At 40.5% G+C, this 130,083-nt stretch overlaps 8 protein-coding genes across 15 annotated transcripts; 5 read left to right on the top strand and 3 right to left on the bottom strand.

The window, feature by feature from the left end:
- Positions 1–19,257: 19,257 nt before the first annotated feature.
- On the top strand, positions 19,258–31,140 carry kcnip3b (Kv channel interacting protein 3b, calsenilin). 2 transcript variants are annotated; one of them, XM_041043155.1, is made up of 8 exons: positions 19,258–20,876; positions 22,406–22,408; positions 26,895–27,019; positions 27,132–27,201; positions 27,379–27,557; positions 28,225–28,329; positions 28,486–28,548; positions 29,966–31,140. In XM_041043155.1, the coding sequence occupies exons 1-8, from the start codon at positions 20,771–20,773 to the stop codon at positions 30,011–30,013; spliced, it is 699 nt and encodes a 232-aa protein (XP_040899089.1). In that variant the 5' UTR covers positions 19,258–20,770; the 3' UTR covers positions 30,014–31,140. The 2 variants fall into 2 exon arrangements, with proteins under 2 accessions (XP_040899089.1, XP_040899088.1); XM_041043154.1 differs by lacking the exons at positions 19,258–20,876; positions 22,406–22,408 and adding exons at positions 24,611–24,723; positions 26,242–26,244.
- Positions 31,141–33,775: 2,635 nt separating this feature from the next.
- On the top strand, positions 33,776–69,975 carry slc23a2 (solute carrier family 23 member 2). Of its 3 annotated transcripts, XM_041042004.1 has the most exons (16): positions 33,776–34,038; positions 47,663–47,711; positions 50,300–50,514; positions 53,419–53,517; positions 54,331–54,447; positions 55,354–55,511; positions 59,253–59,341; positions 59,650–59,717; positions 60,886–61,067; positions 61,724–61,844; positions 62,451–62,607; positions 63,068–63,215; positions 63,342–63,447; positions 63,845–64,112; positions 64,471–64,566; positions 65,124–69,975. In XM_041042004.1, the coding sequence occupies exons 2-16, from the start codon at positions 47,663–47,665 to the stop codon at positions 65,399–65,401; spliced, it is 2,151 nt and encodes a 716-aa protein (XP_040897938.1). In that variant the 5' UTR covers positions 33,776–34,038; the 3' UTR covers positions 65,402–69,975. The 3 variants fall into 3 exon arrangements, with proteins under 3 accessions (XP_040897938.1, XP_040897939.1, XP_040897941.1); XM_041042005.1 differs by lacking the exon at positions 47,663–47,711 and having other exon boundaries at positions 50,303–50,514; XM_041042007.1 differs by lacking the exon at positions 47,663–47,711 and having other exon boundaries at positions 33,851–34,038.
- Positions 69,976–70,869: 894 nt separating this feature from the next.
- Positions 70,870–82,271, top strand: rassf2b (Ras association domain family member 2b). 2 transcript variants are annotated; one of them, XM_041042850.1, is made up of 11 exons: positions 70,870–71,007; positions 73,978–74,023; positions 75,392–75,465; positions 76,660–76,735; positions 76,996–77,147; positions 78,099–78,214; positions 78,716–78,858; positions 79,225–79,378; positions 79,548–79,669; positions 79,878–79,975; positions 80,160–82,271. In XM_041042850.1, exons 3-11 carry the CDS (start codon positions 75,413–75,415, stop codon positions 80,227–80,229), a joined length of 984 nt encoding a protein of 327 aa, XP_040898784.1. In that variant the 5' UTR covers positions 70,870–71,007; positions 73,978–74,023; positions 75,392–75,412; the 3' UTR covers positions 80,230–82,271. The 2 variants fall into 2 exon arrangements, with proteins under 2 accessions (XP_040898784.1, XP_040898785.1); XM_041042851.1 differs by lacking the exon at positions 70,870–71,007 and adding an exon at positions 71,039–71,069.
- sprn2 (shadow of prion protein 2) lies at positions 82,141–85,723 on the top strand. Its single transcript, XM_041042853.1, has 2 exons — positions 82,141–82,271; positions 84,422–85,723. Exon 2 carries the CDS (start codon positions 84,434–84,436, stop codon positions 84,965–84,967), a length of 534 nt encoding a protein of 177 aa, XP_040898787.1. The 5' UTR covers positions 82,141–82,271; positions 84,422–84,433; the 3' UTR covers positions 84,968–85,723.
- Positions 85,724–87,071: 1,348 nt separating this feature from the next.
- On the bottom strand, positions 87,072–91,665 carry LOC121185257. 3 transcript variants are annotated; one of them, XM_041043330.1, is made up of 3 exons: positions 91,534–91,665; positions 91,339–91,428; positions 87,072–89,497 (listed from the first exon to the last, which is right to left on the bottom strand). In XM_041043330.1, exon 3 carries the CDS (start codon positions 89,488–89,490, stop codon positions 88,279–88,281), a length of 1,212 nt encoding a protein of 403 aa, XP_040899264.1. In that variant the 5' UTR covers positions 89,491–89,497; positions 91,339–91,428; positions 91,534–91,665; the 3' UTR covers positions 87,072–88,278. The 3 variants fall into 3 exon arrangements, with proteins under 3 accessions (XP_040899264.1, XP_040899265.1, XP_040899266.1); XM_041043331.1 differs by having other exon boundaries at positions 91,362–91,428; XM_041043332.1 differs by lacking the exon at positions 91,339–91,428 and having other exon boundaries at positions 91,534–91,656.
- Positions 91,666–92,626: 961 nt separating this feature from the next.
- Positions 92,627–96,025, bottom strand: prnpb (prion protein b). 2 transcript variants are annotated; one of them, XM_041043284.1, is made up of 3 exons: positions 95,970–96,025; positions 94,850–95,013; positions 92,627–94,801 (listed from the first exon to the last, which is right to left on the bottom strand). In XM_041043284.1, the coding sequence occupies exons 2-3, from the start codon at positions 95,004–95,006 to the stop codon at positions 93,540–93,542; spliced, it is 1,419 nt and encodes a 472-aa protein (XP_040899218.1). In that variant the 5' UTR covers positions 95,007–95,013; positions 95,970–96,025; the 3' UTR covers positions 92,627–93,539. The 2 variants fall into 2 exon arrangements, with proteins under 2 accessions (XP_040899218.1, XP_040899217.1); XM_041043283.1 differs by having other exon boundaries at positions 92,627–95,013.
- Positions 96,026–98,462: 2,437 nt separating this feature from the next.
- letm2 (leucine zipper-EF-hand containing transmembrane protein 2) lies at positions 98,463–110,690 on the bottom strand. The gene is made up of 11 exons (XM_041042376.1): positions 110,455–110,690; positions 109,153–109,221; positions 106,908–107,448; positions 104,798–104,941; positions 103,765–103,908; positions 103,373–103,576; positions 102,869–102,988; positions 102,310–102,429; positions 101,859–101,951; positions 101,241–101,309; positions 98,463–100,505 (listed from the first exon to the last, which is right to left on the bottom strand). Exons 2-11 carry the CDS (start codon positions 109,197–109,199, stop codon positions 100,449–100,451), a joined length of 1,539 nt encoding a protein of 512 aa, XP_040898310.1. The 5' UTR covers positions 109,200–109,221; positions 110,455–110,690; the 3' UTR covers positions 98,463–100,448.
- Positions 110,691–113,005: 2,315 nt separating this feature from the next.
- On the top strand, positions 113,006–129,798 carry nsd3 (nuclear receptor binding SET domain protein 3). The gene is made up of 25 exons (XM_041041841.1): positions 113,006–113,130; positions 115,278–116,143; positions 117,087–117,335; positions 117,446–117,608; positions 117,748–117,902; positions 118,132–118,764; positions 118,847–119,009; positions 119,108–119,208; positions 119,725–119,770; positions 119,888–120,018; positions 120,490–120,615; positions 120,732–120,858; positions 120,954–121,154; positions 122,287–122,466; positions 123,150–123,296; positions 125,852–126,008; positions 126,596–126,798; positions 126,890–127,002; positions 127,114–127,260; positions 127,359–127,481; positions 128,190–128,306; positions 128,411–128,552; positions 128,681–128,787; positions 128,907–129,111; positions 129,339–129,798. Exons 2-25 carry the CDS (start codon positions 115,322–115,324, stop codon positions 129,614–129,616), a joined length of 4,836 nt encoding a protein of 1,611 aa, XP_040897775.1. The 5' UTR covers positions 113,006–113,130; positions 115,278–115,321; the 3' UTR covers positions 129,617–129,798.
- Positions 129,799–130,083: the final 285 nt, after the last annotated feature.

Raw genomic sequence — 130,083 nt, 5'->3', positions numbered from 1 at the left:
ACACACACACTTACACACACACATACACACACACGCAGCATGCAGTCCATATGGAAGTACCATCCTCCCACAGACACACTGATTCGCACTGACAGCCATACTGAGAGGCTCTGAGAGTCAGGACACAAATAGTATCAGCTCTCGACCATCAGCCTGCGCTCATATTTTCTTCAGGATGCAGCAGGCTTCATGTAAAGTGCTGTACTAAGCACAGCCATATATAAAACGACATATACTGTAACGTAGATATTTTCTGTCAACTCTCAGTTAAGGTTACAGTTCTGTTGGTTATTGTATGCAACAAACTGAAAACAGAAGATGGCTCATTTCCAAAAGTTCATCAGTCTGGCTCTCTAACTATCATTCAGCATCTGTGAAGCTATTTTTCTGTTTTGAAGAGACTCAACGTGGAGTTGTTTTCCATAAAAATGTATTTTTGGCTTCAGCTGCACTGTTGGTTTTTGCGTTTATGTGCTCTCCTGAGGCCGTAAGCAAGGACTCTTTTATTGTATTGTGTGGAACTGTATCAGTCTTTTCAGCAAATGCGACATGTTTATGTTCAAGAGACAAAAGCCCTCTAGTGGCTGTAGTGATTATATAGGAGCAAAGGAGGAAGTCAGGTGACAATGTTATAGAGCAATAAAGTGAGGAGGTCGATAAAGGGAGGAGGTCGGGGTGGATGGATGGGTCCCATGTTTAAGTCCAGTGTTTACTTTGGAAACATGGGAGAGACCATTGTTTCCCATTTCACCACTGTTTACAACCCTCGCTCTATAACCTCAACCATGTTTATTATTGCAACCATAATGTCGAAGGTCTTCTTACCTTAAGGAAGTACTAATTTCAACCCAAACCATGATCTTTACTTTAACCCAACCAAGTAATTTTTGGGTCTTAACTTAACCAAACCTCTCCCTCAGCCCTAGGATAGGTCAAGCTCCAACATTTCTAGATCCTGCATTTTCCATAATGCAGCCAATGCCATCTTACTTCAGAGCAAATCTAACCCAAGTTATTTGTGTCCACACACAATGGCAAGAAAATGAGCAGTGAATCTGTTTGTCGTTCTCATGCAGCTTCACACCTGCATGGCAGAGATTTGAGACCATGTCGATCTCGCACATTGTTGGGCTCCTCTGCAGGAAATCCTGGGTGGTAGAGTTTACATGCGAGGGTTTTATCGAGTATTTACTGTATCTCTCCCTTTGTGCTGTCAGTCAGTCCTTGTCATGGTGCTCCTCCTCTTGCGAGCTCGTATCATTTTTCTCCATATGCAAGCACACAAGCATACATACACACCAACACAAAAACATACAAACTGCCTTTCTCACACTCAGAGAGACTGAGTCTGCCTCCTTTATGTTTAGATCTGAGCTGGCATTTCTGCTTCACCCGGAGAGTAGCCTGGTGACAGGTGACATTATGGTGAGAGAGGAGGGTGAGGTGTGCGTGTGTGTGTTTGTGTGTGTGTGCATATGTGTGGGGGTGGAGGCAGAAAGAGGTGGAGGAGTGATTGACTCTGAAACAAATTGGAGGGAATGAGGAGGTGAGGAGATGGAAGGATAGAGGACAGATTTGCGTCGACATCCAGAGTGAAGAGAACCAGTAAACATTAATACAAACGGCTAATGAAATGACTGTTGCTGTTCACGCGTGTGTGTTGGTGTATGCGTCAGTACTCTCATTTTCATTTCAAGTGAAATTAGGTTAGGTTTTTGAAATGTAGCCCGGTGGATCAATTAGATCTCCTCAGAGTTTTATGAACGAGTGTTGAACAATAAATAGATATTGAAAGAGAAAATGAGCAAAGGAAGGAATGAAAGTTTGTGTTTTGGTTTGTGAGATGAATAGAGAAAGGAGAAAAGAAATCACTAAATAAGTTACACCTTAGATTCATGCAGTCTTTAAACTTTGGTCAGGTTGTCAGTCCGTTAGGCATGAGGAAGAAAAATGTATTTGAACATAATACATTTCAGCTGCTTACACGCTGTAGACTAGTTATCTGGACATGCTAAAGATTGTAGTTTATGTTAGAGCAGAAAAAAAAAAACGCTGTTTAAGAAAATCTTCTGCTCTGTATTCTTGCTTTTGGAAAGGCTGAAAAAAAATGCCACCCTCCAGATTCTTTATAGACGTATTACTCTTACTACAGATGCATGTAAACCATGGATCAGTTACTGACTGGACCTAATGGGCACAGGCAGAGGGGTCAGGGGGCAACTGCAAAATTTCCCAGAAAGAGACACAAAATGACCAAAATGAGATACAAAACAACCACAAAGAGACTAAAAACATCTGCAGCTGCAGCCCATCCTCAAAGAGACACAAAACCAGCACACAAAGATGCAAAATATCTTCAAATTGAGGAAAAATAACTATAAAGTTAAAACAACCTGACACACCTGCTGTGCCCAGTTAGAATTGCTAAACTGTGATTGGACAGTCACACCTGGGGGAGGGTTCTAGCCAACCAGTTTTGCAGTTCATTGAACACAGGTTTGTTGGGTTTCCAGTTTTGAGGGTCGTTTGAACTTCTGCATACCATATCACTGAGCTGCAGCATGGGTATGTGGGTGTTTGTCGTGTGTGTAACAGATGTAAGGGGAGGTGTATTTGTGTACGTGTTTCTGTGTGTGCATTTGGGTCTTGGTGTATTTATAGTCTGTGCTCTGTGTCTGCTCTTATGTCTCTCTGAATGTTCCTCTATAGATCTGTTGTGGATGCATCTGTGTGGTCTGACACAACTTTGCGGGGTTATTTTTGTGTTTCTGCTCTTCAGAAGTCTTCACAAGGATAGAATATAAGACATGCGTTGTGTAGTTGCACAGACAGCAGCTAATTTAAGATAAAACCGTAGGAAGCTCTGTTTTCTGAATGCATAGATAGAAAACAACCGACTCTGTCAGCAAAGTTAGGTTGTTGTTGTGTGAAAATGGATAAATAGATCATGAAAGTGGTTCCAAATGAATTCGACAGTTGGCCAATTCTCACACATTGCCCCCTTTAAGTACATTTTGACCTTGAAGAAGCAGTCATGCAGAACAGAGGAACCTCTGCTGCGTGGGTTTGAGTCATACTGAGACAAAGTCTGAAAGCATGTGAGCTGGGACGTTATAGCAGAGCATGAGCTAGAGACATGCTGTACCTCCACTGTGGCCTGGTAGAATGTTAATCACATATAAGATATTAATGGACACTCCCCTCCGCTAATAGGACATTGCACGACTGCATCTCTCTCTCTCTCTATTCCCTCTCCATCACTCTTTCACTTCCTTCTCCATCAATGTTTCCATCTTTTCCATCCCACTTTGTCACTAAAAGTAAATTCACTATGCTTCAGCTTCTCTAATTGTTTCATAATTTATTTCTCTCTTTCTTTATTGGCATGACCATAATGACCACAATTAAAACCGCAGCTTGTGCAAGATTTAAAATGTAAGAAAAAGAAAAAACAAGCACAACTATGTTTGGCCACACAACAAAAGCTTAAGTTTTCAGTTTCATAATTTACATCAAAATTTTTACATAATTTATTATGAATCTACTGTAGCTAACAAGGTAACATTTTTATTTTGACCCATTTTCACCCCTCTAATATATATTTTTTTCAGCCACAGCAGCAGCAGTTTTGTGTGATATAATTTAAAAAAACAACAACAAATGATTGGACTAGTAAAACTTCCAAAGAGAAGACATGCTCAGCGCAGGTTCATGTCTTATTCTGCTGGTTTTCCCTCAGGCTCTGACATATGTTGCTGCGTCCAGGGCAATGTCAGAGTTTTCCCATAGTAAATATTTAATTTGGGTTTGGCCTGAGAGTGTGTTGAAATCCTTGATATCTTGATGTTTGACTTTTATTTCAGTAAATTTTATTTCAGAATTAGATGCTTCTGTCTTTATATGTGGTTTGCCGCGTTTGTCTGTTGACCAGTGTCAGTGGCCAAGCTGAGGTCACTCACTTTGTATTCAGTTAATTTCTTTCTCAGTTGTTCATCACAAACAATTCTCGGATTTACAGTTCACTGCTAAACAAAGTTAAACAGTTTATGGACTTTTTTTTTAAAAAAATTCTTTTGACTATATTTTGGTTGGTCCAATTTCTCGCTCTGTTGGGCACAGTGTACAAACAGCAGGGAGCCTTCATGTAATGAGGCCAGAGTTTATGCTTCATGTAAACCAACATTCATTGAACCAACAACACGGCGACTGATGTTTAATAATTTATGGCAGAGCGTAGCGATGTGCACTGCGTCGCTGCTCTGTGTTTGCTTTGAGCGTTACGGGTATATGCTCTGCCTTATAGGATGTGTGCATTTGTGTGCTTGTGCTTATGCTTGTGTGTGTGTGTGTGGTTCAAAGGATACTGCACACATTATAAAAGGGAAGTGCTGCCCCGGGACAAAACTAGCTGAAGCGTTAAGAAGGAGCAGAAGATAAAAAAAAGAAACTAGTTGAAAATGCGTGCATGTGTGTGTCTGTGTTCCTCGTGATTGTGAGTACGCCCGCGTGTCCAGCGGTCCATGAATAAACAACTATGTAACGCAGAATTTTTGTGTGTTTACACTGCGTCTGTCTGCATCTGTTTGTCTCACGACATTCTCTTTCCAATTTGTGACTTCCACTGAAAAGCCACGCTGAAAACAATTCGTTTTTGTAATTTACTTCTCCGGAGAAGCGAGTCACCGCTGAGCTCTTTCCCGGCCTTTTTTCACATTACTCCTCTGCGCTGTGCCACTGTTGATCTGTGAATAAATAGAAGTTGGGATAAGTGGAATTGTTTCCGTCATCTCTCTCCATTTCAGTGTTGTCCCCGTGTGTTTGTGTGAGTGTATCCGCGCAGATGTTCACACCTCTCTGTGTTCATTTGTCTCCTCGTAGCCTTCCTTCCTTCCCGCCTTTTCCTCTCTCATTTTTTGCTCTTTTTATCTGTATGTTCATGTAGAAGATGCACAGAAATAGCTTTGTAGATGTATTCTCTGGGGAAAGTGCTTTCATATCTTCATCTCCTCTCTCCTCCCATCCTCCATCCCCCCGTCCCCTGGCCACCCTTTGCTCCTCTTCTCAGATAGGCCACGATTCATTATGCTAATTGACTTCAGTTCTTCCAGGAACATAGGCGGACCTCGTTCTCCTCACGTCTTTTTCCTTTAGCTCTGTCTCTATTTTTCCTTTTTCATTTTCTCTAACTATCTTAAAGTAAAGGATTTGCATGGTCAGACTCCCATGGGATCAAATAGCCGTTTAAAATCTTCTCTATGTGTGCGTGTGTATGCTCCCTCCTCCCATTTCCCTCCTTTTCTCCCCCTCTTTTTCCTCTGTCATCCTTTGCTTTTCTGTCCTCCCCACAGAGTAAACAGAGCTTCTGTTTGTTCTGTTCACCTCTTTCATCTTCCTCCCCACACTCGCTCCAGTGTACATATGTGTGCGTGAGTTTTCTGTGCATGTGTGTATGTGTGTGTGTGTTATGCATGCGCCCAGACGGAGCAGCTTAATAGAGCTTTTTGAGAACTTAAAGAAAGACATTCTCGCTAAATCAGATCAAATCAGATCAAATCAGCGCTTTAAAAGAAACTGAAAGGATGCCATGATATGAAGGAAAGAAATTGAAAAATATATCACTGCAAAAAACTTTAATGTCAAATTTATCTCCACTAATGAAAGAGGATAAACACTGAATATGAATGAGTTGGACAGGGCATGGTCCAGCATAGTAAGAGTCACGATGATGAATCGGAGCAGAACATGAAAATGAACAGAAACAGCCTTTTAATTCATATGAAATTAAACCCCGGGGTAGACATTTCAAGATGTGATAGTGCTTGACTCAGAAATATTAAAGTAACCTCACCTGCACCCTGGTTTCTTAGAAAGCTGATGTCAAGGTTTATGCCTTTAAACAGGAAGAGTCTTTACTGACCATCACAGATTTTAACATTTGTGGATTAAGTGGAAATCAACTCATCTCCCTCTAGAACTAAACTAAAGATAGCTCACTCTTTTTCCTGTATCCACCCAGTGTCAGTGGATTGCTGTCAGCTACTGTATGTGCAGCCAAGCTTTTGAAATCCATCCTTATTAAAAAAAATTTCAAGACCATATGGCGATTGAAACAGCTACATGATGGTGTCATTGGCTTGTAAAACTTTGATGACGGGTTCACATTCAAACACAGAAGCACAAGAGCTGTTCCAACACTTTATTACTGTGGCAATTAATTAGTGATAACAGATGTATGGACATCTTTTTTATAGACATGAAAAGGAGGACATTATGAAAACTTTATAAATCACAACAGTCATCTTTAGGGCTCACTAAATATTGGATCTAATATAAATACAATCCAGTAAACACTTAAAGCTGTTGTAATCAATATTTTTCCATTAAATACCAGTATATTTTGGAGTTTTAAAGCTCATTGTGTTGGATTTACTACTGGCAGCTTACCACCCATCGACTTCTTTTTTTGGTTCAGATTTATCTGCTGAACCCATTTAACAGCTAAAGACTTCCCTTGGGAGTAAGTAGAGACCAAAACAGAGCTAAAAGAGAGTGAATACTGGACTTAAATTCAACAGGTGGCCGAAAACACAACTCCAAATGAATGATAGTGTTGATAATGTGACACAGAGCATGTCTGCTGGATGTGGGAAAAAAATCTGGAGGTGTGGAGTTGAGAAAGAAGTGAGTTTAGTGGAGCTCTCATCTTTTCTTGAATCTAGCGGCTCAAGGGTACACACGCACTCAAATTTCTGACCGTCCATTATGAATCTGGCAATGTTATAGGAGTGCAGTGCTAAATCTGTGGAGTTCTCTTTTAACCAAATCAAATATGATTATAGTTGTAAAAAGTATTTATTTAATTTCTCACAGGTTGTCAGTATGTTCAGGACTAAGGCATGGTTTGGAAGGGAAAAGCTGACAAGCATGAAGACAGTAGTTTAGATAATTGCCTGGGCGTGAAGGTCTGGGATGGGTGGAAACTAGTGATTTAACAATGAATTATGGCCGTGTGCTGCCTGGTCAAATAACAACAGACTGCCCTGACTGACTGTTGAGCTAAAGTATCCTTTCAGAAAGTGGAGCTTTAGCAGACAGTATGTTTGGAATCAAGCTGTCCTCAAAATCTCAGATGATAAAAGCCTCATAAAATACCACAGAAGTGAACTCTGTCTGATCCTCTTTAAAGTGTTCCTGAAACACCTCTAGATCGGAGGTTAATCATATTTTCCAGGCACTCACATAATCTCCTGCTTAATTTAAAGATCTCAGTCTGGTTTGCTTAATTTCCATATCGACCTGAACTCCCCTCTCTCCCTCCCTCCTCCCTCTTCGTCCCCCTCGTCCTTTTCTCCCTTCAGGTGGACGGCAAGGTGGTCGATGGCAGCCTGTTGGGAGATGCCAACGGCGTCGAGCCTGCGCCGGGCAGAGTGAAGGACTCTGGCAAGTGGCAGAAGCCGCGGTTTTCTCGGAAAGCTCTGATGAAATGCTGCCTCGTCAAATGGATCATCGCCAGCACACAGCCACAGGACAAAGGTGAGAGGGGCGAGGGTCTGATCTGGAGCGAGTGCGATGTGCTGGCGGGACTAACGATGTGGTGAAACACACAACAAATGTGACTAACAGTGTTTGAATTGATTGCTGAATTGACTGGCTGGACCTCTCCTGGCCTCCTGAGGTCCCTGTGGGCACGACTGACTCATTGTGCTGGGCAGTTGACCCCAGGGTCAAGTACCCAGAGATCATTTCGTTGTATACACTCATTTATCAAATGTCTCTACACCCTCGGTTCACCATTAATATTCTCTACACAGTCCTGAAATACTCTGATACACCTCATCTCCTCCTCCGCCTCTAAAACTGCCTCTGATCATTTCTCCCTTTCACAAGCACACACATACAGTGGAAAGGTTAAGGTGAAGGTGGAACACAAGTGGAAGAACTAAGGTAGCACTTTATCATACACCCTGTAATTTACACTGTAATTTTGTTGTACATAATTAAATATAGGCACAGTGGAAGAAAATGTGACTCTGGGGAACAAGGAAGTAACAATAGAATATTTTAATATTCTGTGTACCTATGCTGTATAAAACTGAAGTTTGCGAAGGATAGTGTTAATGACCTTGTTTTTACTGTGTAGATCATGTATGGGTGGGGGCGGCCACACATTATGTAACAGCACACGCACCTTTAAAGATTAACCATGTTAGATCCACCTTCATCTATAGGTTTTATTATTATGAGACTGTATTATCTTGTACGTTTTCTTTCTCAGATGACAATAGAAAGCTTCTATAGCTGTGCGTTTGAGAAAGGTACGTTTCTTCTTTATTCCAACGTGACTGTTTTACAAGCTTCTGCAGTGGAAAAAGAACATAGATCTATTTTTCAACTTCTCATTATTTTGAATAATAATAACTAAAGTAGAAGACATTAATACGACAGAAATAAATCCCCGGGGTGTGGGTGTAGCTGACTGCCAAAGGGCACACCTGGAAATTTAATGTTGTATTTTCTCCTGCACAGCACTGTGATGTCTGTCAAGAAGTGACACTACAGCTTGTGTCTTATATTACACCATAAGAGTAAAGTATGTGAGTTATAATATAATATGTGAATGTTGTTTCCAGAACTAAATGGCTAAGTAGGGCTTATTGAATGTTTTCCTTGCCTTTCTGGATCCAGTATGATGCTTGGACTTGGGCTCCAGTCCTGGTTTGTTCATGGACTTAGTCTCAGTGCTCCACCCAGTGGTCCAAGCTGTGATTATACACAGTTAATCTATTGCCTGCAAGAAAAAAAGAGTAAGATGTGTTTATGAACCCTCTGTCCCCCACCCCTCTGTTTTCACCAACTTTTATTTCAGCCTCTTCTCATATTTTTACTGACATGAGATCCTTTGATGCTTTACGACACAAAACCTTTCCGTGGAAGGCAGCTGTGAGTAAAAAGTTTGAAACTAAGAAAAAAAAGCCAACTTTTATAGATTTAGTTGTAGATGCAGTTAATTTTTAACTTTTATACGAAAAGACAGGAAAACCTTGTTTAGTTCAAATAAAGGCCATAGTCATTAGGACGTAAACATTATTCAGGCTCCAGAGAGTTTTAATTAAACCAGATGAGGCGGTGTGTGTGATTGTGTCCTGACTTTAAGGTCTCAGGTCAGTTCAGCCTCATGTACCATGTAATGGTACTCCAGCATGTCAGTGACATAAGAGAGCTAGACTCAGCTGTATAAGACCTGCCCATGTAGCTTATCACATAATCCTGTTTATCACACACAGGCGCGCACACACACACACACACACACACACACACACACACACACACACACACACACACACACACACACACACACACACACTTTGTATCAGGTAGGCATCTCCTCTCCTCTTCCTCCCTTGGCTCCAGCACCACCACTTCGCTAAGTGCTGTCATCTTTTTTTCTTTTTTTTTTTTCTCAGAGCTTCACCAAACAACTTTGTACTTTGGCGGCCTCTGGTGGCCAGTTGAAAGGATTTTTATTGTCCAAAAACAATGTTGATGGAAACAATTTGGATAAAACGGATTTAACAAATTTTTGATAAAATTTATTTGAGCTGATTGTGGTTTTTGCAGCAGATTTTTTTTTTTTTTTTGGACTGAAGGATCACTTTAGGAGAGAACTTCACTTTTTGAAGATTCCCATCAATGTCCTTGTGCACCTTTATTACATCTACTCCATCCATTGCCTATCTGACTAACTATAGGGAGGTGTGCTGAACTCCACAAGGCATCTAATTGTCGACTGCTAACAAGCATAAAAACTTGTAAAGTTGCTGGAGCACATTTGATGGTTATGCAATACGCAGCATCTGCTTTTACTCAGTGTTAGTGGCTTGACAAGGCTGTTCTCAGCTGCGAATGCAGTTTTAACTTTCCCTTATGCACAGTGACACACATAATCCGCCTTTAACAGATTCAGATAATCCCTTGGGGTTTTTTTTCCTGTGTCTTTGGTTGGAAAATCGGTGAAAGAGTTCTTTGTGCAGGTGAAATAGAAGCCCAGTGAGAAAAAAAAAGAAGAGTCACAGAGAGAGAAAGTAAATTTGTGCGCTGTGATGGGATCTACTTCATCTCAGCAGTGCTGAGGGAAGAGAGATTCAGCATTGTCAGTGGGCAAGCCCTCACCTCTGTAATGGCCAGCAGCTAAAAATAGCAGCACAGAGATGGAGATGTGTATCAGAGAGTAGTAGGGTGGTGATGGTGGTTGTGGCGTTGAGACAGCTGCTGTGGTTTAGTTTATATGTGGAGACGCCGAGACAGCGAGCAGGGATGAGCAGGAAAACTGCCCAGGTTGATAGACCTCTGGACGTGAGGTACTACAGCTGAGGGCTTGTGGAGAATAAAATCAGCAGATGCAGAGAAGATGTTTGTGTTGATAACAGAAGGAGAAACTAAAACTGAGGAAGCTGTGTCTGCAGGTCAGGTAACACAAGGTTATTCTGACCTGCTGTGTGACTAATGAGTATTTTTATAAACAGCTTGTGGCAGTGTGGAGAAAGCCAATTCATGATTCTGTTTGTTTGTTTAATTTATTACCAGTCAAAATATGTAGATGTATTATCGATCAAATCATAACTTCTAATTTTCACGTCCAGCAGGACTTTATGTTGCCATGTTGACATCTATCACTCTGTAAATACATTCTTGTGAACACGATGACTCAAAGACAATAAACAGTAAACTACATTTTGTAGCTGTCGCTCCTCAACACTTTCAGCTAACAAGTTCAAACTAATATCGTGATATGTAGTGTGCAAAGACAAACATGTTGATATGACAAAATGTCTTACCTAATTAAAGGTTAATCAGTGATTAATTAGGAGGAAACAGATTTTTTTTGTGAATACAATAACTCAAGAACAATAAATAGTAGATGATCTGATTAGGTTTTGATGCGCCTTCCTTCATAAATTTGCATCATAATCAGGTAAAGTAGATTTTTTCAAAAGACAATTTGCATTCTTGATACTACTACTATGATCATACATGATCTTTTGTCATGAAGATCGTAGCATGACATAAGACAGTCACAGAGCCACAGCAGAGCTCCCTGAAGAAGTGACCCGGGTGACACATACCCCTGATTGAGGGTATGTGGACGGACTGGTTTGGTCTGGAAAACATCACAAACTTCAACATCTCAGGGCCCAAGTTGACGTCTTCATAATGTTTATTTTGCCCAAACTACAGTCCAAAGCTCAAAGATATTCAATTTACAACGATAAAACAAAAAAGAAGCGGCAGTCTTTACATTTAAGAAGCTGAAACCAGTAAACGTTTGTTATTTTTGCATGACAAATGACTCAAACAATTAACTGATTTAACTTCTAACCCAGAAATGTAGAAGCTGTAAAACACACAGCCCTCTGTGCTAGATAAGTATAGCAAAATGTTTCATTTGATAGTAAGAAATTATACTCAGCACCAAACTTTAATCTTTAAATTAAAAGTAACTCCCTCACCCTGGAAGAAGAGTCAGATAATGAGGCCATATAAGAGACGAACAAGAGAGATACGGACGACTGTAATATGAAAAGTGTAATATGAGTCGCATTAGATATGGAAGCGAGACGAAGAAGGGAGGGAGGGAGCAGTGAGATTTCTTCACTGAGCCGTCAAATATCCCTATGCCAGCTTGTATCTGCATGACTTTTGTCATCTAGAGAAAGTGAGATGAACTTCAGAGTTGCGAGCGTGTCCCGGTGACCATGCAGCACTCTGGCCTAATGAAGGCTGAAACAGGAGGAGTGTTAATGAGCGTCGGTGTAGTGTGTTGTGGTTTGTCAGGGTCGGTCACACGAAACGACAGCGACCGGGGCTTCAGGACAGACTCAACATCATGTGATTCAATTCACCTCCTCAGAGGCGACAAGGGTAGAGGAGGGAGAAACAAGTGAAAGAGGAAAGAAGAAGAAGAGGAGGAGGAGGAGGGAGTGAACATCACCTGTAAGCAAACTGGGACACCAGTTTAAAAAGGAGCGTTGGTGTGTTGTTGTGAAACCTCCTCTGGACAGCAAGATAATAAAAGTTTAACTGGAGAGTATTTACTTTTTCCGCAAGTTTTTTATTGTTCCGTTTAAATTTTTTCTTATGTGTAAATTTTTTTTGGGTGAAGCTTCTCCTGGTTTTATCCTTTAATTTCTTCCTATTTGTGGACTGTTTTGACTGGTTGTGTCTTGTGAGAGCCCCATATTTTTCTGTTTTATTTACACTGTTTGGTGCTGGTGGTCCAGGTGGTCCAAGTTTAGAGGATGAATGCATGCAGGGCAGAGTGTGAAAAGGAGATCACCAAGCTGCTGCGCTGCTTCTTTGGCTTCATCACTGGGACGCTAGTTCAAGGTATTTTCTCTTTCATTCTGCCGCTGGTTGCTCTTTCTGGTTTTCAATACAATAAGTTAAATAGCTGTCATTAATGGAAACTCTATGTTTTTCTCTGTCCACAAAACCCTTTAGGTGGGGGTTAATTTAGTGCTATCGAATGTATATAGTTTCAAGAAAATTTGTGTTCATTCATTAGATATTGAATCAATGTCAGAAAACAACTTTTACTCACGTACTGTACTAAAGTACTAAACTCCATTTTATGCTACTTCATACTGCTACTCCACCACATTTCAGAGGAAAATATTCTACTTTATATGCCGCTACCACTGAAGAATTTATATGATAACATACTCAATACCTTTAATTAAATTCCTTTAAAGTCTTCACTACACATACTGTATGAGTCTGGACAGCTGCGAGGCGATAATACCAGTTAACTGTGCAGCCACTATTATATTTATTTTAACTTATGTACCCCAAGGAACCAATGTCCCTTAACTTTTTTGGATCCAGATTCAATAAGCACTTACTTTTGTTTTTATCAAATTCATTTCTTCTCCTTCTGTTTGTTCCTGACTTTGATCCAATCGGTGGCACCTTTTCCAAATAAGGATTTTTATTTTTATTACTGTTCTTTTCATTTTTTTTTATCAGTCTGTCCTTCTTGAATTAGTCTGCATGTCCTTCCGTCCATCATTGATTAGATGTAAGTCTATCCTCTGTCCTCCTCCTGTGTCCTCTCATCCAACGAACACATCACTTCATCAAACCACCACTGGCTGAATCAGCACGATATCCCTATCTCTCTTCATCCCCACTGTTTCCTGTTCATCCACACTCATCCCTTCCTTCACTTTCTTTTTTTAAATGTTGATCATCAGTCCCCTTCTGTCTGAGATCTCCCGCTGTTTCCCTCTCCCCACATTCTCCTAAAGTATGTGCAGAAAGGTGAGCACACCTCACCTGGTGCAGTGTTTACTCGAGAGGCGACAGGAGACAGGACATGATGATGAATGTTCTCTGCAGAGGAAAAACTGCCCTGTTTTGCCTCCTGCTTTGTTTAGCCTCTCTGCATCAAACACTCCTCTTGACAGTTCCCAGTTTGAATCTCCATAATGGAGTCCTGCTCAGGTAGGGGTTTGGGTCTCCACTGATCCATTAGCCAAACCTAATTCTGCCTGCAGCGGGGAAGGGGGAGGGGAGGGGAAAAAAAAGAGATATATTTGGGTGCTGGATAAAGAGAAATGAGAGGAATAAAAAGAAAAAACAACCAGGGCAGAGGGAGAGGAGAAAAATGAGCTTTGATTAAGAAGTCCCTGTTTTAATTACACAGCTAAGGCTGGCTTTGAACCTGCCTGGCTGAGGTGGTTTTATGAAAAGGAGATTATCTCTTATGGAAGTGAGACTGGGTTTGGTTTTAACTGGAACATATTCAGCAGTTGAGCGGGTGAGGCAGAGATAGCAGGAATGAAAAAAGCCTGAAAGAGCTGCTTTTACCCTTTAATGACCAATGTTATATTTCTGCAGCACGTTTTAGTGGAGAGGCCACACAGCTAATTAAGATATCTGGGGTGCTGTTTACTGAATTTACAGAGGGCAGTTAATGTCAACACTCAGCATGACATGAAGAAAAGTTTTCATCTTCAGTTCCTGGAGTAGGTTGTTAGGGAAGATGGCGTAATCAGCAGCTGTGTATTTAGTCCTGGAGGCTCAATGTTTTATCAGCTTGCTCTGTACATGCATACATTAAGAAATACATGAACTCACCAAGCAGATTTTCACTGTAATACAGAATATTAGGCACCCCTCAATACTACAGTCTTGTATTTCATTGTGGCTTGTTTTTTCTCCATGTATTGGTTGTTCCTAATCAATCAATTCTCTGTGAAGCACAGAAAATGATGATGTGACAAATCGCAGAGCATCCACTGAGTAAGCTTATACACGATCTTGGAATAGTCTGAAAAATTTGATCCATTATCTCAAGTTTCATTTCCTTCTCTTTCCTCTCTGACTGTGTTAGTGAATGAATGTGAGCCGCTTCGCTGTTCTGTTGTGTTGCTTAGTGTGCGGCATCCTCTGGTGGTTAGAGTTGATATTACATGGCTGCTGAGGAACAAGAATATTGTAGGTTTTGAAACCAATGATTTTCTTTAGCATTGCTTAATTGATTAATCGTTCAGTTTCTAAAATTGTCGGCAAAGAGTGAGAAATACTTATCACGAGTCTGAGGTGATGTCTTCAGACTAGTTTTCTTGTATTTCTAGTTTCTTGTATTCAGCAAGCTGAATAATTCATGGCTTTTTAGCGCTGGTCTAATAGAATGAAAAGTGAAGATGTGTTAAGTTTTTTTTTTCACTATTATCTGAGATTTTAGCAGGTTCATTTATTATAAAACTTGTTGCAGTCTTGGTTGGTACCTGAGAACTGTTTCTGTTATGCTGCTTGCTCAGTGCAAGATGTCTCCTTAACATGTCAAGTCCACTAATAAATTATCCACTTACGTCATAAGGATTTACTGTAAATGCAAGTTGTGAATTATTAAAAGCAGACCATCCACCACATCCAACTGCATGTGATAAATAGGAACAGGATGTGAGGTTCATTAAGACAGATTTCATTTTCCTCCATAAACTTCCTTCATAAACTGCAGCAGTGAGTACACACGAGTACAGAGTGATCACGGAGTGACCACAATCAAAGCCCAAAGCCAGGCTATCAATTAAGACAATCAACCCACAGATAGCAAGAAATAGCTACTGTGGTTTCTTCCTATAGAGTAGTTCTATATTTTGAGGAATACCCATATTCATTTTGTTGTCAAGAATTAGATGAGAAAAGACCATTATTTTATTTTGATCTCATACTATATTGATGTATGTCTGTGGTCTTTTCCAATGGTCTGTCCCATTTTTATGGCCCAGTTGAGGGTGGTGTAGTTTGGTTCAGTTGATGAGACAGGGAGGCTCTTTGAGACACTTCATGTTAAGTGTGTGAATCCGTAAGAACAACATAAACTTTGCTCACTCTTTGTCGGTAGTGTAAGTGTATTTTGATTCACTTCCAAACAGAAATGAAGCAGATTGTCCATTATAACTTTGTACTGCGCTGCCATTTCCCCCCCAGTGCAGATCTAAACTGTAATAGCTAAATGCCTTCATGCCTTCATTATACATTCACAGTAGTGGTAGGTTTTGTTATTGCTGTCGTTGTTGTTGACAGAGTTTTTGTTGCACGGCATTTTTCCTCTACTGGTCAATCAGTGGTGTCAGCTTTTACTGATGTTTCCAGCTGTGTGTTCTGTTGCTTTCTTGTCAGTAACGAACCACAATCAAGCGAGTCTTTGGTCAGATGCCCCCATTAAAGGTATTTGTATGAAGCATGTTTGACCTTTTTGTTTAAAAAATGAGCATCATTTTCATTGGAGTTTCATTGGAAGCCATTGTGAAACATTATTGAACAATAACTACAGTACTTTTAGTTTTTGTTTATGGGAGGTGCAGTTTTTAACTTTAACTTTGTTAAAATCACTTCTTTGTAAACCCCAGGAACATGCATCATTTTTTCAGAACGAACGATTAAAGAAATGCTGATTGAGAGATTTCATTGAGTTACAGAGGCTAGGAGTAGGATTATTTTAGAGAGAGTCTGTTAGGGGGATACAGTGCGTTGGCATTACAGTCATGTTTTTATGTGGAGAACGATCAGACGAGGGGAAGGGAGTGAGACAGACAGAGAAAAAAAAGAATTGTGGAGGTGTGCGATGTGTGTGATGTGAAAGGTCAGAAGCTCTGCAGTGCTGTTTGATCCCTGCCTCTTTTTTATCCCTCTCACTGAGACGTGGTGTCACAAAACTCAAACAGATTTTCAAATGTGGCCTCTGACAAAAGCACGTGCGCACACACAACACGCACACTCTCTCACCTGGCACCTTTTCCAAAGTGTGGGTCAGTTGCTTTTGTCAGTACATGAGAGTCAGACTTTCAAGCTTTGCTCATTTGCCTTCTCTCAGACTGAGCTAAGATTTTTAGTTCCAGGAATCAAACTTAGCAGCTCAGCATTTTGTTAGCACTGATCTTCATGACTGAGCTTTCACCTTTAGTCTTTTAAAGTTTGGATGTTGTCTTGTTAGACATCTTTGGATCTCCTGCAGTATCCAGGGTATCCCTTTAAAGCTTGTTAGCAGTGCTAACCTTGTTGTGGTGGTGGTTCATCTGCATTATGGGAGCTGTGATGGCTGCTCTCTCTGTGGAGGCCAGGAGGCGCCTCTCTCGGCCCAGCTGCCTCTCTCACTGTGGCCACAGTGCAGCCCGTTACCATCGCTCAGGTAGGCGCTTGTATGGTCTCACCTCCACGTTATTAGCTGTTGTCCTGTTGTCTAGTCTTTAACTCCATCACTCTCTCTGTTTATCACTGATTTCTTCACTCTTGTTTCTGCTAAGTAAAATCCTTATTGACTCAACTGGGCAATTGCTCAGTATTACTGAATACTGACAGTCATGACAATATCATCATATTGTGTTGACCAAATTATTCATGTGTAATTATTTGTAATTAAAACTGAGAGAATTAGTTTTTACAGACTTAATTGTGCTAAACATAATTTTGATTTTTTTTTTTTTTATACACTCTCATATCACCCAGGTTCTGATGCCCCTACGCTGGCTTCTGATTAAATTTAGGATTCAGTTCTAGATCATCCTCCTTAGGCCCCTTAAGTTTTCTGAGCAAAACCTGGCAGTTGTACCTTGCCCAAGACTGAAAATATAAGGGGACTGTGCATTTGCTGTCCTGGGTCCCACGACTGTGGAACTACCCCTACCCCCTCCCCCCCCCCCCCCCCCCCCCTGGGAGTCATAGGGCAGACTGCAGTCTGACTTGAGTATGTCTGGTTTATGCGCCTTTATACTTCTACTTCAATACGTTTCAGATCTTGTACATTTTGCTCCAGTTACAAGTACTGTAGTACTGATGTAGTTAAAATTAGCTCCACCTCAGCCACCGATATCCTTCTTACATTCACTGGTAATAATAATCCAATAATATAGTGTATGATAAGGTCAGGAACAGAGTCAGTGTCCGTGATTTTACAGATGCCTCCACATTCAAGAGGTTTAAGTGTTTCAGCATGTCTTCCTCTCTGACTGTGGTGAGGATTGAGGTGATCTTTGCTGACGTGTCTGACTGCGAGGAAACAGTCTGGGTCCTCTCTCCCTATTTACTGAGTGTTGTGTCAGCAGGCAGCGCCAAGCCTACCTTTTAAAAACCTGTTAGTGTCCTAATGGCCTGCCCAGAGGAACCAGCACACACACACAACAGACCATACATACAAACTCTTTGCACTAGCATCGATATACAAGAGAACAAACCTGAAAGTGCATAAATAGAATACACACAGCAACATTCCTCCTTAAAACATCAGTATGCACAAAGATACCTACATGCATGATGTGTTGTGTATGTTGTAGTGTGCGAATGCCTGTCACCTGACCCACTCACCTCCACAAAGCGGTACTTGAAATGTGAACATGACCTTCAGAGTGATTAATCCAGTGTGAAGATAGTCACCACAGACAGTCAGTCATTAAGGAATAGTAACAGTAAAGACTCTTACTATTCCTTAATCACTTTGTGATTTTATGATCAATGCTTGATTTTCTGGTAAAATGTAGGATGAGGAGAAAGGGTGGTGGGGGGGGGAGCTCTGTTACCACCACCACCTCACCACAAAGGTATTGATCTCTCTCACTCTGGCCTCCCATCTGTGTCTCCTACCTCCAACCAAGTCAATGCATTAACACACACACACACACACATTTCTCCGTTCCCAGTCTTACCTCAGTGCATTAGCAAGTACAGAGTCATCAGTTATTCTCTCTCGATCTGCTAAACACACACTCCTACAACCGCTCCACTCATTATTCACTTATTCATACTTTATTCATGCTCACAAACTCTAATAATATTTTTCCAAGTCATCTATGGCAAACTGTTGCACATATTTTAGGAATCATGAAGATTTTGAGAAATTAATAATAAAATCATTCACTTATAATATTCAGGGATCTTCTTCATTCAAACATCATCTTTATTCCACAAAGAAACAAAAAGCGTAGCTGAAAGCTGAGGGGCTGAGCAGGGGTTGAAGTGTGGGTAGGTGGGGGTGTCCCTGCTATTTGATATGTGTGTGCCAGTGTGTATGTGTGCATGCCCACACAACACAAATCTGGGTAATTTGACCTCAAACCTTGTCTGTTAACTGTAGCAGCTTAGGAAGATGTAGACAGGGGAAGGGCCAGAGGGTTGTCCAGGGGTTTGGCTTCACTATAGCTGCCTTCTCCCCCTCATCCGACTCAGAGGGTGATCCAAGTAATCCAAATTAGCAACTGCTAACCTTTTCTTGCTGGAAAGTAAATCATACAACTATGCAAAATGACCACAAAGAGACACAAAATTGTCTTTCAGTCTGGGTATCTTGCTCCTATGCAGTACGGGTACACGTGATGTTTTGATGTTTATTTGGTATCCTTTACATTACAGTTAGTAATTACCAATAACCAGAGCTTTAAATCTGCATTGTAACACGTTTTTTACTGATTATATGTCTCCCCTTCTTTAAAATTGCCCCCCCCCCCCCCCCCGAATATTTCTTAACCTACCTGTGGATGTAGACAGAGAAGGTGCAGAAGGCGGATGTGGCAGAGAAAGAAGGGACAGTTTGTAGAGGAAAGAAGAAGCTGAGCAGAGGGGGAGAGAAAGTCTGCGGTTGACCAAAGTTATGGAATGACAGAGGAATAGGAGGGCGGAGGAGGAGGAGGTGGCAAGCTCTGGGGTGCGAAAGCAAATCAGATGGACAGACGAAGAAAAAGGAGGAGTGCAGCGGAGTAGGGAGAGACCACAAGCAGGACAAGATGGGTGGAAGGTTTAAGGTGGACAGGATACTTCAGTTTTAAACCTCAGCTGGAGCAAGTGCTGACTGAGCGAGTCAAGGGAGGAAAAGTTGCAACGAGAAGCAGCAACAGATATATTCAGATAAATTCAGAAAGCTACGGGGAGTGATGGAAAAGTATGTGCGGAGGAGGTAGACACCGGGGGAGGAGGTTTCATTTCCCACAGCTCCTCTCAGTTTCTCAGGACTTCCCTCCCTGGACACTGCTGCTGCTGCTCTAAGTGCCTTCTCTCCAGGGCCAAACGCTTCCATATCTGGACCTGGATTTGGACAAACAGTGAGATGGACTGAATCAGGCGGGACAACAACACCGAACCTAAATTTAACTTTTTATAAGTCTCTCCTGAAAGATGTTTGGTGGAGCAAAGGATAACCCACTGTTGTGAGAGAAATACAACAGGAGAAAGCAGAAAAAGGGGCTTATTTAAAACATCACAACATCACGTCTCAGAAGTAAATGTCTGATTTTTTTTTTATTTCCACAATACAGCCTTGTCCTACCGAGTTTACACTTCGCATGAAATTCAGATTTCTTTTATCTTGACTGTTTTAGAAGATGATCTCATCTTGAATATTGTTGTTATGATTATTATTTAGAGATACCACTGAGACTAGATAGTTGGATTGTCCTCAGCTTCCAGCTGAAGAGAGCTTACAGTATGTTTCAGAGCTGAGGTTTCAGAAATTGCTTGTGTGGTTGCCGCATATAATGGGGTAATTTATTTACAATTGCTGTTGTTGTTTTGCCATTTTATGGCAGGGAAGATGAGAGGACTTGAGTATTTTATGTTCCGTTCTCTGATGTTCTACACTTCAATAAGTCTGTTGCATTCACCGGGACTTTCTCCCACCTAATGAGAGGGAAATCATGAAAATGGACGCAGAGGCTGTACCGAATTCTTTGCTTTTTCCAAATGACATTTTTATCTGAAACCAAGATGTGATTTATGACTGTAAACTATGACGTGAGGGACTGATAATTGCTGTTTGGATTAAAAGGATGAGCAGTAACTTGTGTCTTTGCCAGTCCGAGCTCCCGAGAGTGCGTGCAGGAGTAAAGTCTGGAAAGTGACTCTAAACGTCTCCTTTAATGCACTATAATAAATGGCTCGTGACACAACCCCCATTTTCCCTCATGGGTCCAGAGAGGGAGGTTTTCCATATATGTCGACTTCCACATATTTTCCACTTCAGCATCAGTGTTGACATTAGAGCAGCCTTCATCCAGCCCGCTGGCGTGGTTCTCATGCTGTGTCCTGGGCCTGGAAAACAACCCCATGCAGTCACTCACCACCCAGACTGATTCCTGTCACATCTTGGTTCATCTCTGTTGAAAACACTTGCTGTTGACTAGCCTGGCCCAGGATTACTCGGGCTTCTTTTTGTTTGTCCCTGAGGCCAGGCCTTCTCGTGCAGGCTTGGCCCTGAGTGGGCTTCCCCTGTCCTGCAATCATGGGGATTCAGGGCATGGAGCTGTTTGCCATCGGAGTGGTTATCATCCTTTTCATGGCAGTTCTCAAGCAGTTTGGCATCCTGGAACCCATGTCCTCGTTTGAAGGTAAGGGCCCACCTGAGGCCCCCTCTACTGGCTAAAGGCCAGTTTATACTTCTGCATAGAATCAACACTACAGGCGTAGCCACGTACCTTATACTATAGACACCCCACTGCCAACTAGTGTTTTTGGTGGTGTAGTTTCAGACAGATGCAGATACACAAGTTCACAAGAATAAATGCACACAATGGTGTAGGTCACTTGTATAGGCTACAGCGTAGGCTCTGCAGAAGTATAAACCAGCCTTAACAGGTATCTGCAGGTTTAGTGCCTATGATGTACTTATGATGACTCACTTATTGCAGGGGGTACTTTAACCCCCTCCCCTTTAAGCACTGTATAAACAGTTAGTAAAGAGTTAGCTAGCCTAGGGGCAATGCTCGCTTTTTGGCTTACAATGGCACAATGACACTGATGTTGATCTATGAGACCCAGTGCTATCAGAGTGTAGGGACAAAGAGCTACATGGCCGCTCAGGCTGGAGCACTTGTTGTGATCAATATACATTGTCCCAGTAAAAATAAAATGAAATAAATAAATACATAAATGTTAGGATAGTGGTGTATGATGCTGACCGTGTAATCCATGTAATTACAATGCCCCCAGTTTGAGTCCAACTAGGGATCATTATTGTGGGTCACCTCTCCTGGCTCTGTCCCCGCATTCTCTCTCAACTCTCTACTAAGTGAAAATGCTTAAAACAAACAAAATAATACAGATGTAAAATTAGTTTTAATGTATTTTTTGATATCTGTAAATACAATATTGATTCTGGACTGTCAGCAAATCTATGTATGGCAGTGGAAAAAGGTTAATGGGATGTTTTATTTTGCCTACTCAGGGATATACCATAAAACATTGATGGACCAATAGACTGTACATTTGGAGCTGTAAAAGAGACATCAGATACTGCTCTTTAAATGATGTAGTTCCCTTTGATTAGAGTTTTGGGCTGAAGGCCAGCCTGTCAGAGTGGTCCTACAGTGAGTTTGCCAAGACATTTACAGCAGGAAGGCTCCAGTCGGCACATTAGTGCTTCTCATATGGCTCGGCATCATAAGTAATAAATTCAACAAAAATACCAGTAATGCCCTTCCATAATTTATCACTCCTCTCATTCTCTCCAGTATTCAGTTCTTCCAATAGCGCCCCCCCCTCCCTCTTCCTCCTCCTCCTCCACCTCCTCCACCTCTGTGGCAGGGCCTACACCCCGGTTTAGCATTACTTCACATCAATTATACATGCAGTATCGAACAGGCTTTCTCTGAGGCCACCTAAATATGGAGCCCAGAGTACTCCTCCAGGACCCTGAAGGACACTGGCTATCCCTCAGTAGCCACCGAATTTCTACTCATGTGTCTTCATCCTCATTCCTGCTACTTCATTACTTCATCATCTCCCAGTGGAGCCAATTTACCAACTGCAACACCTGCTTCAGCATCTTCATCATGTTTAACTATCTGGCAGCAGATATAGACATTTTTTAGATACGAGTTGTTAGCAGTTCCATCAAAGTCCCCTCTAAACTTTTCAGATGGTTTCATTTAAATAAAAGTTCATTGCCAAACTAGGTAAATGTATTCAATCATTCACAAAAGAGCAGAGATTAGTGAAAAGTCCAAAAAAGGAAAACAAAATTGCATCAGAACCTTTTTGTTTTTTTTCTTTCCTCTCCTGCTAGTCGTCTTAAAATGCCTCAGATTTATTTTGTGACCCTTTGGAGGGGCCTGATTCCCACACTGGGAACAGCTAACAAGTTAAAGTTACATAAACAAGTTAAAATTAGCTTCACTTTGAGCAGCTGCAACATTAAACTGCAGTTTAAGATTAACAAAAATGTCATATATAATAATAATAATAATATCTAGGAGCCATTTTTCTGCATTTTTATAGTATTTTTCCTTTTTTTAACACCATTTTTCCTGCTTCCTACTCATCAACTTCAAGAAGTGACTGTTCACTTGCTGGCTGATACATCCCGCCTGGTACATGCACCATTGCAACAAGATGATCAATGTTGTTCACTTCACCAGTCAGTGGTTTCAATGTTGGGGCTGATCAGTGCATGTGTACATGTTTAAAATCTGGTTATATTATCTGATGTAGGCTGAAGCCGCTGGCCTTTAATTGTTGTTTCAGTTCAGTGTTCTCAGCTCTGATGTTGATTTTGGGTTCAGTCCAGCTTGGTCCTATTTTGGGATGACATCAATGCTAGAGGTAGCCTTGCCTTTAGAGCCCTGTTCTGAGGCTCTCCGATACCAATATCTGGTATTTTTACTCCACATTTGACTCTCATGCAGGATACTTTAGTGAGTAACATCAATATACTATATAGAGAGATGGGAAGGAAATTAGTTGTTTCATTTGCTCAGCTGTTATTTCCACGTTTTCTGCCTGACTTTTATACAAATTTAACAGATTACTTATAATGTCTGTTTATGGGTAAAAACCCCATTAACCATTCAGGATGATAGAAACAACAGTCAGTCCATTTTCTAAACCTCCAAAACCAAAGTTCCAGCTACTTACTACTCCAAACTGTCCAAAGAGGTTATTGATTAATTTCCCCTGCACACTGGGAGAAAAAGTTCCCTTCACTTTTCAAAATCCCCTTTTTTCCCAGTGGGGAAAGAAAAAAATTCTTGTTGCAGCCTGTTCTCCAAAATGAGACAATGAAATGAGTTTTGAACAAGTGTCACAGGACCTGAGGGAGGATTTGCTCATTGCTTCCCATTATTACATGATGAGTATGAGTGTGTGACAGGACTCCACTGAGTTAATGCAGTATTAAATCTGTGTTAGGGACCCCAAGAGAGACAAGGGACCAATTAGAAAGTGGCTCACAGCGCTTACTGGGAAAATGGGATTCAGGACACCTGTTGACCTTTACCACCCCCTCACTGGTTCCTTAAAGGCAAATTGTTTTCTATATGTCACATTTAGCTAAAAGAATTTCATTTTTTGTAACTCCAGACTATTTAAAGCTGCAGTATTCAGTGCCTTGATGTACCTGATGTATTGACTGTCTTTCATGTAGTCGTTTTGATGAAAATGGCAGATGTAGCTCTCCTCTAGTTCCTCAGGAGTTCACAGGTTAATTATCAGAAAGAAAGAAAAAAAGACGTGAGATGGAGGGAGGATACAGAGGAGTTCAGACATTCAGGCAGTGCTCAATGGATAAATGTCGGATGTTCTTTAGGTCTTTGAAGAGATTTTTGTCATCAGCTAGGAGAGGAATATACACCAGAAGAATCCCAAACCAACTGCTTCTGCTAAAAAAGAAAACCCTGCTTGTGTGACGTGACAATATCTGAGCTTGCTCTTCCTTTGTTTGGATTTCCCATGGATTAACATGGTGGTCCAGATTTTTGAAGGGGATTTTTTTCTCTCTCTCTTTCTGTCTTTCTTTATCTCTTTGGAGGTACTTTAACAGTAATAATCTGATCCACTTGACCTTTATAAAAGACCATCAGACCCTACTCTTAGTTGTGGAGAATATCCTGAAAGAACCATAAGAGCAGGAGAGAACACAGGGGAAAAAAGAGGCAGTCAATTAAAAAGTTGGAAGTGGAGAGCTAAATAGAGCAACAGGAAAAACTGTGGCAGAAAATGATTTTCTGATGAGTTAGTGAGACTGTTTCGGAGATGGGAAGAAAGGACTGAGGTAAAGGACAATAATGTAGTAGAAGATAAAAAGAAAGAAAAGGACCGTGGAAGAAAAGATAGAAGACGAGGAGAAGATGAGTGTGAGGTGGGAGACGGAGGGACTTCAGACAGTTGGCATCGTCTGCCTGGTGATCATGTTCCTCAAACTTATGCACCTGCTGGGCCTGATCGACATCACTGAGACCGGTGAGACAACCTGGGAGAGGGGCAATGAAAAGGAGGAGGAGGAGGACATGGAGCAGGGAGGCTGGAGAGAATGTTTTTTTTTTTTACTTTGATCCACGTGTATATATTTGCGAATGTTGTTTGATCGAAGTCTGGATATTTTAAATTGTGAGAGGATTAGAAGTAGTTGTGAGATGCCTAGAAAGATGAGACAATAATAAGGTTTTTGTTTTTTGGTGCGATTCAATTGCAAGATCATTTCAAATGGAAAAGCTATGGAAAAAAACTAATCTGACTTTAAAAAATAGGGCTGGGGATATCTGGCAATTTGTGATTGTCAGCAAATTATAAAAATATAAATAGTTTGAAAAAGCAATTAGGTAATTAGGTTTTGAAAGAAACAGAATTGCAAACGGATCTTTTTCTATGAGATTAGACAGATTTGGCAAGTTGCAAAAATGTTGAAATGAACGTATCTCTGACAAATAGGCGTTTTCAGTGAGTGCAGCATTATTAAATATTTTTTAAGGTTATGTGTAGGCACTCATAGCACTTACTGAGATTAGGGAAAGATCATGGTCTTGTTTAATACAGAAAAAGTTGACAGCCTTAAACTAAAACCACCATCTTTCAGTGACCTGAACCCTGAACCAGAGTGAGGATCCTGCATTTTCTATTTCCACCATCCACCACAACCACTGCCTGCAAAACCAGTCTAGTGCTTTATTAATCAGAAAAACATTTCGAGCAATTACGTCTGTCATCACAACATAACTGGGAAAAACTTCATTAATAAACAGGGAATTTGTTGGGGACTATTTTCAGCCGTGCCTGAATACACATTTGGTACTTTAGTTAGTACTTAAAGCACCAAGACAGTATATGTGGGATAGTTTCTGTTTGTTTCCCATTTGAAGCCAATAGTTTCAATAATTAATATAATAATTATAATAAACTACTGTTCAACAAAAATTGTCAAATAACAAAATATTATTATTTGATATACTATCTCAAAATGCTGTCAATATTTTTGTTGAAGGGTAAAATATTGTTTAGTCATCACCAATTAATTTGATTTTATATTAATAGGAGTAGAGTAGGAGAAATACTTTTGACTTTCCACATTCTCTTTTTCTCAATGGTAAAGAAGGTCAGATGTCGTCTCCTACTGTTTCCTTCTCACCTTGTGCAGGACTGAATGGTGAACTGTGTCAAATTAACCCTAAAGGAATAACTGAATGTTATATAAGAGTGGATCACTTCCCACCCTCAAATCCCTCTTTGTTGGTTTTGGTTTATTTTTCAGAGTATATTATATTTCACTGTTTTGTTGGATATTTTATCAGAATAACTTTTCCCCTGAATCGCTCTGCGCCCATCATATAATCCTCTCAGTGTCCGATATGACTTGACTTGTTATCTTTGTTTTGTTTTGTTTTTTTCTTCCTCTTACTATCACTCTCCCACTGTTCTCCATTTACTCTCTTTCACTCCATCTTGGTGCCAACACCCCTCCTCTTCTGTTCTCTCTGTCTAAAGATGGTGAGTATCGTAACAGTCTAGAAATCCAAACTACACTTTGAGAAAACTTCCCTCCTTTTTTGTATGTTTTCTTTTTCCCAGTCTTGCAGTGCTTTCTCTTAGTGTGTATGAACTGGTAACAAATTATGCTACAACACTTAATTGTACATTTATGATTTCTTCTAAGTTTTAAAAAAAAGTGTCTTTGATTGAATTTCTCAAATTCTGATTATCTGCAGTGGCCTTTTTTTTTTTTATAGAACAAAACGATACTTGTTTGGTGACATTTCCACCAAAAAGAAAGTACCTCCTCTTCTTTTTTACTCCCTCATATGCCTGCCTTTTGCTCCTCTGCAGTTTTTTCTCTGAAACTCGCACGTTTTTCCCACCTCCTCTATAACAAATGCCTCCCTGTTGAATGTGTGATCCCACCCCTCCCTGACCTGCATCCACACACTCAATGTCTGCCCCATCCTTCCTCTTTTTCTCTTCATCTTTCCTTCTTTACATCACTTCTCTCTTTCTTTCTTTCTTCTCTCTCTTCCTGTCTGTCTGTCCACCCCTTTCTCTCTCTCTCTCTCTCTCTCTCTCTCTCTCTCTCTCTCTCTCTTTCTCTTTCTCTTTCTCTCTCTCTTTCTCTTTCTCTTTCTCTCTCTCTCTTCCTCCCACAGACAGCAGCGACAGTGATTTGGAGCTGTCAACGGTGCGTCACCAGCCGGAGGGGCTGGACCAGCTGCAGGCTCAGACCAAGTTCACCAGGAAGGAGCTTCAGTCTCTCTACCGAGGATTCAAGAATGTATGTCCAGCTGCTGAGAATGTCTCACTTGCTTTATCACCATTATTATGCTTTATATAGACTCGAATTATTCTAATATACGTCTATTTTTTTTTCTTTGCCTCTTGAGCAGGAGTGTCCCAGTGGGCTGGTTGATGAGGAGACATTCAAGTCCATCTATTCTCAGTTCTTTCCCCAAGGAGGTTAGATGCTAAAACAATCTCTCCTCTCCTGTTCTCTCTTGTTAGAGGCTGTATGAAAATGAAGGGGAGGGTGGGCAGAAATGTTTGATGAATGACGATGAATGATTCCCGGACTTATATCATAGCTGTCAAAGTACAGTACACAAAATTCATGACTACGACTCCTTTTGTCCACAGATGCAACAACCTACGCTCACTTCCTGTTCAACGCCTTTGACATTGACAGAAACGGTTCAATCCGCTTCGAGGACTTTGTCATTGGCCTGTCAGTGTTGCTCAGAGGTTCAGTCACTGAGAAGCTCAACTGGGCCTTTAACCTCTATGACATTAATAAGGATGGCTACATCACCAAAGAGGTATGTGTGGGTCATGGGAAATGCAACGTTTTGACAATAAAAAGGCAAATGTCACGTTGATTCCTTCACTAAATTTTGGTCTTCATTCCATAAACAATTCAATTCAATTCATTTCAATTCAAATTTATTTATATAGCACCTTCCACAATCAAAATTGTCTCAAAGCGCTTTACAGGGACCCAGAGCCTGACCCCAGAGCAAGCACTTAAGGCGACAGTGGCAAGGAAAAACTCCCTTTTAACGGGAAGAAACCTTGAGCAGAACCTGGCTCAAAAGAGACCATCTGTTCTACCTTTAATGAACAAAAACGTCTTGAAGTAAACTAAAAGTTGAGAATGAATGACTTTTTTGGGGGGAGAAACTGGGTGGGGAGGTTTTGTTATTCAGGGCCATATCAGTAGCCAGCAACAGATGTAACATTGTCAAAATAGGGGAAATTATGTTGCTCTATTTAACACATAATTCCAACATTTTAGAATATATTTCAGTTCAAACCGAAGGGAGATCCAATGTTTGATCTCTTTTGTCCATGTTTTTGTTAAGTGAGTTTCATTCATGTATAGTATGGCTTATAAATTTGCACATTCAAATTTTAGTCACAGTGGGTGCAAAACAATAAAAAGGTTGTTTAAACTCTTTCACTTTGCTTCTGCCCTCTTCTGCCCAGGAGATGCTGGCGATCATGAAGTCAATCTATGACATGATGGGGAGATACACCTACCCCTGTGTGCGAGATGAAGCACCCTCCGAACATGTGGACAAGTTTTTCCAGGTTCTGAATGCACACAAATGAAAAACACGCAAGTGTACAGGCCTCTTTTCAGTTTCTACTCAAAAGAACATTACAAAGTACCCAAAAACGCCCTCACTAATGTGTCCTTTCTCTCTGTTTTATTCCCTGTTTCTTTTTTCCTCTTTTAATCCACAGAAAATGGACAAAAATCGAGATGGTGTAGTGACCATTGAAGAGTTCATTGAGACCTGTCAGAAGGTGACTTGCACTTTTTCACCTACTCCCACACATGAACAAATGGGTGCAGCACAGTGAGAAATAAACTCACAGTTACTCATCAACAGAAATAGTGCACAACAGGTCATTGACTGTGGTTCAGTGTCAGTGACATCAGTGTCACTGGTTAATGAGGCACTGACTAATATTTTCCACATTCACGTTTCCCGTCTCCCTCCTGAATCATATTCCCTTCCTTCCTCTTGTGAACCTGTCACAGCCCAAACTGCAGCAAAGTTATGTCACATAAACAGACCAAAAACCAAAAGGAGGAAGAAGAGTAAGAAAAGGAAGAAAAACACAAAAGTCATTAGTTGTTGGGATTTTTCCTGCTATGTGGCTAGGAGGTAACATAAATCCCTGAATTACAAATACAAAGTGCTTTAAAGACAGAACCATCTACTGTATAGGGAAAGACAGGTGTTCTGTGTGTGTCACCCCAGCAACAGGATATTTACCTGTCTCTGGGTCCCACAGACATTTGCACTTGACATTACCATCAGGCAGACATGTCCAGTCACACTCCAAAAAGTAAAAATTTGAACTTAAGCAAAAGATAAAAGTCAAAACTCACTTTTAGTCTATTCAGTGGAAACTCCACTGACGACATGTCTTTGTGCTTTCTCCTGAGCTGCAGCTGAAAAATGAAAACTGGTTATTACAGCCCCAAATCTTTAACATTTATGACATTTATAAACTGTGGTGGAAGGTTTTACCTCCTGATGTAGTTGGTAAGCCTGATGCGCAACATGTGTTGGAAAATAGAGGATGAAATGAGGTAAATATTTGCTGTTGCTGAGGAATTATAATGTACAAGCTGTTTGGAGACTTGTGACGACCAGTTTTTCCTGACTTCGTAAGAGATTCAACTATGTGGGCTCACTTATGTTGTGTTTGGTTGTCCTGTAAACATCAGTGGGGCTCTGACTCACATGGGGTTAGTAGATAAAAAAGTGAATATTTCGTTTAAAAAGATCTATGTGTGTGTTTAATCTACCCCAAACTCAAACATTGGGCAATAAATTGGCTTTGCAACTTTGCAGCTGTTCTAACATGACTCATCCAAAAACGACCAAAGGAATGAAAAAAACAATTTAGTTTTAGTTTAGTTTTCTTTAAGGAAAAGTGATAAAGCTTTAATATAATAACTGCTGATGCTGAATGAATCACTTTTGTCTCAAAAGACAAAAAACTGAGTGGTTTTAGCAAGCACAGTGTGTCTGGTCCATGCCTTCTCTGTGTTCTACATGCCATTTAGTACATGTATTTGAAACACAAGACTATATTAGACTGTATTATGACTAAAATTTTACTAAGATTTTAAACAAATCAACCTGAAATTTTGTTTACGTCAGACTTCTGGTGACATATGTTTTTGTCTTTTCTTTATTTTTTTCAGGACGAGAATATCATGAACTCCATGCAGCTGTTTGAGAATGTGATATAAGGAATCAAGACGCTCGCAGTTGTTTTCCTCCATTAGCTCTCGCGCACAACTTACACAAAAACACAGCACATCCCACACCCCAGACTCCACACTAAAACATGACGTCCTGGCACATAATGTAGGTACTGTAAGGAAACAGGAGCTATAGCTTTTTTTCTATTTCTCGCCATGCTCTTTTAGCTCTATCTTGCAACTGCTTCTGGATTAAAAGGACTGTTACAGACAGAAAAAGAGCTTCCTGGGTAAAATTCCCATCTATCCAATCTGGGGTTTTTGTTTGTCCCCAGTGAATCAACAGCTGAGCTCCTTGTACTTTTATTGTTGACACAAAGGATCAACAACGAACAAGGAGTGAAGAAGCTTACAATAATCCATTTGACTGGAGCACACAAGGACAGTAGCTTTAACACTAATATACCTTGTTTCTCACCCCGACACACACACACACACCTGCTCAAGAGTCTTTAGAGCACCGGATGAAGTGAACAGAGCAGCATGGAAAAAAAATTGCAGCACATAAAAAAAGAAAAATGAACTAAAGCATGTTTGTCATCAGATATGTGATGTGGAATTAGCTTGCACTACAGTTTTATGACCATGTATTATATGCGCCTGAAATAATGGCACTGTAGATACCTGCACCTGATACATCACTGATGGAAACCAGTGTGTATGTATATATGTATAGTGAATAGTTATATATCCTATGTTGTACTGGTCTCCTCTGTACTGCATTGGGTGATGGAAGAGGGCCAGAACTGAATATTTGTTTAAGAAATCTCTGTTAATCAGTTTGACATCATGTTTAGTAACAGTTCTCCACAGAATTCAAATGGATTATTCAAAGATTTCTCTCTTTTTTTGTATTTAGGGATATTATGTTTAGCTGGTTATATTGGAAAAGTGAGTCTGTACAATACTGTGAAGATACAGAAAGGACTGTTAAAAGTGTGTTTTTTTAAGCTGACTCAAGGATTTATCTTGGTTCCTCAGTATCTACGAGCATGCTGAATCTAAGTGCCACAGTATTACGTACAGTACGGTAGGACCTTCGTGATGTCAGTTAATTAAAGATGCTGTCAACAGCTGCCACCTCTCCTTTTTTTAATGCGTCCCTTCACTACATTTTCCTCCTGCATTCATATAACGAAGCTGCAAAAAATGTGGGTGAGCAAACATCACGTGAACTGACGAGACTGACATTCATCAGTAGGAAAACAGTGACACCATAATAAATAAATAAATATTTTTTTTGTCAGCATGTGTGAGGTGTGAAATGTACTTGTATTGTGTATGAACATACTGTACATGTGTGGAAAGAGAGCAGTCTCAGTATTTCCATTTTATGCCACTTCATACTTCTACTCCTGTGGACCGGCTTGTCGTGTGGAGTGGGAACAGTGGACTTCAGGAGGACCAGGACACCATTTCCATCCTTAGAGAGGAGGTGGAGGTGATGGAGCGATTGAGATATCTTGGAATTCACCTTAACTGGAAATGCAACACAGGAAAGACCAGACTCTACTTCTCGAGGATGCTTTAGGTTCTCTAATTTGAGCAGCAAGATGTTGCAGATCTTTTACATGTGTCTGTTGTGGCAAGTGCATTATTCTTTGCTGTGGCATCAGAGCCAGTGACACCAGCAAACTGAACAATCTGATCAGGAAGGCTGGCCCTGTGCTGGGGACTTCATGGGAGCCCTTGGAGTTGTTTGTAGAGATTTGCTGCACACTCTTGAACATCATGGAGGACTTCTCACATACCCTCCAGCTGCCATCACTCTGTACAGTGATTCTCTCCTGTGTTATGAGATTAGATTCCTCTCCTTGTGACAGGACAGACTGCTCACCTGTACTCTTTTTTGTACCATTTATATTACCACCCTTTTTACAGTCTGTATTCAGCACATTTGGGTCTATCTATCCACACATCTATGTGTCTGTCTGTTTATGTGACTCAACATTGTACATAAATATTTGGGTAAGTGTACTACAGATGAGAACACTCTCCCTACACACAGCTTTTCCTACTGGCAAAAGTCCCTCTACAAGCATCTCAAAATTCAGTACAGCATTTGAATGAATACACTTAGTTACTTTTCGCCAGTGCTCTCTGGTTGAGCCCTGTTATGAAACCTTGTGCCAACTGGGTTATATGCCTGGATCTCTATCTAGTCCCACCTTGTGTAAATGTAGGCCAATGAAAGCAGTGCAGCTTTACCACCATCAGATGGCAGTGTGGTGGAATACATAAGCCCAAAGGCAGAGTAGAAGGCAGCAGGCGGGTCCTATTTGAATATTTTAGGGGGTAGAGACTGGGCTGGTTAAGCAACAGAAAAAACAGGTGCAGCTTATGCAAGGTGTTTTTATTCCAAAAAAAAAAACTGTTGCAGACAGTGAAGTTTTTTGTTTGTTTTCTTAAAAATGCAGTGCTCATTAGTGAAAGCTAGTAGTGAGTTCACTGGGTATTTCCCAGCTCCAGAATGTTATACTTTCTCTTTCTCATTTGCAAGTGCTTCTGGATCAGGAGTTTAATAGCATTCACCAACTATGCAGCAGTTAAGGTCATCATATGCTGATGGTCTTGATCGGTGATGTCTATGTCCAGGGTTGCATGATCTGCAGTGCATCTATAGGCGTCTATTAGCTTTTGTACTCTCTTTTTGTTGACTCCCCCACAAATCCCTGATAATTCCCTAACGTCTCATCTCCCATGGGAGTCAGAAGACATCTGCACAACCAGGCTAATCTCTTGACGTTGGCTGACTGTATCTCTTGTAAATCCAGGCGGAAGCTGAAGTATGGGTTGTCTCCATGTACACGTACATGGACGCCATGTACACGTACATGTACACATACATGAAGACATGATTAGGTTGCATAGCATGTACATGTGCATGGCATTATTCCAATTGTCAGCTGAAAGATGCTTGATTAGGGGCCAACGAAAGTCAAGATGCTCATAGATTGCTCTGGCAATAACATTCAGGGATGTAAGTCCAGGAATACTCTCAGCTGGATGACCACTGCGGCCACTGCAGCAGAATCCCAGCTATGTTACCATCACCCACCAGGCAACCAAAGTTCCTCCGGGCCATTGCAACATCAATACGACCAATCACCTCTGCAATGTGTGGCATGATGGGCTGTAGATCCACTATAATGCGGGACAGTTTTGCAGGTGATACCTCCCCAAGCATGGCAAATGATAGGGTGGTCAAGAGTACTGGGTCAAGACCAGTGCAACTAGGTACTCTAGTTTCTGTGCAAGAGTTATTCCTGGTCGCATCGTCTACACAGGTGATCGTCTCCTGCGCCATCTGATTCCAACCATATCAGACCATGCACACAGTCCAGAAACCAGCCCTGATCACGCAAAAGAATGGTGTTGGCAAGAAGCGCGGTGACCTCTGCCGGTGCCTCTGCATGGGGGAGGATTTGTTCCCCTGGAAAGTAAGGGACCATCATTTCAAGGATTACTTATTGGTATGGACTCTGAGGAGTCAGGGGAGCTGATAATAAGAAAAAATAGTATTTAATATTGAGAAATAACGGATGAAAAATAAATAAATCAATGCAACGAGAGACATGAAAAAACTGAAGTCCACAGCGGAGGGAGGTACGGCTGTGTCATCGCTTGGCCGCTCCTGTATGGCTGCGCCGCGGTTGCAAGGCGGGGCAAGAGGCAGGCCCTTTACGTCACGGGTGGACGTGACGTGGGAATGCGTGATGACGAACGCCAACCCCCGTGGCTTTATGAAAGGCGAGATCTGTCCACGGGCGGCGCGTCTGTCGGCTGTTTAAATAAGCGTTTGTGGGAGAGAAGGCTCGCCTAGGAAGAACCGGGACTGAGGACGGTCTCATCTCTTCGCCACAGTCCGTTCTGTGCGTGTGTGTGTGTGCGTGTGGGCTGCCCTGTGTTGTGTAGTCCCTCCGCCCGCTCAGCTTCAACAGCACAAACCACGGGGACGAGCCAACGTTTAGCTGATAAGGGAAGTGGGCTCCGTCTTCTCTTCCATCAGACAGGTGAGTACAAAACGTGCCATTTTTAATCCCATGAGGCAGACTTAACACACGTGTGGATGTTAGGAAGTAGGACATGTAGAGAGCCGCGCTTTTGGATGGCCTCTGTTCGTCGTCGCAGCTTGAGCTGTAGCTGGCAAGTGATATAACGCTCAGAGATGTAAAGGTGTCTCCTCTGGTTGCTGGAGGACTTCGTGGGCCCACCGGCGTGACCGTGTGTCTGCTGATGCAAAAGCGTGACCGTGAAACGCAAGGCCAAACCAACCGTACGCATCATCCCCTCTTTATCTCTCCTCGCTTTATTTGGCACAACAAAGCAGCGTTGAAAAATGCGTTACACACAAGAAACCATGACCTGTCTTATGGTGTGGAGGTCAGCTGCCTCGAGATTTTTAGATATGAGGGTTTGGTAGTGACTCTTTAGGCACACTATAGGAAGGTTAAGCATACAAGTCGTTGGTATTGTCGAGTATCGTTTAAATTAAGGAGACTCCAACAAGCAGAGTTGGTTAGAAACTACAGCTACCAGGCAGCACAATCTGGGACACAAGAGCTTATTTGGCCATTAGGATTTATTAGCTCCTGGTGATGGGGGTTGTCCTGGAAACGTGGTCGGGCAGGTGTGTGCGTTTGCGCGTGTGCTTACAGTATGTGTGCTCGTGTATCTGTCAGGGGTAAACACACTTTATTAAAAAGGTAAGTTAAAATGTGCAGAGTACGGATGTAACCGTGTAATGTTGTTGGGCAAAGAACGCTGCCTCCCTCTGATTCGGGAGTTGGGAGATTTGAATGTACAGTTGAATGTGCATCTGGCCACAAACGTGTTTGCGAGCTGTGATCATGTGCACCAACTTTTGCACATGCCACAATAAATGTAAGTTATTCTGTTTGCTATGTGGCTTGTATTTACTTCTTTTCACTTCAAAAATCAACAAGATATGTCATTTGCCCAAACTTTTGCATACAACTTTAACTCAGTATTAATCCCTGATGCCAGAAAGCAGTCTGACTGTGTCAGCTCCCAGTCGAATCAATTTGTATTGAATTTTCCGGATGGCACTGCTATTCTCAGTTTACTCAGAGTAGGAATTTCTGGCACAGTTTCACCTGCTTCGAAGATGCATGGAGAGCAAAAAAAAAAATCTGAGGAGGTGAAAACCACAGCTACATCTTTAGCATAAAGAGGAAATTTATTGTGAGACCAACATGTTGGAGCTTGTGGCCTTCATCTTCAGGGTCATCAGATCATTAAATCGCAGGTGGAGGCCACATTAAAGGCCTCTTCATTCTCAGTTAGCGCTTCTCACATTTGCAGCTGTTAAACTGAAGTTGTCAGGTTTGTGCACTGGCATGATGACCATTATTTGGACATCATTGTCCAAACTCTTCCACAAAGGGCTTCTTTTGGTTTTCTGCAGAAACATTATGCCCATTTATAGCTTTATCGTATAGTCCACTCTTATGTCGTGGAATTAAAAGCTGATTTGTAAACCTAATGGTCAATTTCAAGGATCAAATTTGAAGTCTGGTATAGAGCACAGGGTAGATCATAAGGATGCCCATGCCTCATACCCCCAAGGCATTTCTTAGCAGTCAACTATTCAGCAGCCCAGTAGGATTATATTTGACTTTTCTCATGTACTAAACTCTGAGTATGAGCCTATGAATTCCAGAAAGTGGTACAGTCTCCCATTGTGTAAGCACAATCATTATATTCATTTGTCCCTGTGTCTTTAAACATATTAACAGGCAGGAGGCGAGACTAAAGGGTATCAGAGCGGTCAGATAACTGTAAGTTCTTATTGTTCAGTGCTTGGTCATAGAAATGCAGGTGTGATATGTGTTTGTACACCTGTAATTTATCAAAATGTTAAGTTCAGCCCAGTGTCGCAAGTGTTTTTTTTTTTTGTTTTTTTTTTTTTGTCATTTTTTGTGACTTTTGCCCTCTGTTTGTTAATTCTTTCAATCCAAGATAATTTTCTTTTTTTGTGGGGACAGTAGAAGCAACCTTGAACTTTACAGTTGGTCTGAAAAGAGCATGGATGCTTTGATGTTTAGTATTTGGCAGCATGCTTTTATGTCCTTACCACAAGTGGCTGTATATGGTTCGAACCATGTTCTGTATTACATCTACAGATATTTGTTTTTTATGTTAAATTTGTGTATTAGGCTTAAGGTGTTTTTTTTTTTTTTTTGTTTTTTTTAATGAAATAAAGTGTTTCATTACAGTACTGATTTTGCATGCTGGATATATAGTTTTGCACCTGTCTCTGCACTTTGCTCAAGACTCTGGACCGGTGAATTGTAGCTTGTCTTTTGGCACGCCGGTGTGTGAGAGCAACACCAAGACTGGTGCCAGTCCTTCTCTACCAGTGGTTATTTTTAATACTCTGTCTCAGCTTGAGTGAATTCTACTTCATGCTGTATACCAAATCAGCCAGAAATTTTTCATGGCAACAGTAAATGCACAGGTAGCATGTGAAGTTACTGCTGTCAGCAGTGAGTTTTAAGCTTGACTAGCTGTAGAAGAGGTGTTCACTTGAGCTCTAAATTTCTCACAGTCATCTTGGGATCGGTATCCTGCTGAGTCACTCTTGAAACCAGGCAAATAAGTAGAACAAATTTTTTTGGTCAAGTGCACTCATGCACACAAAGAATTTGACTCTGGTCTCAGTACCTCTCAACATACATGTAAACAGTGTCAAAACCAACATTCAATAGCATAACAGAGTGGGTGTAAAGCTAAGACAGCAAAAAAGAAAGTCACAGAAATGGAACCGAACACCTAACAGCTGAATATGTTCAGGGGGGTTTCAATTTTATTTTGCAAAGTTACAGATAGCTCAGTAATCCCGCTGCTTTTAACTGGTCCCATCTGGTCAGTCTCGCTTCTTTAAACAGACTCGTCAGTTTTTCAGGAGTGACAGGTGGCAGTTATATTATTTGCAAACTTTAGGACAGACCCATGAGGATAAGGTACAGTCATGTCAGGAGAGCCCACGTCCCTGCGAGGGCCCCAGTGCTTACTGTACAGGTAAATTTCCCCACCCTCCCCTGGTTCTTCCTGTCTGCGAAGAAGTTGATGGTACAGTGACATGTGGCTTAAAAGCTTTTGTGATCACAGATGAAACAATACAGCACAATGAAATCAGATAGAATCAGGTCACTACAGAAACAGAGAATGTATAAAATGCCCATTCGTAGAGCAAGATAAAAGTGATCAAATAAAGATAAAACATATTGAAAACCCAAAGTAAAACAAATGATGACATTAGTAAAACGTGTTTTTTTTTTTTTTTTCCTTCTTTTCTTCGTAGCCCTGGTCCCAACTGTTGGGATCAGGTGGGCTGGGTGAGTTTTTTTTGGAGTGCTTTATGGCTTCAGTCATCCAAACAACCTCTCCCTGTAATTGGAGGTCAGTCCTCCCAGAGTATACAATGCCAGAAAAATTCACCCAATGAAATTCATAACAAAGATGCCACAAGCTCTCTCTGTGCTGAGTACAAGGGGAAGAAGAACATAGCTATAAGAGTGTGCACTTCATCCCTCCTTTGTTTTGATTGATTGATTTTTGCCTTTTAAGTGTTGGTAGTATACTCCACCTGATATCATTATTTTATGTGCGTTATTCAAGCTGAAACATTGCCAGTATGACTTCCCCAAACTATACATCCTGAAAGGTATAGTACAGTTACTGATCAGGTTCTTCTACCTGTATTTGCTCAGTGAGTCGGTGCATATGGATGTGCAGGCATCAAGTGGTAATTCATTCTAATAAATACATTGTTCTTCCCCAATTTACGTGAAAGGTGCATACGTGCAGTTTCTCAGGAGGAGGTTCGTCATCATCACAAGCACAGTTCCCCCTTAATCCTTTACCCCAATTAAAGCAAAAAGGTTTCTTGTTTACATGTTGCATAAGAATTTGGATAATTGCATTTGGATAAATGCTGACAATAAGCGGTTCCCTTAAGGGTATGTAAATTTAGTAACTGTGACAGGATCTTTATTTGAAAACATGTCTTTCAGACATTCGTGGCAACATCCTCTCAGTCATTTTGGCTTACTGTAAAAGGATATAGAGCAGAGGCTCACCTCACAGGATGTCGGGCCAGGCCGGGCCAGGAGCAGGCATACTGAGTTGAATTGGGTCGCAGAGATGGATTCCTGCCCTGTTTGCTGTAGGCAGCATGTGACTAAGATTACACTGTATTGCTGGGTCATGCTGTGCCTTCCCACTGTACTGTGTAAAGGTGTATGTGGTTGCATAGTGGGTGGTAAACGGCTAGATTTTAGCATGCGGCTCTGAATAGTATGTCCTGAAATAACATTTACTTCTGTTTTTTTTTTTCCCTTTGTAGATACATTATGCCTGGAAAGACATGGAGTAATATGTGGTTTAAACGGCCAAAGGCAGCATAGCACACCATATGATTGTTGCTTAAACTGGGCTGAACAACATAGCCAGTAGTTTTAACTTAAAGTACATTCTCCTCAATAAAGGTATCCAAGAACAATGGCTGCTGTTATAGCTGTACTCTGTGAACGGCCTGTGTGCATGAAATTTAGATAAAGCTGGCAGTGATTTTACTGGGTCACATGTGGCCTTGTGTAACGAGTTAGTGAATAAATGAGCATTCAATAGATTTTTCTTAGCATTTTAAAGATTTTCCGTGAGTGACGGGAGGGGGGGAAGGAAGCAGCCATTGGGGCTGCTTATTGAGTTATTGGCGACCGCAGCTTATCATGTTTTGGTGCAGATGCTGGTGTTTGTTCTTCTATAGATTGAACTGAGTGTTTTTAAGCTTCTGAATGTTTCCTTTTGGTTTTATATAGTTCCTGCTCTGCTGTTGTTAGGACACAAACACAGGTTTGTGTGAATGTTTTTATGTGTGTGTGTGTATGTATCTCTCCATAATATAAATGACAGCTGAGTGTGACTTAAACAGCCATTACATAGCTTGAGTGCTGAAGCACATTGTCAGGTATTTGTTGAGCTCATGTACCTATACTTATATAAACAGGTGACAGTAATGCACATCACACAGGGACAAAGTCAGAGCACCCGAAGGAAACATAAGCAATAGCTCAAAATGATACTGACATAAGATGACTTCTCCAGCACCTGTTTCCTGGCACAGCAGTCCTGTTAGGAACATTTCCTTGAGATATTTTTAATCTAAGGAGGAGAATATCCTCATACTTGAGACTCTTTGTCTTGTGAAGGGGAAAAATGAAATATCTTAGCACCATAAAAGAATTACATCAATCCCACATTTGTGTAGTTTGTCTATCAGTCACATACACTCATATTATCTCATGTCAGACTCTTTGAAGCAGTCAGAATTACTTTATCTTGTAGTTAGCATTTTTTGGACTGTCTGTTTTGAGCTCATCATCCCTGGTAGTTTTCTTCTGTAAGGACATTGGGAGACTCTTTCAGTCGCCATGAATTTATTTCCTCTGAGGCAGCAAAACACTTTACACAAGCCTTTAAAAAAAACTTCTTCAGGTTAAAGTGTGCTAACAAAACACTTTCTGGGCTGACTGGCTCTGAAAGACACATTAGACAGACTAGAAGACACTTGCTTGGCAACATTAAAGCCACAGACCACCCATAGTGCAGCCCTCACCGTAGGACTGACATGTTACTGTCAAGTCCTTGAATATAAGATTAACCCCACTTTTTCTAATATGGTATTGTCTATCAACTTTTAGATGAATTAAATGTTGAATATATTGTCACATCATTTTTACAAAATGCTGTGGTGCAGATTGCAAGAAGACCTGAAACTAAAAATAGTCAGACTAAGCAATGAATTGTTTTATCAAATGAATGCAGATGAATCAACAGTGAAAATAATGCACAGCTGCAGCCCTACTTCCAAGAAAAGTGTTATGTATGTATGTATGTATGTATGAGTATTGTCTAATGTAATATACAACTAAGGCCTTTTATACCCCCCTGTGTGAGGGGGGCAGCAATGTTGAATAAATGCCAGGATGTAGCATTCTTTACAAAAAATAAATAAATCACCCAGATTTTATTAAACCTTTACAGGCAGTGATGTTTCCTCAGGCCGATCAGTGCGGGTTTTAAAAATACTGGAACAGAGCAGTGACCCACATCATAGTTTCATACAAATTTAATCAGCAGCATGACAGATGATGAATGTACTGGTAGCAGTAGACTAAAGAGCATCACTAATTGATTTACCTATTGTTCCCATTCTACTGGAAGTGGTCCATCTGTGGTCTGTACTCATATTAATCTATCATATTTTTAAAACAGTGACAACAAGGACAACCACAATTGTTTTCAAGACATTCCATGTCTGTTTTTTTTTTCCAAAGTTTTTAAGTGAAAACTTTTTATTCTCCCATTCGAGGGAGCTAACGATTATTTTCTTTTGATTAAATAGTTTTTCTGTAGAAAGTGAAAACTGCCTATTGCAACTTTGCATGGGACAAGGGGTACATGCTTAAATTCCTAGTTTGTCTAATCAACCACCCATTACCCAAAGATATTTAATTGAATACCATAAAATTCTCAAATTTTAGAAGCTGGGATCAGTGAAGATCTTAAATTAAAAAAAAAAAACAACTGAAATAATTAAATGATCAAAATAATAAATTTTCTGTAAACCAACTAACCGGTTCAGCCTCACAAACTTGTTCCTGCAGGCATGTTCCATTCACTCTTCAGACATGAATCATGTTCCCTTGATCACTGTGGAAATACCGTAAATTGACTCCTTACTTGTTCTGTGTTCCTTTCACACATTAAAGTCTATTGTTCTGTTAAAGCTGGCTTACCCACCATTCAGTGCTTGCTGGTCGCCTTCTTTGTACAGGCTAATAATGCTTTACATGTGCAGATATGTGACCTTGATGCACATTGAAGAACTTGTTCTAGGTCTCAGTCCTTGATTTTATCTTCTCCTTGCTCTGCCTGTGAACAGTCTTCATATCGCTCCTCAGCAGAGTGTCTTCTTATCTCTCTGAGCCCTTGTATTTATTTTGTCTGTCCTGTCCCCTGTTACACTGAAACACTTAGAGCTCCCTCCCATTCGAAGCAGAAAATTTTGTCTTCAATATGTGTTTGCGGTGATTCTACTGCAGAGTTGGGTTTATCTTTGAAAGCATGAAGAAACATTAGACTTGAAACAATAAGTTAATTAACTGATTAGTTGACTGACAAAAAATATTACTCTGCAGCTAAAACAAAAATGCTAAAAAGAAATAAATTAAAAACAGTTGTTAGGTACAGCCTTTTAAAAACCTGTTTAGTTGTAATATTTATATTTTTGGCCCAAATCTAACCTGAATCTGCCATGTGTAGAGCTGCAACAATTAGTCAATCTCCAGAAAATAACTATTTTAATATTTTTTTTACTTGTTCAAGTCATTTTTCTATTAAAAATATCAAACATGGTTGCAGCTTCTCCAATGTGAGGATTTTCTGCTTTTCTCTATTTTAAGTAATTGTTAATCTTCAGATTTTGGACTGTGGGCCAGAAAAAATGTGATACTTTAGGTGTTTTCTGACATTTTACAGGCAAATGTGTGAAAAAATAATGGGAAGATTAATCGATAATTAAAATAATTGTTAGTTGTAACCCTGGCAGTGCTTCAACTGAAGTTGCAGTTTTGCGACATTAGTGTAGTATCTTACCTCCATAGTACTGACACATAATGGACATCAGTGAACCGTTAAACCATAACCCAGTTTGCTCATTTTTTGTTTTAAATGTGTCACATTGCACAGCCACGGCTCTGACCTGTTTCAGTGTTGTAATGGAGGACAATCACAACATTTACTCTGTGAGGACCCACTTTTAATGTAACTCAGTAACTTTGTTTGCTGTAAAAACAGTTAGCGACTGCTTTAATGTCTCAGGTTAGGCATTTTTTTTTCTGTAACAGACCATTATGAAAATGTTAAGGGTATGAATGAAGGTAATCTGTCTCCACAGTTACTGTACAAGCAAATGAAAGTAGTTTTCCCACTGAGAGCAACAGCAGGAATCTGCCTCGGATCGACTTAAAGAATTTCATCAAGAACTTCAAGCAACAATGGATAACGTCAGTCTTAAATATCCCTTCTGGGGTTCTGTGTGATGGGAAAAAATGCTCGAGGCTCTGTGGAAGAGCAACCTATAAGAGAAGTATACAGTTACAGTACAGTCTACAGGGAACAAATATGAGAAACTTACCTATCCATCAACACCCATTCATATGCTGCTGATGGCATGCTGTGTGGATGTAGGTGTTGCTTTGAGAAAGGGATAGAAATACGGTTGAAGGCTGAACATCTAAATGTAACAGTCTTTCCTGCTGCTTTGGTTTCTGTAATGTGTTTGTACAGCACAGCAAGGGAGTCCTCCTGCTGTCGAACTGTAAAGTACTAAAGAAAGGAGGGTTATTTTGGGCTTAGGCCTGCCAAGTGTTTAATAAAAAAAAAAGTGTAAGTTAATTTTTATCTGGAAGTTGACTAAATGTCTCGGAGTATGGAGAAACTTATTGGTGATGTATAATGTACCAATTACTTCCTTCAAGCCTTTCGTCTCACTTCTGTCTATGGTCCAGAATGAAATGTCTCAAAAAGTATTCAGTGGTAGCATTGTCACTGTGACCATGTTAGCATGCTGACATTAGAATTTAGCTCAAAGCACCACTGTTTGCACCTTCACAGAGCTATATGCAAGTCTGTAGACTCTTAGGCTTGTTCTTAAGTCATGATTGGGTGAGGGAGGCTGAAATTTACAATACACACTTAAACTAGTCAGAAGTCCAGGAAAAAGTGTTGATAATTCCAAAAAATTAATGGTGCAAAACCTAAATATTACAAAAGACCACATCAGCAGTAAATGAATTAGAAATCAGAACTGCGGTAAATTCTGAGTAATGGAATATGGATGAAAATAAAGTTCAAACAAAATGCTGGAATCAGAGCCACCTTTACTTTTGTTTTATTGGGCTGAGCTGCATAGGAACCTATGTAACCATCGGACCAGATCAGACCAGAAATAGGTGGCCATGTGACATGAAGAGTCAAGTGTCTGTAGGATTTTCTTCCAGCCACAAACCTAACCAGGTGATTTCATTATTTAGTTTCTCTTCTCTTTTAGACGGTGTGCAGATGGAGAAAACCCAAACTCAGTGCCTCTGAAAGTCCCTTCAGAAACTTGTGTCACAGATGCTGAAATCCATGAAATGTCCATGATAGTGGACATGACCTGGGCTCAAACTGAGAAGCTGTGCAGATAAAACCAGTACAGTGCAGTTCAGACCAAACCATTGACCAAAGTCAGAGAAGGCCCTCAGATCTTTTAGGAACCTGCTGCCCTCACTAATTCACAGTGGAGGAAGTCTAAAATTCAGATTTCAACCAAAAAGAGAACTTTAATTAAAAAGTAACAGTAGTAATGAAGATTTTTAAAAAAATCCTAAGAAAATAAACTTGTTAAGACATAGTTGAAGAGTTCTAATACATACACATAAAACACAATTAAACACAATAAAGCAAAATAAAACAAAATACCAGAAACAGTTTGAGTAAAGCAGGTTTAAAAGGTGGACATACATAACCAGCCCTTAACTTCTGTTTACTAGATTTGTTTGTCATTAAAAGCCTTGTTAACTAGCATTCTCAATTTTTAAAAAACCAAAGAGACTTTCACTGTCATACTATGTTGTAGTTGGAGCAGTCTGAACTATAAATTAATCAACAATTGTGAGAATGTTTTATTAATTATTTAAATTAATAATTGCATTTGATGGTTTCAGCTTATGAAATGTGTTTTCTCCGTTCTTATATCTGGGTTTTGATTTGGGCTTGGAGCATGGATCAGACAAAACAAATACTGATTCATTACATTTTATTCCTTGTTTTTAGCATAAAGCTGTTGCAGTTGTATAATTCTTATTACTTTGACAGGCTTCTGTCCCAGTGGCTGTGCTATTGAGACAAACTCTCTTATCTCCATTCACCTCTGCTCCACTGACAGGAAGTTGACCAATGTAAACATGACCTTGCAGTTTTACAATCTCCCTCTCCCTCGCCCCTCATGGTGAAAGATGAAACCTCACGTGTACCCTGTCATGTAAAGTGTCAGCTGCTGTCACACAGGAGCAGAGCTGCAGGCGTACATGCTTTAACATCATTTCCGTTTCTTTCCTTTGATTTATATCTTCTTTAACTCTTGATTTAAAATTCTTTCACAGCAATTGTGAAATCACTCTGATGTTTGATTCACAAGTTGATTTAAGTTTTAGTTTAACTTGAAAGGCTGACCAATTTATACATACCAGGCTGTGGATGTATTTTTCACTAATGAAACGTTCAAGGAGCTTGTTCAAAGTCACAAGGAGAGAGGATGTTTTTATGCATCACACATAAACTTCTGCCAGGACTCACTATTGGACAAACTGAATGTGACAATCAAGATTTATTGCAGATTGTGCCAGTTCAGAGATAAGCATTTTGTATTTGGTATATCTCGGGATCTGTTTGGGTTTTTTTTTTAATCACTGGTGAATTTGCAGTGTTAATATCTTAAACAAGTGGAACATAAGTTTTACTGTTATGGCTTGTGGCCTTTTACTGACTGAAAATAGCTGTCAGCGTGTTGACATTGCTAAATTAATGTATATTCCTCACTGGCTTGAATGTACACATGTACACAAAGTAAATAATGTTCATGTCATTCATTATTGTGTTGAATCAACTTAATTTTGCTTCTTCAAAATTTTGCGTGAGTAAACAAACCTGCTTTTTATTTACTGGGCTGGGGTCATTAGCCGTGTTGTGAGCTCAGGTTGTTATAGCTCCTCTGGCCCATACAGCTATGGAAATTCTAACTATGGCATACCACAGATAACTTGGCACCAAAACATCCGGAGCATGTGGATTTGTTTTTGTCTGAGGTATTTTGTAATAAATATGGCTTTTCATTCATAGCCTTTTTTTTTTCATCCATCGTTTTCCATCGTAAAGTTATTTTTGTAACTTCTTTAAATAGCTTATAGTAAAACATTATAAAACAGAAACCAAAGAAGCCAGATTGGTTTCAGCTGTTTGAGGCTTTTTGCGTGCAAACTGGGTATAACAGTGTTCTCCTTTTGCTTAATGCACAAACGCACAAACAGTTTTTTTTTTTCCACCATAAGTAGGAAGTCACTTCAGTCTTTAGTGTTAAGTGTAAACTTAGGCACTAATTTTGGTCTGAGCGCCTGTTTGAACAAATCCCCAAATGGATTGGCTTAAAGCAAACTTAGACCCTAGAGCAACATTAAAGATTTATTGTTAGATTGTACAATTCTGGATCATTTTAAGTTTTAGTGATATTGGACTGGGGAGTACTGAGTTTTGATTCGTACTGTAACTGAGACTCAAACCTTGAAATCCATACACTGTATAAGGCTCACTAACAAACTGAATAAATAATGAAAAGTGGGAAAGACTATAGTCTTCCAAGTTGATGAGATGAGAGCAGGCTGCGATCATGACGCAGGATCACTGCCAGTTTTGACAGGTGTACCAGGTTCTACTTTGTGGACTTTTATGGATGTGTTTTGTACATTTGTGATTTGACTCCTAGAGCTGAAATGATTATTTGATAAATAGTTGATAAATATTTTTCTTCCGTTACTTGTTTCAGTGGTTTTAAACAATTAATTGAATATAACTAGCAGGTTAATTGATAATGAGAATAATTGTTAGTTTCAGTTTTAGTATTAACATGTAGGTTCGTAATGTAAATTTGATCCTTGACAATGGTCTATGACTGAAACTTTGCATTTTCTTAGTTCCACTGGCGATCTGAAAAAAAGGAAGTATCTCTTGTTCATGAGTGTGTGTGACATTGACAGGCGGGTTGGTACAGCGTCAGCAGTAACGCAGGCATTGTACCGGACATTGTGGTGAAGAAAATAAAAGTTTTCATGACCCCAGATGGTTATTTGTTAAGGACTCTGTGCTGAAGCCAGTACTCACACGGCACATCACTCTAATCCTGCTGCAGGCTTAACATAGTCCAGACTGTATGACTGAACTACAGACTAACATCTGGAGGGGATGGAGATGATACACACATGAATGCAGGCTCACACAAATTTAACGCTAGAGATGAAACCGCCAACTCAAACATCTGGTGTGAAGGCCCACACACAACACAGCACAAGCCTGCACAGGATCCACAGATCATGTTACCATGGTTATAGATCCAGGTCTATCCACTAGCCTGTGTATTCTAGGATGAGTTAAAATTACCACCGCAGTTGTCTTTGTTGCTCCTTGCTCTCGTCTTTTTCTCGGCCATCTTCCATTTTCTTGTTTTCTTTTGCTGTCTCCAGTGGTTTCTCGCACGTTTTTCCTGCATTTATCTGTTTTACGTTGCATTTAACGTAATGTGAAAAGTTATGTTTATGAACTGCAGATTTCTTCTCTTACATAATCACATGAAGTCACTTTCAGTCCTCTCGCTCCAGTTTCCTGTCTCTCTTGTTTTCTCGTGGTTGTCTGGTGTGTGTGTGTGTGTGTGTGTGTGTGTGTGTGTGTGTGTGTGTGTGTGTGTGTGTGTGTGTGTGTGTGTGTGTGTGTGTGTGTGTGTGTGTGTGTGTGTGTGTGTGTGTGTGTGTGTGTGTGTGTGTGTGGACTGATTCCCAGTCAACGCCAACAGACAGAAAACACAGGGATGAGATGAGGAGAGTGGTTTTGTCTCCTGGGCGACAGTGGAAACAGGCATTTTGAGGATGTCATGCTACAGTGGCATGGCTCTTCTAGTGTTAGCACATGCCTCATCAGACCTTAAGTCACCCAGAGGCTGCTGGGATACTTTCTGTCACATCCCCCATCTCACAACTGACTCACAATACTGTGAGAGCCACAGACTGGGCAGCACTGAAGCCAGGAAATGGTTTATGATCTGTGAAAAGGATTTCATTGATAATGAAAAGAATCATTTGCTGACCATCATTTTGATAACGTTGCACTTGCCAAATTCTATCATTAGGGAACAAAATCTTTAAAAAGAAGTCAGATGGGTTCAGACAAATGTGCATTCAGCCAATGTGACAGGTTGTCAGCAACCCTACGTTTTTATCATATTATGTAGACCGTCTTGTTTTGGCCATAAATTCAAAAGCAAACAATAATTAATACTGGTAACAATAATCATAGTAGTAGTTTGTAATAATCCTTCACTGAATCACTTTTTGATAAGTGATTTATCTTTTTAGGTATTTTAGTTATTTGCTGTTTCATCGTACCAAGTTCCTTCAACATCCTCGACACCAAACTGAATTCCAAACTTTTTTAAAGACTTATTACTATTCAGATACTAGCATGTTAATCATAACTGGCACGTGTGAGAGGGACTGGCTTTATTATGTCTCTTTATACCTAAAATTACATGCACCATATAGATCACACTAATAACTTTTGCTTGTGATTAAATGCTGTCTGTCAAATTAACTTATGTCTCACCTCCCTCCTTATCCTTTACCCTTCTGCCTCTCTCCTCTCTGCCTCCTCCCCCTTCTCTTCTTCTTCTTTCCTCTCATCTTCTTCTTCTTATTCTTCTACCTCCTCCTCCTTTCCCTCTCTCTTGCCCCTTCCACACAGATGCTCCCAGCCGCCCAGCTTGACAAGAGTGATGGGATGTTTCAACTAGGTATTACACCTATCCCAACATTTTACACTGCAAGCAGGGGGACTGGCTGGATGGGAAATTATATTTTATTTTGGGGTCAAGTTTTTAAAAACTGTGTAAAGGGAATGTGCCATAGAAGAAGGGTGGTGACAAAGCACCATATTGGTGATGCCAGGTAGGCATCTGTTGGTTAGACAGTTAACATCTGTTACTGACATACAGGGTACACGATAGATTTATGGTACAGGCAGTGGTTTTGGTAAAGACATCTGCATTTACTCCTTTTAGGGTTTAACAGTTTGAGAAATATATATAATTGCCATATTTCTTTGTATGAAGTATTTTGGAGGATATTTTCATTGCCTTTTATAGTTAGTGGACATTAGAGAGCTGACAGGTAAGGGGAGGAGAGATGGACATGATTCCACAAAATTCTCCAGCTGGACTCAAACTGGCCATTTGTGATAATTTGGTCAGTGTTAGTACGGTATTCGTGTGATGATGCAATTTCATTTACAGTAGAACATGGTTCATTAGCTGACTAATGCAGCTCTCTCTCTCTCTCTCTCTCTCTCTCTCTCTCTCTCTCTCTCTCTCTCTCTCTCTCTCTCTCTCTCTCTCTCTCTCAATGAGAGGATGTTGTTCAGAGACCAAAGTGCTGTAATTTTGAAATGAGAAAACGTAGTGTGAACATGCTTGCAGTTTTATTAATTAATTGTCGTATAGAAAATATTTCTTTTCACATATTCTTCACCAAACCATTCTGTATTTTATTTTATTTTATTTTATTTATTTATTTTTTGTCAGAGATTAGTTGGTAAGTTCAGCTTTATTTAATCAGGAAGTCTCATAGATCAAGATGTCTTTTACAAGAGAAACCTGAGCCTGTATTTATTCAAATGTTAAAAGAAAAAAAAAAATAGACTTGAGAGACAGAAAAAAGTAAAAATCCTTCGCTTTTACTCTGGCTCACAAACTTTTGAATAAAAATTGTTAATCAAATGAAGTTTCCGAACTCCTGAAGTCTGAGCTGAGCAAGCCTTTGTTTCCTCTCTGATGTTAATAACTGAAAAGAATAGTTCATAGTCTACTATTTGCATTTGACCCCTTGATAGGATGTTACTCTGCTTTCTGGCATCAATTTTATTTACAGACACAAAGCATTTTCTCTGTCTGCAGTTCTCAATGTAGTACTAAATATTCTTTATTATATGATTTAAAAGCGACTTTTACATTTTATCATAAGTAGGAAGAATCACTAGATAAATGTGATTTATTTCTCACATTCAGCAAACAGCTTAAGAGTTCAACAAATACTGGCCCCAAGATCAAAATGCATATCTAAAAACATAAGCTCAGTCACACAAAGCTGGCATCACACAAGTGTGAATGTATTAAAATGGTCACAAATATTACTAATAATATGTGTTAGTATCTCTAATTTCAGTTTGTTTTGTAGTTCACTCCTCAAAGTCTTATTTTAGCATTAAGTGCTCCATCAGTGTAGCTATTTTTAAATAGTATGATTCCACTTTTGTGTGTATGAATTACAAGGTTTCTGAGCAGCTTCAGTTCAGAGAAGAGTGAATGCGGTAGCACTTAATTTGCTCACAGCTGTCATGATGTTGTGTCTCTTTGTTGGGTTTGGCAGGCAACTCTCAACACTGAGATCTTTCTCATATTTTTGGATTCTAAAACATTTAGCGATTGACAGTTAGTGGTGAATTGAATAAAACTAGCTTTGCTAGTGTCAGCCAAAAACCAGGGATGGTATGGAGCAACATAACTCAAGTCCTCATGTCACACAACACAAACAGAAGTACCACACCTGTAAGGACAAACTCACTATCTCTGTCTGCAGCTTTTCTTTTTTTCATATCTCAACTCCGATCATTACGTTCCTCCTCTCTATCAGTGTCCATGTTTCACTCTCTTTACAACTACTTGCACAATCTCATCTCTCTGTCTTTGCCTCCTCCTTTCTTCTTGTGTCTGACCAGCTCGCAACATGAATTATTATTATAGCATAAAAATTGTTCTCCCCAAGGAAAATTATTGTTTCTCAATTAATCTGTTGATTATTTGTCAAGAATTTGTCTGGAATTAACAATTATTTTCATTATAGATTAATCTGCTGATTATTTTCTTTATTAATAAGCACATTTTTTTGGTTTTTGAAATGTCACACAGTGAAGAAATGCCCATTGATTTTCTAAACGCCATGGTAAAGTATTCAGATTGATAGTTTTTAATTGTCCAAAGCCTGAAGATTCCTCCCAAATGAGAAGCTAGAACCAGTTACCTCTTTGCAATTTTGCTTGAAAAACAATATCATGATTAATCGATTATTGCAATAATTGATTAGCTGTGCCAGCTGAGGAAATGTTTACCACCAAGTCAAGTTGCCAGAGACAGGTGTCTCAAACGTGCTTTCATAATCTGCTGAGCAACCAAAAAACCTAGAACAGCTTCAACAAGAAGTACGGCCCAGCAGCCTCTCGGGGTCTCTGATGTGATCAGACCCTCACAGTGAAGTCAGCATATTACAACCCTTAAAGTTATAAATCAAGATATTAATCTCTCTCTTTATCTGTCTCTGTTTTTCCAAGCAGATGAGGCAGTCCTGGACGATGTGATCAGACTGAAGGATTCATCTGCAGTGTTCATACCAGAGCGAGACAGAGGAGGGACAGAGGAGGAGGACATCGAAGACACAAGGATGGGCGTGGGGAAGAATACAACCTCCAAGTCATTGGACGGCAGCAGCGAGGAAGGAAAATATGAAGAGGAGATAAAACACGGCGCAGATTTCTACCCAATTCCGGTACACAACTGTGTTTAATGGCTTTTTTTTGCTGTTGCAAGATTTTCCCACAGAGACCAAATGACAGGCACATCATGAACATGCCTAAAGCAGGCTCACGATGAACAAATGACAAAGACAGGGTTTGGTCAATGTGCACGCAACCTTATGATTACTGTCCTCTTCCTTCTCCCCCCTCCCTTCTGCCTCCCTTTCTTTGACTCGCACGCTCAGATTTGGCATTGCTCTTAGCTCGGAATGTATTTGTGTGAGCGGACGCCTGAGTACGCACACTCACACTCAAACTGTCTGCTTCATGGCCAGTTAGTGCATGCTGCTGGAACTCAGTCCATCCATTTCCTTTGTCTGCTTGGCTCCAGGCCAGTGCTTCATGTAGGTCAATAGTCAAAATGACAATGGCTATTTATTTACAAAACTACTTGTGCAGTCACAAATCTTTGCTTTCTTATATAATTTTAACGTAGGTCCAGTGGTGGACATTAACTACATACCTTATTCGAGTTCTGTATTTATGTAGCTGTTTGAGATACATGAGCGTTATTGGTGCGGCATCAGCAGTAGTGTGGGTGTTGTACCAGACCGTTTTAGTGAAGAGCCGATCTGCATTCCAGACCTCACCTGTGATCATGGACTTGGGGTGGTGATCTGAACAATGAACAAAATTGCAGTGCAGGGCTGTGTCTTTCTTGTTACTGTCCAAAACCAACAATTTGACATTCACACCCCCGTCACACTGTGACCAGTCAGGTGGGAGTAGAGCCAGGGACTGTGCTTCTGTCCCTGGCTTTCTTCATTTGTTAACACAGCTGTTTGTGCCACTTTTTATTGAACCAACCGTCTGTGGAGAAACAGTCTGATAATGTGTACTGTTATCTCCATATTAAAATGATATCACGTCTCCTCCCCTAAGCATCGGCTGGCTTTTCAGTCCACCTTATAGTGAAGCTGTTCAAAACAGCTATAAATCTCACCCTTGATAACTGATTTAAAAAAAAAAAAAAAAAAAAAAAAAAAAAAGGATGGATGGACTTTAACTTTGAGTATTTTGATTTTGTGCTTCTTTATAGCTGCGTACCACCTCATTAAAGAAGCATTGTACTTTTTATTCCACTACATTTATGCTGCTTTACAGTTTAAGATTTTACATAAAAACATATATTCCATTTATAAAATAGGAAGCACTGTCATGGATTAATCTAGCCAACTATGTTTAAGGCAGATAAAATCAGCACCACCTGGCCCAAGTGCAACATTAACATGCTGCTTAGACATTATTGCATTAATAACATTTGTCCTCGTGCTGAAATTGGCCACTCTGCAGAAAGATTACTTCTACTTTTGATACTGTAAGTATATTTTGCCAACTAAAACTTTCTTTACTTAAAGCGACTGTAATCGGTATTTTCATTTTAACCATGGCTATAATGATTCTGAAAGAAGCTGCTTGTAGTGACAAACACCTGGCTCTGCAGCTCCCCGCAGCCCCACTGAGCTTTTTGGAGCTGACTAATGACTTTACTGTGTCATTAATGCAGAAAACACGGGCCGCAGTGGTTCAGTGTCAACAGCGTCATAGACAGGCAACCTTTCCAAAAAAAACCAAAAAGCTTTACTGAACCCACTGAATGACACCTGCCCAGAACGACTGACAAAGTTAGCAGGTAGCTGATGAACACAGTGGAGCAGTTAGCCGTGAGTTGGTGGAGATCAAAACAGAGCTAAAAAGCCAGTGAACTTATTCCAGAAACATGGTTCCAAGTAAATGCTAGTGGTGCTGGATATGTTAATAGACAACTGCTAACACATTCACTATGTCAGCTTTATAAGTTAGTAATGTTAGTGTTGTATTTACAGCCTGTTTCCAATACCCCCAAGCGTATAAAAAAAAATAGTTGATATAGGATGTGAACGCTGCTTCCATCACTGCATAGAACTAAGATAAAACTTTCCACAGAGCTGTGACAGTGACCCTGAAGCCTGCTGGTTCCCTTTAGTAACTAAGATTAGCTCAGTCCAGTTTGTTAGAACAATCATAAGGCTTCTCCTGTGTCATTTTCTGAAGCTGAGCAGTAGAACACAATGGGAAGGAAATACAATACAAGCCGAAAGCTTCCTTTGCAGTTATTTTGTGCCTTTGAGGGTTTGTCTCCCTGTGTAACCCTAAGGTTTTAGACATTCATCCCCAGCATTTGACAAATTCCTTTTACATTTGCAGAGGCTGTGCCTCTTAGTGTTTAATCTCGTGGGTTGGGCATGTAGACGCAGCTTACTACATGTTTTTTAAATGTGAGCAAACACACGAGTCCATTCGAAGGTCTGTCCTCCCCCTAGGGTTTATCTCAGAAGGGATTGTGGGACTGTACAGTAAGAACTGGTCTGTAAAAACCAGTTTGTAACAACACATTAAAGATATGCGTGTCAGTTGAGGGATAAGCATGTTTGCATTTATTTGCATCTTTTCCTTCAGACAGAGCATTCAAAAGTATATCATCTTTAAATTATATTTTTAATGTTTTAGATCTTCCTCAGTGTGTTCTGTCTTTATAATAATAATTATTTTTTTTTTTTAAATGTGTTTTTGAATAATGACCTTCCATTTGTTGAATAACATGACATGGATCCATTGGGGGGGGGGGGCACAAAGGAAAATATTCTGTGGAAGATATTTGTTTGTAAGGTGGCAAGTTTGCATACTGCAAGAAACACCTGTTCATGTCTAGGCTGCCAAATACGGGTCATTATCTTATTTATTTATTTTAATTTGACCGTACATTTCTTTTTTTTGGTCTTTCTTTTTGCCTTCTTCTTGTACAACTGTAATTAAGATATTCTTTTGTATTTTTACAAATGTGTATATAATTTTATATAATATTAAGAATCTAAATCTAAATTTTGTGTGTTTAGGTGGTGGTAAACGGAGTGAGCGGTGCCAGTGGAGACCAGGATACTGAGAACACAGAGCTAATGGCCATCTACACTAAAGATAATCAAGGAGCAGAAAAGGTAACTGGAGAGAAAACATGCAGAAATGAAACACAAACGTCATGTACTTTTCTAGTCACCCAAAATAGTAGTTTACTATCTAAGAAACCTCAGTTTAAGCAGACTGACATATCATCACATGGTTAAAAAAAAAAGCTTACTCATGCACTTACAGGCTTACACTTGTGCTGCACACAGTAATTTTGTTTAATAACAGTCAACAAGGCAGTTTAAGTGACTTTCCTTTTCCTCCCTCGGCTTTCCGTTACATCCTATATAGCTGTAATCCTTAAGATTTTACATATTATATTGTGTTATTTGGAATTTTATTACTGGTACATTAAGACACAAGCATGATTTTCATATTTAAACTTGTTTCCGCTGCAACTGCAGCAGAAAAGTGCTGATGGGATGTTGACCAGAAATAAATCTGATTCATCAAACTGTCTCTGCGTAGTCTTCACTTTTTTTTTCCACTCATGGTCTTTTCTTGTTGTCACTGTGACTCTGCATTTTTTTTTTCTTTGCCAGGAGAATGAAATCATGTGTTGTGCTCTCTTTCACACAGTTTTTCTTACTGTCTCTTTCTTTTTTTTTTTTTTTAAATCTCACATTGTTTTCATTCCTAGAATTCAGCTGCCTTCATAAAGGCTCTCACATTAACATTTGACATGATTTGGTGTCTTCTGGCAGTTATTTTCCTGGACTTTTGCGTAAATAAATTCTTTCCAGAATACACTATTTTGACCCTTAACACAAAGGACAGTGCCCTGGACAAAGAAAACATATTAACATATTTTCATCCTGTTTCTTTTTGTGTCACCATGTGTGTAGAGCTCGATGTCTGAGACGTTGGACAGCACAGACAGTATGGACGCAAGGAGGATGGATATGATCTATACTATTGAAGACACCCCACCCTGGTACCTGTGTGTGTTCTTAGGCTTACAGGTAAATATTCATAGACGGCTTCATGGTTTACCCACAGTGTGTGTCATTGGTCATCAGTACATTTTTTAACTAACAGCTGTGGTTAAAGTGTTGACTGAAAAAACATGCACCTTCACATGTCATGCGTAATCATTGTGTCATATCTTTTAATGTGGTTTTACAGTATTTTTCATCCAACCATCCCCAGGATACGTTACGCAACTGAACACCAGAGACAAAAAAAAAAAGAGAATTGGCGGTTCAGTGGGTTAATGTCCTCACTGTGTGAGCACAATTTGTTTGTATCTGGCACAGGACTATTGTCCTCTGTCACCTCCCTCTGTCCCTCCCTCTAGTAATTAACACTAAGTGATCAGTCCTTAAAGTTTTATTATTGTAATATGTAGAAAAAATGTCAGTGTACATATGGCCACAAAAATGCATCAAACACCATATAGTGTCATTGTGGCTTAATGCTGCACCTCAGAATAGTCTGGTTCCAGGAATACCATTCAACTTAATGGCCTGTCTGTTAAGACAGATTAGCAAAGACCAGCAAGTAAAAGAAAAAGTTTAAATTAGTAGTTTGACAACAGAAGAAAATAAACATTAGCTATTCATCATGAAGCTTGATTACTTTATTAATTCAAGTAATTTAAATTTTGACATTTTAGTCTTCCGCAAGGAAAGACTGTGGTGAGAACGTTGTCCATGCAGTATTAAAGAAGAACTGGGATGTGTGTGTGTGCCCACTAATGACATAACATACCCTCAGAAGTTTGAAATAGTAATCAGATGTAATTTGGGAACATCTTAAAATGTTGTTGCTATGGTTTTTGTACTGTGCAGAATTTACAGTCAGTGTAACGCTAAGTCGAACAATACACATACGCACTGACTCTTGACACTGGCTCCTTGTCTTTGCAGCACTACTTGACATGTTTCAGTGGGACGATCGCGGTGCCTTTCCTCCTCGCTGAGGCGATGTGCGTTGGATTTGATCAGTGGGCCACCAGTCAGCTCATAGGGACCATCTTCTTCTGTGTGGGGATCACCACCCTTCTACAGACCACACTGGGCTGCAGGTACATACATACACACTCAAAATAAAATAAAACAATACTATCTCACATGGACACAGGGAAACGTTTTCTTGAACACACTCATACTCCCAGTCATACAGTGGATTAGTGGCATCACACAAACACTTGGGTTGTACATTTTGTTCTTTCACTTCTTCAATTTTACTACCTTCTCTCTTTCAGGTTGTCTGTAGATCATGAAAAGTCTTAAAAAACATGTAATTCAGTTTCCTCTGGGAAAAAAAGGGCATTAGAAGATATTAAAACTCTTAAATTTCAGGTCTTGAATATTTTTCTCGCCTGCCGTAGACAATAACATTAGTTATAACTTCCGGCTGTCAGGAGAATGTAGCTAGGTAGATAATCGACTCATAATGAAACAGTTTTAGCAAAGACTTAAATTAATAAATTAATTATTCACCAGTTTTCTGCTACTTATCTGGGCCCAGATGGATGGTTTGAATCACGAGGCCCCTTCTCTTTTCTCTCAGAATATGATGAGTTAATAGTTTCAGTTCCTCATTCTGTTCATGTGAACGTGGTTGTTCCTGTACAGCTGAGACTCTCCCTTTTGTTAGAGCAGAAAGTCAGCTTACCACAGGTATATTATATTTTCTCATTTGAGACAACAGAACAGCAGCGAAAGCAATTTCAGAAATGACAGAAACAGGGCACTGGACTGCATGCCAGAGGGGTGAGCTACAAGTGGTTCAACTATGGCACCACTTCTGAGCAAGCAGTGTGAAATGCGCTGAAGCTATAATCGATTAAACACACAGATATATCTTTGTCAGATGCTTATTAACCAAGAGGAAAGTCCGTTCTTTCGGCTGTCCCAGTTTGCACTTCAGGAATATCTCATTTGACCCAGTTTTTCCCACATTTATTACACTCTCTTAATCTAAGATGTCTTATTTTCATCTCTGAGAGTTTTATCAGGCCTGTCCTTCACCAATAAAATAATAGCTGACCTGAGACATTACCTGTTGCCGTGGATATTATCCCATCTATTGGATTGGTGTTTTAATAAAAGCTGGGTCATGTTGGCATGAGGTGATATTTTTCTTTCATAAAAGAGGGGCAGTTCAGCGAGGTGAACTCACTGTTTCCATTTTTGTAATAAGCCTAATCTTTCCATCATGCTGTGGCAGATTCTCAGTGTCTTATTATTGTTCCCAGTGCGCAGCAGCAGACAGATCACCTCGTTCTGACTAAGCCAGACAGGCACAGTCACTCTCTGTTCTTTTTAGCACCAACTCGATGGCCTTGACTGATGCCTCACTGAAAATAGTGTGCAAAAGTGTCCTCTCTACTTCTTTTTTTTTTTTTTTCTTACTGAAACTTTCAGTGGGAACCCCAGAGAAACAAACAGAACAAACAGATTCAGACTCATTTCATCTGTTTGCCCTTTTTATCAGTTCTTCTTCATTTGCTCATTCTCAGTGACCGTTTTTGTTGCCTTTGAACTGTGTCTATATAACAAAATTCCTTGTGACTTTCATTTTGCTGACAAATCCCCCATCCTGTTTTCTCTTCTTTACAGTTAGACCAGGCATCAGCGCTCTTGTTTCCCTTCAGGCTTTGCTTAGTTTGCTGCCCAAACAAGGAACAAATACATCTCAGGGAGTTCAATATATGGCCATATACATATTGTCCAGTACATCGTACAGATCACTTCCCATTCTGGTGGGCTTTTCTTAACCAAGGCCTTTATTAGTTCTGCATTTGATATTGCCGCTCTACAGTTTACAGTTCATTGCAACCAAAGCAGCATTGTTTGGTCTGCAAATACTGGCACCTACAAAACAATGGATTTTATCTATGTAAACTTATCTAATCTTTAGCTCTACCACCGGCAGTGAAGGTACGAGGGCTGTCGAGTTTTCAAAAAGTAGAGTTAAATTTAATTTTAATAATCATGTAATTTGCTTGAACTAATTCTTACACAGCCCTGTAACATGTATGCCTGCCTCGCTCCTGTTAGCAAGTGAGTCTTCAGATTTGTTGTTGTTGTGGAGTAAGGCAGCGGCTTTTCAGAAAGTCTGCAGTCTTATCATTCCCGTCTACAATCTTCCTCTTCTCCATTTTTATTTATCAACATTGTTTACAAATCATTACTGACAGGTCAATAGGGCATACAGTAGGTCAAGTAGGTGGTGAATTTTAAGGCAAACTTCTTCAGTCTGTTGCATTTATAGACATTATGTGAAGAGGACAGATAGACAAAGGGAGCTGTGCACAGCAGTAAAGAGATGGAGGGAGGGAGATAAATGTGGAGTGGTTTGATGAGTCATGGTGCCAAGTGAGGTCGATAAGAAAAAGCACAAATGTTTTTTCAGGACAAGTAGAGTGTACGTGCATACATCTGTGTTCACTGCAGTTATACTGCTTGTTTTTGGCAGCTGCCACCTGCAGACACGTAACTTGCGTGTACATGTGTATTTGAGAGGATTCAATGTGGACCTACTTTCATTTTCATTAAAATAGGCTGATCATGTGTCTTTTTCACATGATTGGTTTTTAGTTATCTATTAACTTCATACAAAGTGCTATAAACAGAAAAACAATCAAATTATATATATGTTGTCACCATGTTGCCTCCAAAATGGCACCAGTTCTTCTCAGTACGCCTGCACACAATTTTTCAAGCTACTGATCAGGCAGTGTCTTGGAGAACTTGCCACAGTTCTTTTGTGGATTTAGTCTGCCTCAGGTGGTCTTCTGTCTCATGTGTTCTCATGTTTTCATTGTATCTCAGCCAAAATTTCTAATGGGGCAGAAAAATTAGTCACTGATGTTCCCTGCTTAGAGTTTTTTTTTTCTGTTCTTCCTGTCTTGAAGTGTCTTAACTCTTGCCTTCTGAGACGACCACTAATTTCAAGAGTATCTTTTCTGTCAATAATTAAATTATTTGGCTTTGGAAACCAGCAGCTGTACAAAAGAAGACGATGATGTTAACCACTTTAGTTAACGACTAATGAAGTCATACCTTCTCCAAACCACAAGTTTTGTTTTAAATAATCTGTAAATCCCAATCGGATCTTTAGTCATCAGGTATTTTGACCAGAAAAAGAATGATTTGAAATTCAGTTTGAAGTCATTACACAAGTGAAACTGGAAACACACAGGTGTACAGATTCAGTGTTTTCTAATGATTTCTCACATCCTCTTTCTTAATAAAAATAAACATTCTCCATCCCCTTTTCAGCTCATTCATGCCCTTTTATTTCCATCCTTGCCGTTTTCACTAATATGACGTCAATACAGTTAATTTATTCTGTCTGATCTCTGAATCGATCTTACAATATTGCTTGTGCTTGCTTATTACAGGTGTAATTTGTAAAGGTCAGTCATACAGTAGAGCGTGTTTTGCCATTGTCTTAATTGCTCATAAAATGGCCATTACAGAAAATACGACATGTTTATGAGTTTACTAAGTGCCTAAGTAGTGCTGGGTGGTTTTAGTGAAAAAGGAGGAAGATGGGGAAGGAAAGGAAATCTGTGCCAACAACAACTGGTCTTACTACCAAAAAGGCCAGGAGGATTCACATACTCCATCCTGTGAATGATATTAAAATAAATGGGAATAATTACCTACAATTAAATAATGATATCAATAGAAGTGCTGACCCCTGTGGTTCTACACAGAAAATCACCTTGCTCGCTACTAAATTTTAACACTTCCTCTGTTGATTATTCAGACTTGTTAACGTCATTTCTAAACAATGCTTTTCCTGTATTTAGGTTGCCTTTGTTCCAGGCCAGCGCTTTCGCCTTCCTTGCACCAGCCAGAGCCATTCTGTCACTGGACAAATGGAAGTGTAATAGTACAGGTAACTAATCTGTCTTCTTCTGTCTCTCACTCATTCATTTTGACTCATTCAGGACAGACACTCCCATCTGATATAACGTCATGATAAAAACTGTAGGTTATTATTTCTTTGTTTACTTTAATCCAAACTCCAAATGCTGTCAGCATCAAACACAGCAGTGAATTAAACGCCCCCAAGTGGGATTAGTTGCTTTATATCCGTGTGCTCCAAATTAATGACCAGAGTTCTGATTCACAGAGTGATCTTACTAAGTTCTCTTATTTTATAATCTTTCATCTGCCTGTTTTTTTTTCTTCCCCCGTGACCAGAGGTTCCAGCATTGAATGGCACAGAGCTCCTCCACACAGAGCACATCTGGCATCCCAGGATACGAGAGGTGAGGCAACAAAAGACCAGTGTAAACTTGTGCAGACATAAGAGGTGGATAGGATGTGAATGGGGGGCAAAAGCTTAAAAAAACAGGAGACAGCAAAACTGGATAAACATGTTTGACAATTAAAATATTGTTCTGAAACATATCTTCCTTGAGGAAAGGCAGTATGTTTGCAATGATGAGCAAAAGAAGCTGAATTCAAAGTAAACATTAGCCTAAGATGTTATTCAACCTAGCTTGAATAACTCCTTACGCAAATTTGGCACAAGTAAAGTTGAATAAGATGTGGGTGGGGGGTGTTAACTCATTTATGTAACAGATTTTTGTAAGATATTTTTTTTTCATGCGTCCAGATGAGAGCATCACAGTCTGTAAATGGCTGCAGGGTTTGGTTTTGTGTGACGGGAGCTGTTAATTTGTGTTAACCTCTTCTGTTTGCGTAAGCCTGTTGAGTAATAGTTTTTGGTGTGACACGTGAATGAGGCTAAATTCAATCAGACTGAATCAAATTGTTGAGTGGAACAAGGACGGGCTGCAGGCGGGAGGAACGTGCAGGTGATGGAAGAGAACAGGAAAACGGATGAAGGCAGGACAAACAGGATTATTACTCAGAAGTATCATGAAACCTGAGTCACTGGTGTTTCTGTGACCCCCATCTCCTCCCACCACGGTGCCAACAAAATTCCTTATCTTTATTTTTGATCCATAAATTTGATTATTATTTATTTACTTATGATGTGATTATTCAGTGCTGATACATTTTGTCTCATGATCAGTGTACTTAGTAGAGGATGCTTCTAACAGTCGTCTCATTCATAAAGTATGTGGATGTAGCCATGTGATCTAGTGCCACTGCTCATTTTGCCTGAAGCTTCATCAGCCTAGTGTTATAGTTCATAAGAATATCAGAGGCACTTTATTTCAGATGAAGCACAGCGTCTACTTTACAGCATGCTGTGGGAAGCCCTGGTGTAATTTTGGAAAATTGAAGCATTAATTTCAGTGTTTAATTAAAAATCTACTCGCACTTGCTTCAGTCAACATCATCTTGTGTCTCTCTGAGCCTGCACCTGTGCGTCATGGACTTGAGTTGTTGAGCAGCTCTCATTCTTTTTTTCATAGTTTCTAAAAACATCTTTGTTTCATCAACCTCTTTTCTTTGTTCTGTCAGATCCAGGGGGCTATCATCGTGTCCTCCCTGGTCGAAGTGTGTATCGGAGCTCTGGGTCTGCCTGGGATTCTGCTGAAGTACATCGGACCTCTGACCATCACCCCCACTGTAGCTCTCATCGGCCTGAGTGGTTTCCAGGCTGCAGGGGAGAGGGCTGGAAAACACTGGGGCATTGCTATGCTGTAAGTACAGATTCTCATGCAAAAAAAACTGTACATCTAAAATCCACATCTCTGTCGTCCCTTTCCATATTGGCTATGTTCTGAAGATCATGATTCAGATGGATCTCTGTCAAAGGGTTGTAGTGCAACAAGGCAACAGCACATTTGACTGTGGTTTTAGGGGAAATAGCTGGGAATAAACTGAACATACAGATGAACAGCTGTGGTGGATAATACCACTTGAGTGGTGTGACAAGTTTCTACAAGCACTTCTTTTACTCAAGAAAAAAAATGTACAAGATCATACAGTCTGTACAGATAGAGAGGACTGACTCATGGGCAAGGATACACTTTATGAGTGATTCAGGTGGTGTGACATCAGTTCTTGCTGTGTCACGGCTGTTTACGCTGTAGCTGGAGGGCCTCTTCTCTCGCTCCACAGGGACAGAGGATATGTGCCTGTAATTGCCACTGATTTGCTCTTTCTCAGGCAGTTAAGGGTAATTGATTGGCCCTGAAGCCTCTGGAGGCCTGGTCAGACGTAAACGGGAGGAAACAGTACAAGTTCATACAAGGATTAGTTCTCTCACAGGAGAACATACAGTACAGAAAATAACAAGACACTCTCTGACTTTGATCCACCAAACTCAGGAGGATTTTTTTTTTCACATCTGCAGGACTATCTTCTTGGTGCTGCTCTTCTCTCAGTATGCCAGAAACGTTCACTTCCCTCTCCCGATCTATAAAGCCAAGAAAGGCTGGACTTCCTATAGGCTCCAAGTCTTCAAAATGTTTCCTGTAAGTACACACCTGAAAACATAAAAGTACATACATACGTCAGCCTTTTGCCTTTTACACAAACTGTGTCTGGGCTCCACTTCTTGATTTCTTTTTCTCAGTAAATATCCTGAACTCTTGCACTGACCTTGGTTTATTTACAACTTTTCTTCCAACCCCCCGCCTCCACCACAAACTGTGTTCCCGTCTAAGTCACAAATTATTCAACAGCGCTAATCTCATTCCTCCATAGGAGGTTAAGAGGTTTTCCCTTTGCGTGCCTCTGTGCAAGGTGTAAATCAGTCTTTTCCTGCCCTCTGCTGGTGATATATGAAACAATAAAAACCCTCTTAAATTTACCAAAGTTTATACGTGTTTTATACTTGTCCTCTCTAAAGGCTTCCCATTGCTCTTTTCCTTTTTTTTTGGGTCACTCACAACTGTGAAAATGTTATGGTGGATTTGATTTTGTTGTAGCCAGTATGCCATAGCCTCGGAATCTAGCAACACGGTGCAGCACTTTTAAACTTCACTTATTTCCTCTGGAAGTTAAAATTATTAAGTTTTTATTTCACTTTGTCTTAAATGTGAATGACTGACAAGTGCTTTCTTTTCTCTTGCACTCAGATCATCATGGCCATCCTGGTGTCATGGCTGCTGTGCTTCATTTTCACTGTGACTGATGTTTTCCCGCCAGAGAAGGACAAGTATGGTTTCTACGCCCGTACAGACGCACGTCAAGGAATCCTCACAGCTGCACCGTGGTTTAAGATCCCATATCCATGTAAGTGTGTTTATGAGGATGAAGAACTGCAAATGATGTGCACCACTGCATATACTTTAGTTTAGGACCGTGGATAGTTTTACTGTTATTCAGTCCCAATATAACATATGAGCAGTAGCCAGTTTCCTTGTCTTCCCCACATCTCCCAATTTCTGATAGTTGTTGCTGTGAGGAATAATAATCGCTGTCTTGATTGGATCAGATTCAGTCCATTCATGTACAAATTTAAAAAAGCTGATTTACAGAGCCAACAATAAAGAAGGTGTCTGCATTTCCTGGTCCTAAAAAGCATTGATTGCAGTTGGAGAATTTTAGCAGTGTAATGTTGATATAAAAACTTGAAACTTTTAAATATCAACCCAGCTAAACCCTTGCTAGAGGCGATGAGGCAGAAAATATCATTTTAAAGAGATTTTAACTTTAAAGGCAGATATTTCTCACCGTCCTTTTTCCTCTACAGTCCAGTGGGGCGTTCCTACTGTAACAGCTGCAGGTGTGATCGGTATGATGAGTGCTGTGGTGGCCAGCATCATTGAGTCGATTGGAGATTACTACGCCTGCGCTCGCCTCTCTTGCGCTCCCCCACCTCCCATTCATGCCATCAATAGGTAACTCTTCTTAATTTATACTCTTACTCATTCTCTCCAGTACTCCAGTTGTTTATGAAGCATAACACGGGCAATTAACTGTCTGCCAGATACTGTAATTACACTGTTTTTCCTCTGTATCTGTAGGGGGATATTTGTGGAGGGTATTTCCTGTGTGCTGGATGGTCTTTTCGGGACAGGAAATGGCTCTACCTCCTCCAGTCCTAATATAGGTGTCCTGGGAATCACAAAGGTAACACACCCCTGTGCTCACTTAATGTTTTCTTCTCAGTCCTATCTTTTGTTTTTGACAATATGTGACCTTATCTACATTTATTTTACCGAATGTCTTGGTTTCCATCATTCTTTGCATATACCCATTTAGGTATTATATTTATTTTACCACAGTGGTATAACTCTGCAAATTGGCTTGGTTCATTCAGCCTCTAAGTTAGACAATTGTATATTATGTACTGTTTAACTATAAATGTGTCAGATCCCCAAAACGATCATCATGTGCTATTAAACAGACACATTCATCATTTCAGCCCTTATTATTTCAAACCCTCCGCTTCAGTGTGCAAGCATTATTTCGTCTCTCACTGACTGGTTTCCCTTAAGCTCCAGCTCATCTCTGATTTCTCCTCCAGGTGGGCAGCAGGCGTGTGATTCAGTACGGAGCTGCCATGATGCTGCTGCTCGGGCTGGTGGGTAAATTCAGCGCCCTATTTGCCTCTCTGCCTGACCCTGTCCTGGGAGCTCTGTTCTGCACCTTGTTTGGTATGATCACAGCAGTGGGACTGTCCAACCTGCAGTTTGTCGACCTCAACTCCTCCAGGAACCTCTTCGTTCTGGGCTTCTCCATCTTCTTCGGTCTGATGCTGCCAAGCTACCTCAAACAGAACCCGCTGGTCACAGGTGAGTGGAGGGCAGAGATCCCTTTGTCATCCTCTCCTGCCTCCAGAGGCAGTTGTCTCCAGCCTTTTGAAAAGTTTTGTCTTGTCAGAGATAAACTGGACACTCGTGGTTAATCTTATTGCTTAAAACTGCAAACACTGGACCGGCTTAGCTTTCTCTGTAATTCATAAACTCACACAAAGGATGCAAGTACACACAGTGACTTGTTGGCACCCTGTCCAAGGAAATTAATTTACTGCAGTCTATAACATGACTGAAATTAGGTTGGTTAGAGACTGATAATGTTTTCGCCTCAACACAACAAACTACAACATATTTTAGTCAGTTACTAAGTTCCTGCCCGTTTTATCTTTCTCAGGCATAGTAGAGGTGGACCAAGTGCTGAATGTGCTCCTCACCACTGCCATGTTTGTTGGAGGCTCTGTCGCCTTCATTTTGGACAATACTATCCCTGGTAAGGTGTTTAATCCACTGTTTGTCACATTTGTCAAGCTACTGATGTTTAAAAAAAAAAACACCTCAAAAATCAATTTAAATTATTCTGTACTTGAAGTTTATGGCTGGATGATACTGATTGATTGATATGATGGTAGTTGCATGCAGAACATCTTTATGAAAGGGAAATCATACTAATAACGTGACTGTGACTGCCAAGCAGGTACAGGTATACTTATAAAGGCAGCATGTGCAGGGGCGATTCTATCATCTCAAGAGAGAGGTGGAAGATGTGGCTGGGAGAAGGAAGCCTGGGCTTAACCTGCTACTGTGACCTGGACCGGGATAAGCACCAGAGGCTCAATGGGCAATCAAATGGATAAATTATACTTCAGGGTGGATTTACTCTTTAAGCATCTATAATTCTGTTTTTCTTTATGTCTTCAGACAGATCAGAAGATTGTAGCCACAAAGGCAATATCACATTTCTCTTCATGGTCCTGCTTGTTTGTTTGAACATTTAATTGTTGGTCTTTAGGAACTCATGATTAATCTCGCCTCCCTGTTTCTCGTCAGGTTCCCCTGAAGAACGAGGCATTAGGAAGCTGAAGCGTGGCTCTGGTCTCAGTGCGGCAGAACTGGAAGGGATGAGATCTTATGATCTGCCTTTCGGAATGGACTTCATCCGCAGATACCCCATCTTCAAGTACTTCCCCATCAGCCCCACGTTCACAGGTTATCAGTGGGGGAGGCTACCAGAGGCCTGCAGGAGCAGAATGGGGCACAGAGATGCGGTGAAGGGAGGAGGAATGGGAGGGGAGGGAGGCACAGCACCAGGGGAGAGTCGGGTATAGCCAACGTGCTCACATATGGCTGAATTTGGGGAGCAAGGGATGGTACACTAAGATAAAAGGATGTGAGAGTGAACGATAGGAGCGGTGCAGGATTTGGGATAGTGTGGAATAAATGTGATGCACCAACCCCCACGCCCACCCCACCCCCCACCCCCTGTCTTTGTGTTTTCTTAAGCTGGTATGAGTCTGTTGCCACTTCCCACTATGCTATTTTAAGCATGCTATAGCAAGTCACAGCATGCTTTAAAAAGATGTCACCACATAGTTGGTGTGTGTGTGTGTGTGCGTGTGTGTGCACGAGTGTACAGTACGCAGCAAGAGATGACGGCACTTTAATCCAGAGGGAGAGACAGATGGATGTCAAACAATCAAAGCTGAATGTTTGATGATTCACTGACTCATAATCACTTCTAACTCCTACAGCCCATGTCATTTAATGAAACGTATTCTACCGAAAGCACGGTAGCTTTGATTATGTCAATTGAGGATTATGCAAAATTTCTGTTACGAACCCTTTGCCTCTAGACTCATTATGCAACTGCATTAGAGATACACACATGCACACACACACACACACCAGAGCACGTCGGGGTCATGCAGACTGAAAGAAGGTGCCCTTAGAAATGCAGAGTGATTGTGAAATATATTTTTGCACTGCCTCCTGAATTCAAATTTAGAATGTCGCTCCAAAGTTCGATCCCCCATTTCTTTGGTAAAACTCCTCAGAGACCCATTTAGCAGCACATCACACCCGCTCATCTCTTGCTTGAGGAACCTCACATCTCTCAATGTTTTTTTTTTTTTTTTTTTTTTTTTTTTTAAATAGTAGAGTGCTGATATTCACAAGATCTCCCTTGTGAGAGGGGAAAAAATGACTAACTTACTGGTTTACATTTCTTTATTGTGTCAGTATTATGCATCATTTACTAACAAGACCAAAACTGCAGTTTACCTGAACACACCTGCTTTTCATTTGACTGTCGAATGGGACTTGATTAGTTTTACTTCATTATGAAACAAAATTTATTTTGGTTTCATAATGTTTTTTAAATTTTTATTTAATAACCTTAATTTGCGTATTTCACGTCTCCTCTAATGCACTTGGGCACTTACATAATGAAACAAGCTTTTAATAATGCCTATACTGCTCTAATGACAGCAGTGAATTTACAAAACCTATACTAATGGCACACAGTAAGACAGATGTGGCCTTGTCAGAGAGACTTTGAAATGTTGTGTACGTAAATACTAGACTAAAAATTAAAATGACACCAGGAGAAATAAATCCTCTCTGTGGATGTTCTCTCGCAGTTTTTAAGGGGGCACTTGTGCTCTGTTTTTAGCAGTAATGTGTGTTAATGTAGGATTTACTGAAACTGCACCATAAATAATACACCCCTGCCACTATCCAAACCCACATGGCATTTCCATCATTGTGCTCAGTTAGCTCTTGCACAACTGAACAAAGAAGTATGGTAAGAAGGGTGGTGATTTTGTTTGGATATAGAGTATTTAAATGTAATGTAACAGGACTTTGGAGAGTTGAAATGTCTTTGTTTTGTTCTCTGGACAGACTCACAGTGCTAGTGTCATTAACAATTATCACTTATCTAATAGTGTTGATGACTTTCCCTCACATTCCTCCTCTTCCTATCATTAATCACCCGTTCTCCCACTCATATTTCACTTCAGTTAGTTAACTGCTGATGTTTGTCGCTGTTCATGTTTGCTGTTGCTCAGGCTGTGGCAGCACATTTTGGCTGAGCGATATAGTTTCAGAGTATCTGCAGCCTGTACCCTACTGACTCAGGTGTGAAGAGCGAGACTATAATTTGACCACGCTGTATACCTCTGCTGATCCAATAGAAAAAAAAATAGCAGCTTGAAAAGATACCATAAAAGAATACTGGTAAATGCATAAGTAAAAAGTAGCACAAGGAGAAACATAACAGCTAAAAGACAACAGATTATTTAACTCAACCAAAATGCTAAAAGCGCTCAATGTTCTCTTTCTTCTCTTTGTTCTGTTACCATATACCAAAACTTTTCCTCAGCATTGGCAGTCACTGTTGAGTAATTTTAAAATATTATTTCGAAATCTCGTCCCAAATTTTCTCGCCTTTTATCTCTTTTTCTAAAGCTATTTATTTATTTATAAGAAGAAAGTTGATGTTTAATGATTGCTTAAGCAGGTTTATTTGTCTCTTGCACAATGTTGAGAGTATATTTATTATTTCACTTGTTCATGCCCTGTAAAGACTGGTGTGATGCTGATTGCCCTCAACCTCAGCTACAGTTGGTGCTTTGAGAAACTCACATGGGACAGCAGCTTTTGATAAAGTTAGTTTCTAATGTAAGAAGTAAGATGCCTCTATTCCATTCCATTTATATCATATTGTTTGATATATAAAGAGAAAAAAACACTTTTAAATGTTGAATTTGATAGTCTGTCAGATTTTTAGCCAGGGCCTTTTTACTACAAATACTGTTTGCACATGTAATGGTGCCAATAAGACCAGGGTCAGAGTGAGTAATACTCACTGACCTGAAACCCTAAAATGTCACTAGCGTGTTCTCCCGATTTATAGTCAAGAACAATTTCTTTTTGCTTGACCTGAAAACTAAATCGCTTTGTGCAGAGACAAAGGCCCAAAAATGCCTCAGTCTCTGATAGCATGGCTAGCTGCAGCCCCATTTACAGCTACATCTCTCAGTACATTGCCCTTGTGATTCGGTCACATAGCATTCCCAATGCAAACATTGGCAGATTTTTTTTTTTTTTTTTTTTTTTTTTAAACCAAGGTGAAATTTCAATATTTACACAAACAGTCATACTCTGCTCTACTCCTCTACTCGGCTAAATGTACTTTTAGCTTGCCTACAGTAATATACTGGCAGTGACCAGAATAGGAATTTCATATAGCTCTATCGCCACTGTAAATGTTTTTGTCATTTACTTGGATGTCACCATAAATGGGGCTTCTGCAGTATTGATCCTGTATGATCCCAGAATCTGAGTGGTCACAGTTTTTGGCACATCAAGAGAGCCATCAAAACTTTGTGACTCTGTCTAAATACTATGGGGGCACCATTTTCAGCTACAACTATCAGAAATTCCTAATTAGGTCACAGAAGCGGATGGGAATTTGGCACAACGTAGGTATCACCAAATATTATATGTTTTTGGGTAGACTTTTGACATGGTACTCAAGCTAGTGACCGCTGATGTGTGCAGAAACTGTAAATCTAAAACTTCACCATCCTTGGCTAAATGTTGACTGTGCTCAGGACTGGCAGCTGGATAGCTGTAGACAAGAGGTGTATTGAGGTGGTTGGGAACATTAGCTGTGTTTCATTGGTACACCAGCTGATGTGCTTTTGGCTTCCTGGCCCACATTGTGTAACCTTGCTCCAAGAGCAGGGATGGTCAAGTAGAGGTCAGGGAGCGGTTGCCGCCCACTGTGCCTTCTCTCTTAGAGGAGTGAATGGAGGATGGTTTGACAGTTTTTGTCACCTCTGTCGTAAATTCTTTTGTTTATGGCATGCACACATGATAACCACATGGACAGTGTGTGACCTTCTTTTCTATGTCATATCATGTTCATGCAACCAGCACTTGCTTCTCTCCTTCCTCTCTCCTCTCTCCACACACACACACAGACACACACACCGTTTAACTCCCCTCGGTCCTGCAGTGAAAATACATTGGTGTCCTCTCATGTTTAGTGTACCTGGTTTCCTCCCCGGGAATTCTTACTGTTGTTTCTGGATGCAGACACCGACTGGCCACCTTTGTTAAGAGCATGTTGGTCATTGGCAGCTGAGCCTTATCACTTCACAGCCAGAACATTGGATGATTTTGTGCCTAAATGCAACTTCCTCTTGATTTTAACTTTTACCCTGCAGTTTTTACCTTACCTCCTTTACACACGCACATGTTTCGCACATTACAGCCGTTACAGAAATAGCCCAGTTACAGTGAAAACACCTTGGATTTCACATGCCCAGACACTACTCCTTGATGGTTTTCTGGCTTGAATCAGTTTAACCAACATCAGCTCTTAAGAAGGTGGCCATAAGGTGTGTAACACAAATACATCAATTCCTTTCAGTTATTTTGAAGGGGGTGCTACCTGAAGAATATACTATTGTGTATCAAGTGTTTTATCTTTTACAATGTTTTTGTTATTTTATACATCATTTTTATGTTTTTGCAAGCAAATATTTGTAAGAAATCATAACTTTTAATCTTAAATCATGCTGGAAAGCGCACCATTTTATTGTACTTTTTATTTAAAAAGTAAATACATTTTGATCCTATTTTGAATCTGTGGTTTGGTGAAATCCTTTTTTTTTTTTTTTTTTTTTTTTTTTTGTTTGTTTGTTTGTTAGGACCTTTTCATATTGTATTTTTTTACTCTAACATTGCTCTCTGTCCATGTCAACACGTTACCAGTATAAATCAAAGATCAAGCTGAGAAACTTTAAATAGATGTAAAAACACACACACAAAAAAAAAAAAAATGTATATTATAAGAGAAATTGTGTAAACTGATTGTAGCATCAAAATGTTTTATTCTTTGTTCCTAAAACTATTTAATAATATGTTACAGAATTAATGCAGTCTTTTGTCTTTATTGGTCAACTCCCACCCCACCCAAGGTGAGTCAAGGAAAACAGTATTTGAAATACCTGTTTAAGCCTCTCAGCTGCATGGAGGTGAAGCAAGTTTATCTGGCCATGCTTGCAGTTATGGTAGGTCACTGCATTTTGAGTAAACACAAACATCCCAAAGGCTACACTTCATTTTTCTATTTTGGGATTCTTTTATTAAATTGTTACAAATTCGGATGGATATTTATGTCCATTTACATCCTACGTCTTTTCTCTTATTTACAACACAATTTCAAAAGTTTTCAAAGTTTTTCTTAAAAACTCAAATATAACAATCAAGTACTTCATGCGTGGTGACGAACACTTTCTCCAGTTCCCTTATAAGTGGCCAGCTGTGTAGGCCTTTCCTGGAAATATCCTAGAATTTCAGTTAAAACTGGACTGTAAATCAAAGCGTTTCCACCCCCAGTGTTCTCTTGGCGGTGGAACTGAGCTGCCATACATCCATGATACCCCAAATTGAGAAGCGCAAATTTGCTAAGTTGTAAATGGGTCGACTGACTTTGACATGGGACGTTTAGAAATCAATTTTACCTCTACTCACATTTCGTACTTCCAGTACTTTTCATTTAACAATATCGATTGAATGATTTTTCACCGGCTCTCCCATTGTTTTCATGTTTTCATTCAGCGCGAACAAAGGGGCGTCGGGGTCGCTCTCTGATTGGCTCCCGGCCGGGGCCCCCAACGCTACCGTGCCGCGAGCTCATGCGCGAGCTCCGCCACAACAGATGGACCTCTCGCGCTCTCCTCCTCCTCCTCCTCCTCCTTCCAGCTCGTGAGTGGATGCACGCGCCCAAGTGATTGTTTCCAGCGGCTGGAAAGGGAGCGAGTTCACCGAGGAGTTTGCCGTTAACGGACAGTAACGGGAACAAGGGGAAAGACGGAGGAGGTGGAAGAGGAGGACCGGAGAGCCTGCGTCCCCGGGTTTGGTGAGCCGAGAAAGCAGCTCCAAAAGTCGGCAGGAATCAGGCAGAAACGTCGGTGCAGCTAAGTAGGCTGATCATGGTGATGTCTGTGGGTTGATGTGGCGATGTGGACTGGGTGTAGTTTGATAGCGTGACTGTTTGTACAAAAGAGAGACTCAAAAATGTTTTGACAGCATGAAATGCAAAATCGCCGACAAACGCAGACTGCAAATCTGGAAAATGAAGCATATGTGGTGTGTTTAGTTCACATGCAATGATAACAAGCATGCTCCATACCACTTTGTGATGGAGCCTAAATCTTGAACAGAAAATGACAGATATCCGTATCTTATCACATTTGGTCTCAGTCGGGGAGTGTGCATTGCTGTGTTTTAGTAAAACAGGGTTACATAACAAGCAATAGATAGTTAAGATTCCTCTCAGCAGCACACATAAGGCTGGCAAGACAGAGGACAGACCCTCTGCCAAAAAGTGAATACCTAATGTTTTAGCCTGTAGTGTTCACTCAAATATCAGTTTATTTGATACCTTTAGCTGAAAGTAATTTAGTTTAATATAACAACTGTGCAATAAATCCAATGTTTATGAAGGTTATGATGTTCAGTTTTTGTCGAAACTGTTTTAGAGATGCGTAGATTCAACTTTAGAGTCATTTTGCAGAGATGTTTGTAGTATTTAATCTATAAATGCGGTAGACGGTATTAAAAACGATACAGTTCAACAGCACCACAAGCTGCACCCATCAAAATGATCATAAAGTTGAATCAATACCATTAAATCATAACAAGTATTACAAGCTTCAAAAATTTGTTTTAGGTACACAGACCTAATGATCTTGAAATTTGAGTGAGCTTTAAACCTTTATTAAAAGATCAGTCAACTAGGGATTATTTTGATGGTTATTTTTTTGTTTTATGAAATGTCAGGTAGCAAAAAATGCCTATCCCAAGTTCCTACAGCCCTTTATGACGTCTTAAAATGTCTTGTTTTTTTCTGACCAAACAGTCAAGACTAGAGATTTTTTACCCTCATAGAAGTTGGAAGCATTTTTAACCATTTTTGCTTGAAAAATAACTTGAGTGATTAATTGATTATCAGAATAGTTTTGAACAAATATACAGATGGGGGGAAAGAATAGCTTCAGCTTGATCCACACAATCTGGAAGCCATATTTAGATTTAAATCGAGCCTGGCGACATGTTTGACAACCCCAGTATGCCTAACAAGGAGCAGGAGAGACAAACACACATTCACTATTTTTGGCTCAGTGTTGTGGGTTAGTTGCTGGAGCTCAGATGTTTGTGGTGTTGCTATGACAATGGTGACAATAGTGAGGCAAAGCAGTGGTAACATGAAGGCTGGAGACAGGGGTGGTGGTGGGTTTTGGAAGCCGACAGGAGGAGGAGGAGAGGAGGTTTGGAGCTATTCATCATTCGTATGGGCCAAAGAAGTTGACAGAGGAGGTTCAGATGCAAGAGGGCAGAAAACAAGCATGCATGTGTGTCAATGAAGGGGGGCGAGGTGGGGGTCAGGAAGTTGTGGTCATGAGTTTTAATAGTATGGTGGATTCACAAAGGAGTGTGAGGGAGGTGGAGGAGAAAGCAGAATGGGAAAAACAGACAGACAGCAGAGAGGGAAAGAATTTCCTAATCACAAAAATTGGACAGCTACTAATAAACTGAGTTACTGTGGTGCGAAACAGCTGAGCAAATGAAGGAGAATGAGACATGAAGATACAGAGAAAGAGGTAAAGACAGGGGCTGAGGACTGACTGACCCTCTAATGAGACACTGGGGAATTCAGGGAGTCAATGAAGTCTACATTTGGACTGTTGTCCAGTACAGAGAAGAGCTCTGCGATCTGAAACGGGACTGGGTCAGCTGCGGGTCAGTCTGGCTGCATTTGTTTGCTGCTCTTGGCTTCAAAACAAAAAAGTAGAGACAGCTTTCTGGAGTCTAAATCTCAGGTTCTCAAATGGGGAAATTAGCTTATTTCCATTTACGTTATGGTAAATTGAGTAATTTTTGTTTTTGGAGTGTTGATTGGAATTTTGTGATGGTAACCCAATAAAAGGGAGCACATTTATTACGACAGTGAATGACACTTGCAGCAGCAGCTTTAAAGGTTAAATGTCTGATTTGATCTTTATTTCAGGGGCCTTAGGTAGCATCAGGGAAGGATCAGTTTTCATTATCTGATGACGACTTTGCTGACTTAAAGTTCATGTTGACTTGCCAGACTAATACAACATTGTCTTGGTTTGACAGCCGGTGACATGTCTGTTTCACAGCACTGGCAACACCTGTTAATGAGTCTACGGGCATGGCTGCCCTTGACCACGATCGCAGTATTAAAGACTAATGATTTCCATTGTGTAGGTCAATGGTGGCTTTTGAGCGCTTGACAGACCTAATATCGGTGCTGAAATATTGATAGAGCTCGGCAGGGGGCTGGGCTGATTGGCGTTTAATATTTAATTTGTTCACAATAACGGAACACAGGTTATTTATCAGCACTGTGTGTTTAAAGCTGCTACATTATTCTGCTTGTCAGATTTTGAATATCTTTGTTGACACTAAACTGTTAGGCACGTGTCTGATGTGAGTGTGATAATGGGGTTAGGCAGTTTATGTGTGGGTCTTATCAGATTCTCTACCCGTGTTTCTGTACATACAATGTTTGGGCGTGCATGATAATGCATCCGTGCTGCTTGAATTGAGGAAGTTTTAGGCTGTGTAAGGGCTAGTGTCAGTTTCCTGTGTGACTGACTGAGCAAAGGAGGAAGTGATTTAACGGAAGGGGAGAGCTTCCTTTAAACTCCCCCACTCTTCTCCGTCTGTGCGCTGTCACACTCAGAAGGGAAGACCCCGTGGGCCGTTTGAAATCGACATCTGTCTGACAAAACTGCTAATACCTTAGGATACGTACTGAGACTACCTGTCTAATCTTTACACCCTCTCTCCACATCTGCAGCTCCCTCTTTCTGGTGTCGCAACAAGATCACACAGTCTTCACTACGGTAAGATCACTTGTAGTCTTGTAACAGCAACAACAATATTGAAAATTAACCTTTTTAAGCCCATTTAACACATATCACATGTACTTTATGTTCTTGTGTCTTGTAAATGTGCATATTTCGTCAACCATTGGCTGAACCGCAGATGGTCGACGAGTGACATTGAGAACGTAGCTGAAAACTGCTGTGGAGCCACTGTAAATAGCTACGTTCAATGGAAAGCAGTTAAAGAAAAACATTTAGTAATATAGTACATAAAGTACAACATAAAGTCCAGGCTTATGGGAATGTTATTAGTTGGATTTTGACCTGACGATCGAGCTGGATGAAAGAACAGATGATCACCAAACCTATTACAATTTATGAAGGAAACATGGATATCTGTACCAAATTTCATGGCATTTCTACAGCTGAAACAGTAAGTTGATTAATCCACTGGTTGATTGATATGAAATTAATTGGTAGCTGTTTCAGTAATCACTCAGTGATTATTGTGCTTTCATTCTGAAAGCAAGGAAAACAAAGAGTGATAGAAAACAACATTAATCTCAGTAACCCAGGGAGTAAAATGTCCAGATTCATGTTGCAAGAGTTTTAGATGAATCCTCTGGGATGAGTTATGAAATGTCTTCAATTCTTCACCTATATTTTAAATCGAGAGACCGCACGTATGTACAGAAGCAAATATGACAGATAAATGTATATAATGCGTGCTGCCGGTAGTATGCTCAGATATAAATGTTTAAGAAGCTGAAATTATTTGGTGCAGCAGGTGGCCCATGCATCCTGCACCTGTTCATCTCCTTTTGGAAGCTTAATGTCTCCTCTGTAGATACACAAAGACAAACACACACACACACACACATACACACACAGAGCTGTTCACCAAATGGGGGAAGCAAACTCTACAGGGTGATGGCAGCATGCCATTTAAAACAGCTGCATATGTGTGTACGTGTGTGTGCTCTGGAGTGTTTATGTGTACAAGAGAGAGAAAGACATTAGGACAGAATTAAAAGGGTGACAGGAAAAGGAAAATATATTGTAGGCAAGAGGAGGAAGAGAGCGGTGTGTGGACAGCAGCTGTCTCAATCCGTCACACGACAAATCTTTTGATTGTGTAGAGAGACATAGTGGTGGTTTAACTATCAGTTGGTTTGTATCTTGAAGGAAATAGTTGACAGGAAAGTAGATATGATCTGCTGTTATTGTTTGCTGCCTGGAGTTTTACCTCCTCCTCTTCCTGCAGTCACTTTCCTCATCGCGACGCTGCTCTCTTAGTGTCTGTGCTCGCTGCTGGTCATGAGGAGTCATGAGACTGGATCAGATGGATCAACATTATTGACTCTCTGTTGCTTCTTTGTGCCTCAGCTCCTCTCATGCTTCCTGAAAATGGATGATACACAGGACGGGGTTCAGATTGGAGAGAACAAGTTCATCAGCAAGTAAGGATTAAATGCCACACTGTTTTTCACATGAACACATGTTCACATACACATATACAACATGGCTATATATGCTCATGTGGCATGTGTGTGTCTATGGCATGAAAAAGGGACGTTAAAGCGCCACACTGGTAGTTTTACAGGTTTGAGCTTGTAATTTGTTCACAAACTTGTGCATGCTTCACTTCACTGAGAACTATTTTCCACGCATAGAAATATTTATGGATTTATTCATTTATTGATTGATTTAAGTGCAGAGTGTATAGGTCTTTGCAGGATCCCCACAAAGCCTGGAATTAAAGCATTTTTTCCTACTACTGTTGGCTGAACAAATAGACAGGCTGTTCCTTGTATCTAAAATGAAATCAGAGCTTCTGAGCGTCAGTGTGAGAAACAGCCACGGAGCGTGAAACAGCTGCAGGTCCATCATCAGCATCTGCTCATGTTCCTGGGGATGTCAGACACAGAGAGCTCATTAAGGGCACAAGACATGCAATTTCAAACAGTAATTACCAGCAGTTCACACTAACAGGTTTGAAACACTATCACAAGGTTTTCTGTCTTATTGTATGTTATGTAAGTATTGTTCAGTATTATTTAAATTATCATTTAAAGATGCTTGTAATACAAAATGCTTGAAATACTGTTAGTTTACTGTAATGTTTTGATTAGATTTACTCACAGAAATTGACCTCCAGCAGAAGAAGATATGTACTGTACATCAGTATCAGAGAATTTCTTTTTCTCTGATACTATTTACAGCTTATGATGTTAGCACTATCGCCTGGCCCTACATAAATATACTAGCATATTTTGAATGCAGTAGTCACCTTGAGCTATGTGGAAGCCCAGTCGGTGATGTTTAGAGTTTCCTACAAGCACTTTAACATTTCAGTGTCTGCTTAATTGCCACGTAATGATCGTGTAACTGACAAAAAAAATTAATGAAGTGAATATTTTTACTGTAACCTTTATTTGATCAGGCAAGACCTCAAGACCTTTTTTCAAACTGTACTGAAAATAATTAAAAATGCTGCCTGAACAGCAGGACATCCGTTTAACTACACCTCATATGCTTTGGAAAATGGTCAGCAGTAATGTGAAGTATATACGGCTTGTAGTTTGTGGGCCAAAATCAGCAGCAAGCTCCTTTAAGCAGCATTTCCTCCTGTGATTCAACATCTCTGTCTCCAGGGCAACAGTACTCTCCCATCTTAAGACATACAACCTCTACTATGAAGGACAAAATCTACAGCTCAGACACAGAGAAGTGAGTATTTACAACTCAGTGCGTGTGTGTGTGTGTGTTTACTCCTATTTTATCCTTCTGAAAAGAAGCACCTGAATGCCTCCACACTTCACCACTGTTTGTTTGTCTCCCTGTTGCCCTTTTCACTTTATCCCTCTGTCATTTGCAATTTAATATACCCTTCCCGTTATGTGCTCCAGGCCAAATGGGTAATAACTGTCCACTGTGTGTACTTACTCGTGTGTGTGTGCATTGATCACTCCTCTCCTCTCTCCTAACAGGAAGAGGGGGAGCTGGTCGTAGAGGGCTTGCTGAATATCTTCTGGGGCCTGCGGCGACCAATCAGACTTCAGATGCAGGATGACCACGAGCGAATCCGACCTCCCCCCTCCTCTACGTCCTGGCACTCCGGTTGTAATCTGGACAGTCAAGGGTAAGAAGTCCAGACAGATCCAGTTACACTTCACTGACCGGAAATGGTGATACACAGAGGGTCAGCAAGGGCAGATATAGATTATGTCTAGTTTGTCTGATGAGAAATGACCTGGTATTTAATGTGTCTTAAATGAGTGTCATCAAGTTTTGTTAATGTGTGTTAACTTTTTCTTGAATTGATCTTTCATTTCTGATTTTTTTTTTTTACCCTAAAACAGACACAATAACTGTTATGTAGCAGCTCGATAAGCACAAATAACACAACAGTGAACATTAGATCGTACACAACAGTAGATCGTACAACCCTTCACCCTCTCACCCACCGGCAAGTAAATAAAAATGATGTTAAGTTTGAATTAATTAAATCACCTCCATAACCACAGCTGTAAAAGTGACTTTTATTAGGTAAGATGGTAGTTAGTAGCATTTACCAGCAAAAAAAAGGTTTGTCTGTCTGGATTTGATAATACAATGTTTAAGTCAGTCCATATAATCACAAAATTACTTATAATAATACAGGAAATACTCCCACAAGTCATGGCAGCATATCTCAAACACGTGTAGACTGCATCAACGAAAAGGAACAGCTGTCACAAGGTGAAACTAACCAGCAGGGATATGTCGTACACACACTGTGTGGTGCACAAGTGCTGCTACTTGGCAGGAAATGAGACTCACCCCTCTATCAGTGTTTTCTGTGGTGATGTTGTTTAAGATAAAATCCATGCTCTTACACTGTTGATATTACTTACTGTATTGTTCTGCACTGTAGCTCCCCTCACTTTTGTTTTTATGTTCAGTCAGTGTCATTAAATGTAATAACAGTTTATATCTAAAAAATGTTTTCAGTTGTGTCTTTTGCAGTTCTGCCAGCTTGCAGCTCTTGTTCTTTGGCACTGTGTCTCTTCGTCTCTGAATCCTGTACTCTCTCTTGTTTTCCTTTTTAAAGTTCCCCCAACAGCACAGATGGTCAACAGAACACCCAGCAGAGCCCGCCCACAGTGGAAGTTACGCCACCTGACATCCAACCAGAGGACAACGGTTTGATGGAAGAGCAGACACAAGGTGAGTGGCTTTACTGAAAGTATAAACATGGTAATATACTGTATATTACTTGGCTGCATCATACATCAATCTCAAGTATGCGTAGAAGAAACCACTGAACTTCTAATTAGGCCCGTTTACTTGTGTTATCCTATCAGTTACCAAGACAAAAAAGAAGCACTAGATTAGGTTCACTGAGATCAAGTTAACTTAGCCCTAAAAACACCGTGGGTAAAATCTCTAATTGACTTTCAGCTGCTTTATATAAGCACATCATCACTGTTTGGTGGAAACCTCATCTCCAACGTGGCAACTTCTTGTGAAAAAGGAATGAAAACCTTATATTAACATATCCACCATCTGAGCATGACACCTATTTTCAAGACTGCAAGCACAAATATGGCATTCTGTCAGGAACAATCAGCACTGTACTTTAAGTCCTTAGTTTAAAGATAAGTCAACATTTTTAGCTGCTACTTAATAATAACCAATAATCTAAGGTAATGATTGTTGATTGAACAGAGGACAGTGAGAGCTCCTCTCAGCTCCTAAGGACAAAGAGTGATGCTGGAGTCTTGAGACGGGGACAGCGACGGTCACCAAGCGACCAGAGGAAAATTCGACGCCATCGCTTCTCCATCAACGGACACTTCTACAACCATAAGGTGATGCCAGCTCCATGTGTTTATCAGTGGACTCTTGGAAAGTCTAAAAAATGATATAGTAATGTGTAACTGTCGTAAGTGCTAAATCTATACATGTATCTATATTGGTGGTAACGGTTTACTTGAAGCATTTATTGGAGGATATAAATATTTAATAAACTGTATATAAGATACGATAAAGTAGTTTTAAGTAAAAATTAATTTTAAGTTTGTTAATTCATAAGTGTAAGTAAGTGTTACCAAAGAAAAACACAAAATAATTTGGTTTTACACGCAGTGACCCATACATGTGTATATCTGTACACAAATAAATGCTCATATAGGAATTTAAGTTCATTCATTTCAATGTTTTTTTTTCCCTCTCAGACAGCAGTGTTTACTCCTGCTTATGGCTCAGTGACTAATGTTCGGATCAACAGCTGCATGAGAACACCTCAGGTCCTACGAGTCCTCCTCAATAAGTTTAAAATTGAAAACAGCCCAGATGATTTTGCGCTTTACCTTGTCCATGCCAGTGGAGGTGAGTATAAATTTTATTTCTTGTTTATTAGGTGTAAAAACATGTTTAGGGAGAGATCAAGAACTACAACTCTGGCTTTGTGAGGCAAAGTCTACAGTAGTAATATACATGTATTATTTGTTATTTTTGCTCTGTTGATCATACCTTTGTGGATGTGTTGATGTTTCAGAGCGTGTGAAACTGAAGCGGAGTGACTACCCCCTGGTGCTGAGAGTAATGCAGGGTCCATGTGAGCAGGTCTGCAAAATTTTCCTCATGGAAGAAGATCTGGGGGAAGAAGTCACGTATGATGTAAATCACTACATTCACCGTAACTTTTCCTTTAAAGGAGGCATACAGAGATATGACTCCCAGCTATGAAGGAACATGTCTTACTTCTTCTGTGTGACAGCGTGCATCCACAAAATCATTGCCTCTGTGTCTCCAAGACGCTTTTATTTACTTTGCATTAGTCTCTTTTTTTCTACTTTGTCATGATGTTTCTCTTGTCTTCCCCCAGGTGGCGCAGTATATCAAGTTTGAAATGCCTGTCCTGCAGAGTTTCATCACCAAGCTGAAGGAAGAGGAGGACAGAGAGGTCCAGAAACTCAGGAGAAGGTACAAGAAGATGTAAATATATATATATATATATATATATATATATATATATATATATATATATATATATGTTATAAGCTGTCATACACAAATCTACATGGTGTTGTAATTATTATTAAAAGTGTCTTCAAAGACACAGGCATTTATTCTTTCTCTGTCTGCATTTGTCTGCTTTTACTTGCAGGTATAATTACCTGCGGTGTATAATTGAGAAGCAGCTCCGTTGTCTTCCAGAGGGGGCGACGTGTATGTGATCTGCTCACGGTGAGGGCTCCCTCCAGCACATCAAACTGTCAAAACCTTTCCCAGCGTATAATATGCTCCACCCAGCTGTGACCAAGAATTAGCTGACAAGAACCCAGTGTACATCTTTCAGTGATTATCCTGCTCCTCTGAATTCCAGCCTCTGCGCAAAATCTTTTTTGAAATCGTTCAATCCACTTACAGGCGAAACTCGTAACATGCCATCTTGTGTGCATGTTAAGCGTGACCATTCCAGCAATAGTCTTGAGTCATGATGACTCACGCGTCCTTGTGAAGTGTCCTGATTCAGACTCAATCACTTTATCTCTCTCTGCTTTTCTGTCACCGTGTCGCTGTCATCACATACAGTACACACAGAGAGACATCCCTGTACTCGTGAGTAATTTTATTGACTTTGCAGCAAAATACTTTGCAGAATGAGCCTAAAATGTGATGTCCTGTCCTCTGTCCACCCCCCCCAGACTGCAAGCTGATATCCAAAATCAATTTAAAGCACAAACATCATATTATATGGTCTTAGTAAAGTGCCTGTTCAAGGGTTTCCCCGAGCACAAAGACACAAGCTTTGATAAAAATGCTGAAGTTGTTGTTTACAGGAAATTCTGGGTGTTTGAACCAGTAAGCGTGCAGCTTTGGTAGAACCACATCAGACCTCTGGGTCGATGTGAAACCAACCAGACCACATGCAGAAGGTCGTGGCCTCACAACACCAAACACCATCCAGTCCTACATTGCACCAGGTGCTTTTATGTTCGAGAATTTGTTAAACTTTGTAACTGAAAAAAAATATAATTGACCTGCTTCATGGTATTGCAGCTGAGAACTTCACTGCAGGGCTTATTAAAGGCCATGTGATCAGAGGGTGGGTTTATGTTGTTACCATCAGTCTGAAGGTAACAACAGTTGCCCCATTTCTGCAGGCATACAAACTCAATTTTTAAGGCATTTTATGATTGAAGTGAAAGGACTAGTTTGTCATTTGGGGAAATACATTCATTCTTTTTCTTGCTTCCAACAGCTGAGAGGATTGATACCACTCTCATGTCTGTACAGTATATATGAGGCTACCACCAGCCAAGCTTAGTGTAGGTGTTGGACATGTTTGTTTGTTTTTTTTTCTTTTGCATCCAACAAAGAATGACACAAAAAGCACAAAACAAGCGTGAAATCCCACAAGACTGTGAATTACACTGATAATCTTTAATGGAGAATGTTTTAATTGTACGAATGATCATTTCAAAGCAGCACATCTTGCCTCCACATGTACAGCGCTTTGCATATGTCCGCTCTTATCATCAATATTTCTAACATCTATATTGAAAATCTCGCCGTACAGTACTCAGTGGACTGTCATCAAGAGTATGTGTGTGTGATTCTGAAAGCATGCATGTTATATTTTTAGTGGCTCTTAAGACTTGCCTGCTTTTGTATTGTGTCTTTTACAAAATAATGAAGAAACATCATTCTTTAAAATATTCAGAACTCATGCCACTACTTAGAAAATGTAGAGGGTTTTTTTCGTACGATGATTGTTATTTAATAAAAAAGTTATCTTGAGAAAAGACATACATATATATCTGTAATCTCCTTCTGCCTCGTTCAGGTTAGTGGGTGAAAAGTTTAGCATGTTGCATAATGATGTTTAAATCTTGTTGTATAATTTCAAATGATATAATAACAAACTGCTCAGACAGACAAGTCGAAGCTTCGGGAGAGCTTGTTAAATGTTCTAGTTTATTCACTTAGTGGGCCGTTAAATCGTTCAGACAAAATTAGAAACACACACACGGGTATTTATGTGTGATGTCTGTGGTACGGCAGCTTACTGTCCACTCAGCCAATCAGCAGGTATGAGCCAGAGTGATCCACTCCACCTGATTGAGATTGTCTGGAGGACAACAGGCTGGCCCTGAAACATACTTTCCTACAGACAATCAGAGGAGTCTGAGCTGCAAACACACCTTTTGTGGAAGAGGAACATCATCTGAACCGGTGCACTTCTTCATTTCTGTTGCAAACAGCCACTCAACAGGTGAGATTATTTATTTTAATGACAGAAGGATAATGTTGTTTATTTTCCTCAGATGTTTTTTTCAATGTATTTCCCTTTTTTTTTGGATGTAATGTTATTTAATATGTCCTCTGCTGCACAAATTAGGGCCCATTTCTAGAAAGCACAATTAATAATACCCTGGGATGCAGATCAGAGTGCCCCATATTGAATTAAATTCATAATGAAATGTTTCATGTTCTCCTTGAGTCTGTGCTATTGTAGCTGTAATCTGAGAGTCACTGGATTATGCTCAGACTGAGTGACCCAGTGTAATTATAGCTCAACTCATCTTCTAAGAGGACACAGATTAGAGCACAGTTTGACGGCAGAACAAATGATGTCATGCTGCTCACTGGGAATATACTGTAGTCAGAGGTGGAAGTATTCAAATTGTTTACTCAAGTAAAAGGTGTAATAGCACGCTATAAAAATACTCCTCCTACTGTATTTAAAGGAAAAGTACTCGTGATGCCGAAATGTCCTTGTCAGTCTTATTTTATTATTGGATCATTATGACTGATGTTTACATATGTGAGTGGTGCTTTGGTGTTGCACTTGGTTGAGGTGGAGTCAGTTTCAACAGCTTCAAATGCTGTACAATAAAAATGTAATCTGTAATAATCCATCAGAACTTTTAAAATGTAAATCCTTAATCTAAAAAGTAACCATTAACTCAGCTGTTAGATAAATGCAGTGGGGTAAAAAGTACTACATTTTCTCTGAACTGTAGAGGAGAAGAAGCCTCTCAAGTAAAATACACATACTGGACTAAATGTACTTTCCACCACTGCATATAATATTTTGTTATTATATTTTAAAAATTCACAATTAGCAATATGGAAGAAAATGTCTAATTGTCAGTTAAAAATTAATCACAACACATTTGTAATGTTTATTTTTACCAGAGTGCTTTTTAATGACGTAAATTGGCTATCAAACTAACATCACAATATTCAATGTATTATTTATTCTAGAATCGCTACTGACTACATCACATTTGATATATGTTGCTTTATAATTACATTTCATAGTAATGTATTATCAGGGTATAGTGTGTCTATAGTACATATTCAGCACATATATTGTTTAGTAAAAATTACATCCTAAAATATAAAATAAAATAGCTGGGTTTATTGGCACTTACGATTATTGAATCCATTTAATGCAGTATAACTGAAGGTTTTCCAGTCTAAGTCTAAGTTATTGTTGTTGTTTCCCCATTGGTGCTGTGATTATTGATGTCACCAGATCTGTAACCACATTGCATCTAACAGATCCTAATTAAAGGGCATTAGAGATAATGAAAGTTATCTGATCCCACGTCAGCTGCAGTGTTAAGCTGTGTTGCAGCAGTGACGCTGCTTGTGTAAAATGTGTTTGTCAGAGCTGGATTAAGAGCCGTGATCTGTACTGCTCTTAATTCATCAGAGATGTAAAAATACCGCGCAGCAGGACTAAAGCTGCAGTGAGAACATCTCATCAGTTAATGTGTTTGAGTGAGTGCCATGTGCCATGTGGAAGCACCAGTGGTGGAATAATACAATGTACATTTACTTCAGTATTTTGTGGAAGCAGTATTCTGAAGCACTTAATTTCACAGAGAAATAATTTTTACTCCAGTACTCTACACTGATTTGACAGCTGTAGTTTGTAATTACTTTAAAAACCAAGATTTTAGACACATACTTCTAAAATATGTATTTTTATTCATTAAACTAACCAAAAGTAAAGTAAATTTGTAAAAGCTAGCTCCACTTCAACCAGCTACAGCACTGCAAATGCTGCTTATGTGATACTTTAAATGTTTTAAGTAAATAATAACATAAAAATATTTACAGAGTAGCCTTCCTTTACATCTAACATTCTTATCATGATGTGACCTTGCTGTGTAATTTCTCGGTCAGTTTATTGACAGTTCATTCTTTTTATTATTATCGCTAACAGAGTATTGATGTATTACTATGACTTTTATTTAGGTAAAGGATCTGAATACTTCCTCCACCACCATCCAGAATGAGCTGATAATTTCAGTACATTCAGCTTTACAACAAAAAAGACAATAAGTCTTTCTGTTTCTCTCCAGGAACAAATTAACACCTAACGATGTTTCCTTTCTCTTATTTTCACAGAATAAAAAAATAATGTTGGGCCTGCAGAAACTCCCCCTCACAGTGGCCCTCTGCCTGCTGCTCCTTGCCACGCTGTTACCCAGCTCTGAGGCCCGGCGTGGTCGTGGAGGTGGTGGCTTTAGCCGAGGTGGAGGAGGCTACAGCCGGGGCTGGGGCGGTGGTGGCAGCCAGGCCTACAGGCCATCACCTGTCCAGAGCAGTGGTCCCAGTGCAGGGAAGGTAGCAGGGGCAGCTGCAGCAGGCGCTGTAGGAGGAGCGATGCTCGGATCTGCCTTGAGCCGCCCTGGGTATGGGTACGGGTATGGTGGAGGATTTGGGGGATACGGGGGATACGGGGGATATGGAGGATATGGAGGGGGCTATGGCTACCCACGATATGGAGGAGGTGGTGGTGGCTATGGCCCCAGGCCTGGCTATGAGCCAGAGGGCTCTGGAGATATGGAGTACTACACCGGAGCATCCAGTGGCCCTATCTACAACAGTATCATTGTTGTCATTGGCTCCCTCATGTCTCTGCTGATGGGCCACTGGGTGGCAGTCATGTAAAGCTGGAGACAGAGCTGAGATCCCAAATCCAGACGAGGAGCCAAACCCCCCGAAAATAACCCACAACCTGACAAATGTGTCAGAGTTAAATGTGACCTAAACTATGACCCCTGAAAGATGAAAAGCTGTGGCCAGTTTGTTTTCCCGTCACTTCAGTAACCCTCCATGAGGACATGAAGATGAATTTGACTCATTTAACCTAACAACATGTGAAACATCATCCTTCAGCCTGCAGATGTACAGATGTAGAAAGAAAACCTGTAAATATTTTTAGAGCCGTGAGCTAATTTGACTCAGTGAATAACTATCTGCCTTGTATCCCACACTTCTATTCCTCCTTTTAATAAGTCCAGTCTTTTTATACTTTTGAAGATTCTGGTGGTGAGGATGATAGTAATGATGGTGAGGATGTAGCATGTTTGCCGTTAAGCATATTCTCCATAAGAAATCTGTGAAAACAGAGCAGGAATAAATTAGATGTGTAATCAGTTTAAGTCTACCTCAAGAAGGACCAGAGGAGAGCAGCTATGCACGTCATATGATAATGCCATTTCTCAGTGTATTTAATCATAATTTAACAATTTTTCCCCTCTGATTCAGATGTCTAATCTGCATGTTATATTTTCAGTACATTACTGGTATATGTATACTTTACCTAACTGAAGTACATGTTTTATGCTATTTTGTAGACTTTTATGTGGAAGTGCAAAGTATGGTCCCATGTTTAAGATTGTCATACAAGTAAAAAGAACTTAGAACAAATATTTTTGTTGAATTTTATTGTCTGCATTGTTGTGAGAAGAAACCATTCAGATGTTACTTGCTCAGATAACAGTGAACAACAATCCACTGGGTGGACGTTTAGCTACCCAACATACTGTATGTTTGCATTTTCAAGTGATAAAAATGCACACATACATAATAATACAGATAAATCAGACTTTTAGGAAATCTCATAGTTTGGGGTTTTAACAGTTGATTCTTGACTAAACAGTAGAAGCCAAAAGCAATCTCAACTCAGGCTCCACTGCTTAGCTCCATATCTCACTGCCATTAATCTCTAAAAAATGTTGAAAATAAGTGTTGACACAGCCTTCGTATCGTTATTATTATTATTTTAATTATAACCTTTATTTAAACAGTGGGGGCCATTGAGCAAGCTCTCTCTTACAAGGACGCCCTGAACATATGTGTACCCAATACATATAAAACAATAAAACCACACAAAGTTACTGCATACATCAATAAATTATACAACAAACAGGACATGAACATCAACATCAACATGAGGGGCAATATAAGTTTAAAGAAAACACATTCACGCTGGTCTATGTCAGTCAAAGAGGATTTCAGTTGATTAAAAGAGATTAGAGATTTGTCTAATTTTATATAGTATTTAAAAAGTCAGCTCTTCTTGGGGCCTGATGCAGTGTGAAGCTGAGCTATAGTTAAAATGGCATGTACTAACCTACATGCCATTTTAACTATATAAATAATTTGAGCTCAATCCACCCAAAAAAAAAGTTTACCCAGATTATCTTATCTTCACTTTTGGATACAAATGTTTTAGATCATCAAGTTGTCCTCCTCAAGATGTCACCTCCAGTCCTAAAAGTAATAAAACAAATATGTACAAATTGAAATTAGTAAAGTTAAGAAGTTTATTTGACCAGACAAGCAAAAAGTGCGAGTCAACGCTCAGTATTCAGTAGAACCTCCAGCAATACAACAACTGTGATCCCTCACAGGAGAAGGCATTCATGTCTTTATAAGTGATACATGTGCATGATTGAATACATTCAAAGCCAGATACAAGATTACATAAGCTACGTATGACAACACATTAAAGGTACATAGGAGTTCTTTTAAACCACTTGTGGTCAGGGATTGTTCTGCTGTCAAACTATAAAAAGTATCTGTCGTAATTGTAGGTTAGAGATATATTTCAAGTGCAATGGGAATCACAGAAGGCTGTGAGAGAAGGACAGAACTAGTAATTTGGATATGTACTGTAGGTAGTTACAAATTATCCAACATGTTCATGTAAAAACTGGGTCTTGAATAATGATTGTGTGTAATATAAACTATTTGTTTGGAATTAAAACTCCAGGCAGTACCTTTAAATTGTTTTTTTTTTTAAAGTCATCAGCTTCCAAGAGTAAAAATATTATTGTACAAATCTTATGCACATATCTTGATATCCAAGCTTGGTTAGCATAAATTCAGCAGATAATGCAAGATAACTCAGTAGCTCTTAGATATAAATTCAGATTAGAATGAGTAAATCAGCAGTCTTACACTTTAAGAGCACTTTTGCAATCACAAGCTACCCCGGAGACAGGAGAGAGAGGCAAAACACTGGCTAGACAAGAGAAGAGAGGCAACTGTAAATATATTTTAAAAAACATGAGAAAATACACAACATACTTTACATGGCAAGGACAGTACACATGGAAATAAATCATAAATATATTCAGTAAAAGAGCTTTTTGCTTGCATTGAGTCCAAAGTAAGTAATTGTATGAGTATTAAGATAATAGTATGCATACGACTGTGTCTGTTTAGAAGGTCTGTTAATAATAATAAGTCTTTTTGGTCTTAGTTTCTGTGGTTCAATGACCCTTATTTGATAAAAGTCCACCTATGTTTGAAGCAACGAAGACATCAGTAGACATAATCTATTATTCAGTCATGCTTACAGTGTAAAACCTCTCAGTCCAAAGAACTGATATTTGTATTATAAGTAATATTAGACTAACTGAATATTCAACACATTCACTGCTATCCAACTCTGCCTTTGAATCGGTCCTCGAACACAAATATGTCCAGAGCTAATGAAATCATATATTTAAAGCTGATCTCCGTTATTGCAAAGCATTTATTTATTTAAATAGATCACCAGGGTAAAGCCTCTACCAGCCCCACAGGTGCAAACTCGCAGATGCTTTTTCCTCTGAGACAAAAAACCTCAAAGACCCTGGCGAGTTTCCTTGAACAGATATATAATTCTTAAAAAGCACTGTTTTCTGAAACACATATTACAAAAACAGAAAGATGAGTCACCATTTCTATGGCTAGAGAACATGTTAAATTAAATTTCTCACCACCATCACAATCTTTCATTATCAGAGTACAGTTAATGTTGCAGCACTGTGGCTCTCAAGTCTAGCTTTTCCCTTCTTTTTCTTGAACACATATTTCAAACATACAAACCTAAAAACGTACTGTGAGAGGTTCCTCCTACCATAATCACTTCCTATCTGTATTATTTCTTTAACATGTTCTCCATCACTTTCCTGCTGATGAAGGCCTCAGTGCAGAAACATTAGCATGTTGCTGTTCAGTAGCATCAGTATCATACTGGTGACCACTGCTAAAAACCCTTGCAAGCCCATCTCCAGTCCCTGCCCCCTGCCTGTCACTTTCTTCAAGTACATTTCGGAGTCAACTATGTACAGCTCCAAACATCTCCTGGCCTTCAGCTGCTCGATCAGTGCAGGGTAGCCGATCTCCACAATGCTGACTGTATCGTCATCTTCAGCATCACTGACAGCCTGTGAAGCTGGAGGCACAGGGTTGGCTTCAGGCTGATTTAGAGAGCGGGGAGTTGAAGCTGCAGAGGTTAAGGAGTTTTCTGCTGGAATACTGTTGGTCTCAGCTGAGTTGCTGCCTGTGCCAGTGTCACGAACTGAGGTGACAACAGTAGCTGTGGTGGCGGGTTTGTTTTGAGGATTTCGATTCTCTGCAGGCAGGAGGTCTGTTCTCTTCATGCACGCATCCATGTAACTGTCATAGGTCTTGGGGGGTTGGCTGTACACGTAGTCTCTGCTGTAGTCATTGCTATCAGTAGACTTGACACCATATTTCCTATACATGTAGTGGTTGTAGTAGTACTCCTCCTGGGGGCTGTGGAAGTGGAAGTGGGGACGAGGGAACCTTCCAAGCCCATAGCCCAGGGCCATTCCTGCCACAGCTCCTCCAGCTGCTGCCATTACTGCACTGCGCCCAAACCCTCTGGATTTATCTTGGGGATACATACCCATTGACTGAACCGACTGGGAAAAAGGGGAGCCGCCCCTAACTCCGTACCCCCCATAACCAAAGCTGCCACCATAGTGAGGGCTCAGGACTTTGTTGTTTGGGTTGTGGTTGATATATCCACCTGGATAACCCCCATAACTTCCATAACCTCCTCCAAATGGGGAGCCCCGTGCTGAATACTGGTTATGGTACCCTCCACCCTGTCGGGGGTAACCGCCTGGATACCCCGGTCTGCCTGACTGCGGAGGGTAGCCTCCTTGATTACTCTGTCCAGGCTGTTTGGGGTATCCACCCTTGGAGCTGGAGCCCTGATTAGTTTTGCGGCCCGTATTTGTGTTAGTGTGGGTGCTGCCTCGGTTTGATGTAGGGATCTTCTTTGAGCTGAAGCCTTTCCCAAAACCACCACCTTTCTTAGCCAGTGAAGAGCGAGTGTGAAACAAAAGAAGTGACAGGCACAGCACAGATAATGAATTCAGCTTCATCTTCGTCCTGTAGGGAGAGTCAGGGAGAGATGAGGAAAATTAGGAAATAGAAAAAAGGGTGAGGAACATGTGTAATAATAATACTTAGTATATTTTATAATTTTACCCTTTAAAAGTCTTCATGATTATTTTGCCTAACGAACTGTATTGTGTTAGCCATGTCTTCTGTTAACTGTAAAGCAATGTACCATTAAATCATATTCACTACATTTTTGGTGACATCTTAAATATGTTTTTGCACCTTGCAGCCTCGCCCACCTGGTTCACCCCATGATTTCAACACAGAGCTGTGGTTTCAAAATGGGCTGCCAGATTGGCTTGAAATAGCACAGTGCACCCCTGATGTCATTGCAATGTCACTGCAGAAAGCCAGATGGTAACTCTTTCCACTACTTTGTGACTAACATTATGTACTGTATACTGTACTTGTGGGCAATGTTGCAGTTATATCTATATTACAAGTATATACTACAAGTATCTAAAATTGGTCTGTTGTAATAATAATTACAGTAATTATTATTTTCATTGATTTTCGTTGATTTGTCAGATGATTATTTTTCCTAGTGAGAAATGCCCATTATAAACTTAAAAGTCATTGTTTTATCCAAACCATCAGTCCAAAACCTAAAGATATTTAGTTCAGTATCATATGAAGAAGACAAACTGCAACTCCTTACATTTCAGAAGCAGAGACCAGAGAATGTTTGGCATTTGTTCTTGAAATATGACTGAAATTATTATTCAATTATCACAATAGATGCCACTGAAAATGAATTTTCTGACATTGGACTTATCAGTCACTCGAGTAATCATTACAGCTCTAGATTTTATTGGTGTAGCCCACCCTGGACATGATCTAATTAACTTATATTCCTTCATTTAAGGCAGATATTGATGTCTGTGACTACTGTAACGACATATGACATAAAGGAACAACCTGTATGTCAATATTTTAAGTATTAAATGAAATTACATGTGATTACTAGGCAGCAGATTTTCTCATAGTCTATTTTATACTATTGTAGTATACATTAAACTTGTTTTTTAAAACAAATTCATGTAATTATGTAATTAACTAAAAACAAAGTGCCTCATGGCACATTATTTGGTGGTAATTAGATATATTCAGAAGCAGACTATGAATAATGAATTCACCTCATAAATCATGATATATTTCTCTCCCTTGCATGAAAGTACATTAGCTGCTTTTAGCAATAAAAAGTAGTGAGTGAGATTGAGTTATACGCTTCAGTTTCACTGTTACAGATGGAAGCATAAAGTTTATAAATGGCTCTGGCATTTTCAGTGTGTCTTGTCAGCCTGTGGTACAAGTTAAAACCAAAGCTATTTCCAAAGAAACACAATCAAAAGATGCTATAGCTCATTTCTAAATGTTGATGAAGCCTCTTATTTTATAAGCTGTTACGTGTAAGCTTGTTTTGATAAAAGACATGACTTAACCAGATATCTCTTCTTAACTGCATATTTATCAATCAAAATACCGAAATCTGTATGCCTATTCAGAAACCCACCAACATCATCCGCATCATCTACACAACTGTATTGATGAGCACAAAATCCATATCTCGTCCTTGTGCAATAAGCATATTATGAACTGTTAGGTAATAATTATGAAGATCACAGAGGTCATAGTAATGAGATAACGAAAGCGTTTTTCTTTTTAATTGACATCAAAGCTCTCAAAACATAAACAGATCAGGTGTGGAAGTGAGTGCACAATTCAAAGACTTATAGAGATTTCGAAATATTTCGAGCTCCGAACAAAGCAACCCATTAACTGGATATTTAGAAATGCATACTGTAGATAAACAATGGGCCATTACTGACCTTTGTATTGACAGTGCACTCACTTAGACGTGGCCTGCCCGCTGCCACGGCCCAACAGATCTGTTTACACACCGTAAGGTGAGTGCTGAGCTACGGGTACAGACAGAGAGGGTAGCGTTAGGTAAAAACAATGGCCTAAATCGGCATTAAAACTGAGAAAGGATGTACTTAATTGAAATAAAGGACCAGCCTTACCTTGACTGGTGACTGTTTGGTTGTTATTATCGGTTTAACTGAGCTTCGTTCGGCTTCCCGGGGCGTAGCCTACCTTCTCACTTCGGCGTTGATGTGAACGTCGCGACCATTAAAACCCTGGTGCGTTCCATATGACGTAACGGCGAGCGAGGGATGTGGGTCGCCTAGAAACAGAAGATGGGGGCGGGGGCTTTTCACGTCACACTTCCCAGCATCTCCACACCACGTGACGAGGTCGGGCCCATGTGGAAAATCACAAGTAGTGGAAGGAGTTTTCACTCAATCGAAAATACTGTCTTATACAGTCTATGGAAAATACCAGTACAACAGTGTAAGAACACTGTTTGTAAATGGAAGTCCTGCATTTACAAATACATTTGAATGTACTTAAGTAAAAGAGCAGACGTACTGTCAGCAAAATGCAAAGGGTGTAGGTTTGGTTTTGCCTTTGGTCGGGATATTTTTTTGTCTTTAATGTGCACACACGTAAAAAGCCTGACTGCAGAAAGTTTATTTAAATTAATATGTAAATGCTGTTATAACTTGCCTGAAACGGACTTGTATCATGATTTTATTCTGAGATTTGAAACAGGTATTATCATGATTCAGATTAATCTGAGAAAAAGTTACATTTAAAATTAACAGGAGCTAGATTTTCAATAAAATGTAAAAAAAAAAAAAAAAAAAAAAACAACATACATGACTGTAAAAACTCGCTTAATTCAGTTAATAAATCCTCTGAAAGAAGCCACTAACTAATGAACTTTTCTGTATGCAGTGGTTATGGTGGCTTCTTTACACAAATAGTGTTGCATTTATTCATCATATGAATAATTGTTTTGCTATTCATATCACCAACACAAGACAGTCTAAATATTTTTGCAGAACTATATTAATTAGATTTTGGTTCCATTTTGCAGGTGTTATTCACAGAGAAAGATAGGAAACAACTTTTAAGGTTTTAATGATTTTAATCATGATAAATCTGGTAAAGTGGAAATAATGAGCTGGACAGCAGTGCAGCTTTTAACTGAAGGAAACAAGCTTGCAGATCACACATCATTATTGTGTATCTATGACAGTAGTTTTTTTGCTTTGCATTGATTCTAGTGTAAGTAAATTGAGGACTGTTCACAACAGTGTGCATAGAGATCATAACCAACCTAAATGTTCAGTTATGTTCAGAACATGGTGAAAATATAATCAGTCACAAATACTCTCTCAGTATGCTCACAACGTAAAACCTCTTCATTAGTATTAAAATATTCCGTATATTATTTTTACTTAATATAATATCCACTCTATTCCTCTTTGAGTCGCCCTTGAATCAGTCCTTTAACATCAGCACTCCTTGAATTCATACAAGTAATCCTGCTATATTATACTTAAATCATACCTCCATTACAGCAAAGCTGTCTTTTACACAGATAACCCCAATAACAGGGTTGCGTCCATCTCTAGGAGCCAAACTAATCCCCTCAAACACTGACACTGATCAGTTGGTTTGGTTTACAGCTGTGCTCACAGTTATGTGAGGTTGTACATAGGCACAGTGGTGTCTGCAGCTAAATGTTAATCAGTATACTAACATGCTCACCATGTTCACTATCTTAACTTAGCATGTTAGACTGCTAATTAGCACAAAGTCTAGCTGAGGATGATAAGGGTGTCATTAGTTTTGCAGGCATTTGATCATAAAGCAAAGTACTGGACCAAAAAAACTGACCTAATGATGGTATTAGATGAAAAAAGTCAGGGCCCCGCCAAAGTTATTACAGTTTGTTGTGACCTGATTTGTCCTCTGTGTTTCACAAATGTCTGTACATTTTATGGCAATCCATCCAGTAGCTGTCAAGATCATTTTAGTCTTAACCAAAGTGGTGGACCAACTGACTGACACTTTCATCCCTTGAGCCACGTTGCTTTATCACTTGATTTCTTTAAAACATTCTTTATTATACACCTCTGATTTTGTTTCTCTGTCACCTTCCCTGCGAATGAAAGCCTCAGTGCAGCAGCATTAGCATATTGCTGTTCAATAGCATCAGTATTGTACTGATGACCGCAGCTAAAAGTCCTTGTAAGCCCATGTCCAGTCTCTCCACACCATTGCTGGTTCTGGGCTCTGTCTTCTTCTTCAAGTACCTTTCAGAGTAAACCATGTACAGCTCCATACATCTCTTGACCTTCAGCTGTCTGATCAGTGCTGGGTAGCCGATCTCCACAATGCTGACTGTATCATCATCATCAGTAGCATCAGTTCTGACAGCCTGTGAAGCTGGAGGCTCAGGGTTGGCTTTTGACTCATTTACAGAGTGGGGAGTTGAAGGTGCAGAGGTCGAGGAGTTTTCTGGTGAAGTGCTGTTAGTCTTTGTTGTGTTGGTGCCAATGCCCATTTCCGGGGCAGGAGTAGATGTGGTAGCTGTAGAAGTAGTTGTGGTGGTTGTAGCTGTGGTGGTGGCAGCTGGTTTGTTTTGAGGATTTCGATTCTCTGCAGGCAGGAGGTCTGTTCTCTTCATGCACTCATCCATGTAATTGTCATAGTTCTTGAGGGGTTGGCTGTACACGTAGTCTCTGCCATAGTCATTTTCATCAGAAGACTTGACACCATATTTCCTATACATGTAGTGGTTGTAGTAGTACTCCTCCTGAGGGCTGTGGAAGTGGAAGTGGGGACGAGGGAACCTTCCAAGTCCGTAGCCCAGGGCCATTCCTGCCACAGCCCCTCCAGCTGCTGCCATTACTGCACTGCGCCCAAACCCTCTGGATTTATCTTGGGGATACACACCCATTTCCTGAACCGACTGGGAAAAGGGGGAGCCGCCCCTTGCTCCATAGCCTCCATAACCAAAGCTGCCACCATAGTGAGGGCTCAGGATTTTGTTGTTTGGGTTGTAGTTCACATATCCACCTGGATAACCTCCATAACCCCCATAACTACCATAACCTCCTCCATATTGGTACCCCTGTGCTGGGTATCCACCAGCTGGATAGCCCCCTGCTGGGTAGCTTGGCTGCTGGGGGTACCCTCCTTGGTTAGAGTAACCACCAGCTCTGCCTGGATGCTGAGGGTAGCCTCCTTGGTTAAAGTAACCCCCAGCACTACCTGGTTGCTGGGGGTAACCACCTTGGTTAAAGTAACCCCCAGCTCTGCCTGGTTGCTGGGGGTAACCTCCTTGGTTAGAGTAACCCCCAGCACTGCCTGGTTGCTGAGGGTAGCCTCCTGGGTTAGAGTAACCCCCAGCACTGCCTGGTTGCTGAGGGTAGCCTCCTGGGTTAGAGTAACCCCCAGCACTGCCTGGTTGCTGAGGGTGGCCTCCTTGGTTGAACTGTTGCGTACTCTTAGACTTGGTGTCCAGATTTGTTTTTATTTTCGGGGTCTTCTTAAAGAGTCCTATTCTTTTCTTGGCCAGCGAAAAATTAATGTTCAAAAGAAGGGACAGACACAACACCGCTATCACAGTCGGCTTCATCTTTGCACTGCAGAAAGGAGTCAGTGAAAGACACATAAAGAGAACAAGAGGAAGTGAAAATATGAGTAAAACAAACACACACCTTGTCCACTAACTGGTATAAATTCAATTAGAATGCATAACCACAACTCAACTTAGTTCCAGACAAGACACAGGTATTACCGGTTTTCTTTTGCTGGGCAGGCTGGAAAAGTCTGAGCAATTAATTTTTGGAGGTGATATACTTTAGGGCTGCAACCAAGTAATTTTTCTTTATGATTCGTTTAGTCTGCGAAAGCCTTGACAGCTTAAAAGTCAAAGATTGTAATTTTTTGATAGACTTCACAAGCTATCAAAAATGACAAGGAACAACAACAAATTCTCACATTTCAGAAGGTAAAACCAGTAAATGTTCGACATTATTTGCTTAAGAAGTGATTGAAAGACAATATACAGTTCAAATATATTTTACTAAATCATTGTGTTGACATACATTTACTGTACAGCTTTGATATGTTTTTGCTAGGCTCCAGCTTCCCCCACGACCACGACGGATCAAGCGGTATAGAAAATGGATGGATGGATATGTTTTTGCACCACCTGTTTTACCCCATGGGTTCAACATGAAGCTGTGTGTCCAAAATAGCTGCTAGGCTTAAAATAGCACAGACCCTTCAGACTTAAGCTTGTTGCAGGCGACCAAATGTTACTCTATTTTGTGAGAAATGTTGTTTGTACTATTTTTTAAAGCACCAGTGACCACCTAAAGAAATGCTACACGTACACAATGCTGGTATGTCACCTGACATCCATTACAAGAAAGAAAGTCACATTCATAAAACCCACTGGGGGTTTTAATGATGGGTCGGTTACACACTGTGGACATATTTTCATGTAATGCCTTCTGTGGAAAAAGAAAATACATACAAGACATGAATCTTATCAAAAGATAGTCATAAACACTTGGCTGTACATATTACTGACCTTGTGCCGTGAGTGAGTGCAGATCACTGCTGTTTCTTTCTGTAGATCATGTGGTTCCCAAACATTTTGTATGAGCCCCTCCCCCTCCTCCCCCTTCAGCTAGTAAACCATTTTTAAGCCAGTGGTGCAACAAGTTTTCAATCATTTACTTAAGAAAAAGTAGAACCACCACACTATAAAAAATACTCAAGTACAGAAGTATTAGAAAGTATCAAAAGTACTCATGGTGCAAAACTGTATTATTGCCATTGATGTATTAATATATAAGTGGTACCAAATAGTGATGGTCATGGTAGTGCTATTTTATATACAGTCTGGCACTTTAATATTTATGAAGGTATCGTAGTTTATAAATTGATCAGATTTTTAGTATTTAAGATTTTAATCTCAAAAGAAACTCAGATAAATGTGGAGTAAAAAATTCAGTATTCCAACAAAAAAAAAATGTGGCCCCATAAGAAAAACTGAAGTTTTCTCTTTTATTGTTTGCATCAAAGCTTTGTAATAATTTCTGATAAATCTTCTGTAGGTAAAAAATATACAAGGCTTGTGTAGATCCCCGTAAATATGACCTTGTAACATCAAATAAGTTTTTTTTTCTCAAATTATTTCTTAAGATATTTTTCCTTTATTTCACAGCCACTAGAGAAAGACAGGACGGGAGGGGGTGACATGCAGAAAAGGGCCTGGGCAAGATTCCAATCCAGCTGGCTGAAGGAAGGAATCCATAACTGAAGCCTTAATTGTATGCGCTGAACCAGGTGAGCCACCACCCCTTTTTTTTTTTTACTGAATACGTTTTTTAAAAGTTGCTATAGCTCTGTTAGCCCTCACTTAAGAATGGAAAAATTACATCTCCATTCAAATACAATGCAAGACAAACTTATTCAAATATATTCAAAAATAAAATGAAACATCTCAACGAATCTTGTGTTACCTGGTAAAGCAACATTACATGTCATCTGGTGTTTTATATATACATATGTAAACTTATTTAAACTGTTACCTTGGGTGTGTTTCTATCTGAAGACGTGAAAAATAATGTTACAAGAATTCACAAATCATTAGATGTGGCCTAATTTAGAGACCCAAGGACTCAGGTGATCATTTTTGATTAAAGTTTGGTTTACACAAAATACATTGTTTAAAGTATTGTGTTTAGGTGGTGAAATCTAATACAGTACTTTTGCTTGAGGTTTGGCTATGGATTATTGCACACATATGGCGCCACCTGCTGGCCATGAAAGGCCATACACTTAAAAATTCAGGTGTGATGAGTATTTCTGTGCATTTATGATCACCTGTCTTTCTTATGAGGTCATGAGACAACAAAATCACTGAGCCAGTAGGCAGACACTAACTAATAAGCTGTATGTGGTGTTTAAAGTGGCTTCTTACTGTAATAATGTTAAATGTAAGTATGTTTTACTATTTGTACTAATACACTGATGATTTTCTTACACAACTGAACTCAATAAATTGGACTCACAATTTCACAAATATAGTCAACAAAGAGAGAGAGGAGGCCGTTAAAGGTTTCATGATTTTAATCATGTAAATTCTTGTTTTTCACCATCCCAAAACTCGTTTGCCACGGTAAAGTGATGCATACATTTAATGCGGGGTAGTAACTAACCGGGCAGCAGCACAACTCTGTACTAAAAGGAACATGTGTAGACAGAGTACACATCACGATGGCACTGATGCACCAAGCCATCTGTGATAGCAGTAGATACTAATAGTTTCCAGACTGGCAAAGTATTGTTAACACACAATATGATGCTAATGAATGAAAAGGAAACAAACACTGCTCTAACAGCTGACACAAGAAAGGCTGTTTAGGATAGGATGGGACAAACGATGTAGAATAACTCATCCTGCCCAAGAACATCTTTTACATCTGTTTCAGTCTAAGTGACAGAGCAGCATCATCTCCATTGCTTAACTGCTGTGCAATCTTTCAATCATGCTGTACACAGGTCCAGTCATCAAACAGACCAAGTCAGGAAACCTTCTGGAAGATCTACTCAACAACATGACATGTCCTCCTCAACAGGTCAGTGACACATTGTTTAAAGAGTAACTTAACACCTGCTGAAAAACACGTTTTTGCTGAGCTCCAGGTGTACTTCAGATCCCTGTGGCATCACTGCTAGGTGTGGTTACAGGTACAACCAACCACACCCATCAGTAGCTAGGTTTCCATTCAAATGTAGAGCAGATAAAGCAAGAATTTCAAACCTCAGATGGTGAAAACAGTAACAAATGGAGATATGGCATTTATGTTTGTTTTATATGAGGAAGGTTACAGTTTCCTCGTCAGTCCATACAGATTGGATGATAAATGCACCTAGTGACCGTGGCTGTGGTCAGAGGTGAAACAGACCTCAAGCTTTCAACCTGAGTGGGCTCTAAAAAAAAAAAAATTCCCAGGCTTTTCAGCCTGGTGTTAAGTTACTCTTTAAAAAGAACTGTGTGCGCTTCTAAAGAAAACTGCTATAAATGCTACATAAATCAGTTCACATCCACTCAGAATTTTGGGGGAATTTTTTTTTTTTAAATACAACCGCAGATCACAAACCAGAAACGATAAAGCAACTATTCTCTTTATTTAAAATTTACTTTTCTTGAGCTCCTTCACACCACCAGTGCAGATTTGATAGAAAATGTGATTGTTTCCCATCAGCATCAACACTGGACTATAAGGAAAGGATTCATTTGGATTTGGATTGATACTTCGATCAAAGGAAGGGAAAGGGGAGACATTCCACTAAAGAGAAAAGGTGCAACTGGGAGCTTTTTAACACATTGAGGTGAGTGATCAAACCAAAGAACAAACTTTAGAGAGAAAATCTGTCCTTGGTTTAAAAAAAAAAAATGCAAACAAGGACCCAATCGCCCTTTAACCTTAGGCACATATGTTAAACCAATAATATAAATCTTAATTAGCAATCAATCTGCTTAAAAATGTCCTCTTTTTTATGGCATCCACCTCTGGCAGGTGCCTATGGATAAATAGCAATGAGAAAAGATGGTGGAGACCAAAACCTTCATCCAGCTGCAATGAGATTTGTTACTCTAACAATGTCAAAAGTATAAGGGGGATGAGAGGGTTACAAAACACACACAAAATGTATTTAATAAGTACACATCTATGTGGTAAACCTTCCAACTTGTAGGGTAATATACTGTATTTCTGAGAGCTGAATGAAGAAGGAAAGTTTGGCAAATCAGTCATAATGCTACACATTTACTTCTTTTAGTGCCACAATACCAAAAATAATATTAATCTCATTTGTGGCTTCAGGATTTAAGCTTCTCCCCTACATTAATAATATATCTTTGCGGGTAACAAAAAGCATTTTCTCCTTTTAAAGAAATCTTAGCATCATAGTGTTAAAAACACAATACATACACTGTATATGCAAATAAAATCTGTATTATTTTGTTTGTTTTGTTTTTCTACAGCTTGTCCATGTAGTGGTTTACCAGTGGTGACAGACTGCACGTTACCACAGTCACCTCTGGGTTTAAGGAGTGACCACTGTCTTAATAGCATACCAGTCTTCATTTGCTAATTACAGCAGCAAAAAGCTGCACAGTGTCACCCTGTTCAGAGGCAGGGCCAGTCCCAAATATGCTGTTCCACCTGCTGATGAAGTGAGATAATGACGTTTGGACTGAACATTTTGCATTTTATTCAGTTGCAGGTTCGGGATGTGCCGTCTTCTGGCATCTACTTCAGCGTGATGAAGGTGGGACAGCCACTGAACCAAAAAGTTCAGCAGAAAAAAGGATAACTTCTCTCTCTCATCCTGAACAGAAATTAAAAAGGTATGCAAATAAAACAAAATAAAATTGCTAAAAGAGAAAAACTTGAACATTTTCAAGAGACATTAGGCCTTTGCATAGCAAACTGTACAAAGCTGCTGCTGCTGCGAAGTAAGACAGGGACAAAAATTTACAAGATATTTACAAATTTACAGGAGGAGGAGGAAGAGAACATCTAGACTGAAAGGAGACACCATCAAACAGACAGCTGACCAGGATCAGCCATGGGCGGTTTGGGCGTCACTTATAGGACATTAGGTCAAACAAATCAAACTATCAATGGGCTGACAATACAGTGAAATCTAACGGAGAGTTGGAGTAAACGGAGTGCACAAAAGTGACGGCGGAGGGCTGAGGGTGCGAAGAAGCCGTGCTGAGACGAAGCAGAAGAGGCAGCAGACTGTTCCTGGATGTTAACAGAGTGAGGGACGAGGAGGGAACAGGACTCCTGGGATGAGTTGCGCAATCTGATGTCATCAAATGCCAGAAATGCTTCTTCCTCTCCCTCTGGTCCAAAGAGGTGAAAATTTTACAGAGGAGTTTCACAAATAATTGAAATATAAATCATCAATGGCTCCTTAAACCCCCCCCAGGGCACAGGTCTGCCTAAGTCTATCTCCCCTTCAGTCCAGAGGCTCCTGCTCCTCTTTAAACACCATTGGCACTCATCTTGCTCTTCTGGGACACCTCTGTTGCTGCTTTAGCCTGGGGGAGAGGTCACAGAACTTAGTTTAACCTCAATGTCCCGTATTTCCCATTGAAAATGTACTTAACAGTCAGTCAACAATGGAAACTTTAGTGTAATGTAAATAACAATTAAACGAGTTATATAACACACTGCCCTAATAGTCTTAACAAAAGAAAAGCCAATTGTCAGATAAACAAACAAATGAGGAGAAGTGAGTGAAAGAGAGAGACGACCATCTTTACTAAAAAACAAAAACCATGAGAATAGTTTGAAAGATGCTACATTAAACACTTCAGCACACGGCCTTTAAAATGTGTTTTGATGTCACGTACGTCTCTTTAAATGACAGGCTGGGTTTATGAACAACAAAATCACTTGCAAGCGTGTGTGACAGGGACAGGTCTATATTTATCAGCTATTTTTAAAGCCTCACACAGATTAATGTGCTGTTGATCAAATTTTACGCTGCCCGTAGCTTTCTGTATTCCTGAGTGTTAATATGTCAAACTTATTTCTTCTATATATCTAAACTAAAGAGATTTACAACCAGTCTCTATACTTTCCCCATCTCATTCAAGCACTTTCTGTCCCCCCTAGAATAGCTGCTGTATCCCACTGTGAGAGATTAGAATGTCATGTGAGAAAGATCAAAGCCAGGAAGAACTAACTGGATTACCGAAGCCCTGTCTAGCTGCAAATCCCACACTGGTTTCTGTGGCTGCCACAGGTCCAGGCAAACAATGGGCGCTCACCTGAAGTACTTCAGCAGGTGTCAGAGGTTTGTCCGAGACCACAGGAGCCTTGTCTCTGATCTCCTCCACCTAAAAGACAGATTAAAAAATAATAAGATGGATTGTCCTGCAGGATCTTCTGAACAGCCCCCCCCTTTAGACCTGTCAATTTTTTAAGCACAAGGGCCCAAAATTTGTTGATTTCAGCTTCTCAGATGTGAGGATTGTATAATGACTATCTTTGCTAACCAACTGGAAACGGGGGGCAAGAACTAAAAAAAAAGCAAGTTAGCATTAATTCCCTGTTGAATCTGGAGAGTTTTCTCAATCCAGTTGTCCAAAAATCACCAAATTTGCTTTGTAAGTCTGGTATTTATCCAAAGATGAACAGCCTCTCACTGTGTAGCTGCTCTGATGCTCAGCTGTGCGTAAAGAACACTGCTAATGAGTTTTAACCAACTAGACAAATGCAGTGAAGATCTGTGACGGTAAATTGTCTTTCCAGTTGTTTCTCAGATCTACAGTTTTGGAAGAAATCTATTCTTAACCGCAATGATGACCCAGTTTCCTCTCAACCAACAATGCAGTTCATCTCACGCTGCTGTGTGTTCTGTGGCTGTGTTTCAGAAGTGCACTGACCGATCTGTCTTTGATGATGAGAGCGGGGTCTGTCAACGTGTCACTACTGACTGAGGCTGCGTTTGCTCCTGTATTCTCCGCTGGGGTAGCTTTCTGCAAAAATACAAACATCTGATAAGAAGACTGCATCCAACAAAAGAATATCTGCCATGGGGTAATACTTGTTCAGTGACAAAGTCTCCCTCCACCCAAAAATGTGTTGAGGTTACTGTTTTTTCATTTGGATGTTTGACTTTCACTGTGTAGAGTGATGTATGTGCAGAGGTTTTACTTTCTGTAAAGTAGTAAACATGGTGTGTCCAGCAGAGCAAACGGTGAAACATCAGTGACCTGCGCACCAGCTATTTAACAGCTCAAATGTTAATCTCGGTAGAACCTTCTCTAATCTGTACATGAGTGAATATGCAGTGGTGTGGTGTGTAAGATTTTAAGTAGATTGTAAAGCTCGAACCTCTAGTTTGGGAACAGGTGGGATGACTGGGGATTTTGGTTTGAGGTCAGTCAGGTACATGGCTCTGGAGAGCAGCAGCAGTGATGGAGGAACATTCTCCTTCAGGTGCAGATCCAGCCACTAGGAGAGAGGAGGAGGAGGAGAACACTTATTAAATCAGTGACACAAAATAAGAGGTTTGCCTCTTTAACTGAAAACATTTTGTATTATTGCCTGCAGCAAATGATGGAACAAATGTCCACAAAAACAAAGATTTTTATGTGTATTCATGTTTTGCTAAAATTGGCAGGAAAGACTTTTGTAGACTAAAATTAAGACATTGCAGTTTCCTCTAAGGGTTTTTTTTTTTTTTAGGAATCCACATTCAATTTACATTTTATGACTTGCAGATACTCTCTTAAAAAACAGGCCTGTGATTGCAGTCTCTGCCTATCACCCAAAAATTCTTTTAATTATTCAGTGAATTTGTGAATCATACATTTGTGAAACCAGGATTTAGTTTCTGTCAAGCAGCAAAAGCTAAAAAAAAACAAAAAAAAACTGTCAATCATTTGCTCACCTGCTGCAGCTGCAGCCGTAGCTGATCAGTGGTGAGACCCAGAGACCTCATCCCACGACTACGACACGCTGCCTGTAGCTCTGACACACTCATAGCTGCCACACCCTCTGCTGCAATCATCTGAAAAGACACAAGGAGGGGGAACTTAAAAAAATGTTGCACAAGCGTAATAATGTACAATACCACCAACCATTTGTCAAACTTCACCAAACTTTTTAGATTGTGGATGCTCCAGAGTACCGCTGATATCTCTTTATTTCACTATGATATAAAATTCAATTAGTAGAGACTTGAGTCATCACAGGAAAATAGTTAGTTTAATGATGTAAAGTGTTATGAAAAGGCTTCATAACAGTTCCAACGTAATTGCATCTATTGTATGTCTGCCTGAGGGATGATGTGACACTTCCTAGTTTCATAACCACTGTCCATTTCTTCCTCTGTAAAATTTTGTTGACAGTTCCTTGGCTGCAAAAGTACCAGGGGCACAGTCCCTGTTCTCACCTCATCGTCTGATTTGATGGTCCTGAGTTGCATCATCAGCTGAAAACGCAGCAAGTTGTTGGTGCCGATGGGCTGCAGCTCCAGCAGTTTGCACAGAGCCACCAGCTGGGGGCGCTCCAGGTGCTCCAGCGTCAGTTCATCCTCAAACAGCTTCGAAAACCGGACAATATCCTTCGTGGTGGGCTGCTCACCTGTACCCCGGACCTGGCAAGGACGAAGAGATATCACTGACTGAAGAAATGAAACCATCGCCAAAGAACAGTACAGCACTAATGAAAAATGGACCAGTCTAAACAAGTGGACTCAAAATGAGCTGTATGAAATGTATGCATGGGCTCTCACTGACTTTTTGGACACATAAGTTGTCAAGAGTTAGCTTTGCTGTAATTTACCTTCTGAACATATGTGGAGAAGCGCTGTGTCTCATCCTCTGTCAGAGCTTTAGCCTTATTTCTTCGGGCCATCTCAGCGATGGTCTCTTGTAGAAACTTGGCCAGTTCCAGCTTCGCAGCGAGACCCTTCTTCTGCTTCTCCTCCTGCATGAAGAGGAGGGAGGGGACACAGGTTAGTTTTAAAAATATACTTCACATACAGCTACAGTGTGATGCATTAATATACAGTAAATGCAGTCGCAACTGACTGGTTTCTCCACTTCAGCACACAGTTTATTACATTAAAAATTCTCTATAGCTACATACTAAAACTTCTCATTGTGGTAAAGATGCAATTGTTGGTTCAGCAGTCAAGTAAAAAAGCCGCGGACGTAAAAAAAATTGAAACAGTTGTAAAGTATAAAAATAGAAATGTGCGACATAAAATTGGGAGGGGCGGTTTATAAATATGAATAATAACTATTTCAACTGATACTGAACTGATACAATTCTTGATACAAGTTTTTAATACTGTACTGTAATCTATTATCACAATATGCTTTTTTTTTTTTTTTTCAGGGGCTGGACACCTCTGTGCTGTCCAGGAGCATGAGAGCATATCTGCGAATCACTCAGCCGTGCTCCAGTACATCCAGGCGACGTCACATTTGACAGGCTGACTGGACCGAGTACAGAAACCTGCTGTTTTTCTTCTGCAGGGGATTTGAAGTTAACGAAACAAATGTCATATTATTGTTTTTTTATAATCACAGAAACAGCAGACCAATCATTAAGCTGGTTTTTAAAAGATTAGGCCCTGTGTTTGTGAAGCTTTTTAAAGAACTGCAGATTTGGAGAGCATGTGTATGTTATGCCACAGCTCCAAAAGTAAATTGCCCAGATTAGATAAAGTCAGCTGCTTGCACAGCCAGAGGTTCTTAGTACAGCAGCCACAGCCGTATCTGAGAAGTTACATAATCACAATGCACAGGTCATTGCAGGTCATTCAGGCGGCAGGGTGGGTGTGTGTGTGGGGGGGTACATGTCCACATGCCTTTTTGGACTCTGTCTCGAAGGTGGAGGGCAACATCTCTGGGAAGAGTTTGAGAAAGACGGGAAGAAGGAACTCCATGAAAGGAACGATGATGAACACCATGAAGGGCACCAGACGGAACAGGTCAGCACAGGTCCTCATCAGCTGTAAACACAGACAACACTAAGGTAACCACACAGGCCAGTATTCACACCACACCACCGCTGCAAGGGCCCAAGTCTGTAAGATCCATTACACGTGCACTGAAGCTCTGTCATTCCTCTTCTAAAATAGCTCAAATATAATTTTACCATGGCATGTGCACAGCTTGAGCTGACACACTGAAACATGTACATCAATGAGTCAGCAAAACATACTTTTTTCAATGATCTACCAGTGTGTTCTCCACACTTGAGGAGAGAGAAAGCTTATCTGAAATTTGCATAGACAGGTTCAGGAGAGAGCTCAGAATATAAAAGAAGCTGGGACCACAAATCACCTGGATGATGTTTTACTACAGTGGTGTGATGAGGTTCTACTACAGTGCAAAGAGGAAATGTTCAAATTAGTTAGGTCTCACTTACAAAACTGTAAAGTATACAGTTCCTGGTTACTTTTGATTGTCTTAACTATTTTGGTCAGGTAGCTTAAGTAAAGTTATTCCTTTCAGTTCCACTGGCAAAAACACATTTTTATACAGTGCTGCAGTTTTCTGATATAGGATCTCTGAAGCAACAAATTTCGTTAAAGAAATGGCTGATGGGTAGTCATTTATAAGTCTGTTCTCATGTGTTTGCTTTGTTTGTTTGCATATCTCTGTCCTGTTTGTTTGTTTAGTAACTGCATGTGTTTTAACCTGTCTTACCTGAAGATCTACTGTCTTTACTCTTTTCCCCTTGATGGAAATGAGCTTTTAGCTTTATTTATTACACACTTAATGTTTAACAACACTGGGATTAGGGGTAAAAGAAAATGATCATGGCACACATGGGTAATTGCTAACATACTACGTATGGTTTAAAAATTATTTGCTGTCAAGCCTTAGTGTCACCATATGGAGTTTGACCTATGAGCTCTAAATATCACTGTGAAAAAACAAATACTCTAGATATGTCTTGTTCACTGCAGGTCAGTCCACAATGAGACAATGCAGCCTTTGATTTTTTGGGGGTTTTTTTAGGTGAAAGCCTTTTTTCAGCTTCTTCTGACATAAAAGTAGTCTGCTGACGGACACACTGAAGGTTGCAGTGCTTAAAAATGAACAATAATTTACAGAAAGGTCTGTTTAACCACTTCAGCACACAACTCCTTACCTGCTCTTGCTTACATGTGTTATTACATGTAGCAGTGACTGTGGAATACACAGTGCACATTCCTCATTGACATTTAAAGAAGTAAAACATTCAAAGGAATCGTTAAGCCATAAAACATCTATTGATAACAACCCAGAAGAAAAGACTGACAGAGGAGGGTAACTACTTCTAGAGCAGTTGAGTCTTTTGTAATGACAGAAAACAAACCAGACAATTGAAAAGGAACCAGGCAGACATGCTGCTGTGGCTTGAGGGCAATATATTACAAAACAAGACCAGGTAAAAAAAAAAACCAAACATCTGTGGAAAGTTGGTCTGTTGATTTTTTTTGTTCAAAACAAGAGTTTATATGGAAAAGCTTTTTGTGTGTCACAGCTGAGACTGAAAATAAAGGCCATTTAAGCTGATTTAGGATCTACATTTTTGTAGTAAGATTTCTCAAACTAAGGGACTAATACGTCAGCTATATGTGTAAAAGTCACAACTATGAGGCTGCAAATTATAATTATTTTCCATCAGCAGTAAATGAGTTCATTTTTTAATGAATCGTTAAAATATCCAAAATGCTTATTAAAAGTGCTTATTACAAGTGCATGCTTATTATACAGCAACTTGTGTTTTAGGAAGCCAAGTAGTTACATTTACACTCAGTGGCCACTTTATTAGACAAACCTGTAAAATCTAATGCAATCCAACACAACAGCTTGGGTCAGGATCCCAGTGTCTGACACTGCAGGGGTTCACAGTCGAAGATAAAATAAACCCTGTAAAATTAGACAAACTGAGTAATACCATAACATACATTTAAATTCTCTTACCCTTCTCCTCTCCCTGCGCGTGAGCACTTGTCCATGCAGCAGCCTCCACACCATCCGGCCTGCAATCTTAATGTCGATGCCAAGTAACCGGAACCCATTGTAGTAATGCTTCAACTCATCCACAATCCTCTGATACAGAGATTTTTTCGCGACTGCCCGCTCCTGCACCGGAGGGACGGCAGCCGCTGTGGTGGTGGTGGTGGACGTTTGAGTGGGAGCTGACGGGGGCTGAGACTGGGCTGCAGCAGCCACAGAGTCCTTTTTAGCGCCTTGAGAAGCATCCTGTGCAGCAGCTGGGGAGGCCTTAGAGTCCTCTTGTTTTATATCCTGGAGCCAAACACCTGAGCTGTGTAGAGAACGGGCGAGCAGGGCGGAGCTGTGCCCACGGCTGAGGGCGTGGCCCCGGTAACAGTGGGGGTAGCCATAACGAGAGTGCCTGAGTGGGAATGGTGACAAGACATGGCGGGGAGGGTCTATGTGGAGATAGGCTTTGGGAGACAGAGAGGAGCAGCTGTGCCTCTTGGATAATAAATAGGATCCCCTGTTGACAGCAACAAGAAAAACTGGTTAGTTATTACATAATATTGTGCAAAGGAATCTGTAATAAAGAGAGTGTTCAGAGGGGTTCAGAAGTCTGAGACCATGTTCCCGTTCTGGGAAAGTGTTAAAATTTTATCAATTAATGCAACAGTTAATAGCAAAAGTAAAAGGTTTTGCTTACGGCTTTCCATGTTTTGCAACATCGCAAAGTGACCAATCTATAGACCCTCAAGCTGTCAATAATTGTCAATTATATCTATAATCGATAAACTGTTTCAGTGATTTTTTTTTTTAAGGCTAAAGACCAAACATTCTCTAGTTGCACCTTCTCTCATTCTCTCCAGTGTGAGGATGTACTGCTTTTTACTGTTTTAAATCATTAGAAACTGAATATCTGTGGGTTTTTGGACTGTTAGTGGGACAAAACAAGATATTTAAAGATGTCAACTTGGGTTCCGATAAATTTTGACAAAGTTCTTCTTGTCCACCATACACTCATCAACCAATCACAAAGAAGCAAAACTTTGGCTGTCTATCAAACAGGCTCCTCACTGTCTGCAAATTACTCAGCTTTAGGCACAACTACCCCCATCTGCACTTACATAACATGTTCTTCCTATGTCTCTGTTAATGACTGTCTTACGTTGTTATTAGTAAAGTGTTCACAAGTCAGTAAAGCAAAACAAAACCCTACTTCACAGACAGGAACAGTATAGAGAAAAAAATAGGGAGGAATTTCTATGAAAATATATGACAAATATTCTTGGTACTTATTTTTAGTTTGGCAGAGGAACCAAAAAGGTTACTTGAAAGACTGCTACACCCATAGTAATTAAGAACAACTAAATAACAATGGCTTTCAGTAACAAATTGCATTCTCTTCCACGCCAAAATATTTTGGTGAATCATCACACCACACATTCACCTCTTAAGCTCCTCCATTCAGCTGCTTCTAGGAAACATTCATCTGTTCTTGGACAGCATTATTTATTGTTTTAACAACATGTTCAGCCCCAGTTTCTACAACACACGGCACTTAACCCTGTTCCGAATACTTATGATCAAATTCCTCCACCTGGACTCCACACAGTCACTGCTATTAAAATAAAATAAAATATACAAACATGTTGAATGTATTTCTATTCTCATAAAACATGTACAAAGCTTTTAAAATTCTCCATTGTTTACATCTATGTTTACTAGATTGCAGCCTTCTTTTCTCCCCTGCCTTTGCTGGTGGCTTATCGTATTTCTTGGCACCTTATTGCCACCTGCTCACTTGTATGTGTGACCCACTAAAAAAATGACATGAAAATGACAAATGAAAAGTGTAGTCAGGAAAAAAAGGGGACAGCTGCCACTTAAATAAACTGAGCTGCCTCACTAGGATAATAATGTTGTACTCTAATCTTGCATTATCAGTAGAAACCACAGTGGTTGTACATGTACCTCTTGAGTGTGGCTGAGGTCACGGGACACACTGAAAAGGTTTCACTGCAGCAGACACTATGTAAACAGAGACAGCCTGTGCTTTTGACTCTCCTCCAGCACGGCACTGACTGCACCCAACAGCTTGTAATTACTGTCAGTGAACTTTATAAAGTGAACAATTTGCATGCATGTCATTAACCTTAGTGAGATCCAGCCTGCCTTACATGGCGAGAGCTCTTGTTTTATGTGGACAAGTGATGTGTTGCTAACTTACCTTGATCTTGTGACTGCAAAGAGCACCTGGTGACTAAAGACCGCCATTGCAGGGGCAGATTACAGAGTTCTGTTAAAGCACACATGGAGACAGAGACATCTGTTAAGACTCTCAGTTATGGTTGTCCAAGAAGAGTTGAAATGATGACAACTGGACTTGTTTCTCAGAACTGAAGAAGCCTCTTGGATTAACCAAGTATGGATGCTCTCAATTCAATTCTTCTTGGAGTCATGGAGTCAGAGAGAGAGAGAGAGAGAGAGAGAGAGAGAGAGAGAGAGAGAGAGCATGCAGGTGTCTGATTACAGTGCACTCATGGTGCAGTTACAGGCTGACTGGAAAAATACAAAAAGCACAACACAATAAAAACCCGAATCTGCTGCCACCAGCTTTGACACACCTTGTGCTCTGCTATAAATGACAAAATATTACAGCATATTAGCAGTAACAGGTGTTTACCTTTTTCATCACAGTATCTCAAACTACATTTGGATTGGATCATTTTATTAACGTACAAACGTTTAGTTTGCTGTATATTTTATCATGTCTAGGAACAGGTAATTCACGTATCTCATCTAAGATCACAATTATATCAACTCTTTCATGATTAATCTAACAAATACGCTATTTTTATATGACAATTAGTTTATATATGGGTTCATGATCCAGCTAAATGTCAACACGCCACATTTCTTCGGGGGTTTAAGGATCTGTTACTCTGACAGTTCAAGATAAACTGTAAACGAGTTTCAAAGAACTAAAAAAGCCAGATTCATGTTAAATGTTCAACATTGTGATCTTGGTAAGTTATTCACACATGATGAATGTTAAATATTATGTAACAACAATCTGGTTACTAATCTGACTCATAACAAACACCCATCGAGTCCGTGGATCGGTTTTATTTGCTGTAATACTATATATAAAATCAATGATGGAAATTCTAGGATCACACTCCCAAATGTGACTCAGATCTCCCTGTTTAACTTAAGAAGCAACGCTACTATTTAATGGGCGTAACTTAACGCTAAACTTGGGAGAAGATCAAGATTTAGGTAATTTTCCACTACCGTTAGGTATCCATGTGGCTGCCAAATGTAATATTCAAATGATCCCAAACCACTAGTAAAACACTGTGGAAATATTACTAATCTAAAAAAAAAACAACCCTTTGACACTTACCGGTACCAAATTAGCATCACGCTGGCAACTGCGATATAAGCATCCGCTAGCCTAGACGTTAGCCTGTTAGCTTAGCCTGCTGCTGGCTAAAGCTGCTAGCCAGGAAAATGGCAGCGCACTCACCTCCAGCGTCAAGGACCGAGCTATGGCTGCCGCTGCTGACTGGGCGTTGAAAGGCTTGTCGTGAGACGTGAATACTATAATCCATCCACAACAATCGGTCGAGGTAAACGGAAGCGATAAAAGTAACGGCCGACGTGGTGATAAACCCATTTACGGAGGGTTTACCGTTTTAGACTGCTCCTGAAACCGTCGTGTCAGAACCGCTGACCGTCCGCTCGAGGTGCGCAGCCTTCGCAGGCAGCTGCACTAGGAGGTCACGCCGCACATGCGCGAATGTTGTGTGGGTATCCACCAAAGATCGTCTACTGTCAACAAGATCAATGACTCGGTGGTTAAAAATATGTCCCAACTTCCGCTTAAGAAAAGTGGGCGTAACATACATACACAAAAAAACTACAAAGAAACAAAAATGATCAGAAAGAGACACAATAATCCCAAAGAGAGGAAAAATAACTACAAAGAGAAACAAAACAACCATTGATGAACACAAAACGACCCTATTTAGACATAATGACAACTAAAACACAGTCCTGTAAAGGAGGAGTGGGGGCCTTATGTCATTTTCTCGAAATCCATGGATGAGCTTAATTTTAAAATAAATTACTTTTTTAATAAAAATGAGGAAATACAGATTAGCTTGATGAAATATCATGTCCACAACCTTCCTTCTCTAATGTAAAGATTATTGAATTTGCTTAGGACCAAGGTTGGCTTACCAACTGGGCAAAGTGGGCAGCAGTCCAGGGCCCCACAAAAGACGATAAAGCCCAGATTTATTGATATCGTTTAGATTTATTTAATTTGATTAATTGCAGATTTGTTAGAAATGTGTACCACTTGAAGTAGAATATCAACTTTGACAGGTTGTCCATCCTCCATCCAGTAGTCTGGTCTTAGAGGGACAGAGGGACCCAGTGTCAAAATCTAGTTTTGAGACCTGAACTATTTTAGTTTATATTGAGCTAATTTTCTGTAAAGGCTGTAACCTAAATAATGAAGCTCCCATGTGCTGCTCTGTTTCTGTTTTGACTTAAAGAAAATATTGTTCAAAGAGAAAAACTGAAATGGGGAATATAGAATATTTCAATGCCATTAGGATTGCATGTGAATGCAGATATAAATTTCCATATATAAGTGAGGGCTAACAGAGCTACAGTAGATTATTACATACTTATTTGACAAAAAAACAAGACTCAAAAATGTCAGTGGCTTCTGCTTCAGTATTGTTTGAATGAAAGTGCTGTTCTTGTTGCTGTTGCCTTGGACAATATTATTATTAGTGGGATATTCCTGTTAGACTGCCACCTATTTTCGTTTGAGATGCAAATTACTGACTTTTATTAGATGTTACAAGGTCATATTTACTGGGATTTACAAAAGCCTTGTGTATATGGTGTATATACAGTGTATATACAAATGGACAGTTTATTGGGCATACCTAGGCAGAACTAATGCAGTCTAACACAAGAGTCCTGCAATAAATCCCACCTACATGAAGTATATAACATTCAGTTTTTATGGAAATTGCTTTACAGAGGTGTTGATCCAGTTTTATGATAATTTTAGAGGATGTAGTTTGTGGTGCTGTGAAACTGTATTGAATTATACATAGAGGTGTTTCTATTATTTAGCCTACCCTCTCTGAAGGAAATGAGGTGGACGTAATGCATTGTTGTTTGTGGCGGATTTATGAAAAATAATGTAAACGTTTGGATGCAAACTACAAAAGCAAAAAACTTTAGCTTTCGTTGTGGGGCCTGAATATTTTTGTTTGAGGGCCAGATTTGGCCCGTAGGCTGCTATTTGCTTACCCCTGCTGTCGACTTTGAATTACAACATTTGTGGTAAGAGGAAATAAAGAGGGAGAGGCTTTTTTAAAAAAAAAATTCTTCTCTCCTCTCAGCTACAGATCAGGAGAGGAGGCGTATAAAACTCAATAAAAGACTCTGGAGCAAAACTAACCACAGCAACAATTATTTCATACTGTTCACAACCTTTATCCTAGAATACCATGATGATCCTGTTAAAAAAAATCTTCTTTGTGGCTGCTTTTGGTTATTATCCTTTACCACATGCATTTCCTCTTTCATTTCAGTGTAGGCGTGACTTTTAATCCTGACCGCTAGCTTTTTTTAAAAAAAATTTATTTTATTTTTTAAAAATGTTACTATTAACCCACACTCCCCCCTAATAAAGTATACACTATCTGAAGTAAACTACACATCCCGGAGTGCTCCTGTTGACCCCTTCAGTCCAGTCTGGATGTGATTTTGGCGCTGAGCTGGAGACCGACCAGGCCTAGACTAGAAACCGGGGTGCTTTTGTTAAACCGGAGGAAGAGGGAGCTAGTGTTCGTTATTATTGTTGTTATTATAAAGACTGCACACAGGCGGGGGGCGAGAACTAAACATATCTGTCTCTAGCAGGGTTTTCACTAAATGCTCCAGTCCCTACATTGAGGAAGAGCCAAGCTTTGGGATTGGGTAGCCACCAGATAGCGTAACACCCCTCCTCCTCCTCTGTGTAGAGAATTGCGTTAAAACGAAAAGGAAAGGCCTGCGCTTTATCAATATTACAGGATTATTTTTTTTTATTTTTCTGATTTTTACCCCCCCATAGATTAAACGAGGAAGCGTTGCTGGCTGGTGTATGTGTTTAGAATGGGACACGCTGAAGGTATTGACATTTTTTTTATTTCCCTGCATCTCTCGACTCGGCATGAAAATCTGTGCTGCTCCTTTGCTCTCTCCTCTTTTAGCGATAAGCGTGTTTGCCATAGCTGCTGCCGCTGTCGATGCATGTTGTTATCCCCCCCCCCCTCCTCCGTTCTGTGTCTAACACCGACCGCTTTTGGTCGCTTATTTTCAGGCACATTTTCCTCCAAACCGCCAGTGATGGAGGTATAATCACGCCAGACAATTTGATTTAAAGGGGCAAAGGCAGCCATATTGGCAAATGAACGTTAGCCTAGCCAACATTAGCTTTCCCTTTCATCTTCTCCCATGTGTAATGGACATAAATGGATAAACAATAAGTGGAAACGTTTATCCAAGCGTGCCAAAAGACAAACGGCCGTATCCTCGTTTCGTGTTTGTTGTCTAACGTTGGAAACTGTTCACATCTTTTCAACACAATCCCTTTGATGTCAGGTAGCTTTAGGCTAACATCGCAGAAAGCTATAAGATCATTCAAGAAACATTTTCTGTCTGCGCAGTCGTTTTTAAACATAACCACTCAGTTGCACCATGATATTAATATTTAGGACACCAGATATGAGCCCAAAAATAATATCACAAGTCGATATAGGGGGCTGGTGACCGCTGGCTGACACTTTATGGATGTTTACATCACCGTTATCCACCTTCCCCGGTGCTGTGCAGCGTGAGTCTGAGCACAAATTAAACGACAATCAGTGGATTAGTTTATTCACTGCGAACACGCAAGCCTCAACTCTTTTGACCTGATTAATTCATCATTACGGATATTAAAAGTGTCAAGTATGAGAGGGCAAAACAGCCACCGGTAGCTGCTCTTTGTTTTGTTTGTGATAGCAGGCCACCATGTGTTTGTGCTGGTGAAATTAAAAAACTGACAAAATGATCTGTAGCTTGAGAAAAGAGGTACTACTCGGATGATTCATGGCCATCAAACAGGAGCATGCAAAACTTCTCAGTTCAAGTGCAAGCTGCCTGGTATTTGTTTTGTGTTTTGAGAGTAAGTTTAAGATAACTCATGTTGAGGTTGGCTGAGGACTTGCCCTGTTTTTGGAAAGAGTTTGACCATAAAAGTCCACTTATCGTCCACAGCCATCTAACACTTGGACAGCCCTGGGAGTTTATCAGGGCTTTTGACTAGCAGTCATTTTTTAATCACGGATTAATCCGCTGATTATTTCAATTTATCGATTAGTCATTTGGTCTATGAAAGAGTGAAAAAGTTCCATCCAATTCTCCTGGATTCCCCACAAGTCAACATAATTAAATTGCTAGTTTTTGGTCGAGTCATGGACTCAAACATGTTCAGTTTACTATATCTAACTGAGGTTAGATTTGACTAATACTGTATTTATTCTCTGATTGCTGCTACATGTCACATCATATCTAATGACTTCATAAAGCATCCAGGTTGGATTACCAGCCAGGCAAAGTGTGATGCTGCTCTGGAGCCCTGGCAGTTCTTTTGTTTGCCACACATGCAAATTTGTTTGCAAATACGAACTGCTAAAGCTCAACAGTAGATGGAATGGTAAGGGCATTTTTTAAGATTGTTTTTTCTAGGATTTTATTTTTCTTTTAGTGGACAGTTTAACAGTGTAGGTGCAGACACAAAAGATGCAGCGAAGGTCCCTGACTGGAATCAATCAAAACAAATTTCAGATTGTGTTATGCCTACAAGGTGCATATTCCTAAACACATTTACAGTTTGTTTAATCACATTACCACAAACCAACTGACACACCAGAGGTCAGACCGGAGGCAGGATAATCTCCTAGAAGAGGAGCACTGGTAGGTTTCTGGGCCTCTGGGCAGTGTATTATGGAGCTGCCATGTGTAGCTTGCAGTATGCATGGTACGGGATGGACACCAAAACACAAACAAATATATACACTGTGTTTGGAGAGTGGCAGTACGCGGGGTGTCAGTAGGTGCCAAACAAGGGTCATGCAGAGACTATATCTGATATATGCAATGTCAAGCTGGTGCTTCATGTTATATAATTTCTTAGTAAAGGATAAATGAGACAGTCTCAAACAAGGTGTTTGGTTGATTTTGAAAACATAGCCAAATTGTGTCTCATTTAATTACATATGTCTCTGTCAACAGGTCCAGTCAAAGAAAAAGACAGTTAAGGATGCAGGAGCCCAACAATGGATTTCTCCTTCTCTTTCATGCAAGGGATCATGGGAAATACAATTCAGCAACCCCCTCAGCTCATTGACTCAGCCAACATCAGACAGGAAGGCACCTGCGACACCGGCAGTGACCCGGGCGAGGATGGTGGTCCCTCCTACGATGCTGCCCTGGATGCAGAGTTCTCCTACCCGCCATCAGCTTCGGAGGACATGCAGCAGGTTTCCAACGGCTTCCCACCGGGTCTGGGCATGTACGAGCCACAGGCCAAGTTTTCTATGTTCTCGCAGTTCCCCAATGGCTCGGCTAATGGCTACGGGGCCATACGGAGCTACGGAGAGCATGGTCTCATGCCAGGGGAGGGGACTGTCCTGAGAGGCCCGGGTCTCCAGGAGAGACCTTTGTCTCCCGTGTCTCCTCCACTGCCCACACATCACCCACACCTTCACCACCATCATCATCACCCCCATCACCACCACCACCACCACCACGCACACCACTTCCACTCAAACCCACCTCATATACAAACCCACCCGCACCCGCAGAGTCCCCCGCCACCACCACTGCCCTCCCAGCACCACCTGTCCCAAACGCCTCACATCATGACCCACACTCTCCCCCCTCCTCCTCTATTACATCTGCCCTCCTCTAGTCCTCCCCCCTCACTTGTGGACAGTACCCCCTCTTCTCAGCCCTCTCACGCACCGTCCAACACCCCTGGTGGGGTGCTAAAGAAAACCAGCTCTCCAGAGATCAAGCTGAAAATCATAAAGACGTATCAGAACGGAAAAGAGTTGTTTGAATCTGCGCTGTGTGGAGACCTACTGCAAGAGCTGCAGGTAAAGCATGCATGTTATCTTTGCATGTTTTTATTAAGGTCTGCAAATCAACCATACAACATCTAAAGATATTGCAGATCATTGCTACAGTCAAACTTTACACCCAAATAAACAGCCAAATTAAAAAAAAAAAAGTCTAGCCTAACCTCATTCCTCACCATAACCTACTGCTGCATCTCGTGAGCTTTCTATTATTTAATATATGTTATGCCCCTGTTCATAAATGACTTAAAGCAGAATATTGTAAGATAAACCCTCTATTAATTCAAGTTTATTTATCAGAGACCAAATATAAAATAAACAAACTACTAAGACATCTGAAGCAGTGCACAGAGATATGGCAAACTGTTTATTCCCAAACCCTGGACAAGGAGAACCAAAAGTGTAATTTTCATAGTACTGCAACTAACAGTTCTTTAAAATGAAACATGCTGATTACAAGTTTCTGAAGTCCAAAATTGCTTACTTTGTATAAACAATGTTTTTTTAACCCAAAAATATTCAGTTTGCTATGACTAAGACCAAGAAAAGCAGGAAATCTTCACATTTTAGAGGCTGGAACCAGCATTTTTCCTTGAAAAATGATTTAAATAGTTTATCACAAGTTTTGCAGATTAATTTTCTGTCTCAGTCAACTATATGTTTCAGCTGTAGATACAAAGAATAGCATACCTTAGATAAAATTACTAGGCAGTGCATATTGAACTACAGGGACATTTCATAACACTAACGCTAAAAAATTCATGTGGCATTGTTAGATGGTGTGGTTTACTTTTAATCATCTTCTCAACAGCACTTAAGAAGTGGATATCTGAGGAAGATTTGATTTCAGCAGACACAAAGATCCATTTTTGAGTTGACTTTATGGATACAGCAAAAAAAAAAAAAAGTTAACTGATGTCTCACCACCGCTGTTTTCCTTTTTCTATTTTTCAATCTTCAGAAGGAGTCTCAGAAGAACGAGGCCGCTCAGATGCAGCGCAGACACGAGAGGAAGAAGGAGAAGAGGAAAAAAAGTGCGAGGCTGCAGCTGCAGGTCCAGGAACAGAGCCTGGACCAGAGCCAAACACAGGCAGGTACCACAGGCCAGACAGAGGACACCCACATCCAGCCCCAGCCGAGAGAAACACCCCCCGCCCAGACAGAGAAGCCTCAGAAGACGGTTATCAAAACTGAACCAAAGACGCCGAAGGCAAGAGAACAACTGTTCACTCTCCGTAGCCGTTTCAGTTCTTTACTAAACATACTTGTCATTTTTGGATGTTGGAAGCAGATCAGTGACTTGTTTGTGTTCATGTTTAGGCTCCAAGGGTCCATCATCCATCAGTGATCCAAGAGACGGGCTTCTGTAAGGAGTTTGTGATAGGAGATCTGGTGTGGTCCAAGGTGGGCACCTACCCCTGGTGGCCCTGCATGGTCTCCTCTGACCCTCAGATGAAGGTCCACACTCGCATCAACACCAGAGGTAAGGGAACACATCCATCAAAAAAAAAAATTACCACTCATAACTCTGTTACTCTGCCTCTTTTCTTTCACATATGTTTAAGTGTGTACGAGCATAATCGCCACAACTTGTTTTCCTGGCATTATCTGATGCTGTGCAGGTCACAGAGAGTATCACGTCCAGTTCTTTGGCAGTGTCGCTGAGCGAGCGTGGATCCACGAGAAGAGGATTGTCATGTACCAAGGGAAGCAACAGTTTGATGAGCTTCAGGCCGAGACTCTGCGCAAGACCACAAACCCTGTAGAGAGACATAAAGTACGTAAAAATGCATCTAAGAAATTTTGTCAGACTGAGCTAAAATACCATGTAGGCATTTTCATGGGATCATTTCATGGTATTGTTTTTTTTTTTTTTTTACTGTAAAGTCTCCTTTTTTAAACCATCATGGATGCCAGTGGCAACACATGTTTGGGTAAGCCAGCATTGATTGACAGAGAGTTGAGTTCTTTTTAGAAATCTGTCTTTTCAATGTTTTCTTCTCCAGCTTCTGAAGCCTATCCCTCAGCGGGAGCGTTCTCAGTGGGAGGTGGGTGTGGGCCATGCAGAGGATGCCTTCCTGATGACGCGGCAGGAGCGAATTGACAACTACACCTTCATCTACGTTGACCCCGACCCCAGTGAAGCCCCACCCAGCAAGAAACCCAGCATCGGCAGACCTGAGAAACGAAACCGGCGCTCCAGCGGCTCCATCAGTAAGAAGGAAGACGGAGGAGTGAAGTCACCAGACAGAGAGCAGCCACCGCGAAGGCAGCTGCCACGCAGACAGTGTAGTGTTTCAAACACAGACGACAGCACAAACTCCCAGGCCTCAAATGAAGAGAAGAACCAGAGAGGGGACCAGCGTAAGACCAGCTCTCCCAAACAAAACGCTGGTTGTGATGCACAAGCACAGCAGGACTCACCGCCACCAGTCAGGACCTGGAAAACAGCAGCCGCCAGGAAACTGCTGCCTCTCTCCATCACCATGAAGAGGCTGAATGTGGAGATCACAAAGTGTGACTGGCCTCTCCTACAGAAAAAAGCAGCTCCGTCTCCAAAAAAAGACACAGAAGAAGAGAAGGAGGAGAGAGTGGAGAGAGAGGCCAGGCAGCCCGATCTGGGATACTGCTCTCCTGAGGTTGGTGTAACTTTGTCAGACAGAAAAAATGTGACAAGAGTTATCCTGTAAGGTGATATTCAAATGTTGATGCTTTCAGCAGGACAGTAGAGCTAAACCTGAGCCTAGTCCAGAGGAGGAGGAAGACGGGGACGAAGGGGAGGAAGAGGTGGAGGATAGGAGAAGCTCCCCCGCCAGTCGGAGGAGTGAGGAGGGAGGAATGCAGCAGACCTCCTCTCCTGGATCACACCACAGTAGTCCACAGGGTTGGTAAAACGCAGACACTATGAATATTTGACGTGTAGAATGACACCATAAAGTTACTAAGAGACGCACGGCTTGACATTTTTTTGTGTGTTTTCAGGTTCTCAGGAGAGGAAGCTGCAGCGACGGTCAGTCAGGAGCAGGTCTGAGTCAGAGAGAGGCAACGATCCCGTCCCCAAGAAGAAAACCAAAAAGGAACAGGTATCAGTTCTCCACAGTTCCCCACATTCCCTATACAGTTTGTTCCTCTGTACTGTCAGCTATCAAATATTTACCACACACACCAAAATATTATAAGTATAAATGAAAAATGTAAGTTGGTATGTTGCTTGAGGTATCAGTGAGATAATTAAATATGATTTGGGTTCATGAGTTTGAGATGCTAAAACACTACTCAGAGGTTTGTGATATTATGAGAGAGGATTTTACAATGCTGGAAAGTTTGTCACAGCAATAGTGATATTTTCCTGCATCATGTCAGTTGTCAGATGAACAGTGCAATTACTTTGTTTGCTCATCAAGTCATCTACCAGGACATGCTTTTGAACATATTTAACGTCAGATTACGTTTTGATAAAGTTGAGCCAGATTCAATGTTTGCCTCTGTGCATGGCCTCCATTGAAGTGAATGAGGGTTTTTTTTTAAATATTTTATTAATTTGCTACCACTTCAGTCAAATTCACCATAACCTAAACTCACATTTCACCTCCTCACAGGCGGAGATGGCTCCTGAAACCACGCTGAGGACAGGTTCCCAGAAAGGTAGGGGCTCCTCCTTTCATGCCTCCTGTGAACCCCTGTGGTGGGAACTCTGTGTACTTCTAAAACTGAAATTCATCTTTTTTTTTTTTTTCAACTGCTCCCTTTGTGATCCTCTAGGTGCCAGTGAGATCTCAGATGCCTGTAAGCCCCTGAAGAAGCGAAGCAGAGCGTCAACAGATGTGGAGATGGCGTCATCTCAGTACAGAGACACCTCTGATTCTGACTCCAGAGGCCTCAACGATCCACAGGTGGGCTTAGAAAACATGTACAGAAATATCCACACACGCACAAAGAGGAAAATGCTGCATATCACTGCATATATTCACTTTGCGTGTTTGTGTTTTTTATCAATGAATTTTCAGCAATGAGCAGGACATTTTTACACTAATCACAACTTGAGCTGAAATGTATCAGTCAGATAAAAGTCAGTGACAATATTTTATTGTTTTCATTTGTCCTGTACTATTGGTTGGACCAAAGAAGACATCTGAAAATATCAGTTAGCTCTTGGGACTTGATAGAGATTTTTTTATATCTGCTGATGTGTCATGGACCAAAACATTAATCAGTTAATTAAGAAGATAATCGATATATTAGTTTCCAATGAAAATAATCATTTGTTGCAGCACTGATTACACAGTGTACCTGTCTGAATATCTACAAACTGGCTTTCTTCACACAAAACACATCCACACACTTGCTCTTTCTTTATATCACAGGGTTTATTTGGGAAGAGCCTTGATAGTCCAGCAGCAGCAGACGCAGACGCTTCAGATACTCAGTCTGTGGACTCCGGCTTGTCCCGTCAGGACAGCAGCACAGGCAAAAGAGACACCGTCTGCCAGGTCAGCGCTGCCCATGATTCATCTCTGTTACACTGTCTGTGTTCTAAAAGCTTGCAGGTAGTGAATTATATCATGTCCTCTGTGTGTTTTTTTTTTTTTTTTTTTTTTGTGTGTAGGTCTGTGAGGTGTACGGAGAGGGTTTGGTGGTGTGTGAAGGTGACTGCAACAGACAGTTTCACTTGGAGTGTCTTGGTCTGACGTCCCTACCCGAAGGCAGATTCACCTGTTTGGAATGTAGAAATGGTGAGTGAATCAGAACAAATCAACTGCATATTCACCGTCAGATTTGTTGTTTTCGACTCTTTACTATTACAGATTCTCTGTCATTCTTTTTCTAGGCAATCATCCTTGTTTTAGCTGTAAAACAGTGGGCCAGGAGGTGACGCGCTGCTCTGTGTTGGGATGTGGTTGTTACTACCATGAGGATTGTGTCCGTAAACTCCCGGGCACCACCAGCAGTCCGGGCGGAGGCTTCTGCTGCCCTCAGCACAGCTGCTCTACCTGCTGCCTGGAGAGAGATCTGCAACGAGCCAGTAAAGGTAGAACAACTACTACTTAGTATTTCAGCTTCTCTGATTACCTGTTTGAAGCTGTGGGGCAGTGAGCCAGTGCTACATCAGCAAAGTGTGAAGAAAATGTATGAACGGTTTTGTTTCACATTACATTTTTGGCCGCTCGCTGATGTTATTGACCAATGGCAATAGAAAAAAGCTTAAAAAACCAAAGGAGTGCAAGGGTCAAGGCTATGCTTCCCTGCCAGAATATGTAAGAGAGAAGTGCAAGAGGGGAGGGAAATTAGATTGAGAAAGAGATGACTGACAGAAAAAGGTGCTACTTTAGGAGGAAACCCTGCCTGAGATCTTGTGGTGCATTTCATTCAGAATATTTATGAGAAAGTCTTGCTACAAACAGTCTGTTCCGCCTCAGACTAAACATGTCCACTGAGGTGGGTCTGAGGTGAGGGGCATCTGCACGTCATAGAAGGAGAAAAATAAAGTAATTTCCATGCTCCTGGAAATGCCTTTAAGGTGATATATCCTATCTGAAAAAGGGAAGAGATGCAGTGTGTTTGCATCAAGTAATCTGTGGTTTAAAAATTAACATCAGGTGCTAAGGTGCCAACAATGTGCCCAGAAAACATTTGTCACACTGTGACACCATCACCTACAGTTTGTACCTGTGACACCAGGCAGGATTAATGCTATTTGTATCTGATTCTGACCATACCAGAAAGACTACATAATGCAACCTATTGTAACCAACATCTCACAGCCTTATAAATTTATCTTGTGACCCTTTGGACCTCTAGATTGACAGCCGCCACTGTCAAGTGTAAATTTTCAGTGTCGAGCCATGTTTTACAGTTTTCGTTGTTAAAGAACAACGAAGCAAGGAGAAAAATTACATTTTAATAACTGAAGTCTTGGCCGTCTTTGCTGCCAAAAACAGCACCCTGTGCTTGTACTTTATCCTTCTGATTTCCTTTAATTACAGCTGGATCCCATAAAGGAATTTTACCTAATTCAGCATAAAAGCTGCAATGAAATGAGTGAACCTTTTCTCTCTGTGTGTGTGTGCTGTACTGCATCAAAACTACATCACTTGTGAGCGGTTCATGAAACCTGTACCTGTTGTGAAGTGACTGACTTTCTCCCTCCGCTTCCCTCCCAGGTCGTCTGATGCGTTGTATCCGCTGTCCGCTGGCCTATCACACAGGAGACAGCTGTGTGGCGGCGGGTAGCGTCGTCCTCACCCATCACATCATGATCTGCAGCAACCACGGCAGCGCAAAGAGGAACGGCCTCCTCACCTCCCCAGTCAATGTGGGCTGGTGCTTCCTGTGTGCCAGAGGTAAGCTCTCACAGCTGTTCACACTAACAGACTTCCTCTCCGACAGCTGAGATTCAGCCGTGACCCTGAACAGACGGAGCAGACATATCCACAAGTTCTCTATTTCACCACACTCGATGATTTTTGCTTCCACCGGCCTCTAACTTCAGTGTTATGACAAACAATAAGAATAGGTTTTTCTTTCGTGCACTTCACACTAGAGCATCAACAGGACCTGACCATCCTCCATGATACTTACTTTACACATTTTACTTTTGGCTGTTTTATCTTTAATATTAGATGTTTCATGTTTGGCATTGTTGTTCATGAATAGCAGTGCTGTGAAATGTAATGTTTGTTTTCCATCACAATACTAATACTATGAATGATCCAGGCTGTTACACTGCACTCCACTTAAGAGAATGCCCTGGATGGTGATGAGTGAGAAAACACAGGATTGACCCTTTTGGTTAATGACTCCCAAGCAGTTTAGATCTTATGTTTTGTGTGTTAAACAATAAGTTGAGTGCACTGTTTGGCCTCTTAGTGTTGGGACAAACTTTGTTTTACTTGTTACTTTCTTGTGTTATAACTGTGTGTGTGCGTGTGAGACGGTGTGTTTGTTCTTTCTCTTTTTGTGAATTTTGGGTAATTTCGAGTTTGACTGCGGCTCACCCCCGTCTCTTCCTGTGTGTCTTGTGTAGGGCTGTTAGTGCAAGACCTTACTGACACCATATTAAGTTCATATGCCTATAAGTCCCACTACCTTCTGACTGAGTCAAATCGTGCTGAGTTGAAATTACCTATGATTCCCTCTCCTTCGTCAGCTACCAAAAAGAATGTTGGGAAAGGTAACTGAACAGTTTTTCTCTTTCTCCATTGTCCCACTGGTCTGTGTTTGTGTTGTGCCTGCTCCCGTTCTGGTTTAGTTTCCCCTTTGTACGCATCTTTCATTTCAAAGCCTTGAGGTGCAAAATTAATTAACTGGTTAAACATGCAGTTAATTTAAATGCAGAGTGGCGCAAAGTAACCTCAGCCAAGTTCCCTAACACATTAACAGATAACGGTGGGCCTCATGCAAGGACGTTTTTTTTTGCATTCTCATCCCAGACCTCTCTCTTTTTTGGGCATATGAGAAGTAGGATTTGCCAAACTGAACTTGTTGTCTGAACAGTCCTTTTTCACAGACATTTTGCCAAATCACAGCAGGAAAAGCACAGGTGGAAATAACAAAGTTAATTCATTTTTGATGCTGGCTCACTGTCACACTGTCATGGCCTTTGTGACACTAGAAAAGAACAAGGGGTACATCGCAGTTCCCTTATTTGATCGTTCCTTGCTCCTTGATCCCCTCTTGACCCCGAAAATGTTCTGATCTGCCATCTTGAAGACCATCCCAAAGCTCTTATTGCTGCCCTGAGGGGTGAGGAATGATCTCTGATGAGCCATGAGTGAGGACACATGAGACCGTCCTTTTGCAGAAGACATTCAGCTGAACGCCATGACTCATAAAAAGTCCGCTGTGTTGACGTCAAGTAGAAGTTCCGTGAGATGACGGTTCGCTGGAAAGGATGTCTCATTTCTCTAAAAACAGATTTCCTTGTTTCCTTGCATCTTCAGTGGGTGGGACTAAGACTCAAGGAAAAGACACAAGTGAGGAAAATGTTGATGCAACTAAGGACATTGAGATGTACCCAGAGCCATTTTAAGGTTATTAGAAACACCTATGGTTTTCCTGCTATGACAGGCTGAAGTGTGTGCTTGTTTCATCCTGAGGAATATCACCAATTCACTGCACAGTCTTTAGCATAATTGATGCCCACAAACTGCTGTATAAAACTGTCTGCTCCATTTAATTTGTGGGCAACTTTTATTCAAGAATGAAAAGAAAAGCTTCCATTCCTCCTGCTGGAAATCAGCAGACAAAAACACAGCACATTTAAAAGTCGGAGCAAAAATACAGAGCAAATGTTGAGATGAAAACGATGAACTCCAGGTTTACTTACTGAGTTATTCCCAGAGCTTTCAGCGGCCATGGTCTTCTTCAGCAGGTGCATGAATGGCTCGTGAATTTCATCCAAAATCCTAATTACAAAGAAAATGGTGTATTCTACAAGTTCTCTTAAATCACTTGTAGGCGCCACTTCAAACCTGTTCATACGAGCGGTTCTTGCACGAGGCCCATTGTGAGATTGGTTTATACTGTGCATGAACAGTCAATCTGGGTACATATCTTTACATCAAAGCTGTTATAACCAAGACAAATCATTTTAAATTTCAATGAGTAAAATTTCTCTGCTGGGAAAATACAATTGGTCATTAAACCTCCAGTAATTAAACCACTGCATGATGCCCTGATGCAGGATGGCCTGGATTAGTGCAGGTTATGTCTGTGGTTTGCGGAGCTTATCGCTGCTGGAGGCGCACTGCTTCTCTGCTTCGGCACTCTGAGCTTGTTTTTGATTTGAAAGGCCTTGTTCAGCCTCACCTCTTTTTATGCTGACTGCAACTCCAATTTATTTTTAGACTGGAATTTTCAGATGAAATGACATTTTTTTTGCTTCATTTTCTTGAGCTTTGACCCGGCTTGGATGGAATATAACCCCAATCAGGACCAATTTTTTAAAAATTACTCTATAAAGTTGTGATATTAGTACCACATTTCATTAAGAAATGAAGAAAAACAGAACACATTTTGTAAATGGTAATGTTATAAAAGTATCTGATTCCATGCAAGCTGGTCTGTGCAGGATGCGATATGTGTGATGGGAAAAGTTTGCTTTACTGGCAGGACTGCATGCCTGCTTTTTGCCAGTAATTTGTTACTTGAGTATAACCCTGATTTGTTGTTAACTTGCTGGCTGATTTTTATTCCTGTGCTGCCGCATGTGTTTCCCATAGACTGGTCTTGGTACAGTGCTCTGAATCTGATTGCCAGACATGCTGTAACTGCTGCAGTAAAAGTTGTAACCGACCTGAGAATCACATGTAGGGGTTTCCAAACATTTTCATTCCTTTTCATGCTGTATGGCCACCACAGGAGCTGTCACTCAAACAAAAAGCTCCTGGCTTTAGTTTTTCATTTCAGAATAAATGCCAGATGTTATTCTACTAGATTTAGATTACAAGTGTTGTCCCCTGCAAGGACAGTATTTTCATATCACTCAAAAAGTTGAAAAACCACGACTTGATGCTGTATTGTAGGGTTTGCTCTTCGGCTTCAGTTCAGTATTTGTGCTTTTTTTTTTAGGCTTGTCTGCAAATGAGATTCAGAGTTTGTCCAGGTTTTAAGGTGCATCACCTAATCATACACTCCTCCTCTCTTTGCATACCCATTTCCCACAACGCATGCATACACACACACACACACACACAAACACACATGTGTACACCCATACAAATGTAGGAGGCAAGTTGCTGTGCTGCGACTCATGCCCAGCTTCCTTCCACCCGGAGTGTTTGGAGATGGAGATGCCGGAGGGTGCGTGGTCCTGCAGTGATTGCAGGGCAGGGAAGAAACCTCACTACAAACAAATTGTCTGGGTCAAACTGGGCAACTACAGGTACGCAGCGATCACTGATTATAGACTGCTGAGGGTTGTCCAACTGTCAGTTTATGGTACGGTTACATTTAAAGGCAAAGTCTGGTGATGTTCTCTATTTTTCTTGTTAACAAAAAATTCAATGAAAAAAATTAAACTAACAATGAATTGATTAGACCAACAAGCTTCACCTGTGTGGACAAATTCCTATACAGCTTGTTCCTCTGTCCCACAGAGCTCCATTGTTGTCCAAAAACTATTAAAAACATATCAGTGAGCTTCACTGTTGCACTACGTGACATGTCCCTTCATTACAATGAACATTAATATTTATGCCACAGTTTATATTTCGCTGGCATGGCACCAGACTGAACTGTGGTAATGGGACACAAATAATGTCTCTTCCATTTAAGAAAAATAATTATGTCTCTGAAAACAGCATTTCCATTCAGCCAGACATGTAGCTCTTATGGATCAGAGTTCAGCACCTACTATGTACCCTATGTACATTAAATCTTATATTTCAGTTATTCAGTGCTTCCTCTGTCCCAATTTTTCTCTCTCATTTTCTTCCTTTTCTATATGAACAATGTCCTGTTTTCTTGCAGGTGGTGGCCAGCGGAGATCTGCAACCCTCGCTTGGTGCCATCAAACATTCAGAGCCTTCGCCACGATATCGGTGACTTCCCTGTCTTTTTCTTTGGCTCCCACGACTACTACTGGATCAACCAGGGCCGCGTCTTCCCCTACGTGGAGAATGACAAGAACTTTGTCACGGGTCAGATCAACATCAACAAAACCTTCAAGAAAGGTAATTGCTTTCTAGAGAGTTTTGTCCTACGTTATGTCGAATCTGTTGGGATTTCATCCCTCAACGCTGTGATGTTGTTGGTGTGTTTTAGCTCTGGAAGAAGCAGCCCGGCGGTTTCAGGAACTTAAGGCACAGAGGGAAAGCAGGGAGGCTCTAGAGCAAGAACGCAACTCTCGCAAACCTCCGCCCTACAAATTCATCAAGGTAATGTCATTTTAATTTCTCACTAAAGACAAATAACCCCAAACAAAATTGTTACATTCAGTAAGTCTTTAGCGTTTTTACTTATTCTGTGGCTGTGATTTCTTGTGCTAGTCCAACAAACCAGTGGGGAAAGTGCAGGTGCACGTAGCTGACTTGTCAGAAATCCCACGATGCAACTGCAGACCAACAGATGAGCATCCTTGCAGCCTTGACTCTCAGTGTCTTAACCGCATGCTGCAGTACGAGTGTCATCCACAGGTCTGTGTGCATATTTTATTATTATTATTGTTTGTTTGGCGAATTTCTTGACCAAAATTGTCCCTCATAACTTCTTACCTTTATGTTGTTGTTGTCAGGTGTGTCCTGCAGGAGACAGCTGTGAGAACCAGTGTTTCTCCAAGCGGCTTTATGCTGAAACGGAAGTGATAAAGACAGACGGCCGTGGCTGGGGTCTCAGGACAAACCAGGCTCTCAGGAAGGTGCGTGTTGAACTTAAAGTCCAGTCCTTTCCCCCAAAACAGCATCAACATCTCTCTGTAGAGCTGTACCTGTGCTTATGCTTCTGTCATAGGTACCTACAGCGGTACCTGTTAATCCTTTGCATCGACTATAAATCCAGCATTATTCATTTGTATTTACTTTCATCTTAAATGTGAACTGAACTAATCCTAAATGATGAATAATTTGACTATCAAGCTTTTGCTTGATATTATAGGAAGCTTAACCAGCTTCCTATAATGTTAACCAGTTTCCTAATGTGACATAACCATATATTCAGACATTTAAAAGTCAAATTTGATATCAGCAAAGAATATCTGAGAAAAGGAATGAGACATATTCAAAAGCACCACTGGCTCAGCTGAGCTGACACTGCACCCTTAATAGACCAGCCAAATAGTTCCACAAACAAAGTCCCTGAAACTACAAAATTAGGAAGTGCAGCTTGTGTCTCTTGCCACACGGCATGGGGTCAAGAGATTCTTCAGTTGGCTGTATTGGTAACGCAAGGAGTCAAGGTTTGCATAGAATCAAAATCAAATCAAAAACACCTTAGGGACACATTGACCAAGAATCAAAAAGTGATCAGTATGTCAGTCACAGAAACTGATTCCTGAAGTCTTTTTAAATACGTGTGTCTGTGTAATCCTAAAACAGTGTACAAATGGGACCTTTGTTGTTTTCTTCAGGGTGACTTTGTTACAGAGTACGTGGGAGAGGTGATAGATTCAGAGGAGTGCCAGCAACGAATCAAACGTGCCCATGAAAATCATGTGACCAACTTCTACATGCTCACCCTCACCAAGGTAACATCGGTGACACTGATAAGCACTGCAACACTGTTCAGAGGAGAGACCTCCACCAAGCTTTTTTAAAACTGCGATGTCTAAATATCCGTCTCACTTCGCAGGATCGTGTGATAGACGCCGGCCCAAAAGGAAACTCATCTCGGTTTATGAACCACAGCTGCAGCCCAAACTGTGAAACCCAGAAATGGACCGTAAACGGAGATGTTCGCATCGGACTCTTTGCCCTCTGTGATATTGAGGCTGGTGGGTTCACATGAAAACACAACACACATGCTTACAAATATTGTTACGTTCCTACATCTGTGTTACATGCACTCAGAGCAAATTAGATGATCCATTTGATATGAATCTCATCCCTGGTGTTCCTGCAGGCACGGAGCTGACGTTCAACTACAACCTGCACTGTGTGGGCAACAGGAGAGCGTCCTGTCACTGTGGATCAGACAACTGCTCTGGATTCCTCGGGGTGCAGCCAATGGTGAGGACATTTACCTATCCTCGCGCTGAATCCAATTCTACTTCCAAACCTGAGAGCAATCCTGGCTTTGGCAGCTGTGTTTGATAACCATTTCCTTCTTTTTGTATCGTTTCCTCCAGAGTGCTGTGGGGATGGAGAAAGAGGAGAAGGCCAGGAATGCCAAGCTGAAGCAGAAGAAGCGGAAGCTGCGGCCGGAGGGCAAGCACACACACGAGTACTTCTGTTTCTGCTGTGGAGAAGGAGGAGAGCTGGTGATGTGTGACAGGAAGGACTGTCCGAAAGCATACCACCTGCTGTGTCTCAACCTCACTAAGCCACCATACGGTAATGACAGGACGAGCAGATTGTATGTGTGCGCAGGAGTTGTGCTGGAGATGCACAAAGTTAAAATCTTGCTGATAAATATTTTTTGTGTTCTGAGGTGACGCATTTGTATAAAAAGCACTGCTTTATCAGCACTGATGCTGAATTGTTAGTTAAGTACCCCTGATTGGGAATCCCCGCTCTGATCCTCTAAATATCTTCATAATCTTCTCTTTTCCTGTCTGCAGGACGTTGGGAATGTCCATGGCATGACTGCAGTGTTTGCGGCGCCCCAGCCTCGTCTCTCTGTGACTTCTGCCCCCGCTCGTTCTGCCGGGATCACGAGGTGGGGGCGCTCACCGCCTCCTCCCTGGAAGGTCGCCCGTGTTGTTCCGGTCACAACCCCCTCAGTCCCCTGGGTTCCAACTCCAGCTCGACCCAGCCGCTCCACTCAGCTCTCAGCCCCGTCAGGGTGAAGGAGGAGACGGAGCCGGAGACGGAGCCGGGCCAGCAGGCCGCAGAGTGACACCGCAGCTCCCTCAATACCTCATTCCCTGTAAAGTGCGCTCCTGTTGGCCTCCTGGGGCTGTGATTCACCTCTGATCTGAAGCAGTGCACTACAAAAGGGAATACAGTGCTTTTTCACCAGTGCGATGGCTGCTACTCAGAGCCGAGACACACCGATGAACACTGCAGAGCGACTGGAGTGTCGGCGTGGGAAGTGACCTGGCATCATGGTGTGCCGTTTATCCTTCTCTCTTGCCATGAAACACCACTACTAACGCTCTCTACAGCTCGCCTGCGCACATCGGAGGGCCCAGACCACCACCTCATTATGTTTCTTTTTTAAATTTTTTTTTTTTTTTTACAGCTGTAGAAATTTTAAGTGTTGTCACGTCGTCAGTTACCGGCACTTTGAAGAACTCATTGCGTGAGGTGGAGGGAGAGAAGGTAGAGAAGAGGAGGAGGAGATGTATGGCTGAACCTCTTCAC

Source organism: Toxotes jaculatrix, chromosome 7, assembly GCF_017976425.1.
Source record: "Toxotes jaculatrix isolate fToxJac2 chromosome 7, fToxJac2.pri, whole genome shotgun sequence".
NCBI lineage: Eukaryota > Metazoa > Chordata > Actinopteri > Toxotidae > Toxotes > Toxotes jaculatrix.
Note: the sequence above shows the minus strand (reverse complement) of the source record. Positions and strands in the feature narration are given on the sequence as shown.

Excerpts from the sequence above, each read along its gene's own strand:
- kcnip3b (XM_041043154.1), top strand. The coding sequence starts at position 24,612 with ATGAGTGTGAGGTGGGAGACGGAGGGACTTCAGACAGTTGGCATCGTC. Across the intron at positions 27,558-28,224 it reads ATGGCTACATCACCAAAGAG|GAGATGCTGGCGATCATGAA; the intron begins GTATGTGTGGGT and ends TCTTCTGCCCAG. Across the intron at positions 28,549-29,965 it reads TCATTGAGACCTGTCAGAAG|GACGAGAATATCATGAACTC; the intron begins GTGACTTGCACT and ends TATTTTTTTCAG.
- slc23a2 (XM_041042004.1), top strand. The coding sequence starts at position 47,663 with ATGCTCCCAGCCGCCCAGCTTGACAAGAGTGATGGGATGTTTCAACTA. Across the intron at positions 54,448-55,353 it reads GTGTGTTCTTAGGCTTACAG|CACTACTTGACATGTTTCAG; the intron begins GTAAATATTCAT and ends TTGTCTTTGCAG. Across the intron at positions 61,845-62,450 it reads AAGTCTTCAAAATGTTTCCT|ATCATCATGGCCATCCTGGT; the intron begins GTAAGTACACAC and ends TCTTGCACTCAG.
- rassf2b (XM_041042850.1), top strand. The coding sequence starts at position 75,413 with ATGGATGATACACAGGACGGGGTTCAGATTGGAGAGAACAAGTTCATC. Across the intron at positions 76,736-76,995 it reads TACAGCTCAGACACAGAGAA|GAAGAGGGGGAGCTGGTCGT; the intron begins GTGAGTATTTAC and ends CTCTCCTAACAG. Across the intron at positions 77,148-78,098 it reads TGTAATCTGGACAGTCAAGG|TTCCCCCAACAGCACAGATG; the intron begins GTAAGAAGTCCA and ends TCCTTTTTAAAG.
- sprn2 (XM_041042853.1), top strand. The coding sequence starts at position 84,434 with ATGTTGGGCCTGCAGAAACTCCCCCTCACAGTGGCCCTCTGCCTGCTG.
- LOC121185257 (XM_041043330.1), bottom strand. The coding sequence starts at position 89,490 with ATGAAGCTGAATTCATTATCTGTGCTGTGCCTGTCACTTCTTTTGTTT.
- prnpb (XM_041043283.1), bottom strand. The coding sequence starts at position 95,006 with ATGAAGCCGACTGTGATAGCGGTGTTGTGTCTGTCCCTTCTTTTGAAC.
- letm2 (XM_041042376.1), bottom strand. The coding sequence starts at position 109,199 with ATGGCGGTCTTTAGTCACCAGGTGCTCTTTGCAGTCACAAGATCAAG. Across the intron at positions 102,430-102,868 it reads TACGGCTGCAGCTGCAGCAG|TGGCTGGATCTGCACCTGAA; the intron begins GTGAGCAAATGA and ends CCTCTCTCCTAG. Across the intron at positions 100,506-101,240 it reads CACCTGCTGAAGTACTTCAG|GCTAAAGCAGCAACAGAGGT; the intron begins GTGAGCGCCCAT and ends CCTCTCCCCCAG.
- nsd3 (XM_041041841.1), top strand. The coding sequence starts at position 115,322 with ATGGATTTCTCCTTCTCTTTCATGCAAGGGATCATGGGAAATACAATT. Across the intron at positions 126,009-126,595 it reads GTCAAACTGGGCAACTACAG|GTGGTGGCCAGCGGAGATCT; the intron begins GTACGCAGCGAT and ends GTTTTCTTGCAG. Across the intron at positions 127,261-127,358 it reads AGTACGAGTGTCATCCACAG|GTGTGTCCTGCAGGAGACAG; the intron begins GTCTGTGTGCAT and ends TGTTGTTGTCAG.